This window comes from Xenopus tropicalis, chromosome 2, assembly GCF_000004195.4.
Source record: "Xenopus tropicalis strain Nigerian chromosome 2, UCB_Xtro_10.0, whole genome shotgun sequence".
In the NCBI taxonomy this organism is placed as follows: Eukaryota; Metazoa; Chordata; class Amphibia; order Anura; family Pipidae; genus Xenopus; species Xenopus tropicalis.
The window spans coordinates 165916679-166060857 of NC_030678.2; the positions used below are offsets into that span (position 1 = coordinate 165916679).

At 42.3% G+C, this 144179-nt stretch overlaps 1 protein-coding gene across 4 annotated transcripts; it reads left to right on the forward strand.

Moving 5' to 3' along the window:
• Positions 1–1103: 1103 nt before the first annotated feature.
• Positions 1104–105518, forward strand: slc36a4 (solute carrier family 36 (proton/amino acid symporter), member 4). 4 transcript variants are annotated; one of them, XM_031897338.1, is made up of 12 exons: positions 1104–1252; positions 10079–10186; positions 12218–12329; positions 12730–12820; positions 16173–16261; positions 17473–17568; positions 21209–21293; positions 24982–25191; positions 26621–26719; positions 35148–35317; positions 48847–49016; positions 84275–84393. In XM_031897338.1, exons 1-12 carry the CDS (start codon positions 1213–1215, stop codon positions 84292–84294), a joined length of 1290 nt encoding a protein of 429 aa, XP_031753198.1. In that variant the 5' UTR covers positions 1104–1212; the 3' UTR covers positions 84295–84393. The 4 variants fall into 4 exon arrangements, with proteins under 4 accessions (XP_031753198.1, XP_031753197.1, XP_002940192.3 ...); XM_031897337.1 differs by lacking the exon at positions 84275–84393 and adding an exon at positions 53120–53274; XM_002940146.5 differs by lacking the exon at positions 84275–84393 and adding an exon at positions 104908–105518 and having other exon boundaries at positions 1105–1252.
• Positions 105519–144179: the final 38661 nt, after the last annotated feature.

Below are 144179 nucleotides of genomic sequence, written 5' to 3' on the forward strand. Positions count from 1 at the left end.
CCTGCAGTTCCCCCCTCTTGATATGTGCCCCAGTTCCCCCCAGCATCTGCACAGCTCCCCCAGCAGCCTCCAGCTCCAGCCCCACCCACCAGCGACTTCCTCCAGCCCCCCAGTGATTTCCTCCAGCTCCTTCCCCACCAGCGACTTCCTCCAGCCCCCCCCAGCAACTTCCTCCATCTCCCCCCAACAGCGGATTCCTCCAGCTCCCCCCCACCCAGCGACTCCCTCTGGCTTCCTCCAGCTCCTCCCCCCAGCGACTTCCTTCAGCCCCCCCCACCCAGCGACTACCTCCGGCTCCCCTGCAGCTTCCTCCAGCATCCTCCAGCTCCCCCACCAGCGACTTCCTCTGGCCGCGTCCTCTAGATCAGTGCTCGGCTCCCTGCTGCATCTGCACCAATCAAATTTCCCGCTGGCCACCACTGACAGGGCCCATAGTTCTTTAAAGGGGGCCTGAGCTAAAAAAAACTGTATCAGGGCCGGGCCCCCTTTAAAGCGAAGATATCATCCGGGCCGGGCACAACAGTCCCCCCTGTGACCCCCTGATGGCGGCCCTGACCAGGCCCTTCCAAACATTTTTTGCATGGGGGGGGCAGCACACCCTATAGAACCTGGCTGGTAAATGATGCTTGATACCAGTGCTATCAAATAGCAGTGACATAAAAAAAACAGAAAATCAGATTTTTTTTAGGGAAGGTGGCAACTCAATCTGCACCAGTGGGCACAAGCACTGGTTACCTCAGGCAGCCATAAGCCTCCCTGGCACCTAAAAGCCCAGCTACACTATGCGCCATTCGGTGCAAAACTGCGTACAGCAACAAAGCTTAAGGGGAGTACTGGTAAAAGTGCTGCTCGCCATTACTAACCGGGCAATTCATTGATTTTTGGTTTTTTTTGTTCCTATGGCACAGGTACCCACAAAGCTAAAGGCGATCACGTGACCAGCAGTGGGCGTGGCCTCCACTTACATCGATTCTCTTTTATCAAAGTGGGAGGGCAGGGGCGGGGCTATCCATTGAGAGACGGGGATCTCCTCTTGAAGCATCCGACGCTATGGGGGGGCGTGTCCCTTTCTGAGATCGTGTCTTCCTATTGGCGGGTCTCTCAGTAGTTGTGTAGGGGCGTGGGAGGTGTCTGTCTTCGGGCAGATTTAAGTGGGACAGAGGATGATGTGGCGGTGCTTCCGGCTTGGGCATTCGCACTGTGACCGTGGAGATGGCGGAGCTCGGTGTGTCAGGGGAGGGAGAGGAGATAGGTAGGAACCGTGTGTGGGGCACCCTCAGCGTAGAGGTCCGGGAGCTTGGCCTAGTGCTGAGCCCCAGTAGCTGGAGAGTAACTGCGCCTGTGCTAACTCTCTGCGCTATCATCTCCTCTGTGCTATCTCCTGGCTGGAAACTCCGCCCCCTGTCACTCTTCCTCCAATCTGTGTCTACCCTGTTAGTAACCCTTTGTTCGCTGCCCTCCTCCCTTACGTTGCTGCTCCTCTCCCATAGCTTTTTGTATTGCTTTACTCAAGGGCTGTCAGACCTGACACTTTCCAGCTGTTTCCAAAGGACTAGCTTACAGGGGCTTCTGGGAGTTGTATGACAGCTGCCTTTGTTATTATTGTTATACATTTGTTTGTTTAAATCTTCCTGTGACTTCCACTGTCCTAGAACCCTAGAACCCTAGGGTGGGGGGAGTCGCAACCAGCAGTGCAGGGAAAAGAACAGACAGATATTGAAATCATTGTAAAATGAATGACAGAATAGTTACCGGTATATTACAATAACATTTTCTTTCATTAAGCACAAAATAACCATTTTGGGTGGAGGTCCCTTTTAATTTAGTTCTAACATTCTAGAATCCCATCCCAAGAATGGAAATTGTACCAGTGTTAAAGGAACAGTAACATCAAAAAATTAAAGTGTTTTAAAGTAATTAAAATAAAATGTGCAAAAAACTGGTGTTTTTGCTACAGAAAAGCTAATATATAAATAAGCAGATATGTAGCCACGGGGGCAGCCATTCAAGCTGGAAAAAAGGAGAAAAGGCACAGGCACATAGCAGATAACAGATAAGCTTTGTAGAATATAATGGGGTTTTATCTGTTATCTGCTAAGTAACCTGTGCCTTTTCTCCTTTGAACAACTGCCCCCATGGCTACACAGCAGCTTACTTATATAAACTATAGTAGTCTTTCTCAGGCAAACACACCAGTTGTAGCAATGCAGGGCAACAGTACATTATATTGTTATTACTTTTATACACTTTCATTTTTTGGTGTTACTGTTCCTTTAAGGTGGCCATACACATTAAGATTCACTAGTTTGGTGAGGTCGCCAAGCGAGCAGATCTTCTCCCGATATCGGGGGAATTTAGTTGGATCGGGGACCGCATCGGCTCGTTGATGTGGTCCCTGAAGCGATTGCACCTATTCCGGCATTCTAATTAGATTGTTTGGCCCTGGGGCCAAACGATCTAATTAGAATGCCGGAAAAGGCGCAGGATCCAACTAAATTTTTTAACCTGCCGGATCAATATCTGCTCGATTTCAGGCCAGATATCAGTCGGGCAGGCCCGTCGGTAGTGCCCATACACGGGCTGATAAGCTGCTGAATCTGTCTAAGGGACCCGTATCAGCAGCTAGAATCGGCCCGTGTATGGCCACCTTTAGAAATGCTGGGTAAATATAGGTGGCCGTACCATTCAGCCAAATCTCTGGAACTGAAAATGAACCTAAATTTGCAAATTTGCAAATTATCACCCAGAACAATGGGAAAAACTTTTCTAGGCCCTTCGATTCACCTGAATCCTGTTGGAAAAAGGCTCAGATTCAGCCGAATCCCAAACTGAATCCTGAATTTGGTGCATCCCTAAAAATTATAGGGGGTCACTGACCCCGGCAGGTTAAACTATTGCTTTGTGAGGCTACAATTTTATTGTTATTGTTCATTTTTATTCCTATTTAGTCCCTCTACTATTTATATTCCAGCCTCTCATTTAAACCACTGTCTGGTTGCTAAGGTAAAGAAGACCCTAGCAACCAGATAGCTTCTGAAATTCTAAACTGGAGAGCTGCCGAACAAAAAGCTTAAAACCATAGAAATGAAACCCAGTTGTCTCTGAAAATCAGTGCCTATAGCAATGTCATACTAAAAGTTAATGTAAAGGTGAACAACCCCTTTAATTCAACAATCCAGTGGTTCAGCATCATCTCTATAAGGCAGAAAGGGTATTTAAAGGAACAGTAACACTAAAAAATGATCAAAATAATATATTATGTACTATTGCTACAGACGCCCTACTATACAATCACAGAACTTTTACCAGTGCACAGCACCAGTACGTTATATTTTAATTACGTTACATAGTTACATAGGGTTAAAAAAAAGACCAGAGTCCATCAAGTTCAACCCATCCAAGTAAACCCAGCACACACAACCCACACCTACCAATCTATACACTCACATGTTAAAACATGTTTATTTTTTTAGTGTTACTGTTCCTTTAAACGCAGGTTCAAGGTGGGTCAGTGACTCCGTGCAAGATGCAGTTACATGTGACCAGTAACGGCGCCCTACAGGTTAATTTTGTGTTTGCGGAGGATTGTAGTACTGTAACTCTACCCCCGGACCCAGGGAGTCACAATACAGCTATATAAATAACCTTACTTTTTCCATTATGCCCTTTTTTCCCCTCATCCCAAGGCGCTGCCATTTGTCACTATCACTATGTACATCAGGGGTTATCTCCCGGAACAGCTTTGTAGTGTTGACACAAAACCGTCACCATGAAGGTGCAATAGTACCTGAAATGTACACAGTTGCCACTCTGGCACTTGTATTGTCCGAGTTCCTCTTAATAATCTCGTTAAGAACCAAGAATCCTATTATTGTGTGAGTGAAGCTGTATGATTCCTACATCAGCGAGGGCCCCGGCTGAGATTGTAATACATATTCTTCAAGAGGGATCCAGAAGGGTAACCCAAAGAGCCCAAAGGGTGTAGCTGAAGCTCCTTGCATCTTCCTTCTGTAAGTTTCCCAGTGTTCCTTCCATTCTTCTCTTCTATAGTTCTGTCATCTTTGCTACTGTGTTGCATGTTTGAATCTCTGTACTTATTTCCAAGTATGTACAGGTATGGCACCTGTTATCCAGAATACTCAGGACCTGGGGTTTTGCGGATAAGGGGTCTTTCCTTAATTTATATCTCCACACCTCAAGTCTACTAAACATCATTTAAATGTTAAATAAACCCAATAGGGCTGTTCTGCCCCCAATAAGGGGTAATTATATCTTAGTTGGGATCAAGTACAGGTACTGTTTTATTATTACAGAGAAAAGGGAATCATTTAACCATTAAATAAACCCAATAGGGCTGTTCTGCCCCAATAAGGGGTAATTATATCTTAGTTGGGATCAAGTACAGGTACTGTTTTATTATTACAGACAAAAGGGAATCATTTAACCATTAAATAAACCCAATAGGGCTGTTCTGCCCCCAATAAGGGGTAATTATATCTTAGTTGGGATCAAGTACAGGTACTGTTTTATTATTACAGAGAAAAGGGAATCATTTAACCATTAAATAAACCCAATAGGACTGTTCTGCCACCAATAAGGGGTAATTATATCTTAGTTGGGATCAAGTACAGGTACTGTTTTTTTATTACAGAGAAAAGGGAATCATTTAACCATTAAATAAACCCAATAGGGCTGTTCTGCCCCCAATAAGGGGTAATTATATCTTAGTTGGGATTAAGTACAGGTACTGTTTTATTATTACAGACAAAAGGGAATCATTTAACCATTAAATAAACCCAATAGGGCTGTTCTGCCCCCAATAAGGGGTAATTATATCTTAGTTGGGATCAAGTACAGGTACTGTTTTATTATTACAGAGAAAAGGGAATCATTTAACCATTAAATAAACCCAATAGGACTGTTCTGCCACCAATAAGGGGTAATTATATCTTAGTTGGGATTAAGTACAGGTACTGTTTTTTTATTACAGAGAAAAGGGAATCATTTAACCATGAAATAAACCCAATAGGGCTGTTCTGCCCCCAATAAGGGGTAATTATATCTTAGTTGGGATCAAGTACAGGTACTGTTTTATTATTACAGAGAAAAGGGAATCATTTAACCATGAAATAAACCCAATAGGGCTGTTCTGCCCCCAATAAGGGGTAATTATATCTTAGTTGGGATCAAGTACAGGTACTGTTTTATTATTACAGAGAAAAGGGAATCATTTAACCATGAAATAAACCCAATAGGGCTGTTCTGCCCCAATAAGGGGTAATTATATCTTAGTTGGGATCAAGTACAGGTACTGTTTTATTATTACAGAGAAAAGGGAATCATTTAACCATGAAATAAACCCAATAGGGCTGTTCTGCCCCAATAAGGGGTAATTATATCTTAGTTGGGATCAAGTACAGGTACTGTTTTATTATTACAGAGAAAAAGGAAATCATTTTTAAAAATTAGAATTATTTGCTTATAATGGAGTCTATGGGACATGGCCTTTCTGTAATTCGGAACTTTCTGGATAATGGGTTTCCGGATAAGGGGTCCTATACCTGTATTTCTTATTGTATTCTTGGCAGCCTACACTGTAACAATATAAGAATGGGTCTAGTGGTGCATTAAACACTTTGCTGATTTATTTCCTAATAAAAAAATAGGAAGGTTATGATAGAGATGCCTTATTTACACTTTTTCTCTGTGCCTTGATACCATTTCACCTCAACTTTAAATTGCTCTCTGGTAACAAATGTTTTCATGAAACTGCAATATCTGGAATAAAAATACTGATTGATTTCTATTACTAAGGCAGCTCAGTGGCGTAGCGTGGGCTTTCGTCGCCTGGGGCCGACCGGAAATTTGCCGCCCCTCTATTTAGTTATTCTTAAAAAAAATAGACAAAATAAAAAAAGCAGCATTAAATTTTTTTTTTTTTGATCGAATTTGAAATGCGGTGCGCATGTCATAATTGTCAAAAGTGGATTCAGCTGTACGTCCGTGGCTGCCCATGGTGGCAGGGCCGCCATCAGAAATCACGGGGCCCCTCCCATCAGTACAGGACACACAGACATAAAAAGTATTAGGGTCACCCTACCACAGTGCCCCCTAACACTATGCTGGCCAGGCCCCCCTAACGCTATTCTGGCCACGGTCCCCCCATACAACTGCCCCATAGACAGTACCCCCATACACAGTGCCCCCAATTGCCCCATACACAGTGCCCCCCACACACATTGCCTCCAATTGCCCATAGAAAGTGCCCCAATTTCCCCATAGACAGTGCCTCCAATTACCCCATACACAGTGTCCCCATAGACAGCCCCCTCCACACAGTGCCCCCAATTGCCCTTAGACAGTGCCCCCAATAGGAAGTGCCCCCATACACAGTGCCCCAATTTCCCCATACACAGTTCCCCCATAGACAGTACCCCCCAAAGACCTTGCCCCCCCCCACAGAAAGTGCCCCCATACACAGTGCCCCAATTGCCCCATACACAGTTCCCCCAATAGAAAGTGCCCCCATACACAGTGCCCCCATAAACAGTGCCCCCAATTGCCCCATACAAAGTGCCCCCAATAGGAAGTTCCCCCATACACAGTGCCCCAATTGCCCCATACACAGTGTCCCCATAGACAATACCCCCCAAAGACCTTGCCCCCCAATAGAAAGTGCCCTCATACACAGAGCCCCAATTGCCCCATACACAGTGCCCCCAATAGGAAGTGCCCCCATACACAATACCCCACAAAGACCTGGCCCCCCCATGGAAAGTGCCCCAATTTCCCCATAGACAGTAGCCCCCACACAGTGCCCCCAATTTCCCCCATAGTACATACCCCCAAAGACCATCGGCGGCGGCTCCTTCTCTCTTACAGGCAACAGGCGCTTCTATAAGGTTGCGCCTCGTCGCTGACGTGTGACGTCATACGCACGGGCGCAACCTTATAAAAGCGCCTGTTGCCTGTAAGAGAGAAGGAGCCGCCGCCGCCCCTTCTGATACGCCGCCCGGGGCCATGGCCCCCTCGGCACCCCCCTCGCTACGCCACTGAGGCAGCTATTCCTTCAAGGACAAGTAATTTCAAAAAGTACATTTTTTTTTATTCATTATTCAGTCTTGTAAAGGGCATGACATTTAACCCTTATCTTCCTGTGTAGGAACTGGACCCATTGTGTTTTACAGAGCTTATATTTTATGTAACCCGTGCCTTTTTCCACTTTTATTTATATATTTTTACAAATGTTATGTTTTATATGAGAGAGGTATTCATTATACAGTTGTGTAGAGAGCCATGAATGACTTTTCACCTCTATCTTCCTGCGTTAGAACTAGGCCCATTGTGTTCTATAGCGCTCATCTGCTATGTAACCTGTGCCAAGTAATTTTTAAGAAGTGGACCCATTGTGTTTTACAGAGCTTATATTTTATGTAACCTGTGCCTTTTTCCACTTTTATTTATATATTTTTACAAATGTTATGTTTTATATGAGAGAGGTATTCATTATACAGTTGTGTAGAGAGCCATGAATGACTTTTCACCTCTATCTTCCTGCGTTAGAACTAGGCCCATTGTGTTCTATAGCGCTCATCTGCTATGTAACCTGTGCCAAGTAATTTTTAAGAAGTGGACCCATTGTGTTTTACAGAGCTTATATTTTATGTAACCTGTGCCTTTTTCCATTTTTTTTTTTTTTTTACCAATGTCATGTTCTATATGAGAGAGGTATTCTTTATACAGTTGTGCAGAGAGCCATGAATGACCTTTGACCTCTATCTTCCCGTGTAAGAACCAGGCCCATTGTGTTCTATAGCGCTCATCTGTTATGTAACCTGTCCCTTTTTTCCTTTTTTAGCTTGAATGGCCAACCCCATCGCTACAGAGCAGCTTGTTTATATAAACAGTAGTATTTCTGAGGCAGCGCAGCAGCATATTATATTTTACGTAAAAAAGTGGTGTAGAAGGTCTCACACGTCATTTGTATAATCTTTGACTCACAACCAGCAACCAGACTTTCTGGGTCTTCTTGAAAATGTTTCACTGCTCATCCGAGTGGCTTCTTCAGTTCAACTTAGCGGTAGGGAATTCCCTGGTATTTAAACCCTTAAAAGAGAAGGAATGTCATTTTGGCATTTTACTGCCAATAGATTCGCCACATTAGTGCCACTTAGAACGCTATATTTATTCTGCAGAAAGCTTTACATACCTGTGTAAAGACCCCTACAAGCTCCCTCTGTTTGTTTAAGATAGCAGCTGCCATTTTAGCTTGGTCTCCCATAGCTTCCTGCTGCAGCTCTATAGGCTGGTATCATAGATCACATTCTGATGTGAGGGGGAGTGAATTCTTCTGAATTCTTATGGGAGGGGGAGCAGGAGAAGGGAGGGAGAGAGGAGAGAGCTGGCCAGACTCTGCCCTGGGAATTAAAGGAAATGTAACACTAAAATGTTTTAATTAAAAAGCTGTTCTACCCTGCACCAATAACTGCCCTATCCTGCAAACCACTTAGTATTTTAAATGCTTTAATAGAAAATACCTGCTAAAACAGCAACCACTATGCGACGATCGATTGAGCAAGCCTAGTCTGACTCCTTCCTATACAGAAAGAAGGCTAGGCTCGATCAATCGATCGTCGCATAGTGGTTGCTGTTTTAGCAGGTATTTTCTATTAAAGCATTTAAAATACTAAGTGGTTTGCAGGATAGGGCAGTTATTGGTGCAGGGTAGAACAGCTTTTTTACTTAAAACATTTTAGTGTTACATTTCCTTTAATTCCCGGGGCAGAGTCTGGCCAGCTCTCTCCTCTCTCCCTTCCTTCTCCTGCTCCCCCTCCCATAAGAATTCAGCAGAATTCACTCCCCCTCACATCAGAATGTGATCTATGATACCAGCTAAGTGGTTTGCAGGGCAGGATAGGGCAGTTATTGGTGCAGGGTAGAATAGCTTTTTTACTTAAAAAAATTTAGTGTTACTTTTCCTTTAAGGATTTTTTTGATAGAGGAAGTCTGATACTGAAGAACATGTTTACACAAAAGAACAGAAGAAATCCTGTGTTTCTTTTGATAGAGGACTTTGTGCAGCTTTTCTGTGAGTGCTTATGGCTGTATTTACACAGACCTTTCTGATAAAGCTTACTTAGTTTTTACCTTTCCTTCTCCTTTAAGGATAGTACAGTCACAGACATCCAATCACAATGGTTCCATTGAAGTTATTCAGTTAGGTGTTGGCTGAAACTTTACAGGCGTGTTAAAGAATGATCCAGTCATGATGGCACCATGATTGTCATTGATGCAGGTGTTAATCTTTCAATGTACGTGACTGGAAATATGCACAATCTGTATATTTTGGACCGAGAAGACAGATGATTTGAAAGAGGAGTGAAAGAAGCCATTTATGCTAGTCTGGAAAAACCATCCCTGAACAGAGGAGGGGCCTTCGACACCACTTGTCAGCAACTTACAGTGCTGCTTTCACATCCTTATCCTGGCGGCTTCAGAACAGTTCACACTTCCAGTCATGTACATTGAAAGATTTACAGCTGCTTCAATGAGGCTATTAGGATATAAGAAGTCACCTTGGAGTTTGATGACCTATATAAAAGCACTTGGCCATAAGGTGGCCATACACGTAGCAATAACGATCTTTTGTGCGACCGCTTTTGTTCCCACCCTCTACTGACGTTCAGGGATGAATCGTCGGATATGGAGGTAGAAACAATAGAAATTCTACCTCCACCTGCCGATTCAGCCCTGAACGTAGATTTTGCTTGGGCGCCTTAACCTGGCCGATCGACGAGATGACCGATATCCGCAGCCTTCTGCGATATTGGTTACCTCTTCGATCCGCCATACACGCACTGAATATCGTACGAAACGAGTTTTCTTATGATAATATCGGTGTGTGTATGGCCGGCATTAGACGGGGCTTCTGGGCAAGAATAATTGGTGTTGCCTCCTAGGGTCATCCTTTGCATTGTGATAACTAGTTGCTAGGGGACATCTAATACTGATCAGGAGTTTAAAAAGAAAGTACTTTGCACTTCCTTGTTCAAGTGTTCTCCTTGTGATCCTTGTGTAGGTATGGAAGTGATGAAACCGCTGATTAAAAATGAAGACAGTTTTGATGGGAAGTATGCGGAGAAGAAATACTCGCAACGACATCTTCAACATGCTGAAAGCAGGACAGGTATGCCTGTGGAAAACATGAGAAATAGAGGACAAGAGTAGAGCCTTATCTACCTGCTTTAGTTGCACATCTATCGGTGCTTTCTCCTCTAGTAGTCAATGCCATTAAGCCTTATGGGGCATCAGAAGGGAATTGCTCAATGCTATGGACTATCCATTCTCTGGAGTGAATCAACATTATTTTAAATGTGTAATAATGGTATTTAAAAGAAGATATACAGTGGCTTGCAAAAGTATTCGGCCCCCTTGAACTTTTCCACATTTTGTCACATTACAGCCACAAACATGAATCAATTTTATTGGAATTCCACGTGAAAGACCAATACAAAGTGGTGTACACGTGAGAAGTGGAACAAAAATCATACATGATTCCAAACATTTTTTACAAATAAATAACTGCAAAGTGGGGTGTGCGTAATTATTCAGCCCCCTGAGTCAATACTTTGTAGAACCACCTCTTGCTGCAATTCCAGCTGCCAGGCTTTTAGGGTATGTCTCTACCAGCTTTGCCCATCTACAGACTGAAATCCTTGCCCATTCTGCTTTGCAAAACAGCTCCAGCTCAGTCAGATTAGATGGACAGCATTTGTGAACAGCAGTTTTCAGATCTTGCCACAGATTCTCCATTGGATTTAGATCTGGACTGTAACTGGGCCATTCTAACACATGGATATGTTTTGTTTTAAACCATTCCATTGTTGCCCTGGCTTTATGTTTAGGGTCGTTGTCCTGATGGAAGGTGAACCTCCGCCCCAGTCTCAAGTCTTTTGCAGACTCCAAGAGGTTTTCTTCCAAGATTGCCCTGTATTTGGCTCCATCCATCTTCCCATCAACTCTGACCAGCTTCCCTGTCACTGCTGAAGAGAAGCCCCCTCAGAGCATGATGCTGCCACCACCATATGTGACAGTGGGGATGGTGGGTTCAGAGTGATGTGCAGTGTTAGTTTTCCGCCACACATAGCGTTTTGCATTTTGGCCAAAAAGTTCCATTTTGGTCTCATCTGACCAGAGCACCTTCTTCCACATGTTTGCTGTGTCCCCCACATGGCTTGTGGCAAACTGCAAACGGGACTTCTTATGGTTTTCTGTTAACAATGGCTTTCTTCTTGCCACTCTTCCATAAAGACCAACTTTGTGCAGTGCACGACTAATAGTTGTCCTATGGACAGATTCCCCCACCTGAGCTGTAGATCTCTGCAGCTCCCCCAGAGTCACCATGGGCCTCTTGGCTGCATTTCTGATCAGCGCTCTCCTTGTTTGGCCTGTGAGTTTAGGGGGACGGCCTTGTCTTGGTAGGTTTACAGTTGTGCCATACTCCTTACATTTCTGAATGATCGGTGGAACAGTGCTCCGTGGGATGTTCAAGGCTTTGGAAATCTTTTTGTAGCCTAAGCCTGCTTTAAATTTCTCAATAACTTTATCCCTGACCTGTCTGGTGTGTTCTTTGGACTTCATGGTGTTGTTGCTCCCAATATTCTCTTAGACAACCTCTGAGGCCGTCACAGAGCAGCTGTATTTGTACTGACATTAGATTACACACAGGAGCACTCTATTTAGTCATTAGCACTCATCAGGCAATGTCTATGGGCAACTGACTGCACTCAGACCAAAGGGGGCTGAATAATTACGCACACCCCACTTTGCAGTTATTTATTTGTAAAAAATGTTTGGAATCATGTATGATTTTCCTTCCACTTCTCACGTGTACACCACTTTGTATTGGTCTTTCACGTGGAATTCCAATAAAATTGATTCATGTTTGTGGCTGTAATGTGACAAAATGTGGAAAAGTTCAAGGGGGCCGAATACTTTTGCAAGCCACTGTATCAGCTCCCAGTAGTGATAATGAAACAAGATGATGCTTTTGAACATGTTTGATGCCACTTATGATCTGCAGTACATAAATGTCCAGACTCATGATGGCAGATTTATATAAGGCATTCTCATTTTTTCTTGGGGAAAGATACAGTATTTTGACAGGTAATCTATGTACCTCAGAGACCAAATGATCCTCCCTGTGATTCTTGTGCAGATAAGGAAGTGATGAAACCTCTGATTGAAAATGAAGATGATTCTGATGGATTCGGCGATGAGCACCAGTATTTGCAAAGACGTCAACATTCGGACAGCAAGGATGGCCTCACGTATGTATTGCCTGCTTACAGCCGTGTAACCTGTATTTATTTCTTCATTAGTTTTACTCTTTCCATGTGTTTTAGGCAGTTTAGCTATAGGAAAAAGTTTGTGGCAGGCCCAGCTGACATGACTGATTTTCAGGTTTTCAGGTTCATTTGCTAGTAACAGACTTGGTTAGGCCTCCTCTTGGAACATAAGAAGGGCACAAGTATAGTACATTTGTGTTGGCCTTGGACTTCTACAGAAGCCTAAAACCTATTGGAGAAGGAAATTTAACATCACTGGGGGGGTAGGGTGCCGGCATATATCAATAAAGCAATGTATGTATATATCACCTATATATTCTTCATTCAAAGCAAAAAGGTACAGAAACTATGATCTTTTACATTGGTGTATTTTCTTTTTCAGATTTTTTCAAACACTTATCCATCTTTTGAAGGGCAATATTGGAACGGGACTACTGGGGCTGCCTCTGGCAATAAAAAATGCAGGTCTTTTGGTAAGTTCTATTACATTAAATTGTATGTTTACATATAGACAAAACCATTTCATAATTGACCGTTTATCATGTATACCTACAGGGAGAGAGCAGGCAGGCAGGCGTACCTAGAGGGCCTCGAAGCCTGGAGCTCATGTTTAAGCAGGCCCCCTACTTACTGCTCCCAACATTTTATGTTCCATTGACCACTAGTTAATACCAATTTAACCACTTATTTAACTGCACCTTTGTGTGGGAGTAGCCCCTTCATACTATCTTACCTTTTATCTCTATAGCTGTAGGTTGAGTGCTTTTATGCTTGTTCTTGAACTCTGGGGTGATTTTTAATGTTTTTTTTTTTTTTTTTTATAATACACAAGTTTTGGTGAGTCATGTGACCCGAATTACATCACTAAGCACCAATTATAACTGGTGATAAGCACCATTTATAAGGATGTTATTTGCAGGATATTCATGGCTCTCGTGTATTATATGTATTAAAATGTGTTCATATACATATATATTTTTTAATATTTAGTATTTTTGTTTTTGCAAATTGCAGCGAACAGTTAAACAACATATTAAAACCCTGTGAGCTGATTTACACCGTTTCAAGATTGTACATATTCTAACAAAACAGTTTTTCTTCTATGCTCCTCCAGTAACAGATAGTAAGTGTAAACCAAACAAAAACAAATAAAACAGATTGTGATGAAACCTAATGAACTCGTTGTAATTTTGTTTTTGCAGGGGCTGAGGGTGGGATGGAAAGGGTTGATTTAGGTGAAAATGGGAAGGAAAGGTCCCCTTTGTAATAAATTTTGTAAGATAATTTATTCACAGGGACCAGAATTTGTCAAACAACTAAGGGCTCTGGCACATGGGGAGATTAGTGGCCCGCAACAAATCTCCCTGTTCATGGGCGACTAATCTCCCCGAAATGCCATCCCATGGGGAGATTAGTGGCCCGCGACAAATCTCCCTGTTCACGGGCGACTAATCTCCCCGAAATGCCATCCCACCGGTGAAAATGTAAATCGCTGGTGGGATGGCATATGCGGCAGCGCGATTTTCGTCAGTGAGATGGCATTTCGGGGAGATTAGTCGCCCGTGAACAGGGAGATTTGTCGCGGGTGACTAATCTCCCCGTGTGCCAGAGCCCCAATAAGGGAATCCCTTTTTTAGTGAGCAGTATCTAAGCTTGTTCAGAGTAAAGATAAGTGGGACCATTTGGTATAATATGGGCCAAGTTTTGACTAATCATATTGTGCTGCAGATTGTCTACATTTACTGCAGATGTTCTGTGCTCAGGAGTTTATTAGCCTGTGGGATGCTAAGCATATTCTAAATAATATAGTTTTTCACACTAAACAGAAAGGCGATGTATCATTCCATATTTCAGGATAGATTATATATCTTTCCCACTTGGAAGTATGGAGTACGGCTTGTTCACTAAGAAAAAAAATTGAGAAAAGTGGTTTTCTGTTCTTATGGTGTGGGTCATCTCCATGGAAGAGAAAATGTATCAGTCCGGCCTTCACTGTCCAAGCACTCATAAAAGATTGGTAATTCATGTTTTGATCTCGGTCTCAAGTATTTGAAATAGAGGCATTATGACTTTTTTTTTTTTTACACCAGTGGGGAAAAAAAACCTGCTCTCAGAACTTGCAAGCGCAAACACCACTTGAGACATTATCCTTAGATTTAAATCTAAGAATTTCCTCAGGTCTTCGGTTTTGTGACCATTGTAATTTGGGTATGCCTGTGGTTTGTGTATCTGGCTGGAATGAGTCATGGACTTTTTATAAGAAAGGAAGTCTATCTGCATGCATTGCTATGATTTCAATGACAATCCTTTGAGTTCTTCCTATATCCTATGATGGAGGCCATGGTTTCCATTGCACTTGCAAAAAGCAATGGGGAGGGGAGGTGGCCAGAGCAGTACAGTTCAGGTGGCCCTAAAGGCAGTTACGGTGAAACTTGGGAAGAATCTATGTTTGCTCTTTTACACACACCAAGTCCAGCTTGAAGGTTGTTTAGTTTGAGATGTGTGGTGAAAACGTATTTGCTTTCCTAGATATTCCTGGAAACGTGGCCGAATGACTGATAAACAACTGTTTTCCTTTATTTTTAACCTTGTTATAAGCTAAACGGGACCTTGACTAAAGCTTGATTCTCCAGGTGGGGCTTGCGCTAAAATGACTTTTTACACGCTTGCAAAATATAATTAAATGGCTTTATAAATATACACAATTCTACACTACTTTACAAATATGTCCATTAGTGCCAGTGTCACAGTGTGTAAGGCATCAATGTAAAATGGTCTTGTTATGAGTGAGAATACATGTATAGTGCTAACAGGGCAAAAAGTATGTGGGCACCCCTTATTAGCGTCCTGCGATGAACCAGTTTTTGGAACGTGGTCCCACAAGCCACATTTTCACTCACTTTGACCCGCTACCCGACCCGCAACTGCCTTATCTGCAACGTGATAAGCGACCTGTGCACATTCAATAGGATGTGCTGTTGCTGCATTAGAAGACATTAGAAGTTGGCAGTGGTAGAAAAAATGTTTAAAAGAGTGAAATATAGATAATATAGGAAATATAAGATGGATAAGACCTGCAACCCGTCTTGCATCTGTAAATCTACCCGTGGAATTCATTTTTAAGCCTCAGCCATCATTGTTGACACAGTTGCCACTATATTGTACAATATTCTTGTGTTTTCTGCAGCAGCAGCAACAGTTTGAAGAAGGCCTTTTCCTGTTTTAGCACTATAATGCCATTTTGTACATAGCAAAGAGTGATTGACCTGCTCAGAGAGCTGACCTCAGCCCAAATGATCATCTGTGGGATGTACTGGAACGTTGATTTGAGCCAGGCCTAATCCCCAGCACCAGTGCCCTTTCTTTTTATCAATGGTTTTAGAATGAGATATTGGGCAGGCAGATATCCACATACTTTTAGTCATATTGTGTATTGGTGACTGGCGTTTAATAAATAACTGAGCACTTAACTGTATAATACACATTCATATCCAGGCTCCTACAACCCTGTGTATTGGGATTATCTTGTCTACATTTGTCTACCCTTCTTCAGTCCATCCAGTGATGAGCTTGATATGTGCTCTAACAATGGAATCAATTCACTGGAACAACAACCTTCTAGCTACCACAATTCTTATATTCAATTCTTCTTGTTCACACACCTTCACACAATACATCCCTACAACAAAAACCTAATGCGTTAAATGTTGTAGCTCTTGTATGGTTATGGATTTCCTTGCTGACATTTATTTAAGGTATATTATCATATGTATGTCTCAGGTTTATAAATCTAAGACTAATCTACATCTTGTTTCTGTTTTACAGCTAGGACCAATAAGCCTTTTGTTTTTTGGAATCATATCCATTCACTGTATGAACATATTGGTACGATGCAGCCACTTTTTATGTCAAAGGTACGCTGTTGGATATTTAAAAATTTATATATATATTATATATATTATATCTTTTATTTTATTTTTCCATTTGTGCAAGTGCTTGACTCAGACACATTCGCTGTAGAGGAAATATCACCAATAGGTCTGTAGTAGGGGTCTCAAGCTCTTAAAATCAAGGGATTAAAGCTGAAGCTAATACATTGGTTAAGCTAGGTTTAAAGCATACAAGCATTTGAACCAGGCAGTGAATACAAATTGCACACCCCTTATTTTAATTGGGTAAAAGATTTTCCTGAGTGTAATTTGTACTACTTGAACTTTGGTTAATAATATAAATGTTGGTTAATAATATACCTGTGTGGCTAGGTTAAATTTGATGTAATTTATTAGCCCATGGAACAAACACCAAACAGGCAATATTTCCAACCTCTCTGGACCCTTTATCAAGCCTTGAGAGGCCAGATAGACCAAAAATGGTTTAGCATATGATTAAGGGCTAATATATTGATCACCTCATTTCACCTGGTCAATACAGTCTGCATTTGGATTCTCTTTATACCTTGAACTGCTAAAAAAACAACCAATGTTTTCTGTGCAAGCACAAAATGGAGTAGCAGACTGTGTAACTACCACACTGCGTTGCATAATCCTGTGATAGCCAATTTTTTGCACATCCCTCATCTTCGGCAGTAGCTACCTACCTCCTTCCCTGTAGTAGAGGGCCTGGATAAAAGGTAGACCTTATGAAGTGTAAGGAACAGTTTCAGAAAGTAAAGGTTGTTCCTTCAGACTGATTCAGCAGTTTATCTGCTTATGTATGGGCCTGGTAGCGATTGGGCAGGTTTGATTTTCCCGTTGGATTAGGACTGCATCAGCTTATTGATGCTACCCTCACTCTGTCAGGTCCTATTCCCGTCATCATAATTTACTTGTTTGGCCCTTGGATTACTCCGATATTGCCCACCTTAGGGGGTGACTAATGAGGGCTGTGGTTGGTTATCTCATAGCCCAGTGTGGACTGGCAGACTACAGAAAGTACACATGGTCTTTATGTCTCCAAGGTAGGAATTCAAAAATAAGCCCTTGGTTTGAGGGCACTTGGAGCAACATCAAAGGGGTTGGTGGGCAACATGTTCGTAAGCCACTGGTTGGGGATCACTGTACTATAATAATAAGCATGTTTAGATGTTAAGCAATAATGTATTCTGCTTCTGCATTGCTGATTTTAGATACAAAAAGGCAAACCTGGGATACAGTGAAACTGTCGGCCTTGCCCTTGAAGTTGGACCAAGTGGTTTCCTTCAACGACGCGCTTCATTTGGAAGGTATGTTCACTGGCGCTGTCCTTGTGCAGATAATGTCCACACACTTATAGCTAGATATATTGAAATAATGTCCTGTTTGAATTCAACTTTAATAATTAGATAACAAACTCTCATGTGCCATGCAAATGGTGTGTGTATTTGATTGACATTCATTTTAATTCCATGATACGTACAGAAGTCACCGTATACTTTAGGGAATTTTTCATGAGGCACATTTTTATTTGGCACATAGGCTTTAAAGCTGCTATGGACGAAATAGACAGTAGATCAATGACTGGAGCATTTATGACCTATTGCAGTAGGCTCTTATGTTTCCCCATACTCACTTGGTTCACTGACCTTGTGAAGATAGCAAAAAAGTTATACCAGCATTTGTATCTCTTCATAGCTATAGACCTATGCCAGTATAACTTTACTAGCACAATCCTGCAGCCTTCATAAGTTTGTAAATAGCGAATGCCGAAAAATACCGTAAATCTGTGCTAAAACAAGCAGTTGTTTTAGGGCGAAGACACATGGGGTGATTAGTTGCCGCAACTTTTAATTAAGACAGTCGCGGCGACTAATTATGGCGTCTTTTCGACCATAGGGTATTATGGCATTGCTGCCGCTAATCGCTTTTTTGCCGTGCAAATTAGTCGCTGCTACTTTTCAAAAAGTTGCGGTGACTAATTGCCCCGTGTGTCTTCGCCCTTACAAAGCAAAATTCTGCAAGAACAGCTCCTTAGGTTTGCACATACAGTAACCTATACAGAGAGATAGCAAAAGTGTAACATAAGTAGAAGAATAAAGCAGCAGAGTGAAATAGCCCAATAGTGCAGTGATTTAAACATAGCAACTATATATATAGTTGCTAAGCTAACTTATATACGTGTGTGTATATAATATATATATATACATGCACATATTAAACATGTATGAAGTAAAGTAACAAATATGCAACTGAGGTTTAATTTTCATTCAAATAAAATAAATGTAATCAAGATCTAACCATTTATGTGGAACAGATATTGAAGCATATTCAACACGTGGTTTAAGACTGTCAAGATTTAAACCATTGGTTGCAGTTTGTTTAAGCTGTTATGAATTTGCTCAACAAAGCTAAATATATTCATGCCTGCTGTATTGTTGCAACTGATAACTATAATTACCGCATTGTATGTTTTTCAATAGTTCCTAGTGCCTTTGTGGCGCTGGTGTATTATTTCAGCTGGAAGTCCTACTGTACTTTAATCGCTGTAGGCTATTTATGTGTATGTATATCTGCTGGTATAGTAGTCTAAAGCACTTTGTTGAATGGTACATTATCGTGGCCGCGTATCACAGCTCTCTCTATAAATGCAGAAACTGCTGGAGCGGCACAGCTCTGCCTGTATAAAGATTTCTACCAGCTCGGCTAGCAGAGATGATTTCCTTGTTAAATCATTCTCAGTAAGTGCCAGACACAAGGGACTGTAAATGTTATGGTTTGTATTCTTTTCCTTTGGTACAATAGAAATTTACTTCGTACTTCCACACAGAACTATTTTGTTGCTCTCCATTGTTACTGTTAGGAGCGAGTTGTCACCCCATCTGATTGCTCACCTGTAGCCGACTATGCTATATAGTTTTAATTTAACGCTTCCTTGTAGTTCTGCTACTTTTATATTTAATCTCTGTAGGTATATTGTATAGACCAGTGTTCCCCCTGGAAAAAGGGGCCAAGTGTTTTGTCTTGAGGGGCCCACCCTGAAGGCCTGTTAGGGTTACAAAAATGTCTGTTCGTTCCCCTGGAAATCTTGGGAACCCAGCTTTAAGGTCAATCAGGATGAGATTTTGGTTAAAAGCTAAGTGGGTGACTCAAAATGGACCTCAAAAGGGGTTTGAACCACTAAAAGTGCAAAGCTCACTGGTGTAGATTGCAACCTTTGTTGCACATTGGCTAAAGGTGGCTATACACGGGCCGATTCTAGCTGCCAATATCGGTCCCTTAGACCGATTCAGCAGCTTAACGGCCCATGTATGGGCGCTAACGATGGGCCTGCCCTAAAATCGGCCAGATCTCGATTGGGCAGGTTTGATTCTTAGTCAGATCGGGGCCACATGGCCTTGTTGATGCAGTCCCTGAACCGACAGACGCCTATACCCGTCGTATAGGGCCAAACAACCGAATTAGCCCGATATTCCTCACCCGTAAGTGGGGATATCGGGAGAACATCCGCTCGCTTTGCGACCTCGTCAAGCGAGCGAATCTTAGCGTGTATGGCCACCTTAACTCTTGGACAGACGCCTATACCCGTCGTATTGGGCCAAACAACCGAATTAGCCTGATATCCCTCACCCGTAGGTGGGGATATTGGCGTGTATGGCCACCTTAACTCTTGGAACATTTGTGCAATTTTGCTACAGTTTAGACCAGCGGTTCTCAACCTGTGGGTCGGGACCCCTTTCACAGGGGTCACCTAAGACCATCGGAAAACACATATTTCCGATGGTCTTAGGAATAATTTTATGGTTGGGGGTCACCACAACATGAGCAACTGTATTAAAGGGTCGCGGCATTAGGAAGGCTGAGAACCACTGGTTTAGATCCTCATTCCCTAGGTTTTTTTTTTTTTTTAATTCTTTGTCTCCAAATTAACGTTCTTGATGCCTTCTGGTGAAATGTCTTTTGTGTATAAAGTGTATAAAGAACATGCCTTCACTGCTTCATTGCTTGACATCAGCCGGTCACACATGGGATGACTTGTTGACTTCAGGGATTTACAGTGACACACTTGGCTAGCTGTTTGATGTACAAATTAGCCATAACTTGATTGGCACAATTCCCTACAAGTTAGAGTTGCTATAAATTAATAGGCCTACCTTAGGATCAGGGTAAAAGTTACTTGTATTGGATTTAATCCGGTTTTTCATTACTTCTGTGTGTTGCATTCTGAATTAAATTAAAGGGGAACACCACCCACACACAACTTTTTGAAAAATAAACATAACTTCAAGCAACTTTGCAATATACATCAGTTAAAAATATGCAGCCTTTTCATGACTTTGAATGTAATAATCTGGTTTGGAACAGTTCCCTAAGCCCCGCCCCCTGTTCCCCTGCTGATTGGCTGACTACTTTGTGACTCAAATAAATGTAACAGTAGTCGCCTGTTCTTAGCCTGCCTTCAGCCTGCATCCTCCCAATCCCACAATCCCCTGCTGCACACGTGATGTCAATAAGGAAAGGAACATCCCAGTGCAATGCATTGTGGGTTATGTAGTTCCTGCATGCTGTCTGTAAGCTGTGGAGAAGTTGTTACAATTTGTAACATCAGTGTTTTAGTCCCTCCTCCCCTGCCAGGAGTTCAAATGATGCAGAAAGAGAGAAACTGTTTTGCAGCTGGATTTCAGCATATAAAAATGGTATTTATTCATACTTTTTGAAGAAACAAATTATAGTGATAGGTATATTAGGGGTTTAATATAAAAAAAATCCCCTTTAATATTTCAGCTAAGCATTGCAACTTTATTAGAAATATGTGATTACATTTTATACGTCTTGAAACATTAAACTCCCCCCCACTTCTTATAAAAGTGTCTCTGTTTTTTAAGTTCAGTTTTCTATTAATGATGTCTTCTCTTAATAGTCTAACAGCGCCTCCTTTCCTTCCCTCAGGAGTATGGTTGACTGGTTTTTGGTGGTGACACAGCTGGGGTTTTGCAGCGTTTATTTTGTGTTTTTAGCAGAAAATATAAAACAAGTGAGTATAAACATTCTCTCCTAAACATTTTCCTTTTTAATTATTTCAATTAAAAGTGTTCTTTGATGAAAGAGACTCCCAATTATTCCGTGTACAGAAAGTAAAGAAACGTTTGAACTGTTTCAATTTACAGAATTTCAATGGATACATAACTATTCATAATTTATGTGCTTCTTTCTGTTTTTTGAACTTTGTTTTACACATCCTAGCCTTAAACCTTGAGTAGAATGATTAATACTTCAGGGGAGGGGGGTGTTGAGCTGCAATTACTCGCCTGGAAACAATGGTATTTTACGGCTCCCTGATAAATAATATATGGTTAAGTAAGACAAACGTGTTAAGCCCAAGACTTGCATTTGACAATTCCTGAGATCATTATTTTCCCATTTTCTTTAAGTCTCTTTGATGGAGATGGAATTATAATGGGTAAAAGTCTTGCACGCTGCTGTTCTCCATGCTTTGTTTTAGCTAATGTATTACTTCCCCCCCCCCCAATCATTTATGATATTAATGTTATAACCAGGCCTTTAAAAAGTATTTTGTCAAATATTTGCGATTATCACAAAGGAAATTAAATCAAATGTGATAACAAGGCCACATTAATGTGCCTGTTGATTCCATGAAGACCTGCCAACCCTTACTTGCTGAATAACGGACTGAGAGAGAATAGGAATTTACTGGGTTGGGCATGTTGCATGTTGGGATTGATCAGAGTGAACCTACATGACTTATTTTTTGTAGTAGTAGAGTGGAAGGAAAGGTAAAAGCTAAGTAAGCTTTATCAGAAAGGTCTATGTAAATACAGCCATAAGCACTCACAGTGATGCTGCACTGAGTCCTCTATCAAAAGAATCACAGGATTTCTTGTCTTCTTTTGTGTAAACATGATGTTCCATTGTCTGACTTCCTCTGTCAGAAACATTTTTAATTCCGGTGGCCAGAGTCTGCCCAGTTCTCTCCCCTCTCCTGCTCCCACCTGAATGCTAAGAACTCCCTCCCCCCTCCCTTATGAATGTGTGATCTTTGCTATAATGGCTTGAGCCATTATAGCACTTAAAAATGGCAGCTGCTATCGTAGGCAAATGGAGAAATCTTCTAAAGCTGTTTACTCAGGTATAGTAATGGTTTCTGCAGAATAAATGTTCTAGGTGGCACTAATGTGGTAAATCTATTGGCAGTAAAATGCCAAAATGACTTTCCTTCTCGTTTAACCTTGTGCCTTGGTAAGAATGGGATACACTTTGGAAAAAGAGCTCAATTATTTTACTCCCTATGCAATGTGAATTAGTCATTTATTCAAAGCATTTTTATCAGAATATAAGGCTGTAGTAGCAGCCTTTATAAAGGAAGAAGCTCATTTTTCTTCTTGACAGTGACGACCCCTAAGCTGAACTTCTCAACAGCAGCCCAGAGCCCACTGAGCATGTGCAGTGCCACTGGCACTCCTAACCAAATCCAGATGGGGAGCAACCGTCAAGGCCTGGATCATTACAGTTCTAGGCCTTCTAAAGCATGTAAAATACAGCATTTCTTGCCATATTCATTGTTGTGCTTTAGTTCTTTATAGTAATTAAGCCCTATGCAATAATATAAGATATTGGAGATTGCTTGAGCCTGTATAGAGCTATTGTTATCCTTTGTTTTGCTGTTTGTATGGAAGCAGCAGAAGGCACGGTGAGCAGTAGGGATTATAATGCTGCTGTTATTTGTCACCCTGACAGTATATAGCACCACTGCTTAATTTGTTGTCCTGCTCTTTGAAGTCTATGTCAGAATTATGAATGTGTACCCAAAAGGGAAGCGTTTGGTTTACCCCGTTAGTCTTCTTTTTGATGCTGATGATTCCTTTTAGGCAGTAGGAACCATGACACCGCATTAATATTTTAACGTGTTTTCAATATCATTTTTTTTTTCCCAATGTCCATCCCTGTGGTCCCACACTGTGCTATTATGCTTCTCAAGCTGAAGCATCTTCAAAACCAAAGATTTACATAAATGCATTGCCGGCTTGCTACCGGCTATCGGTGTGTCCAGCTTCTAGATGCACCACGGGAAGTCCGGAGCTTGCCGGAGGACACTGCATTTGCGTCTGAGAGACGTACTTTGTTCTTTCTCCACTTTCCAGGCATGTTCCCCACTAGTCTTGGGGGGGTCGAAATATTAATTTTTCAAGGAAATCGTGCATCTTGCAGTTAAACAGACATTACAGCACACTGGGCAGTTATTGATTTTTCACTCATTGGTCATTTGATGCTGAATATAATCAGACTCCCCTGATGTTTTTGCCTAATAAACCCAAGAATGCAGTCTACTTTTTTTTTTTTTTTTTACTATCCTGTGTTGTATTGAAGCCTGATGTTTATATACAATTTGTTCACTGAAAATGTTTTCAAAAAGAATTTACTTCTAAATACAGTCAGTGTGACCCTGAGAACCAGTTACCATTTTGAATGGAATGGAGAGCAGAAAAAGGCATTATAAGAAGGTAAATAATCAAGTTTATTTAAAAGGGTAGGTCACCTTTAAAGTGGAACTTCACCCAAATACAACTTAAGCTTTTTGAAAAGAAAACATAAATTCAAGCAACTTTGCAATTTCAAAAATATGCAGCCTTTTCATGATTGTTAATGTAGTAATCCGGTTTGGAACAGTTCCCTAAGCCCCGCCCCCTGTTCCTCTGCTGATTGGCTGACTACTTTGTAACTCAAATAAAATGTAACAGTAGTCGCCTGTGCTCAGCCTGCCTTCAGCCTGCCTCCTCCCAATCCCACAATTCCCTGCTCACGAGATGCCAATAAGAAAAGGAACATCACTGTGCAATGCATTGTGGGTTATGTAGTTCTTGCATGCTGCCTGTAAGCTGTGGAGAAGTTGTTACAATTTGTAACATCAGTGTTTAGTCCCTCCTCCCCTGCCAGGGGATGCAAAAAAGAGAAGAACTGCTTAGTGATTTTTGAATTAATTATATTTTTGTTTAGAAGTTTGGAATTTCAGTAGCTGTGGTTGCTGGGGTCAGATTTACCCCATGTGTCAGACAGTGGTTTGAATGAGACACTGGAAGATGAATAGGAGAGGGCCTGAATAGAAAAATAAGGAATAAAAAGTAGCAATAATGTCAAAGTCATTGATGCCCACAGGAAAACTGAAAAGAGACAGAAAAGGAAGGAAAATAATTTGAAAATGATAACAAAAAATGGAGACCAATTGCACAGTGAATTGGACACAATTCACACACTATGCAGGGAATGTTGTGTTCATTGAGGAAGTCGCAGGTGTCTGGGCACGTAGATGGAGGAAAAACAGCATGGTGGCCCAATAGTTGGCACTGCTAGAGTTGGCACAGACCTAGATTTCCTTCTTCGGTTCTAGCCTGGACACTGCCTGCAAGGAGTTTGTATTTTCTCCCTGTGCGTGGGTTTCATATGGCTTCTACGGTTTCCTTCCACACTCCAAAATCATACAGGCAGGTTATTGGCTCCTGATGAAACTGCCCCTAGTGTGTGTGACTGTCCCAAACATGATGCATTTGTGGTGCAAAGTCCATAGTTTAGGGTCAGCTTAAACTGCTCAACCGAATGGGTGTTGAGAAAAAGATGGGCGTCTTTGGCAACTCTGACAAATAAGTGGTTCCTTATATTGAAAGCAAATTCAAGTTCTGTTGGTTAATATGCAGCTTACGGTTTTTCAGGTATTAGAAGTGTTTTTGGCGACCAAGTTACAGCAGCCGGGAATAGGAGGAATATGGACCCTGGACCTACGGATATACATGTTCTCTTTCCTTCCGCTGATCATCCCACTGGTGTTTATTCGGGATCTGAAGAACCTGTCTTTGTTATCTTTCTTAGCCAATCTCTCCATGGCAATCAGCCTCATAATCGTGTATCAGTACGTAATCAGGGTAAGCAAACTGCACTTTTTCATTTCATTTTTTCATTTAACAAATTGATAAATTAATACATGCCTAAAAAGCCTAGATTTTTGTTTAGTTTAAATACACCAGGAAAATACCGATAAGTCTGTTCTAAATTAAATTATATGTATAAGGGACCTGTTATGTAGAATGCTTGGCACCTGGGGTTTTCTGGACAAGGGTTCTATCCATAATTTGAATCTCCATACTTACAAAAAACAACTTTAACATTAAATAAACCCAATAGGATTGTTTTTCATTCAATAAGGGGTAATTATATCTTAGTTGGGATCAAGTACAGGTACTGTTTTATTATTACAGAGAAAATGGAATCATTTAACCATTAAATAAACCCAATAGGGCTGTTCTGCCCCCAATAAGGGGTAATTATACTGTATCTTAGTTGGGATCAAGTACAGGTACTGTTTTATTATTACAGAGAAAAGGGAATCATTTAACCATTAAATAAACCCAATAGGGCTGTTCTGCCCCAATAAGGGGTAATTATATCTTAGTTGGGATCAAGTACAGGTACTGTTTTATTATTACAGAGAAAAGGGAATCCTTTAACCATTAAATAAACCCAATAGGGCTGTTCTGCCCCCAATAAGTGGTAATTATATCTTAGTTGGGATCAAGTACAGGTACTGTTTTATTATTACAGAGAAAAGGGAATCCTTTAACCATTAAATAAACCCAATAGGGCTGTTCTGCCCCCAATAAGGGGTAATTATATCTTAGTTGGGATCAAGTACAGGTACTGTTTTATTATTACAGAAAAAAGGGAATCATTTAACCATTAAATAAACCCAATAGGATTGTTCTGCCCCAATAAGGGGTAATTATTTCTTAGTTGGATCAAGTACAGGTACTGTTTTATTATTACAGAGAAAAGGGAATCATATAAACTTGAAATAAACCCAATAGGATTGTTCTGCCCCCAATAAGGGGTAATTTATATCTTAGTTGGGATCAAGTACAGGTACTGTTTTATTATTGTTATAAATACTTGTGCAAAATATTTTTGGATTCATTTATTATTTGCACCATGTATTTGATCTTACTATGCAAATAAAACCAGTCTCACAAATAGGAGGAAGTTACATTTTGTCTAAACACATAGGGGGTTATGTAATAAAAGGCACAAAGTTTGCCCAGGAGCAGTAACCCATAGCAACCAATCAGCTGGTAGAATTTACTGGTCACCTGTTTAAAAGCAAATCTTATTGGTTGCTATGGGTTTTTATTACCTCTGTGCAAACATAGTGTCTTTTGTCTATGAAGATTCTCATTCATCCAGGTCATGATATACAGTATCTAGTAGAATTAAGTCTAAAACAAGTGTCTTTTATTACATATGGGAAATAGTCCTTATTATTATTTTATGTACATTAATAATTAAAAAAAATGTTTTCAGAATTTATCAGACCCTCGTGCATTGCCGCTGGGAACGAGTTGGAAGACCTATCCGTTGTTCTTTGGAACAGCTATATTTGCGTTTGAAGGAATAGGCGTGGTAAGTGAGATGCAGAATTCATATTGCTCGGGTTTCAGATGTCATCGCTTAGAGGTTTAGGGGCTATGAATGCTGTTGTCTCACTGTGTTTCATTGCCAATCACAGCTGTGTGTAGCCCCTTTGTATTTATATCAGTAATTATATACATATCACCTAACATAAATAGAATACAAGCCAGAAAGTGAATACTTCCAATGATTTGGCACAAAGCCTAAAGTATTCGCTTTCTGACTCATATATTGTTCATGCTGGGTGGTATTTATATAATTACTTCACTAAAGACATTGGCTGTTGAAAGCTAAATGCTGGTTTTCAGAAATGGTATTTGCTAATTTCTGGAAAAGTGACTCCGAAACTCCCATTGACATGAGTGGCGATGTTATGGGGGGCAGGGGGTTTGTATCATTGTACCCCCACTGCATGGCTGGCTGCAAATGGCGTGTGTGTACTCTCTAATCAATAGGAAGCTCCTCGCTGGACCTAGCTAAATCACATTGGGACCTACCAACTGACATAGTCACGTCTATGACCCTGGGTATGAAAAGCTAATCACATTCAGGTATTGCTGATTTACAAAAGATTGCTATAAATTGATCACTTCAAGTCAATCTGGAATGATTCTGGGATTTATTATGCAAATACCGAAACCAATGGAAATAAATTTAACTTCGAATTACTCATTCCGAATCAATCTAATTCTGATTGATCGGCTAGGAAATTACATTCCATCAATTCTGATATTGATTTGAATGTAGTGGGATTTGACATCTCGGACCAGTCTCTCTAACAAATTCCTGAGGGATGTGGGCAGTGATAGTTATCAAGTCCGATTAAGTCAAACGATTCTAATCAGGGTTGGGCTGGGCCGGTGGTACACCCAGCAGAGCATGGACCCGCTTCCCACTCTATTCCCCGATTGCGGCCGCAAGAAGGAGGTAAAAGGTATGGTAGGGAGGGGTGGATATTACAGGCTGGAGGTAGGTTTGACGGAAGGAGGTAGGAGTTTGCCACTGGGGTGGGGGGCCCCTGAGGATGCAGGTTGGGGGTCCCAGTACGATTCTAATGATCACATGTTGCTCAGAGTACATATAGTACATATACATGTAGTATAGAGTATATAATAGTAAGGGCTCTACAAAGAGCATGATATTTTACTGGCTACCATTCCAAGGCTTTTTTAAATATATATCCCCTTACTAATTTATAAGTTGAGTTTTTAAGCCAAGGTACCTGATGCAATACTTGATTAAAGCTCCAACTGCCTAATATATTAGTACTTGCCTACTCAAGATTTAAAGGAGAAGGAAAGGCTAATAAAGTGTTAATTATTATTATTATTAACATTTATTTATAAAGCGCCAACATATCCCGCAGCGCTGTACAATAAGTGGGCTACATACATTGGACATACAGAGTAACATATAAAGCAATCAATAACCGATACAGGAGGGGAAGGGAGCCCTGCCCAAAAGAGCTTACACTCTACAAGGAATTACTGCATTTCATACATTGGACATACAGAGTAACATATAAAGCAATCAGTAACCGATACAGGAGGGGAAGGGAGCCCTGCCCAAAAGAGCTTACACTCTACAAGGAATTACTGCATTTCATACATTGGGCATACAGAGTAACATATAAAGCAATCAGTAACCGATACAGGAGGGGAAGGGAGCCCTGCCCAAAAGAGCTTACACTCTACAAGGAATTACTGCATTTCATACATTGGGCATACAGAGTAACATATAAAGCAATCAGTAACCGATACAGGAGGGGAAGGGAGCCCTGCCCAAAAGAGCTTACACTCTACAAGGAATTACTGCATTTCATACATTGGGCATACAGAGTAACATATAAAGCAATCAGTAACCGATACAGGAGGGGAAGGGAGCCCTGCCCAAAAGAGCTTACACTCTACAAGGAATTACTGCATTACATACATTGGGCATACAGAGTAACGTATAAAGCAATCAATAACCGATACAGGAGGGGAAGGGAGCCCTGCCCAAAAGAGCTTACACTCTACAAGGAATTACTGCATTTCATACATTGGGCATACAGAGTAACATATAAAGCAATCAGTAACCGATACAGGAGGGGAAGGGAGCCCTGCCCAAAAGAGCTTACACTCTACAAGGAATTACTGCATTTCATACATTGGACATACAGAGTAACATATAAAGCAATCAGTAACCGATACAGGAGGGGAAGGGAGCCCTGCCCAAAAGAGCTTACACTCTACAAGGAATTACTGCATTTCATACATTGGGCATACAGAGTAACATATAAAGCAATCAGTAACCGATACAGGAGGGGAAGGGAGCCCTGCCCAAAAGAGCTTACACTCTACAAGGAATTACTGCATTTCATACATTGGACATACAGAGTAACATATAAAGCAATCAGTAACCGATACAGGAGGGGAAGGGAGCCCTGCCCAAAAGAGCTTACAATCTACAGAAATCACAAGCTGCAGGCGTCACTTCAGTTCTCTCAATAGTGCCCTTAAGTCTCCCCATATTTCTTCTGTTCAGATGATCCAAAGCCTCATAGGGAAAAAAAAACTTCTGAGCTCTGTAAAGAAAATTCCAATAATACCACACTCCTGCACCAAGACCGGTGTTCATGCTCAGTTTGTAAGACTAGGGGGAAGCTTCCTGCTGATTGGCTGAGATCACACATTTCTGAGGGGGGGGGAGTTCTTAGCATTCTTGAGGGAGGGGGGAGCAGGAGAGAGCTGGGCAGACTCTGGCACAGGAATTACAGAAACAAGAAATACTGTTTCTTTTGATAGAGGACTCTGTGAGTGCTTATGGCTGTATTTACAGTACATAGACCTTTCTGATAAAGCTTACTAAGTTTTTACCTTTCCTTCTCCTTTAAAGCAGTGATATTGTTCTATAAATCCTGCAGGCCAACCTGTCTTTGAAAGCAGAAGGGTTGGTTGCAGACAATATAACGCTTGGGAACCTTGTGAAAGGGAATATTTAAATTCTGATTTAATGACACCGACTGTCACATCATTGGCTTATGCAAACAGGACGCGACTCTTGTTACTGCAGATAGACTGAAGCCGGGATCTGTAAAGCAATTGTTACTTTGTAGAGAAGGCTCCTCGGTAATGATACTGCAGGTGTAACGAGCAATGCCAAATATCGGGCAGATGTATAATCATTTTCTGAGAGACGGTTCCATGTATTTGAGGTTCTACCAATTTCAGATATGCTTGAATACTAGTTGTTGGGCAAAGTTTTGGGCACTTTCCCCTGTTAATGGCCTTCCTTGCCTTAGTAATGAGAATTTTACTGGCTAAGATCCCCTTTCTAGAGCTCAATGCAAAACAGAAGGCCAACAAATCAATTGGATACTCCAGCTTGAAACTGGATAAAATGGTCTCTGTATGCCCGTTGGTGCTTCAACCAATCAGGTGCTTGTCCCAGCCTCAAGCCTGATTTTACATCTTCAGAAGCAACAGTAGGGGGGCATGGGTTAAGTTTTGGAAAGTACGAATAGTGCTTGGGGGATTTTTAAAATCATACCTATGAATAAAGTTGGGAAGGCCACTATTACAAGTGTGTTTTATTTTCTATTCAATTTCTTTTAAAGGTCAACTAAATCCATGCTACAAATATCCTGCCTGTTGTGTAGTGGGGGGCATAGGCTGCATATTTAACAAGTCTCTTGCAGCTCTCCTAAGAGAAACTCTTTGTGGGGGTTCTTTTTGAAAAGAATGGGGCTATTTATTGGTGGCTGCACCTTAAAAGGGTAGATCACCTACAGGTTAACTTTAAAGGGGAAGGAAAGGCTAAGTCACTTGGGGGTGCTAAAATGTTAGGCACCCCCAAGTGACTTGAATCGCTTACCTCGTACCCCAGGCTGGTGCCCCTATTAGGAGAAAATAGCCCCTAACATTTTGGCACCCCCAAGTGACTTAGCTTTTCCTTCTCCTTTAAGCATGTTATAGAATGGCGTGCTCTTAACAACTTTTCAGTTGGTCTTCATTTTTGATTTTTTAATTTGGCTTCCTAATCTGAATCTTTACAGCTTTCAAATAGGAGGGGGGGGTGGGGGTGGGGGTGGGGTAACTGAACCTAGCAGCCAACCAGCTATTGGCTTTGTGAGGCTACAGATTTATTGGTAACTTTTTATTACACGTCTTTCTATTCAGGCCCTCATCTATACATATTTCTGTCTCTCTTTCAAACCACTGACTTGTTGCTAGGTTAAATTGGACCCTTGCAACCACATAGTTGCTAATATATAAAGCTAAATAATTCAAAAACAGCAACTAATAAATCGAAGGTGAACAAACCCTTAAGCATCTTTTCTAATTTGTGTTATGTATTTCCACATGCTCTGTACATTTTCAAATTCCTGCTATGGCTAAATCTTATAATCAATGTGTTAGAATAAGATATATTGCTTTGTTATTGGAAAGCTGCAGTGTGGATATGAGCGGCGGGCTCCCAGTTCTGCATATTAGGCAAGTAAGCCACCATCAACATTTTTAGCTATTAAAAGCCACTTATCTGTTGCCGCACATCATCGTAACCCCCTTTCTCTGACCTGCTTTCCAGCCAATTAGGCACTGCGGGATTTCGGCTGCATGCTATGCACATAATAACTTTTTCCCATTTAGTTACTTTACAAAGAGGACTGCGGCTAATCTATCCTATTTTCATTTTCTAAAATATTAAAGGGCCAGTCACAATATGAAAAAGTTTCATTATTCCAGCTATACCAGTTATTTTCATGGCTAGGGTAATTTCTCCACTGCAGACAGCATAGTGTGCTCCTTTCTCTGAGAAAGGACCTCAAACCACAAGACTAATCTGAGAATGGAAGACCTCCATGGTCGGACAGGGCAGCCGGAACACTGGGAAAAAACTTGGTGGGCCCCGGCGGCACAGACCTGACCCTTGCTGGCCCTCCGCCCGGCCAACTGTTCCTCCCCTGACGTGTTAAAGTTCTACCCGCTCAGGGGAGGACGTCGGGTGGGGGGTTAGAGAGGCTCAGCAGGGCCCCTGCGGGGGGTGTAAGGATGGCTCAGCAGGAGCCCCTGTGGGGGGGTGGGATTTAGGGGGTGCAGGGGATGCGGCCGGTGAGGGCACCTGCAGGGCCCCTGGGGCGGTAGCTCCAGTGGGCCCTGCACCCCCCAGTCCTGAAGACCTCAAACTGCCCCTTTTCCCAGCAAAAGCTGCTTCTGATTCACTTAAATGGGATATGTATAAGGTAGACCGTGTCAGACTGGAGTGTCTGTGGTCCACCAGGGCTGCTGCCTGAGGGCCCCCCACCCCAGTCAGAAGCTGCTAAACTTTTGTGTAATCCCACCCCCGTTGTATACTGCACATCCTCTTTGCAGCCTTAATGGGAGGGGGAGCGCCGGCACCTACACTTGCCTGCACCCAGAGCTGGGGTATAGGGACACGATGCAGAATTCAGTGTGGCACTGCTTCCCTATCCATATTATTTGTGGTTTTTGAATTATTTAGCTTTTTTTTAGGGCCTCTCCTGTTTGGAATTTTAGCAGCTATCTGGTTGCTAGGGTCCAGATTCTATTAGCCGCCAGGCATTGGATTGAATGAGAGACTTGAAGATAAATAGGAGAGGGCTAGACTAGAAAGGTAAGTAAGAAAAATTAACAATAACAGTAAATTGTTGTCTCGCAGGGCAAAAGGTTTTTGGCTGCCGGGGTCGGTGACCCCCATCTGAAAGCTAAAAAAAAGTCTGTAAAGGAAACCAAATAATTATAAAACTGTACAGAATAAATAATGAAGATCAGTTGAAAAGAATTGGCCATTCTATAATATACTAAACGTTAACTTAAAGTTGAACCACCCCTTTAATGATGACATTAACATATGACTGACTAAGTGCAAGTGAGTTCAGTGTGTTGGCGCAACACCTGGGCTGAAACTAATGGCAGGTAGAACAAACACGGGCCTAGTGCGCAGTGGTTGTGGGGGGCAATAGAACCCTAGGTAAATACCTATGTGCAAGTAGTTAAAAGCCTCTATAGGAACACTTGCACCTCATTTTGTAACCATCGTAACGCTTCGTGCCGCTGCCTCTTTCTCCAATGAGCAGAAGACATGGGAATTTATTTGTTAATGTTTGTCAAAAAGCTGCAGAATTAATTAGACTCTTTCCTTCTAGCGAAACATCAATATTTAGACAATGTAATTATTTATGACATTTGCTAATATTCATCTCCGTTCTCCAAATCCCAGAAATGTTTTCTGAATTTCTATGATTTGTGGTTTTCAGTACAAAGTCATGGTAACATAACTTTATCTTGTGTCTGCAAACTATAATTATGTGTTCTGGAGAGGCTGCCTTACATTTTAATAGGATGTGTAGGCCGTATCCTTATTACTGCCTCCCACTTTAGTTCCACCAGTACAAGGTAACATATAATTTATACATATTACCCGACATGAAACAGTAACAGAATGCAACCAAGTAATATTCCCAAGGATTGTTTAATGGTAACACAACATTTGTTCTACTGGAGGCCCTATGGCCAAATGATTGCATTAGCCCCATATCACCCACCTTGGGTGGGGCATATCGGGAGAACATAGTATCATAGTAAGTTAGGTTGAAAAAAGACATCCATCCATCATGTTCAACCCTAACACCCTAGTGTATATAACCTGCCTAACTGCTAGTTGATCCAGAGGAAGGCAAAACCCCCATCTCTCTAATTTGCTGCAGAGGGGAAAAAATTCCTTCCTGACTCCAAGATGGCAATGGGACCAGTCCCTGGATCAACTAAGACTGCTCTGCTTGTTTGGGGACCTCGCCATATGAGCAGACCTTTCAGTCTATGGTTACCTTTACTGTTCCTTAACAATGTGCCAGACATTTTTATGAATGAAAGAAAGCTGCAGATGGAGCAAATAATGGTGCACATAATGCATATGGCACAACATTTAGATATGGATATAGATAGGAGCGAAAGGTTTATTCCTACTCCATCCACATGTCATCCTTCTGCCAACAATTAGATCCTATTCTGAACACATTATAGTAGTTAAGTACTTTATTATGTGTCTGGATCACGTAACCTACATTGGGGAACATGCTGGGAAATACATTAGGCCATAAGGGTGCAGTATATAGAGCTGGAAGGCGCTACAGACAAACGATAGCTGTATAGGTATCTCTCACGCACGATGGAACCCCTTTAATGTTGAGTTGTGGATGAATGAACTAAGCTTTCTAATAAGTGTATAGCTCTGGAAATTCCAAGAATGCCTTGGGCATACCAGTAACTATTCAGCGCATGAATGAAGAGATATGTTAGAGACTTAATTAGGTAAAACTCAGGGGACTTCATGGAAATGGAGCACAGATTGTTTTCCGTATGGACACTGAGCCTGCTTGGATAAGACACTTTTGAACTGAATATTGCATAGCTATCAACATTTAGTTTATTTATCCAAATTACAAGATACAATATATTCTACTTTTGTTATCAAACATCAAGAAAAGCTTCACAACTTTTTATTAAGCTTTCGGCATGGATAGAAGGACCTTGTTTCTAGTAGTGTGGGAGCAAAAGGCAGAACTCTGCCCATTCATTGGCTAATGGGGCCTAGCATGTATGTGTGCCTTGGCTTGTTTGTGTGCACTGTGAATCCTATGATCCCAGGGGGGCGGCCCTTAGTACGTAAAATGGCAGTTTTCTATTTAGGATTACCCAATAGCACATACTATTTAAAAAGTATATTTTTATGAAAATGGTTTATTTATATATAGATGAAGCAGGGTTTTACATATGAGCAGCTTTATGCAATACATTTTAACAGAAACCTACATTGTTTGGGGTATAGTTTCCTTTAATCAGAAATATTTTTACTTCCCCTGCTTCTGGACATTACACAGGTAAGGAATCTATTGCCTGGAAGCCTATTATCCAGAGGGAAAAGGATTATTCTTGTTTTCTTATTCTTTTTTTTTGATAGCACCCACAGCAGTAGGTCTGGAGTGCAAGGACCTGCACCTCTCCCTTGAATGCAGCAGCTCCCATGTCTCCAGCACTGTATTCATGAGGGGTAGGTGACATGTTGTCATATGTCACTCAAATGCACAAGGTACAGACCCCATAGAAGGGCTACGTTGCGCCTTCCATTGCTGTGCATTGTGCGGCAAGACCTTAGGTGTAAATAATGCAGCTTGAACTTATCAGGATATAGTGTGGGAGTAAAAGACAGAACTTTGTCAATTTATTGGCTGATATGTAAGTGCTAAGTAGTAAGGGGTGTACCCTTCATACAAGTGTGTCATGATAAATAACCCCTACTATGTGTGTGGTTGGTGCTGGCAGGGAAAATCTACTTCATATATCCAGCTTATTCAGTATATGTGTGCATTGTAGATCCGCACAGCAGTAATTGTGGGTACTTTTTCCTTCCATTGCAGGTGCTTCCTCTAGAGAATCGTATGAGGGACAAAAAAGACTTCTCCAAAGCTCTAAACATTGGCATGGCGATAGTGACCGCTCTGTACATCTCTCTAGCTACCCTGGGCTACTTTTGCTTTGGAGATCAAATCAAGGGCAGCATAACACTCAACCTTCCGCAAGATTCATGGTAAGTTCTTTGTGTGCCAAACATTCTCTGTAGGTTGAGTGGACGGGCTGCTGCTTGTATGTATGTATGTATGTATAACTTTATTTATAAAGTGCCACAAGGGTACGCAGCGCTGTACAATCTTACAATGTACAGAATTACACACAGGGAGGACAAGTGTTATAATAAATACAATAAATAAGTATAAATACACAGGGAGTAAGTGCCAAGATACAGTAGGAAGGAGGTCCCTGCCCCGTAGTGCTTACAGTCTAAGTGGTTGGGTAACATACAGGCACAAATTGGAAGGTAAGAGGGCACCAGGTATTTGGTGCATTTGCCCTTAAAGGAACAGTAACACCAAAAAATGAAAGTGTATAAAAATAATTACGATATTATGTACTGTTGCCCTGCATTGCTACAACTGGTGTGTTTGCCTCAGAAAGACTACTATAGTTTATATAAACAAAGCTGCTGTGTAGCCATGGGGGCAGCCATTCAACCTGGAAAAAAGGAGAAAAGGCACATGCACATAGCAGATAACAGATAAAACACTATTGTATTCTACAGAGCTTATCTGTTATCTGCTATGTAACCTGTGCCTTTTCTCCTTTTTTCCAGGTTGAATGGCTGCCCCCGGGGCTACACAGCAGCTTATTTATATTGGCTATATTACTGTTACTTTAGCAAATACATAACTATACCTGTGCAGGGCAACAGTACATTAAATTTAAATACTTTAATACACTTTCATTTTTGGCGTTACTGTTCCTTTAAGCACAGGACTGTGCAAAATATCTCATTCCTGCTATAAATCACTTTCACTCATCATAAATGAGAGAAAATACAATAAAACCTCAATTTTACATACCCTGATTTTTAGTTTTCCCTTAATTTACACGGATGTTTGGTGGACCCCCATGGGGAAATGTATTAAGGATTATATAATAATGGGACCACACAACAACTGTGTAAAATGAGGGGTGTGTAAAATTGAAGTTTCACTGTATTTTCTTTCTCAGTGGGGCAGTTAATTGTGAAAGTAGTGAGGAGAAGGTAACGCATTCAACTGCAAGAGCTCCTCATATTCAACCAAAATGTACATTTCTGTAGGAATTATCTGTAGCTCAGTGTCAAGGGCACCAGGAAACATTTGAAGGAAGTTTCTAAACTGGAATGGTGATGAACAAAAAAAGAAATGCAGTAGTAAATGTCCCCCCCCACCAATATGTATGTTGGATAAAAAAATATAATTTATTCAAAGTATTCCTTTAGTCTTAAAACAATGTTAGTATTTGGTTCAGATTAAGTAGATTTGATTGGCATTATTGCTGTGATGCTTTGTTTGGGGACAGAAGGAGTTTAGAAGCTGTATAAAGCTGATATGATTTCATTAAATGAACACGAAACACTTGACCCACTGGGATTTGAATGAAGTATTATCAGTATAACAGTTTACTGGCGGATTCGCAAACATTCCTTTGAATGCTTAATATCAAGAGTGCTATTATATATAATATAGAGAGTGTTATATATAATACAGAGAGGGCTATTATATAGAATATAGAGAGTATTATATAGAATATAGAGAGTATTATATATAATATAGAGAGGGCTATTATATAGAATATATAGAGTATTATATAAAGAGTATTATATAGAATATAGAAAGTATTATATAGAATAGAGAGGGCTGTTATATAGAATATAGAGAGTGCTATTATATAGAACAGTGCTGTCCAACTGGCGGCCCGCGGGCCGCATGCGGCCCGCGACCCCCACCTGTCTGGCTGCTTTGATGGCTTACCTTTGAGTAAGCATTAAATGGTATCAGTACTGAGATTAACTGGCCCCCTGCATGGTTCTCACCTCAGATTCAGGCTGTAATCCCTCTGTATTGTTTAAAAATGTAATCCCCTGTGTTTTTCACACCTTTTAATACCTGCATTGTTCACCCCCTGCAGTGTTCACACCTCAGGCTCAGACTGTAATCACTCCCATTGTTCACTTCTTCACACCTCAGACATAGGTACTGTAGGCAGAGTATGGCACATACAGCCAGCATAGGGCAGGTAGAGTATGGCACACACAGGCAGCATACGTCAGGGAGGGTATGGCACACACAGGAAGGGTAGGGCAGGCAGAGTATGGCGCACACAGGCAGGGTAGGGCAGGCAGAGTATGGCACACAGAGGCAGCATAGGGAAGGCAGAGTATGGCACACACAGGCAGGGAAGGGAAGGCAGAGTATGGCACACACAGACAGCATAGGACAGGCAGAGTGCTGCCTGTGTGTGCCATACTCTGCTTGCCATATGCTGCTTGTGGGAGGTGAACCTGGCAGGGGTTTGTTGTGGGAGTTTGTTAGCAGTTGGAAATAGCCATTAAATGGTCCCTAAGGTGTGTAATTATGTACTGGGGGTTGCTCTGCTATCCACAGGGGAGGAGGAGGCATATGGAATTTAAGGGTATACAGTGGTGTGAAAAACTATTTGCCCCCTTCCTGATTTCTTATTCTTTTGCATGTTTGTCACACTTAAATGTTTCTGCTCATCAAAAACCGTTAACTATTAGTCAAAGATAACATAATTGAACACAAAATGCAGTTTTTAAATGAAGGTTTACGTTATTAAGTGAGAAAAAAAACTCCAAATCTACATGGCCCTGTGTGAAAAAGTGATTGCCCCCCTTGTTAAAAAATAACTTAACTGTGGTTTATCAATTTCAATTTTCAATTTAAATATCAATTTCTGTAGTCACCCCCAGGCCTGATTACTGCCACACCTGTTTCAATCAAGAAATCACTTAAATAGGAGCTACCTGACACAGAGAAGTAGACCAAAAGCACCTCAAAAGCTAGACATCATGCCAAGATCCAAAGAAATTCAGGAACAAATGAGAACAAAAGTAATTGAGATCTATCAGTCTGGTAAAGGTTATAAAGCCATTTCTAAAGCTTCACTTGCCTCAATTAAGGTCAGTGTTCACGACTCCACCATAAGAAAGAGACTGGGCAAAATCGGCCTGCATGGCAGATTTCCAAGGCGCAAACCACTTTTAAGCAAAAAGAACATTATGGCTCGTCTCAATTTTGCTAAAAAACATCTCAATGATTGCCAAGACTTTTGGGAAAATATCTTGTGGACCGACGAGACAAAAGTTGAACTTTTTGGAAGGTGCGTGTCCCGTTACATCTGGCGTAAAAGTAACACAGCATTTCAGAAAAAGAACATCATACCAACAGTAAAATATGGTGGTGGTAGTGTGATGGTCTGGGGTTGTTTTGCTGCTTCAGGACCTGGAAGGCTTGCTGTGATAGATGGAACCATGAATTCTACTGTCTACCAAAAAATCCTGAAGGAGAATGTCCGGCCATCTGTTCGTCAACTCAAGCTGAAGCGATCTTGGGTGCTGCAGCAGGACAATGACCCAAAACACACCAGCAAATCCACCTCTGAATGGCTGAAGAAAAACAAAATGAAGACTTTGGAGTGGCCTAGTCAAAATCCTGACCTGAATCCTATTGAGATGTTGTGGCATGACCTTAAAAAGGCGGTTCATGCTAGAAAACCCTCAAATAAAGCTGAATTACAACAATTCTGCAAAGATGAGTGGGCCAAAATTCCTCCAGAGCGCTGTAAAAGACTTGTTGCAAGTTATCGCAAACGCTTGATTGCAGTTATTGCTGCTAAGGGTGGCCCAACCAGTTATTAGGTTCAGGGGGCAATTACTTTTTCACACAGGGCCATGTAGGTTTGGATTTTTTTTCTCCCTTAATAATAAAAACCCTCATTTAAAAACTGCATTTTGTGTTTACTTGTGTTATCTTTGACTAATAGTTAAATGTGTTTGATGATCAGAAACATTTTGTGTGACAAACATGCAAAAGAATAAGAAATCAGGAAGGGGGCAAATAGTTTTTCACACCACTGTATCTTAATATGACATAATTCTTTCACATATGAATGATGGTTGATATCCCCACAGTAAGGACCAAGCATTTGGGATTTTGCTGTGCTACCACCATTGTGATAAAATAGGTGTGGTTTGAAGTGGGTGTGGTTTCAAAAGGGGAGTGGTCAAAATTGGCTTCCATTAGCGGCCCTCCACCATGTATGCTAGAAAAATTCCGGCCCTCGGCACCGTAGAAGTTGGACAGCACTGATATAGAATATAGAGAGTATTATATAGAATATAGAGAGTATTATATAGAATATAGAAAGTATTATATAGAATATAGAGAGGGCTGTTATATAGAATATAGAGAGTAGTATTGTATAGAATATAGAGAGTGCTATTGTATAGAATATAGAGAGTGCTATTGTATAGAATATAGAGAGTGCTATTGTATAGAATATAGAGAGTGCTATTGTATAGAACAGTGCTGTCCAACTGGCAGCCCGCGGGACCCCCCTCTGTGTGGCCCCCCACCTGTCTGGCTGCTTTGATGGCTTACCTTTGTGTAAGCTTTAAATGGTATCAGTACTGAGATTAACTGGCCCCCTGCATGGTTCTCACCTCAGATTCAGGCTGTAATCCCCCTGTATTGTTTAATCATGTAATCCCCTGTGTTGTTCACACCTTTTAATACCTGCATTGTTCACCCCCCTGCAGTGTTCACACGTCAGGCTCAGGCTGTAATCACCCCCATTGTTTACCTGTTCACACCTCAGACATAGGTACTGTAGGTACCTATGCAGGTACTGCCTGGACTATGCTACCTGTGTGTATGGCACACACAGGGAACATAGGGTAGGCAGAGTATGGCACACAGGCAGCATAGGGCAGGGAGGGTATGGTACACACAGGTAGGGTAGGGCAGGCAGAGTATGGCACACACAGGCAGGGTAGGGCAGGCAGAGTATGGCACACACAGACAGCATAGGACAGGCAGAGTGCTGCCTGTGTGTGCCATACTCTGCTTGCCCTATGCTGCTTGTGGGAGGTGAACCTGGCAGGGGTTTGTTGTGGGAGTTTGTTAGCAGTTGGAAATAGTCAGTAAATGGTCCCTAAGGTGTGTAATTATGTACTGGGGGTTGCTGTGCTATACACAGGGGAGGAGGAGGCATATGGAATTTAAGGGTATATCTTAATATGACATAATTCTTTCACATATGAATGATGGTTGATATCCCCACAGTAAGGACCAAGCATTTGGGATTTTGCTGTGCTACCACCATTGTGATAAAATAGGTGTGGTTTGAAGTGGGTGTGGTTTCAAAAGGGGAGTGGTCAAAACTGGCTTCCATTAGCGGCCCTCCACTATGAATGCTAGAGAAATTCCGGCCCTCGGCACCGCAGAAGTTGGACAGCACTGGTATAGAATATAGAGAGTGCTATTGTATAGAATATAGAGAGTGCTATTGTATAGAATATAGAGAGTGCTATTGTATAGAACAGTGCTGTCCAACTGGCGGCCCGCGGGCCGCATGCGGCCCTCGACCCCCCTCTGTGTGGCCCCCCACCTGTCTGGCTGCTTTGATAACTTACCTTTGTGTAAGCTTTAAATTGTATCAGTACTGCCCCCCTGCATGGTTAACACCTCAGATTCAGGCTGTAAACCCCCCTGTATTGTTTAAAAATGTAATCCCCTGTGTTGTTCACACCTTTTAATCCCTACATTGTTCTACCCCTGCAGTGTTCACACCTCAGGCTCAGGCTGTAATCACCCACATTGTTCCCCTGTTCACACCTCAGATAGCAGTAGAAACCCACAAATAAACCCTGCACACTATAAAAAGAACATATACTGAGGTGGTACTGCAATTAAAAAGTTTTTTAATATATAGTTATTGTGCAGACTGTAGGAGCAGTAGCAGCATTGTGTCACTGTAGGCTGCCTGTGTATGCCACACTCTGCCTGCCCTATGCTGCCTGTGTGTGCCATACACACAGGCAGGGTAGGGAAGGCAGAGTATGGCAAACACAGGCAGGGTAGGGAAGGCAGAGTATGGCACACACAGGCAGGGTAGGGAAGGCAGAGTATGGCACACACAGGCAGCATAGGGCAGACAGAGTATGGCACATACAGGCAGGGTAGAGAAGGCAGAGTATGGCAAGTTTTTGCTGTACTACCACCATTAATATGGCTATGGCCATGCGATAACATGGGTGTGGTTTCAAGTGGGTGTGGTTTTAAAAAGGGGAGTGGTGAAAACTAACTTCCATTATCGGCCCTCCACCACGGAGGCCGGAAAAATTCCGGCCCTCGGTGCCACAGAAGTTGGACAGCACTGGTATAGAATATAGAGAGTGCTATTGTATAGAATATAGAGAGTGCTATTGTATAGAATATAGAGAGTGCTATTGTATAGAATATAGAGAGTGCTATTGTATAGAATATAGAGAGTGCTATTGTATAGAATATAGAGAGTGCTATTGTATAGAATATAGAGAGTGCTATTGTATAGAATATAGAGAGTGCTGTTCTCAGACAGTCTGCAATTGGTTTCAGTTTTTAATTATTTGCTGTATTTAAATAATTTTAGCTTTTTGTTCAGCCCCATTTCAGTTAAGAACTTCCTTCGAATGTTTCCTGGTGCCCTTGACTGTGAGCTACAGATAATTCCAACAGAAATGTACTTTTTGGCTGAATATTAGGAGCCCCTGCTGTTGCACGCATTGCCATTTTCTTCTCTACTTTCACAATTAACTGCCCCATTTAGCACTTCCGCGCACTTTCTTCTCTTTCACCCAAGCATACCTAACAGCATTATTACAGCTCTTCTGGACAAAGGATGGAGATAAAAGCTGTTTCTGCTCTCGTACTCTGAATGCTTCTTATGTTGGAAGCGGGCAAATTTTTTATATTTTCAGTCTGATAGCTGGAGGGGGTGGAAGAAATTATACTGACGTGTAACAGTTTCATTATGTGGCTGCTGGGCACACTTTCCAATAGAAATACAGGTAAGGGATCCTTTATCTGGAAACCCGTTATCCAGAAAGCTACAAATTACCGGAAGGGCCATCTCACATTTTAATCAACTAATTAAAATTTTTCAAAATTGTTTCATTTTCTCTGTAATAATAAAACAGCTAAGATATAATAAATCCTTATTGGCACAGTAATACTATTGGGTTTAACTCATGTTAATGTTTACAATAATATTTAGTAGACTTAAGGTATGGAGTATTACAGGTATGGGGTCTGTTATCCAGAATGCTCGGGACCTGGGGATTTCCGGATAAGGGATCTTTCTGTTATTTGGATCGCCTACCTTAAGTCTACTGAAAGAATTATTTAAACAGTAAACCCAATAGGGCTGTTCTGCCCCCAATAAGGGGTAATTATATCTTAGTTGGGATCAAGTACAGGTACTGTTTTATTATTACAGAGAAAAGGGAATCATTTAACCATTAAATAAACCCAATAGGGCTGTTCTGTCCCCAATAAGGGGTAATTATATCTTAGTTGGGATCAAGTACAGGTACTGTTTATTATTACAGAGAAAAGGGAATCATTTAACCATGAAATAAACCCAATAGGGCTGTTCTGCCCCCAATAAGGGGTAATTATATCTTAGTTGGGATCAAGTACAGGTACTGTTTATTATTACAGAGAAAAGGGAATCATTTAACCATTAAATAAACCCAATAGGGCTGTTCTGCCCCCAATAAGGGGTAATTATATCTTAGTTGTGATCAAGTACAAGGTACTGTTTTATTACTACAGAGAAAAAGGATATACTTTTTAAAAATGTGAATTATTTGATTAAAATGGAGTCTATGGGAGATGACCTTTCTGTAATTTGAAATTTTCTGGATAATGGGTTTCCGGATAAGGGGTCCGATACCTGTATTTACAAAGTTAACACTCAAGAGAAGACTTCCTGAAATACAGAGGGTTTACAAAAAGGTGTAAAACACTGCTCAGCCCCAAGATTAGGGAGGCCAGGTTAGACTTTGCTAGAAGAAATGATGTCCAGTTCTGGAACAGTATTCTTTGGACAGATGAAATGAAGATCCACATGAACCAGAATGATGATAGAAGAGTACAGAGAAGGGAACAAACGGCTTATGATTTAGCCAAATGCTGAAAAACTGATAGGATTGTGCTTCACGGTACAGAGGGACAGGGGCCCAAATCATACTGCGAAAGCAACCCACATGCAAAGAATTTGAATGTTATGCCATGGCCAAGTCCGTCGCCTGTATTCAACCCAACTGAACTTGCATTTACCTTGTTGGAGACATAGTTACATAGTTACATAGTTACATAGTTACATAGTTACATAGTTACATAGGGTTGAAAAAAGACCATTGTCCATCAAGTTCAACCCATCCGAGTAAACCCAGCACACAACCTATACTAACCAATCTATACACTCACATACATAAACTATATATATACAACCAGTAATACTAACTGTAGATATTAGTATCACAATAGCCTTGGATATTCTGCTTGTTCAAAAACTCATCCAGGCCCCTCTTAAAGGCATTAACAGAGTCTGCCATTACCACATCACTAGGAAGGGCATTCCACAGCCTCACTGCCCTCACCGTGAAAAACCACCTACGCTGCTTCAAATGGAAGCTCTGTTCCTCTAATCTATAGGGGTGACCTCTGGTGCGCTGATTGTTTTTATGGGAAAAAAGAACATCCCCCAACTGCCTATAATCCCCTCTAATGTACTTGTACAGAGTAATCATGTCCCCTCGCAAGCGCCTCTTTTCCAGAGAAAACAACCCCAACCTCGACAGTCTAACCTCATAGCTTAAATCTTCCATCCCCTTTACCAGTTTAGTTGCACGTCTCTGCACTCTCTCCAGCTCATTAATATCCCTCTTAAGGACTGGAGCCCAAAACTGCCCCCCATACTCAAGGTGAGGCCTTACCAGGGACCTATAAAGCGGCAAAAATATGTCCTCATCCCTTGAGTCAATGCCCTTTTTTATACAAGACAGCACTTTATTTGCTGTAGTAGCCACAGAATGACACTGCCTGGAATTAGACAACTTGTGATCTACAAAAACCCCTAGATCCTTCTCCATTAAGGATGCCCCCAACACACTACCATTCAGTAGATAGTTTGCGTTTATATTATTCCTACCAAAGTGCATAACTTTGCACTTGTCAACATTGAACCTCATTTTCCAGTTTGCTGCCCAGTTTTCCAATTTTGTCAAATCGCTCTGCAAAGCGGCAGCATCCTGCATGGAACCTATAGTTTTGCACAATTTAGTGTCATCAGCAAAAATAGAAACAGTACTCTCTATGCCCACCTCCAGGTCATTAATAAACAAGTTAAAAAGCAAAGGACCAAGGACTGACCCCTGCGGTACTCCACTAACCACACTGGCCCAATTAGAAAATGTTCCATTTACCACCACTCTTTGTACTCTATCCTTCAGCCAGTTTTCTATCCAATTACAAATATTATGTTCTAGGCCAATATTCCTCAATTTGATCATTAACCTTCTGTGAGGTACTGTATCAAACGCTTTAGCAAAATCTAAGTAGATGACATCAACTGCCATTCCAGCATCAAGGTTCCTGCTCACCTCCTCATAAAAGGCAACTAAATTAGTCTGGCAAGATCTGTTACGCATAAAACCATGCTGGCACAAACTAATAGTATTGTGAACTGCAATGTATTCAACTATCCTATCCCTTATTACCCCTTCCAGAAGCTTTCCTACTACTGATGTCAGACTAACAGGCCTATAGTTTTCAGGCTGAGAACGAGATCCCTTTTTAAATAACGGCACCACATTAGCAATCCGCCAGTCTCTCGGCACCATGCCAAACCTCAACGAATCCTGAAAAATTATGTGAAGAGGCTTGGCAATCACAGCGCTCAGCTCATTTAATACCCTGGGATGAATCCCATCCGGTCCTGGACCTTTGTTTACCTTTACATGTTCAAGTCTCTTTTGAATTTCCTCCTGAGTGACCCATGCGCCAGTAGCTAAATTACTAGCACTGGGTATATTAAAAGGGAAGCCTTCATTATCTGGCTCCTCAGATGTATAGACAGATGAAAAATAAGAGTTCAAAATTTCAGCTTTTCCCCGTTCTCATCAACCAACGTACCCCCCCGTGATAATAAAGTTCCCACCCCTTCTTGCTTCATTTTTTTACTATTCACATAATTAAAAAATAATTTTGGATTCTTTTTACTCCTAGCTGCAATATCCCTTTCCATCTCTAGTTTAGCTTGCCTGATAGCTATTTTGCATGCTTTATTTGCTTCCTTGTACCTGATGAAAGTTTCCGCTGTCCCAGCTAACTTGAATGCTTTAAAAGCACGTTTTTTATTACCAACCTCGACCTTAACTCTCTTATTCAGCCATAAGGGTTTTGCTTTGCGATGCCTCTCCTTGCATACAAGGGGAATATACTGTTGTGTATACCTGCAAAGCAATGTTTTAAAGATGTTCAATTTTCCTTCTGTGTCTAACCCCATGAAAAGCCTTTCCCAGTTGACACATTGCAGAGATGCCCTTAAACTGGCAAAGTCTGCACGTCTAAAATTGAGCGTTTTAGTTACTCCCTTATAGAGCTGTCTCTGTAGCATTATCTCAAAGGAGACCATGTTGTGATCACTGTTCCCCAAATGCTCACCCACACAAATGTTAGAGATAAGTTCAGTATTATTAGATATTACCAGGTCCAAAATAGACTCATTCCGAGTAGGTTCTTGAACCACCTGAAATAAAAAGTTGTCATTTAGCATATTTACAAACCTACTAGCTTTTTCTGACTTAGCCACCCCATTACTCCAGTCAATGTCCGGATAATTAAAGTCCCCCATAATAACAACTTGACCCAATTTTGAAGCCTCCTCCATTTGCAACAATAGCTGGGCCTCATCCCCCTCATCTATACGGGGTGGTTTATAGCATACACCAATGATCATTTTCTTTGTGACCTTCAGCCCTACTGAAATTTCTACCCAAAGAGATTCAACGTTTTCATTGGTAATGTCTTTATTACATGGCTTTAAATCTGACTTTACATAAAGACAAACCCCTCCACCCTTTTTAATCCCTCTGTCCCTCCTAAAAAGCGTATACCCATTTAAATTCACTGCCCAGTCGCATTTTTCATCCCACCAGGTCTCAGTGATACCAATTAAGTCATAATTTTCAATACATGCAATAGCCTGCAGCTCCCCTATTTTTCCCGACAAGCTACGCGCATTAGCCAGCATGCAGCGGAGATTACTACTTCTTCCTCTACAGCTAACATTAGCTAAAGGACAGTTAGAGCTAAGGTGAAAATTAGTCTGTTTCCCTTGTAACAATGGAAGCTCCTTATCTGATAAACTATATGCCCCCCTCACTCCTGAAGGCAGAAAGGTTAACAAACAAGCAGCAGCTGAAGACAAGGCAAAAGGCCTGGCAAAGCATCATTAGGTAGCAACCCCTTAGGTTTTTTATGGCAATGGGTTCTAGAGTTCAGGCAGGAATTGACCGCAAAAGATTTACATTGTTCCCGACCAATCCTGAGATCCGATCTTTGCGTGCCTGACATACTACCAACAACACTATTTTTGAGAGACGGGCTGTCAGCATCACTTAAATCTTTCTAAACCCTGCTAAACATTGCAGGTAGCCCTAAACATCATATGTAATAAAAGGCACTAAGTTTACCCAGTAACAGTAGGCCATACCAACCAATAAGATGTTGGCTTATAAACAGGTGACCAGTAAATTTTTCCAACTGATTGGTAGCTATGGGTTACTGCACCTGGGAAAACTTAGTGCCTTTTATTACATATCCCCCTAAGTCTATTTATTGTAGATAAAGTTAAGCATTAACCACTGTTTTAAAGGGACAGTACACCCCTTGTTCAACATGAGTGCAATGAATAGGGCTGCTTATACATCTTGTCATCTTGTCTATGAGCCTGGGATCTGTTGATCCCAGGCTCAGTGGAACTTCCACCTGGGTCATCAGATGCAGCCAAAGAGGAGGATCCACTCCTTTGCTTGCAGCAACAGGACAAAGAAGGAACTAGTAGGGCTTAAAGCCGTAGGGACGTATTAACCCTATGGGTAGCAAAACTGTTTTTTTCATGATTAAAACTATGAACAATACGTATGTTCTAGTGATGTGCGGGTTGAGATTTTCTCTAACCTGCCTGCTCCCAACCCCAACCCGAACCCAACCCGGCTTCCTTCCTTTATTTATAGACCCATTCCCGCCCCGCAATGACGGCACAAAAAGGGCAGGGCTTCGGGGCACGCGGCTATAAATAAAGAAGCCAGAAGAGAGCTGCCGGCAGTATAAGATTGTGGGTGGGGAGGGCGAGCGGAAGAGCTCAGCCCGCGGGTCCCACAGGGTATGGGGCCGGCCTGCACATCACTAGTATGTTCAGTACAAACCCTGTTCATTAAACTCATGATAAACAATGGAGGTTTACTGCCCCTTTACAGTGTACAAAGATTGCTGTCAGAATACGTTAAGAGTTTTTTTTATAAGGAATGAAGTGATGACCCAACTTGAGCTGATAGATCCCCCGGCGCAGTTCAAATCCGAGGGCACCATCTGCACGTTTCTGGCCATCTGAATCTATTGATTGTGAAGCAGAACTCTTTAAAGAGATCGTCAGCTGCTTCACGCCACACTGAAAGCTTTGATATTGACTCCATTGCTTGTGGGCCATAGATGTTTTATTCATCATGTTTCTCACTCAGAGTAAGAGAAGAGCAAAAAGCAGATGCTTGAGATTCGTGCAAATAGTCGCCAAGGCTGCAGATAAAACTCGATGAAAATTGGACTGAAATATAAGTAACTCGGCTAACATGGCTGCCTCCAGCAAATCCTGTTTTACGCAGTGATTGACAGGGTCAGGATGAGTCTCCTTTTGTCGGTGTATCCGTATGAAAGAAAAACACGCTGAAAGGCTTGTTTCAAATGAGTCCTCCAAGGCAGGAAGTTTTTAATCTTTTCAAAAGGCAGAATGAAGATGTCATACTGTATTATAGGATTTGTGCTGGGTTGAATGGATTACATTGTGGACTTTTATGGACTACTTTGTGACTCAAATAAATGTAACAGTAGTCGCCTGTCCTCAGCCTGCCTCCTCCCAATCCCACAATTCCCTGCTGCACATGTGATGTCAATAAGGAAAGGAACATCCCAGTGCAATGCATTGTGGGTTATGTAGTTCCTGCATGCTGTCTGTTAGCTGGGGAGAAGTTGTTACAATTTGTAACATCAGTGTTTTAGTCCCTCCTCCCCTGCCAGGATTTCACATGATACAGCAATCCTGAGCAATTCAGCAATCCGTCTCTCTCTGAGGAACTCAAAGAGGTACCTACTGCGCAGGCCTGATTGATTTCAATCGGAGCAGAGGCAGTGAGCATGCTCAGTAGGTACCTCTTTGAGGTCTTCATAGGAAGAGAGAGGAGGAGTGCTTAGAAAGCAAACAGGGGCGGGGCTTCACTCTAGACAAGGGAATTGGTAAGAGAGCTGCAGTTCAGCTACTTGTAATAGAGAAACAAAATGAATCTGCACGCAGGGAGGTATGTTATACTGGGGGTTTAAAATTAAAGGCTGCAAATATGATCATTCATTTTTGTATTCTCTTTTTTTTCAGGTTGTACCAGGTGGTAAAAATTCTGTACTCGTTTGGGATTTATGTTACTTATGCAATTCAGTACTACGTTCCAGCAGAAATCATCCTACCTGCCGTCACATCCAGAGTGCAAAAAACCAGGAAGCTCCTGTGCGAATTCACTATGAGATTCTTCCTCGTCTGCCTTACCTGTGAGTAACTTTGCTGCATAGTTGGCCTTTCCATCCTTTCACTTTCAGGTAATCAGCATGCACAGTTAAGGGCGAAGACACATGGGGCTACTAGTAGCAGCTACTAAAATAGACAATGCTGATTATTTACTGGATAATCTTCTCTGTGTGTTTTAGCAGAGGCAATTCTCAGTATTGTCTATGGCAGGGGATTTTCTGGCATTTAGTTGCCGTGACAAGTAGCTGCTACTAAGTAGCTCCATGTGTCTTCACCCTAAGAAAGTGGAGTCGTAAATCCAGGGGCGGGCCGAGCCGACCGGGCGCCCTAGGCAACTGCACTTCCCCCCCACCTCGAGTGTGCTTTGGCGTGCATGTGCAGTTCCGGTGGGGGTGTGATGTGATGGGTCATTGCCCCACCAAGTAATGACAAGAGGCAGGGGCAATTACAAAGGAGTGTGGACTAGGGGAGAGGCTCCTGCCTGGCACCCCCCAATCGTTGGCGCCCTAGGCAGCTGTCTCTTCTTTCTACCCCTAGTTCCGGCCCTGCGTAAATATCTGTCGTAAATATCTGTCGTAAATATCTGTCGTAAATATCTGTCGTAAATATCTGTCGTAAATATCTGTCGTAAATATCTGTCGTAAATATCTGTCGTAAATCAGTCGGAAATTGTTTTAAAGTCTTACAACTCTTTAGTGGTTTAGAGTACATTTTTGGGATGAGGCTACACTCCCCTAAGAATAATCCAAGTGCACTGTCTGCGTTGGAATGATTCTTCTTTATTTATTTATGATCTGTTACTGATCTGTTTTTGTGTGTAATGTTTCTTACTGTATTTCCTAGCCTATGAAATAACATTCCAGTTTGATAAAATAATTTGATGTTATTTGACACATGTATAATAATAATAATAATATTTAGGGGCAGATTTATAAAAATGTAAGGTTAGAGCTCACCATATTAAAATTCACCCACTGGCTATTTATTCCTATGGGATTTTTAGAAGCATATTTGTCAATGGGAGCAAGTTAAGATGGCCATAAAAGGCCATAAAAGGTGGGTGATATTGGAGTAATCTGGTCGATTGGCCCTCAGGCCAAAAGATTGGATTACAAGGAGCGGTCTGAAGGACTCAAATCGGCAGCTTAAATCTGCCTGTGTAAGGCCACCTTTAGAATTCTTTCAGATAATAATGATCAGTGCCAAAGGCTACAGAGAGGATCTTTTATGTTCCAGCACACAAATGGTTAAAAGATAGTGGGGGTCATTTTTCAACACTGGGCAAATTTGCCCATGGGCAGTAACCTATGGCAACCAATCAAATTGTTGCGTTCATTGTTCTACATGCAGCTGGCTGAAAAAAAGGCAATCACTGATTGGTTGCTATGTGTTACTGCAAATTTGTCCGGTGTTAATAAATGAGCCCCAGTGTGTCTTTTATACCACAATGGTAGTGGTTGCTAGGGGTCTATACTGGAAACGGCTGCTGAAATGATTGCACTTTGTATGAATATGTATGTATGTATAGTTTTATTTATAAATCGCCACTTATGTACGCAGCGCTGTACAGTAGAATACATTAATACACAAAGGGGGTTATTAAGATAATAATAGATAAATACAAAGTATAACAATAAATACAGATAAATACAAGATACAGTTGCAATAAGTTAAGAGTCAAAGACACAAAAGGATGGAGTTCCACTTTGAAAAACAATGCAAAATGCGTGTTTCAGTCCAGAAAATAATGGGACTTATTTATCCAGAATTGAACAAATAAAAGGATACATTTTTTTTTGGAGTTTCGTTGTTACTGGCAACAATTTATATTCAAGTTTAAAAAATGAAAACTTTTTGGACGCACACCTTTTACTTGGAGCAAATAATCCAGTGGGTCATTGCTTATGAACAAACCACTAGAGGGCGCCAGAGGACATAATGTTATGTAGGTGTCACATTAAACTACAGTATACAAGGTAGGATGTACATACTAAGAATAATTCTAATATTGTATGTAGTGACCATGAGAGTGAATGCTTCCTTGTTTATTTTGACCACTCTGTGTTTTCTGTTATGAAATATTGTATCTTGTCCCAGCCAAACAACGAATTATTAACTGCAAATATTGAAACTGATTTAAAAGGGATTTTCATTGTATTAGTTGCATGCAGCTCCAAGGTTTTGTTTTGGTTTTTTTCACAGCGATTCAGCCTGCCCCCTACATAGAAGAAATATTTTTAAATCCTCCAGCGAAGATAGCATGAGCAAGAATAGGTAATATAGCCGTCCCCACAGCAGGCAGCACCATGCTTACTTGCACATCTTTTTAGTGTTTCGGATTCAAGTTTATGAGTACTCTATATCAAGGTGGAGATTATTGTGGTTTTTAAAGAGATTTTTTCACTTCGCTGTTATCTATCCAGAATGCAATGATCAAATCTAAAATTAGCACTAGTCACAAATAATTTTAATCAAATAATTCGCATTTTTAAAAATGATTCCCTTTTCTCTGTAATAATAAAACACCTGTACTTGATCCCAACTAAGATTTAATTACCCTTTATTGGGGGCAGAACAGGCCTATTGGGTTTATTTCATGGTTAAATGATTCCCTTTTCTCTGTAATAATAAAACAGTACCTGTACTTGATCCCAACTAAGATATAATTACCCCTTATTGGGGCAGAACAGCCCTATTGGGTTTATTTCATGGTTAAATGATTCCCTTTTCTCTGTAATAATAAAACAGTACCTGTACTTGATCCCAACTAAGATATAATTACCCCTTATTGGGGGCAGAACAGCCCTATTGGGTTTATTTCATGGTTAAATGATTCCCTTTTCTCTGTAATAATAAAACAGTACCTGTACTTGATCCCAACTAAGATATAATTACCCCTTATTGGGGGCAGAACAGTCCTATTGGGTTTATTTAATGGTTAAATGATTCCCTTTTCTCTGTAATAATAAAACAGTACCTGTACTTGATCCCAACTAAGATATAATTACCCCTTATTGGGGCAGAACAGCCCTATTGGGTTTATTTAATGGTTAAATGATTCCCTTTTCTCTGTAATAATAAAACAGTACCTGTACTTGATCCCAACTAAGATATAATTACCCCTTATTGGGGGCAGAACAGCCCTATTGGGTTTATTTAATGGTTAAATGATTCCCTTTTCTCTGTAATAATAAAACAGTACCTGTACTTGATCCCAACTAAGATATAATTACCCCTTATTGGGGGCAGAACAGCCCTATTGGGTTTATTTAATGGTTAAATGATTCCCTTTTCTCTGTAATAATAAAACAGTACCTGTACTTGATCCCAACTAAGATATAATTACCCCTTATTGGATGCAAAACAATCCTATTGGGTTTAATTCATGTTTTATTGATTTTTTAGTAGACTTTAAATTTGGAGATCCAAATTACAGAAAGACCCCTTACCCGGAATACCCTTGGTCCCGAGCATTCTGGATAATGGGTCCCATACCTGTAATTTACTCTGTGCCAGTGCATACATTAAAAAAACAGGGTATTTAGGTTCACATTACTGATCACAAAGCTGCCAGGGCACAGTTATTTTTGCAGCTGGTTATAGTTATCAAAACATTTTTCTTTGGCTTTAATTAAAATAGATATGAATTTAATACTGTGAAGCTGCCAAATGAAGCTTTAGATACATTTGAAAAAGTCAAAGAACCGTTTAGCACTTATTTTGCTGTTAAATTGTTCTTTTCGCTATGAAGTAAATGGGGTTTTCTTTTATAATTTTGCAATTATTTCTGTCACATGAAAAAAAAATCTGTTTGTACATTTTGTACTTGTGTAAAAGTATATTGAAGAGACATTATTTCTGTGTGCCAAAAAAATAAAAATGAGGGGCTGCCCTACCTAGAGAAGGCACTACGAGTGAACTGGGGGTCCCAGACTAAGGGGCTATTAGGGTGAGCTGTGGGGTTAAAGGTCTTGACATATCAGTGGAAGTACTATAAATGCAACTAACTAACCCATGATACATAGTATAAATACTAGCCCTGCCTCAGTGATCATATTCCCCATTTGAGTTTATCTCCTTTTGTCTTTGTATTGAGTTATACATTATCCATTGATTCCCCATGCAGTAACCGAGAAGACTCTTCTTGAAGCCCCCAGCCTGATGATCCTGTTTGGGTTTTTACAACTGCTAATGGCTTTTTGACTTGTACCTACATTTGCCAGATGCCTAGCACCACACTGTATTCAGGAGAAGAAGGATCCTTGTATCCAGTGTCGGACTGGCCCACCAGGATACCAGGAAAACTCCCGGTGGGCCCAGGTGTCAGTGGGCCCTCCTGCTCCTGACCATTTGGCCTGCTTCATGGTGATTCCCTATTTCTGAATGGGGACAAAGAGGGGAAATAGTGTAGATAGAAGGATAGGTGCTAGCATGTAAATAAAAGAGATTAGGAGAATAAAGAGGTTGAGTGAGGAAAGGAGGAAAAATAGTTGGTAAAGCGGGCCAAGGGTCTAAGGTTTTCTGGTGGGCCTTGGGGTCCCAGTCTGACACTGCTTGTATCTTTTGTCTTTAGGGTATAGACAGGGTACAAAGCAAACACATTTCATGGCCTCATTGATGTTGATGACTTGGCACATCCAGTTGCTTGTGCTCCAACAGCAATTAGTGTTCTTCAGATAGAAGCATGGCCGACTATTGAACCAAAATGAAGCCTATCCTTATAAAGCATCTTCATAGGCTCTCAAAAAGTGCTCCTAGTGATTGGCCACTGCTCATGCTACCCTTTAGCCTTCACTTCTAAGGTTGCTCTGGGCTCATTGTCTTCGATCATTTAACCCAATTCCTATAAATACCTGATTGTTTTGCTTGTTGTGCTTTCTGTACACTTTTGAATTGCTTTCATTGAGCAGAACATTAAAATCCTCCCTTCCGTGTTGGTTTGCCTTCTGGTAGGGGGCGGTGAATACTTTCTGATTGATCTCCCTTTGTTTGCACGTTCAGTGGACATTATTGTGTACAGAAAGAGCTTGGCAACGTACAGTAGGTCTGGCTTTGATTCTCAGATGTTGCCAGCGGGGAGCTATTCACAGCATGAAAAGGGGAGGAAGATGATCGCTAACAAGTGCCTCGCTTGCTCTACGGCTTCTCATCTCTCACATAGCTGCTTACGTTGTGCTTTAAACGACTATTTCAGTCTGTCAGGCTTCTACCTTACTTATTTAAGGGGATGCTGCCTTGTGTCAGTGTAAATCAAGTGTTGGAAGGATGAAGAAATATTTTATTTTTTACTCCATATTTCTTTTGACTGTTAGAAGGCAGTCAGTTTCTTTTATCTGGGAATATATTTCTTGGGTGTACAGGTACAATGGAATGAGTGTGATTGCCTTGAGAGCCGTGTTTCTGGCACGCAGATCAAATGCATTATTTACAACAGTGATCCCAAACCAGTAACTCGGGGGCAACATGTTGCTCCCCAACCCCTTAAATATTGCTCTCAGTGCCCCCAAACCAGGGAGTTATTTTTGAATTCCTGACTTGGGGGCAAGTTTTGGTTAAATAAAAACAAGATTTCCTACCAAATAAAGCCCCCTGTAAGCTGATAGGGTGCATAGAGGCCCCTAATAGCCAATCACAGCCCTTATTTGGCTCCTCCATGAACTTTTATGGTGCTTGTGTTGCTCCTCAAGTCTTTTTACATTTGACTGTGGCTCACAAGTAAGAAAGGTTGGGACCCCTGATTTACAATATGGCCAGATGATACTGATCTGTTTCTTTGCCCATGGACCTTGTCACATTTAGATTGACTGACAGATATGTTGGTGTTACGGTGACCCATTCCCTTCTAAATCAGAAGCTGATTTTATGCTATATGAATTGCACCCTTTAGGGGACACATATTATAGATACACCTTCCTCCCTTCTTTTTTGAAGGGGAGGGAGTGTAATAGTTGGTGCCAACTCGTTTAACCTGTAGCAGCCTATAGTAGCCCTGGAGCATCTGATAATACATTCCCCCTGTAGTCACAGCGCTGCGGAATATGTTGGTGCTTTATAAATAAATGTTAATAATAATAATAATCCAGAGGTTTAGTGCTAGACTTTGGCAACTCACTTCCTTGGGGAGTTGCAAAAGTTCCTTAGGCCCTACCAAAACACCACCTCTTGCAGTGCCAGGGATAAAGTATTACAAAACCCCCAAATCACCAGGGGTGCCAGCGCTAAAAAGCAGGTTATTGGGCACCTTCAAGTGATTCTAATCAGTTTCCTGGGACCACGGTCAGATCTCCACTTCTTTGAAAAAATGCACAAGCCAAGTTAGATACAGCAGAGAGCATCACCGCCATTATAGTTGTTTTTCACACTCCAGAAATCACAGAGGAATATCTGTACCCAACCGGTACCTTCCCAGGGTAGCACAGATGGTAATTGGCAAGTAACATGGTGGCAGCAACAGTCTTTACAGTATGTACCCTGGGCAGGTACCCTTTGTTTAACTTAGTGATTGGAATTACTGGGGAGGTGCCTAACAAGTTGTCACCCCCTTCCCAGTGGTTATGGGTTTTACTGTTCTTTTAAAAAAACAAAAAACAAAAACAAAACCATACTAAAGGGGTTGTTCACCTTTACGTCAACTTTTAGTATGATATAGAGAGCCATATTCTGAGACAATTTGCAGTTGGTCTTCATTTCTTATTATTTGCAGTTTTTTTAATTATTTAGTTTGATGTTCAGGAGCTCTCCAGTTTGGAGTTTTAGCAGTGATTTGGTTGCTAGGGTGCAAGTTACCTTAGCTGCCAGGGAGTGGTTTGGATGAGAGACTGGTATATGAATAGGGGAGGGACTGAATAGAAAAGAAAGTTACAAAAAGTAACAATAACAATAAAACTGGAGCCTCACAGAGCAATAGGTTTTTGGTTGTCGGGGTCAATGACCCCCCATTTGAAAGCTGGAAAGAGGAGAAGAAGAAGAAGGTAAATAATTCAAAAACTATGAAAAACAAATAATAAAGACTAATTGAAAAGTTGCTTAGAATAGGGCATTCTATAACATACCAAAAGTTAGCTTAAAGGTAAACCACCCCTTGAACAAAAGTTCAACATACAGACAGCTTGTGTGCTTGTGAATGACAATGTCATAATAATATTTGTGCCGCTATTATAGGTGTATGGCAGACAGGGCATGGCCCGATGTTTCAGTTGGGGCCGCTGGCTGAAATTGTAGTTGGACAGTCACCTGCTTATTAGAAATGCCATATTTATATGTAGTATTTATGTATTTGGAAGGAATTAAGGAAGAGGGTCCCTAGGGCTGCTGCACAAAAATTACAACTAAAAACGAACTGGTATAGGGGCAATAGTATAGGGAAAATAAGAGAGAGATTAAAGGGGAACTCCACCCAAACACAACTTTTTTGAAAAGAAAACATGATGTCCCCCTGTTCCCCTGCTGATCTGGCTGACTACTTTGACTACAAATAAAATGTAACAGTAGTCGCCTGCCCTCAGCCTGCCTCCTCCCAATCCCACAATTCCCTGCTGCACACGTGCAGTAGGTTCTCCTTCTGTTTAATGTAATAAATATATAAACTGAATGGAAAATATCTGCTTTTATCACACCCAGCATCCAGTCTATGTGCTGCAGAAATACTGCAATTATAGACACTGTACAATGCGCTAATGGCCAAATGATCACATTAGCAATTCTATGTACATTTATCCAAACTGAATAGGGTTTATAAAGCAGGAATTAGGCTTTCTAAGTCCAACTCAGGAACCGTATTTATATAAACAGCCATTTCAGCTGTAATTATGTCTCCTGAAAGCTGCGCTAACAGTTTCTTAAGGGCTGAAGTTTCGGGTGAAAATAATTCCTGCTCTCAGGCGCCTCTTTCACTGCCCACAATGTGTTCATAAGGGAATTAGGGGAATAATATCCCCTGTGCTTTCTAATCTATTGTGACTTTAATCCAGAAGGATCTCAGCAAAGCAATGTTCCCACTTAGCAACTGTAACAAATATGTTTGTACCAAGAAATACCTGTAGTCTCTGCATCATTCTATGTATTTGGGCTATTTTTTATTAATTCATTTTCATTATGGTTATTAACTTAAATTCTGTTTACTTTTTTTATACAGGGAAAATTGTATTAACCTCTATTAGGGGGGGATTACGTAGGACACATTCTATGTTGCAACTGTTGTTGATATTGTGAGTTTATACATGAGAGATATACATGCATACTGTATATATTTTCCCTATTTCCACTACCTTCATTTATTGCTAAAGGCAAATCCTCTTGTTTCTTTGGCCAAAAAACTTTTTCCATCTGTTATATACTTCCAGAATATGGTACAGGTGTGGGATCCCTTATCCAGAAACCCATTATCCAGAAAGTTCCGAATTACAGGAAGGCCGTCTCCCATAGACTCCATTATAAACAAATAACTCAATTTTTTAAAATGATTTTCTTTTTCTCTGTAATATTTCTCTGCCCCCAATAAGGGGTAATTATATCTTAGTTGGGATCAAGTACAGGTATGGGATCCCTTATCCGGAAACCCGTTATCCAGAAAGTTCTGAATTACGGAAAGGCCATCTCCCATAGACTCCATTATAAGCAAATAATTCTAATTTTTAAAAATGATTCCCTTTTCTCTGTAATAATAAAACAGTACCTGTACTTGATCCCAACTAAGATATAATTACCCCTTATTGGGGGCAGAACAGCCCTATTGGGTTTATTTAATGGTTAAATGATTCCCTTTTCTCTGTAATAATAAAACAGTACCTGTACTTGATCCCAACTAAGATATAATTACCCCTTATTGGGGGCAGAACAGCCCTATTGGGTTTATTTCATGGTTAAATGATTCCCTTTTCTCTGTAATAATAAAACAGTACCTGTACTTGATCCCAACTAAGATATAATTACCCCTTATTGGGGGCAGAACAGCCCTATTGGGTTTATTTCATGGTTAAATGATTCCCTTTTCTCTGTAATAATAAAACAGTACCTGTACTTGATCCCAACTAAGATATAATTACCCCTTATTGGGGGCAGAACAGCCCTATTGGGTTTATTTCATGGTTAAATGATTCCCTTTTCTCTGTAATAATAAAACAGTACCTGTACTTGATCCCAACTAAGATATAATTACCCCTTATTGGGGGGCAGAACAATCCTATTGGGTTTATTTAATGGTTAAATGATTCCCTTTTCTCTGTAATAATAAAGCAGTACCTGTACTTGATCCCAACTAAGATATAATTACCCCTTATTGGGGGCAGAACAGCCCTATTGGGTTTATTTAATGGTTAAATGATTCCCTTTTCTCTGTAAATTCTTGGAATTGAAAAAAAAAATAGAAAGAATGTAAAGTGCTTAGAATATCACTCTCATCAGTTTAACATTCACTTATTTTAAAGGTTTACTTATCCTTTAACATCATCATTTATTTGTATAGTGCCAGCAAGTTACTTTATCAGACTAGATTTATTTATAATGAACAGGGGTTTTAAAATAATTTAAGAGACAAGGGTTACAGAGTATATATATACTATATCTAGGGGTTTGGCTGCTATAGGATAGGCAAAGGGGATACCCCTTCATTTTAGGGCCCTTGGGCAAAGGAGGCTTATGTACAGGTACATTCTTGTCTTATAGACATATTTATAACAAAGATGTAATGTTACATCCAGAGAATGAAAATCATTTTCCAAATAATGTTCCGGCTGAACACAACTGTATCATGAAACTTTTTATTTCATTAAGATTGTGAAGAAGAAAATTGCCTCTTGGCAAAAGAAAAAAAAATCTTAATTAAGCCTCTTTCCTTTTATTCAGAACTGGTGGGATTCAATTTATTTTCTTCTAGTCGGTCAGGTGCTGTACCGTATTCCGACAAACGTCTAAATAAGCCATCCGAGCGTAGGAATAAGCGCGTCTAGGAGCGCGAGATACCAAACGCGCCAACGCTGGCTTGCTCAATTAAAAATGGAAACTAATATTATGCAAAGACGAAAAGGCGATATCATGAAAAACCAATGATATTTTTATCCGTTCAATTCGCTTAGAATTACATGAAATTATTTCACGCGCCTTTTTATCATTATGTATCGTTTTTATACAGGTTTGCCTTTAGTTCATTGTACTGCACTGGTTTTAATGCAGTATTATAGGAGTTTTGGGTAAATGTTGGGTCCAGCAAATCAATTGCCCAAGGCAGACCCCCCCATGCAAGGTGATGAATTGGGGGGTGGGGGTCAGAACGTGGTTGTGGTTTTAGCCTTATTACTTCCCTTCCTCCTCTTATAATGAGATACAAACAAGCAGATGAGCCCTGTATAAACAAACCCCTCCCTTCCCGCAGCTTTAGCCAGTGTTTCATGATCAAGGATAAGAAGGTTTATTTGTGGAGTGGTAATTTCCTCAACTACCTTTACCTTTTCCTCCGCCCCCCACAGTTGGTCTGGAGAACCAGGATGTTGCAAATGAAAGCACTTTCAGCTTCACAGTTTGGCCCATTTTGTGCGATAACAGAAAAAATCATAGCAGCTTGCTGTCCCGCAGGGAATACTCAAGAATGTAGAACCTGTAGAAATGTAGAATCCTTGGTGTTGCTAGGTTTGCTTAAGGTTAACTTTTAGTATGTTATAGAATGGCCCATTCTTAGCAACTTTTTTTATTGGTCTTTATTTTTTATTCTTTATGGTTTTTGAATTATTTGCATTTCTGTTCTGACTTTTTCCAGCATTCAAATTGGGGTCACTGACCCCACCAGCCAAAAAGTCTTTGAGGCTACAGTTATATTGTTATTGTTACATTGTATAACGTGTTTTTCTATTCAGGACTCATCAGCATCTTCCTCCCCATATCTTTCCACATCTGCAACTGTTCCTGGGCCTGTAGAGAGACATTTCAAGTTTCAATTCCTGTTGCTGTGTCCCAAAACACAGGTGCCCACAGTCCTCAAACCTACAGGCCCCAGAGAAATAGAAAATCAGTCACTGAGGTTGAACTAGCTAAAAAAGGTTTGCCACTTCAAAACAAAAATACACTCAGTTAAGAAGAGGCACGCACAGGTACAGGATCCCTTCTTCAGCAACTCATTATTGATGAAGTTATGAATTACAGGAAGGCCATCTCCCATAGACTCCATTTTAATCAAATAATTTGAATTTTAAAAAATAATTTCCTATTTCTCTGCAATAATTAAACAGTACCTGTACTTGATCCCAACTAAGATATAATTACCCCTTATTGGGGGCAGAACAGCCCTATTGGGTTTATTTCATGGTTAAATGATTCCCTTTTCTCTGTAATAATAAAACAGTACCTGTACCTGATCCCAACTAAGATATAATTACCCCTTATTGGGGCAGAACAGTCCTATTGGGTTTATTTCATGGTTAAATGATTCCCTTTTCTCTGTAATAATAAAACAGTACCTGTACTTGATCCCAACTAAGATATAATTACCCCTTATTGGGGGCAGAACAGCCCTATTGGGTTTATTTAATGGTTAAATGATTCCCTTTTTCTCTGTAATAATAAAACAGTACCTGTACTTGATCCCAACTAAGATATAATTACCCCTTATTGGGGGCAGAACAATCCTATTGGGTTTATTTAATGGTTAAATGATTCCCATTTCTCTGTAATAATAAAACAGTACCTGTACTTGATCCCAACTAAGATATAATTACCCCTTATTGGGGGCAGAACAGCCCTATTGGGATTATTTAATGGTTAAATGATTCCCTTTTCTCTTTAATAATAAAACAGTACCTGTACTTGATCCCAACTAAGATATAATTACCCCTTATTGGGGGCAGAACAATCCTATTGGGTTTATTTAATGGTTAAATGATTCCCATTTCTCTGTAATAATAAAACAGTACCTGTACTTGATCCCAACTAAGATATAATTACCCCTTATTGGGGGCAGAACAGCCCTATTGGGTTTATTTCATGGTTAAATGATTCCCTTTTCTCTGTAATAATAAAACAGTACCTGTACTTGATCCCAACTAAGATATAATTACCTCTTATTGAAGGCAAAACAATCCTATTGGGTTAAATTCAGGTTTTTTTTTAGTAGACTTAAGGTATGGAGATCCAATATTGCATGTGGTGTGCTAGAAGTGCATTTTTTGGTTGTGACCAAGTGCTGAATGATGCTCCACAGGGATTCAGACAAGATTTAGTAAAGAGAACGGAAAATAATCTAACAAGAAATTAATTTTGCCTTAAAGGAGAAGTAAAAGGCAAAGTCACTTGGGGTGCCAAAATGTTAGGCACCCCCGGGTGTCTTTGGTCGCCTACCTTCTACCCCGGGCTGGTGCCCCTGTACAGAGAGAACAGCACCAGCCCGGGGTAGCTGCCAGCGCTTCCTCCTTCCTGAACGATCGCATGCACAAGGGGATGGAAGATTTAAGCTATGAGGTTAGACTGTCGAGGTTGGGGTTGTTTTCTCTGGAAAAGAGGCGCTTGCGAGGGGACATGATTACTCTGTACAAGTACATTAGAGGGGATTATAGGCAGTTGGGGGATGTTCTTTTTTTCCCATAAAAACAATCAGCGCACCAGAGGCCCCCCCTTTAGATTAGAGGAAAGGAGCTTCCATTTGAAGCAGCGTAGGTGGTTTTTCACGGTGAGGGCAGTGAGGTTGGGGAATGCCCTTCCTAGTGTTGTGGTAATGGCAGATTCTGTTAATGCCTTTAAGAGGGGCCTGGATGAGTTCTTGATCAATCAGAATATCCAAGGCTATTGTGATACTAATATCTACAGTTAGTACTAGTGGTTGTATATATAGTGTATGTATGTGAGTGTATAGATTGGTAGGTGTGGGTTAGGTGTGCTGGGTTTACTTGGATGGGTTGAACATGATGGACACTGGTCTTTTTTCAACCCTATGTAACTATGTAACTATGTAAATTACAGAAAGACTTGTTATCCAGAAAATCCCAGACCCTGAGCATTCTGGATAACAGCTCCCATACCTGTGTTGGAATATTTCTTTGTAGATAAACAAGGAATATTTATTTCTTTGTGTAATAAAAAAAATGAAATTATGCATTGAAGGCATTTAATTGGCATTTGGGTTGAAACCGCAACATATCTCAAGTTCATTTTAATCAGTAAAACGCAATGTGTTTTGGTTTTTTTTTTTTCTTGTTGAAAGGCGCGTTGCTATCTGAACAAGTTAGGCTTTTGCAGTAAAGCTTTCAGGCATCGAACAACAAATGAAATGTTCATAGATAAAGGATCCATACGAACTGTGGCAGTCCATTTAAAGTGTCTTCAGCGATTTCAGCTGATCAAAGAATCCAAGAAAAGTAATGAGCTTATTTGTTGGCTTACCGTCCAACGGCGCTCCCTTTCTTTCAAATCTCAATTATCCCTTCTACTTAGACGGGTTTTTATGATTCTACGGCAGTCTCATATTATTGCAAGCCTCTTTCTTTTAATGCCAATTTTAAAAGTGCAAAAAAAAGTAAATTTGATTTTGGCACATTGTACAGGTATGAGACCCGTTATCTAGAATGCTCGGGACCCCAATAAGGGGTAATTATATCTTAGTTGGGATCAAGTACAGGTACTGTTTTATTATTACAGAGAAAAGGGAATCATTTAACCATTAAATAAACCCAATAGGACTGTTCTGCCCCAATAAGGGGTAATTATATCTTAGTTGGGATCAAGTACAGGTACTGTTTTATTATTACAGAGAAAAGGGAATCATTTAACCATTAAATAAACCCAATAGGGCTGTTGTGCCCCCAATAAGGGGTAATTATATCTTAGTTGGGATCAAGTACAGGTACTGTTTTATTATTACAGAGAAAAGGGAATCATTTAACCATTAAATAAACCCAATAGGGCTGTTCTGCCCCCAATAAGGGGTAATTATATCTTAGTTGGGATCAAGTACAGGTACTGTTTTATTATTACAGAGAAAAGGGAATCATTTAACCATGAAATAAACCCAATAGGGCTGTTCTGCCCCCAATAAGGGGTAATTATATCTTAGTTGGGATCAAGTACAGGTGCTGTTTTATTATTATTATAGAGAAAAATGAATCATTTGTAAAATTTTTTTAATTATTTGATTAAAATGGAGTCTATGGGAGATGGCCTTTCCATAATTCAGAACTTTCTGGATAATGGGTTTCCAGATAAGGGGTCCGATACCTGTATTGTAATTTGCGTGTTATTAGTCGTCAAAGTGGAGAGCATTTGTTATGTTTGATGCTCATCAACGGATCTCTTATAGGTTGATTCAGATGTCTAATACAGGTGCAAAGATAAGGTTTATACGGAAACATCAGACTTACATAGTAGCTGTACTAGGCAAGGCCTCATTTGACCACCTACCTTGCACTCTCATGATGCACTTGAACTGAAAGGATATCATATGTTCCTAGGAAAAACCGTATAACAAAGGGCTCAATGCTTGAGGCATCTTATCATATTCATCAACATAGCCAAGTCTTTCTTTTTTTTGTCAAACTGTAGCTCTAAGTGATTATTGATCTAAGAAGAAGGTAATATACACTTTGCTGGCTTTCTAAAAATTATACTTGTGTTCGGAAAAGCGAAAAAATATAAAAATGTGAACCTTTTATGTTTAGAAAAATGTTGAGATTTTTTTGTAATTTTTTTTTTTTGTGCCAGTTTAGTTTTGCCTTGCAATGGGAAACTCCACTTGTTTGCTTGTTGCCTGTGTTAGCCACAAATATCATTAAAGGAGAATGCAAGTCAAAATGTAAAAAGCATACTGCCCAATAGTCCTCCTATTGTTTAGTACAAACGCCACACTTTTGGCTCACCTAATCAAATATTTACTCAGTCACACTTACTTCACATATTCTAGAACAGGCAGCCATCTCTAAAAAGGTATTCTCCCTTCCTTTCCCTCCTTGCTTCATACTGCACATGTGTTTCATTCCCTCCCCCCTCCCCTCTGCCAGATCCGCTTCTGATTGGCTGGTGGGCATGTGTAGCTCAGAACAGGAGACAGGATCAAGTTACACACATGCTCAGAGAATAGGAAGGCTGCCGCTGGCACCTACAGGAAGGGGAGAGAGATTTCAGTGATGTCACTGTAGGCTTCACACTGCTGTAGGCTGCCAGCACCATATCTCAGAGAAGCAAGCAGGGATGTGGGAATTTAGATATGCAGTAAGTACTTAAAAAGAATGCCTTTAGACTTACTTTTAATTTATATTAACCTTTCATTGTCCTTTAAACAGACAATCAGGACAGATAGATGTTATTTTTGGCATTTATGCTTTTGATATCTAGACAACAAAAGCACAGGTGTCATTTACTAGTGCAAGTTTAGTGTGCAAAGTGCAACTTAAAAATTTTTCAACGTACATCCCTACCCGTCAGTACAGGACGACTGTGGTTAAGTTGCTCCTCTCTGAAGGCAGGACAAACTAATTGCTTCTTAAAGCTGGCCATACACGCACCGACAATAACGTACGAAACCTCTTTTTGTACGATATTCGGTGCGTGTATGGCAACTCGGCAAGGTGACCGATATCCCAGAAGGCTGCTGATATCGGTCGACTCACCAATCGGGTGGATTAAAAGATTTTGATCGGGCTCCATTGAAGGCGCCTGAGTAAAATCAGCCTTCAGGGCTGAATCGACAGAAGGAGGTAGAAATCCCATTGTTTCTACCTCCCATATCTGACGATTCAGCCCTGAACGTCAGTGAAGGGTTGGAATGATCTTTCATGCGACCGATGGTTGCACGAAAGATCGAAAATCACCACGTGTGTGGCCAGCTTAAGTCACCTCCTTCCCGGTATCGCCACCCTTTTTTTAGTTTTTTAGTTTGTCCTGCCTCTGAGGTAGCATCTTTTCCTTCTCCTACACAAATGTTGGCTTGGTGGACATACAGTGGCTTGCAAAAGTATTCGGCCCCCTTGAACTTTTCCACATTTTGTCACATTACAGCCACAAACATGAATCAATTTTATTGGAATTCCACGTGAAAGACCAATACAAAGTGGTGTACACGTGAGAAGTGGAAGGAAAATCATACATGATTCCAAACATTTTTAACAAATAAATAACTGCAAAGTGGGGTGTGCGTAATTATTCAGAGTGCAGTCAGTTGCCCATAGACATTGCCTGATGAGTGCTAATGACTAAATAGAGTGCCCCTGTGTGTAATCTAATGTCAGTACAAATACAGCTGCTCTGTGACGGCCTCAGAGGTTGTCTAAGAGAATATTGGGAGCAACAACACCATGAAGTCCAAAGAACACACCAGACAGGTCAGGGATAAAGTTATTGAGAAATTTAAAGCAGGCTTAGGCTACAAAAAGATTTCCAAAGCCTTGAACATCCCACGGAGCCCTGTTCCACCGATCATTCAGAAACGGAAGGAGTATGGCACAACTGTAAACCTACCAAGACAAGGCCGTCCCCCTAAACTCACAGGCCGAACAAGGAGAGCGCTGATCAGAAATGCAGCCAAGAGACCCATGGTGACTCTGGGGGAGCTGCAGAGATCTACAGCTCAGGTGGGGGAATCTGTCCAAAGTTGGCCTTTATGGAAGAGTGGCAAGAAGAAAACCATTGTTAACAGAAAACCATAAGATGTCCCGCACATCACTCTGAACACACCATCCCCACTGTCACATATGGGGGGGCAGCATCATGCTCTGGGGGGGCTTCTCTTCAGCAGGGACAGGGAAGCTGGTCAGTTGATGGGAAGATGGATGGAGCCAAATACAGTGCAGTATTGGAAGAAAACCTCTTGGAGTCTGCAAAAGACTTGAGACTGGGGCGGAGGTTCACCTTCCAGCAGGACAACAACCCTAAACATAAAGCCAGGGCAACAATGGAATGGGTTAAACCCAAACATATCCATGTGTTAGAATGGCCCAGTCACAGTCCAGATCTAAATCCAATGGAGAATCTGTGGCAAGATCTGAAAACTGCTGTTCCCAAACGCTGTCCATCTAATCTGACTGAGCTGGAGCTGTTTTGCAAAGAAGAATGGGCAAGGATTTCAGTCTGTAGATGGGCAAAGCTGGTAGAGACATACCCTAAAGCCTGGCAGCTGTAATTGCAGCAAAAGGGGGTTCTACAAAGTATTGACTCAGGGGGCTGAATAATTACACACACCCCACTTTGCAGTTATTTATTTGTAAAAAATGTTTGGAATCATGTATGATTTTCCTTCCACTTCTCACGTGTACACCACTTTGTACTGGTCTTTCACGTGGAATTCCAATAAAATTGATTCATGTTTGTGGCTGTAATGAGACAAAATGTGGAAAAGTTGAAGGGGGCCGAATACTTTTGCAAGCCACTGTATGATATTGGCATCACAGACTGGGTACTTGCGAGCTCTCCGGCATACTTGTAATGCTCCAGATTGAGGCCAGTACTACAGTAACCACCTCAAGTGAGTCCAGGAGTGCTCCCACATCTGAGTGGAAACCTTTACATACACGGGCAAAGCCCTAAATTGTTAGCTCTCCGCGTACTTATTTGCCCAAAGTGCAAACAAAAAATCATTCAGGTCGAAGAGTATCCACTCTTGAATTAAGTCTGGGTCTACGTGCTCCCGTATTTGATAATATCAGGTTGAGCCTATCCAAATATATGTCACACCGCAGTCATGCTCTTCCTGTTGGCGGCCATCTTGGTAAAGGACATGTAGAGATTTTCGATGGCTATATGATATGCTGTAGCCACACATAGACACATCACGCCTTTGAAATCTAGGCAACAAAAGCACAGGGGTCATTTACCAGTGCAAGTTTAGTGTGCAAAGTGTCCAGATGAAAACTGAGATGGAAAAAAACAAGTGTCCAGATGAAAATTGCCAGGTCCAGGATGGACGTATTGCGTTTACAAGCTTAAAAAAAAGCTATATTTTTGTGAAAATGGCTTATTAAATAAAGCAGGGTTTTACATATGAGCTTGTTTATGCAATATATTTTTATAGAGACCTACATTGTTTGGGCGAATAGTTTTCCTTACTTAATTTGAAGTTATAATTCAACTTTGGGAATTGCAAAAAAAACTTCAATTGTGGCAAAAATGAGACTAATTTCAAGCATTGCCTAATGTGCTGGGATATGGGGAAATCCCAAACTGAATCCTGGATTTGTCGTTCCCATTATAAGATGATATTCAACCCTTTCCTGTCTTTTTACTAAAATGAAAGTGTTGAGCAGGAAAGAAAAAATCAAACTTGTAGGAATCCTTCTGGCTAACCCAGTCCAATCATTCATTTATCTGCCCCTTGGTTTCCATTTGAGTAAATGAATCTCACCCAATTGCCCCAGCCCTTTGCTGTGTAGCCTAGCTTGTCCACAAATTGTACTTGTTCAAGGTCTTATTTTTCAAAAACCCATCTTGGAATTTTAAACACAGAATTTCACTTGAGAAAAAGAAATTGTGTGTTTTAGTTAACAATTAATTAGTCTCTGTGAAAGAATACTTTTCGTTCTTCTATTTGTGATTGACTGATATGAATTGTCGGTGGAATAAACAGGATAAAACACGCACAACGAGCTGAGATATTCCAAGAAGAAGTTTAGTTGAAATAATCACTGACATAATGCTCATTTTACTCTTTTCATTTATATTCAGGGTTCGTGTTCGATATCAGTAGTCATACAACTTTTTTTTCTGCACGGATAGTAAATCTGCCTCTTCAGCTCTTTATTTACAGAGGAGCCCATATGGCTTATTGTTTAGAAGATATGCTTCAGCTTATGATAAGGTCACAGCACAACGGGAAACCTCTGCTTTTCCTCACATGAAAAGAGAAGATTTGCTAGAAATAGTAAAAAGTTCATGGTTTAACATTGTGAACAGTGCAGTGCAAAATGCTCTATCCAAACTCGACAAAAGTCTTTAATTTGCTATTATATGGGTGTTCCCAAGTTTATAATATCATGTTACTAATCACTGTATTATGATATGTGACCCCTTTTATATCTCTCCTTCCTCATTGGAGCAAATTCATGTTCTTAGGCCGTCTTTATAAGCAGTGTTTTCTTCGGTTATGCTATACCTGGTGCAAACAAGCATTAATAAATCTTAATGACCCACAACAAACCGTTTACACTACAGTCAATGTACAAATCATATATGGGCTTATTTACTGGTTGGAAAGGGTACAAGAAGCATACCCAAGTTGCCAGTTTTTGCACACTTTCACCCTGCCACATTGCCAGCGACTGTACCACCTTCTGCCCAATGGAAGTCAATAAGAGTATGGCTGCCTTGTCCCTGCTAAACTGGTGGTCTAGATCTCCAGACTTGTAATACCATGTATAGAGTAGTGATGTTTTGGTCAGCCTATGTCCGACCCTAGGCCTCTTCCTCCTAACCTAAAGGCAAAAACCCCATCTGAAGCCTCTCTAATTTGCTTCAGAGGGGAAAAAAATCCTTCCTGACTCCAAGATGGCAATGGGACCAGTCCCTGGATCAACTAATTTCTATCTCCCATACCCCTGTATTCTCTCAATTGTTAAGAAGCCATCCAGCCCATTCTTAAAGCTATATAATGTATCAGCCAGTACGACTGATTCAGGGAGGGAATCTCACAACCTTACAGCTCTCATTGTAACAAATCCTTTCCAAATATTTAAATGGAACCTCCCTTCTTCTAATTGGAATGGGTGCCCTTGTGTCCGTTGGAAGGACCTACTGGTAAAATAATAATATCTTTAGAGAGGTTATTATATGATCCCCCAGCGATATGTAAAGGGGAAGAGTAACCCCCTCCTCCCGTGAATCTACACTGTATACCCCTTTTAATACAGCTCAAAACCTTGTTTGCCCTTTGCGGCTGCTGCCTGGCATTGCTTGCTACAGCCAAGTTTATTATCTACAAGGACTCCAAGCTCCTTCTCCATTATGGTTTTGCCTAGTGCAGTCCCATTAGGGGTATAAGTGGCTGTATATTTGTACATCATGGGATGGCCATCAGAAGGAGGAGAAATTGGAGTGTGGAGCCATGGACACAGTTTGACCCACCACATGCCTGTGACCCACTTGAAGAGTTTTGTGCCCAAACCCACCCAACCTGTGGCTCCTACGAGTTTCGGGCTGGGCCATGTCAGAGTAAGAACTAAGGGGACCAATTTTGTGCTCCTTGGTGTTAAAGCACCTGTTTTGTGTCATTGATATATGACCCCTATAGTGTATGACTGTCAATAGAAGTGTCAATAGAAGTAAATTGTGCCCATGTATTTTTTCAAAGACACAAAACCGATCTGTGCCAGAGTGTGTGTATGTGTATACTGTAATTAGGGACATAAGTTGCCATTTCTTGGCCTCCAGCAGTGAATATTTCCAAACCTTACCCCCACCATAGGACATAACCCAAGCGAGGAGTCCCCCACTCATAAACATGTAATACCTTCACCTTCTGGAATGTAGCTGCTTTGCCAGATTGGAGACTGTAATTAGACCCAGAGGAGTAACGAAGCCTCGTAATTCTCTTTTATGCCAAAGGGGTAAACCCCCCCCATTGCATGTAGTATGTGTTTGTGTTTTTATTCCCTTCCCTTATACAACAGCTGTTGTCAGTAATGTACGACTGGTAATTATCCTGCCTTGCAGATATTCCTGGGTGCCTTTAACCCCAAATTATCCCAGCCGTGTCTCGTGCTTGCCTGTGCATTTTTACAATAATGGCGTAATAATTCCTGTCTTGTCAGCGATTGTTTATAATAAGTAACGTGTTAGGGACATAATTGAATTTAGGGAGCAAAGCAGATGTTACCCCCCGAGTTGAATTATTTAGGGCAAAGAGCAGCTACTCTAATGGCCTCGCGTCTAGACCCCTTACAATTATAAAGCATAACGATGACATTATCCCCAACATACGGACTATAGCGCCGGGCTACTGCATAATGATAACCTTGCCTACCGTCGAAGCCAATTTGAATTGAATTCAGAATCTGTTTACGGGAGATTGTGACCTTTTTAACATTGCTAATTTGTAGCTAATTAGCTTCTGGATTTTAGGATTAAAAAGAAAGTCCTTGTATGCGTGCTCTGTATAGAGTCTGGCTGCATGGAGATGAGCTTGGTATTGATTGGGAGACTTCTTAGAGTTCTGAACATAATATAAATAACACGGGAGGTCAACTATTTGCATTTTCCTTGCTAGTTACAGACACATACTTGCCAGAGTAACATCATTAAAGGAACAGTTCAGTGTAAAAATGTGAAACTGGGTAAAATAGACAGAGTGTGCAAATTAAAAAATGTTTTCAATATAGTTAGTTAGGCAAAAATGTATTCTATAAAGGCTGGAGTGGGCAGATGTCTAACATAATACCCAGAACACTACTTCCTGCTTTCAGCTCTCTAAGCTCTTAGTTAGTCAGTAACCAATCAGACTAACTACAAATTGTAACAACGTTTCCACTTTTTTTACAGACAGCATACAGGAACTACATATCCCACAATGCATTGCACTGTGATGTTCCTTTCCTTATTGACATCACAAAGTAGTCAGCCAAATCAGCAGGGGAACAGGGGGTGGGGCTTAGGGAACAGTTCCAAACAATATTATTACAATCATGAAAAGGCTGCATATTTTTTAAAGGTGAAGGAAAGGCTAATAAAGAGTTAATCCCAAGCTGCAGGCATACGTTCAGTTGTCTCAATAGTGCCCTTAAGTCTCCCCATATTTCTCCCGTTCAGATGATCAGAAGCCAAACAGGAAGAAAAAACGCTGAGCTGTGTAAAGAAAGTTCCCATAACGCCTCACTTCTGCACCCAGACCCATGTACATGCTCAGTGTGTAAGAATATGAGGAAGCTTCCTGCTGATTGGCTCAGATCCACATTCCTAAGGGGGGGGGAAGGGGGTTCTTAGCATTCTTGAGGGAGCAGGAGAGAGGAGAGAGCTGCGTGTCTCTGGCACAGGAAGGAGACAAAGAGACAACGAATCTTGTTTCTTTTGATAGAGGACTCAGTGCAGCATTTCTGTGAGTGCTTATGGCTGTATTTACATAGACCTTTCTGATAAAGCTTACTGAGTTTTTACCTTTCCTTCTCCTTTAATTGATGTATATTGCAAAGTCGCTTTAAATTATGTTTACTTTTCAAAAAGTTTAAGTTGTGTTTGGGTGGAGTTCCCCTTTAAATAGAAAGCTGTCTAATGCAAGCAGTGTTTCCGGCAGGGTGCATTTGCCCCTGAACACATTGTGCAAAGTTAAAAATAATTGGTCCCCCCCCCCCTTTTTTTTTTTTGCATTTTGCACCATGTGTTCGGGTTTGTGAACGAGCCCCTATTTCTCTGTAGTCACACGTGTGATTTATTGGGGTGTGTTTGTGCCCCTTTGTTGATTTATACCCTAAACCAGTGGTCCCCAACCTTTTTTGCAACACGGACCAGTTTCAAGCGAGGCAATTTTTCCAAGGACCGGGGTTGTGGTTGGGGGGTTGGCACAGCCAATGCATAGTATATAATTGAATTATTACATATATGATGTAAATGTAATTATTATTGCACTTTATTTTTTTTATTATTATATTATATAATATAATACAGCTCATCATAATGCAAACTCATTGGGGGACCTGAGCTTGTTTCCCTGCAACTAGATGCGCCCAGCACCCTTGCTTTTCTTACTCCCACCTAAGGGTTGACATCCTCTGAGGCTTAGTATGGAACTTTAAGTAATTTGGCCCTTGTCGCAATCAGTAGAAAGCTTCCAGGGCTTCACATTGCTGTTGTCATGGCTGTGTAACACATTGGAGAATTGAGATATCAGGTATTTCGGACCAGAGGTGGCCCAGTTCAGCACAGCCCACGGCCCGGCACTGGTCCCCGGCCCGGTGGTTGGGGACCCCTGCCCTAAACAGTGGTTCTGTTGAACTTACGGGGCCTGAGAATTGACTGACAAGCCACTATGAATCAAACATTTATTGAGGAAAGTTTTCCTGATTTATGAATGAGAATAATTTGAAAATGAGTTTAGTTTCCTTTCAGTCTTTGTGGAACTGCCCATAAATATTTATATCCCCATCAAATCCTTCAGTGGCTTTTAATCAGCATGTAACACATAAATACTTCCCTTACATATTTACCGTAACAAATCCATTCACTAAATGCCCATGTGTCCTTCAGCTCAGATCTTCCTTTGATTTCAGTACACATCGTCCATTTACATTTTATCCATATTCTAAGCTGCAGCCCCCCAATGCCTTATTTATACTGTACGTTGCAAAATGAATTCTGTGATTTAAAGTGAGACTGGCAATTATATACAAATGATAAATGAATGCCCTTCTGCTCCTCTACTTGCCCTCAGACATCTGGAAAGCAAAATAATCCATTAAAGGGGTGGTTTACCTTCACGTTAACTGTTAGTATGTTGTAGAATGGCCAGTTCTTGGCAACTTTCCAATTGGTCTTCATTGTAGAATGGCTTTATCAACCAGTGTAGTCTGAGCTAGCCCTAGAATTGACAGATGTGCACACACCCAGAGAAGGAGACTGCTTAAAGGAAAAGGAAATTCATTTTGACAATTTACTGCCAATGGATTCTAAAGGTTCTAGTGCCACCTAGAACAATATATTTATTTTGCCAAAAGCATTACCATACCTGAGTAAACAGCCCTAGAAGCTTTCTCTGTTTGTTTAAGATTGCAGCTGCCATTTTAGCTTGGTCTTCATAGTTTCCTGCTGTAGCTCTAACTGTTATAGCTCAGATTACACATTCCTAAGGGAGGGGGAGTGAGTTTTATGAATTCTTGTGGGAGGGGGAGCAGGAGAGGGAAGAGAACTGCACAGACTCCCGGGAATAAAGGAGAGAGGAAGTCAGATACTCTAAGAACATGTTTACAAAAAAGGAGACAAGAAATCCTGTGTTTCTTTTAATAGAGGACTCGGTGCAGGGTTTCTGTAAGTGCTTATGGCTGTATTTTGAAAAAGCTTACTTAGTTTTTACCTTTACTTCTCCGTCATGGAATGTGATTGGATATCTTTAGAGAAAATCATGTATACCCTTAGCCCAGTGATCCCCAACCGGTGGCTTGGGGGCAACATGTTGCTCACCAACACCTTGGATGTTGCTCTCAGTGCCCCAAAACCAGGGAGTTATTTCTGAATTCCTGACTTGGGGGCAAGTTTAGGTTGAATAAAAACAAGATTTCCTACCAAATAAGCCCCCGTAAGCTGATAGGGTGCATAGAGGCCCCTAATAGCCAATCACAGCCCTTATTTGGCTCCTCCATGAACTTTTATGGTGCTTGTGTTGCTCCCCAAGTCTTTTTACATTTGACTGTGGCTCACAATTAGGAAAGGTTGGGGATCCAACCTTAGCCATTGCCTTAGCCACTGCTAGAATGGCACGAATCCACAGTAAACCTAAAAATGGTGGTGCCCATACGATGGATTAGCAGCTGAGGCCACTAGAATAATAATACATTGCAATAAATGCAGCAGTGTTAGTGTAAATGAGGCCTGCTAGATTTATGGACATTCTGCTTGATATTTGACTGATATTTGAATGCAGAAATACTGTATATCGGTCATCAGTGCCACAGAAGGTCAGAAACACAGAAGCAGACTTTGGGCAAATGAAGATGATAGAGGACAACAGGACATTTCTTATATTGCTGAAGATACAGCAAGAGATTATCTCCCCTTCATTCGTTTGTATAGGGACACAAACCTTATCCAATTATCTATAGTGCCTTTTGAAGATATAGATTTAGTGCTTCATTAAAGGTTTGGATGCAAGCGGCATGCTGGTCATAGATCCGGCTTGGTGAGCTCTGGAGGACAGTTACAGGTCAATTTAGTCTATATGAGTTGGATTGTCTCCATGTTGTCTTTAAAAATAGAGCTAAGATAAGCAGTTCCTTTCTACCTAGCCCCCATATTAATTTGCACTACAGTCTATTCATTTTTAATTTTAAGAGATCGTTTCAGCATAATAATCTGACTGCTTAAGAAAAACTCTATGGCAGGCACTTTAACATCTTCATCCTTTTGAATTTAATCTTGCTGCTGAAATATGACCTAAAACTAGATAACAGAGAACCCAATTAAACGTATTTAAAAACATAATCCTTGTTCATTACTTTATCGCAGGAAATGATCCAAAGTTACATATTTGTGTGGCAAAAGAACGTGAACCTTTGCTTACCTTATGGTAATTGTTGACCAGTCCTGCACGGCGGCTCGGAGGGGTTTTAGCCCATTGCTTGGTACAGAACAGCTTAAACCTAGGGATGTTTGTGGGCTTCCTCATATGAACTGGCCACTTGAGCCCTTCCATGGCATTTCTATAGTATTAAAGTCAGGACATTGACTTGCCATTCCACAGAACTTCAATAGTCTTCTAACTTATCAACGTGGTCTGTAGAAAATTGTAGATGGGCAGCAGTGTTCTTTTTGGACATTAGTGGCTTTCTCCATGCAGCCCTGCCATGCTCTCCATTGTTGCTCAGTGCTCTTCTGATGGTGGAATTATGAACACTGACATGCACCAATGCAAGAGTTGTCTAATTCCAGGCAGTGTCATTCTGTTGCTACTAAAACAAATAAAGTGCTGTCTTGTATAAAAAAGGGCATTGACTCAAGGGATGAAAACATAATTTTGCCTCTTTATAGGTCCCTGGTAAGGCCTCACCTTGAGTATGGGGGCAGTTTTGGGTTCCAGTCCTTAAGAGGGATATTAATGAGCTGGGGAGAGTGCAGAGACGTGCAACTAAACTGGTAAAGGGGATGGAAGGGTTAAACTATGGGGTTAGACTGTCAGGGTTGGGGTTGTTTTCTCTGGAAAAGAGGTTCTTGTAAGGGGACATGATTACTCTGTACAAGTACACTAGAGGGGATTATAGGCAGATGGGGGGGATCTTTTTTCCCATAAAAACAATCAACGCACCAGACGCCCCCTTTAGATTAGAGGAACGGAGCTTCCATATGAAGCAGCGTAGGTGGTTTCTCACGGTGAGGGCAGTGAGGGGGTTGGGGAATGCCCTGCCGGGGGATGTTGGGTAGGGGGTTCCTCACGGTGAGGCAGTGAGGGGGTTGGGGAATGCCCTGCCGGGGGATGTTGGGTAGGGGGCTCCTCACGGTGAGGGCAGTGAGGTTGGGGAATGCCCTGCCGGGGGATGTTGGGTAGGGGGTTCCTCATGGTGAGGGGGTTGGGGAATGCCCTGCCGGGGGATGTTGGGTAGGGGGTTCCTCACGGTGAGGCAGTGAGATTGGGGAATGCCCTGCCGGGGGATGTTGGGTAGGGGGTTCCTCACGGTGAGGGCAGTGAGATTGGGGAATGCCCTGCCGGGGGATGTTGGGTAGGGGGTTCCTCACGGTGAGGGCACTGAGGTTGGGGAATGCCCTGCCGGGGTATGTTGGGTAGGGGGTTCCTCACGGTGAGAGCAGTGAGGTGGTTGGGGTATGCCCTGCCGGGGGATGTTGGGTAGGGGGTTCCTCACGGTGAGAGCAGTGAGGTGGTTGGGGAATGCCCTGCCGGGGGATGTTGGGTAGGGGGTTCCTCACGGTGAGGGCAGTGAGGGGGTTGGGGAATGCCCTGCCGGGGGATGTTGGGTAGGGGGTTCCTCACGGTGAGAGCAGTGAGGTGGTTGGGGAATGCCCTGCCGGGGGATGTTGGGTAGGGGGTTCCTCACGGTGAGGGCAGTGAGGGGGTTGGGGAATGCCCTGCCGGGGGATGTTGGGTAGGGGGTTCCTCACGGTGAGAGCAGTGAGGTGGTTGGGGAATGCCCTGCCGGGGGATGTTGGGTAGGGGGTTCCTCACGGTGAGGGTAGTGAGGAGGTTGGGGAATGCGCTGCCGGGGGATGTTGGGTAGGGGGTTTCTCACGGTGAGGGCAGTGAGGGGGTTGGGGAATGCCCTGCCGGGGGATGTTGGGTAGGGGGTTCCTCACGGTGAGGGCAGTGAGGTTGGGGAATGCCCTGCCGGGGGATGTTGGGTAGGGGGTTCCTCACGGTGAGGGCAGTGAGGTTGGGGAATGCCCTGCCGGGGGATGTTGGGTAGGGGGTTCCTCACGGTGAGGCAGTGAGGGGGTTGGGGAATGCCCTGCCGGGGGATGTTGGGTAGGGGGCTCCTCACGGTGAGGGCAGTGAGGGGGTTGGGGAATGCCCTGCCGGGGGATGTTGGGTAGGGGGTTCCTCATGGTGAGGGGGTTGGGGAATGCCCTGCCGGGGGATGTTGGGTAGGGGGTTCCTCACGGTGAGGGCAGTGAGGTTGGGGAATGCCCTGCCGGGGGATTTTGGGTAGGGGGTTCCTCACGGTGAGGGCAGTGAGGTTGGGGAATGCCCTGCCGGGGGATGTTGGGTAGGGGGTTCCTCACGGTGAGGGCAGTGAGGTTGGGGAATGCCCTGCCGGGGGATGTTGGGTAGGGGGTTCCTCACGGTGAGAGCAGTGAGGGGGTTGGGGAATGCCCTGCCGGGGGATGTTGGGTAGGGGGTTTCTCACGGTGAGGGCAGTGAGGGGGTTGGGGAATGCCCTGCTGGGGGATGTTGGGTAGGGGGTTCCTCACGGTGAGGGCAGTGAGGTTGGGGAATGCCCTCCCGGGGGATGTTGGGTAGGGGGTTCCTCACGGTGAGGGCAGTGAGTTTGGGGAATGCCCTGCCGGGGGATGTTGGGTAGGGGGTTCCTCACGGTGAGGGCAGTGAGGGGGTTGGGGAATGCCCTGCCGGGGGATGTTGGGTAGGGGGTTCCTCACGGTGAGGGCAGTGAGGGGGTTGGGGAATGCCCTGCTGGGGGATGTTGGGTAGGGGGTTCCTCACGGTGAGGGCAGTGAGGGGGTTGGGGAATGCCCTGCCGGGGGATGTTGGGTAGGGGGTTCCTCACGGTGAGGGCAGTGAGGGGGTTGGGGAATGCCCTGCCGGGGGATGTTGGGTAGGGGGTTCCTCATGGTGAGGGCAGTGAGGTTGGGGAATGCCCTTCCTAGTGATGTGGTAATGGTTGTGGGTGCTGGGTTTACTTGGAAGGGTTGAACTTGATGGACTCTGGTCTTTTTTCAACCCTATGTAGCTATGTAAGAGTGAACTTTAGTTTCCTAGCCTGGGTTATAAGAGATCTCCTGGAGTATTACAGGCCCTCGATGTTGCTGTGGGGCCCAATAACTAGTCCGTTCTAGTTCTTAAAAATAGTAAAAATAATTAATGTGCTAATTTAAGTCTCCGGTTCATGTGTCCCCTTTTTGATAAAGAGAGAAGATTTTTAAAGGTAAGGCAAAATCCCTGTTTTTCAATGCTAATGGCCCTGACATTTGCCCTTTTTATTAAACTAAATAGATAAGACTTCTATTGGCTGCTTAGTTGCCCTTTCTTTGGAGAAAACATTGTTCCAAATATTCTGTGTTTATTCGGAGTTCTTCAGTAAGTTAAATCCAATTAAAACAAATTTCAAAGCACAAAAATAGAAATGACTTTAAAAAATAGACCAGAAAGGGGATTAGATTTGTAATGCACGAACCAATTACAGCGCGGAGATTGTAGAGCCGATTTTGTTTAGAGCTCCATTTACTTTATCTAAAGTTTGAGATAAAACGCGTTGATCTTAAATGTGCAATGATGAGTAAATTACTCCTGCTCTCAGCATAAAAACCATTTCATTTCTAAAAACCGATTGGCTGAATGCTGATTGTAAACCTGTCAGTGTAGTCTAGACTTGAGGGTATTTCAGTTTGGTGCCAACATTTCTGTAAGAGACACCCAAACTATTCATTTGTTTTATACCTGGGAACGGTCATAGGGGCTGATTTACTAATCCACAAATCCGAATTCCGAATGGGGAAAAATCGGATTGGAAACGAACATTTTGCGACTTTTTCGTATTTTTTGCGACCTTTTTCGTGAATTGTCGCAACTTTTTCGTAGCCGGTACGACTTGCGCAAATTTTTCGTATTGAGCGCTAGTAAACGGCGGGCAAACCTTTCCGATTTTTTCGCGGCGGCTACGAAAAAGTTGTGACAATTCGCGGAAGTCGTAACGGCTACGAAAAAGTTGCGACAATTTGCGCAAGTCGTACCGGCTACGAAAAAGTTGCAAAAATACGAATAAGTCGCAAAATGTTCGTTTCCAATCCGATTTTTTCCCATTCTGAATTCGGATTCGTGGATTAGTAAATCAGCCCCTATGACTGTAGCCGGTACGACTTGCGCGAATTGTCACGACTTTTTCGTAGCCGTTACGACTTGAGCAAATTGTCGCGACTTTTTTGTATTGAGCGCTAGTAAACGGCGGGCAAAAACGGCTACAAAAAAGTTGTGACAATTCGCGGAAGTCGCAACGGCTACGAAAAAGTCGCAACGGCAACGGAAAAAAAAACGCAAAATACCGCTTTTCGGACGTTCGTGGATTAGTAAATCAGCCCCATAGAGTAACTACTGAGAGAGTCTCCTGAAGCTGAGCCGGTACCTCTGTTGTACGCATTACTAGGGGAACATCATTTTGTTAACCCTATACTGGAAGACCTTTTTGTGTCCCCTAAGCCTTCCCCAGCAGTTGTCTAGAGTTCCTACTTCATATACCTGCAGTCACAGAGGGATGATAGACTAGAGTTACAACTGTAACTTTAAATGTGTCTAGAGCAGGGGTGGCCAAAACGTCGATCGCAGTCCACCAGTTGATCCCCTGTGGATTTCTGGTGGAACACGTTGATGCCGGGAAGTGCAGCGGTTCTGCGCGTTTATTGGGTATGTGTGCGTATGCTGCGTCGGACGCGGGGAGGCTGGGCCGGAACTAGGGGTAGGCAGAAGAGGCAGCTGCCTAGGGCGCAACGATTGGGGGGCCTCTCCTGCCTGCCCCTAGGCATCTTTCTCTGTCATTGCCCCCGCCGCTTGTCACTAGCGGTGGAGGCAATGACCATTCTGATCGCGCCCCCCCTCGCACCTCTCCCCCCCCCCCTTGTGCTTTGGCGCGCATGCGCCATTCGGGGGGCGTGGCCGACCGGGTTGCCTAGGGTGCCCAGTCAGCTTGGCCTGCCCCTGCGGGGAGGAGCCAAAGGTTGATCGCCGGCGGAAAAAGTCTGGGCACCCCTGGACTAGAGGGAGAATAGTCTATTAAAGGGGTGGTTTCATTATTCATTTTGTACAGTTTTTGAATTATTTGCCGCCTTTCCAGCTTTCAAATAGGGGTCACTGACCCCGGCAGCTAAAAACTATTGCTCTGTGAGGCTACAATTTTATTGTTATTGTTACTTTTTATGATTTGTGTTTTTATTCAGACCCTCTCCTATTCATATTCCAGTCTCTCAATGCAATCTACCTAGCAAGCGCTCCCTGGTTGCTAAGGTATTTTGGACCCTAGCAACTTGATAACAGCCCCTTTAATTTAAGAAGATCAAAGCATGAAGATTGATTGCAAATGATCTATTTTTTGAGTTTAATAGGCTTAATACAAGGGAGTATGTAAGTTAGGGGGTTATGTAATAAAAGGCCCAGGAGCAGTAACTCATCTCTTATTGGTTGCTATGGGTTACTGCTCCTGGGAAAACTAAGGGGCAGATTTACCTCTTGAAATATGCGCTGGAGTGGCCATTGGCTTGTATGGATCTCAGCAGGTTTTTTGTTGAAAAATCCCAGATGAGACAGAAGACACAAGAAAAAATGATAACCAGTGTACTATTATTATTATTATATTTAATAACAGGTATTATACAGCCGATAAAAGAAGGTAATCAGGGCCTACCCAAAAGAGCTTACAATCTAGAAGCATATACCTGGTTATAAAGGCATTGGCCGCTTGGTGTTTCCATTCCCAGAGTACATTGTACATTTCTGGGGCTTTTCTCTTACTTAGAAGATTATAATTAGGAAAATAACTTCTCTAGGCGAGTTTGAAGCATATTGTTAAGGGAAGAGCAGCTGATACCTGGTAAGGCTGGCCCTGATTGCTCCCCTTATGAGCGTTATGGCCTGTGGCCCCTCCTACACTCGCCCGCCATCAAATTACTAAAGTGTCTGCGGCGCAATTTAAGACAATGTACCAAGGTCGCTTGCACATAGGAGAGCTTTATTCAATTCACTTATGGACGGGATGGCTGCAAGTTCACTAATCCTAGCATTGTCCTTTATGATCCTCAACCTGTGAGTGCAACAACTGCCTTTTTTTTTCAGGGGTTTAATTTCTTATTTCAGTCGCTCTTCTACTTTGCCTTATGAAAGTCATTGTATATTTTATTTCCTGGGATTTATATAGCGCAGACATATTTCTGCAACACTTTACAGAGAATATACATTGTTGACATCAGTCCCTGCCCCAGTAGAGCCTACAATCTAAGGCCTCTATCACATTCCCATCAGTCCCTGCCCCAGTGGAGCTTACAATCTAAGGTCCCTATCACATTCCCATCAGTCCCTGCCCCAGTGGAGCTTACAATCTAAGGTCTCTATCACATTCCCATCAGTCCCTGCCCCAGTGAGCTTACAATCTAAGGTCCCTATCATATTCCCATCAGTCCCTGCCCCAGTGAGATTACAATCTAAGGTCCCTATCACAGTCCCATCAGTCCCTGCCCCAGTGGAGCTTACAATCTAAGGCCTCTATCACATTCCCATCAGTCCCTGCCCCAGTGAGCTTACAATCTAAGGTCCCTATCATATTCCCATCAGTCCCTGCCCCAGTGAGCTTACAATCTAATGTACCAATCACATTCCCATCACTCCCTGCCCCAGTGGAACTTACAATCTAAGGTGACTATCCCATTCCCATCAGTCCCTGCCCCAGTGAGATTACAATCTAAGGTCCCTATCACAGTCCCATCAGTCCCTGCCCCAGTGGAGCTTACAATCTAAGGCCTCTATCACATTCCCATCAGTCCCTGCCCCAGTAGAGCTTACAATCTAAGGTCCCTATCACATTCCCATCAGTCCCTGCCCCAGTGAGATTACAATCTAAGGTCCCTATCACAGTCCCATCAGTCCCTGCCCCAGTGGAGCTTACAATCTAAGGCCTCTATCACATTCCCATCAGTCCCTGCCCCAGTGAGATTACAATCTAAGGTCCCTATCACATTCTCATCAGTCCCTGCCCCAGTAGAGCTTACAATCTAAGGCCTCTATCACATTCCCATCAGCCCCTGCCCCAGTGAGCTTACAATCTAAGGTCCCTATCACATTCCCATCAGTCCCTGCCCCAGTGGAGCTTACAATCTAAGGTCCCTATCACATTCCCATCAGTCCCTGCCCCAGTGAGCTTACAATCTAAGGTCCCTATCACATTCCCATCAGTCCCTGCCCCAGTGGAGCTTACAATCTAAGGTCCCTATCACATTCCCATCAGTCCCTGCCCCAGTGGAGCTTACAATCTAAGGTATCTATCACATTCCCATCAGTCCCTGCCCCAGTGAGCTTACAATCTAAGGTCCCTATCATATTCCCATCAGTCCCTGCCCCAGTGAGATTACAATCTAAGGTCCCTATCACAGTCCCATCAGTCCCTGCCCCAGTGGAGCTTACAATCTAAGGCCTCTATCACATTCCCATCAGTCCCTGCCCCAGTGGAGCTTACAATCTAAGGCCCCTATCACATTCCCATCAGTCCCTGCCCCAGTGAGCTTACAATCTAAGGCCCCTATCACATTCCCATCAGTCCCTGCCCCAGTGGAGCTTACAATCTAAGGTCCCTATCACATTCCCATCATTCCCTGCCCCAGTGGAGCTTACAATCTAAGGTCCCTATCACAGTAAGGCCTATATGTTTTCTGGAGTTTGGGAGGATACTAAAGAACTTGGAGGAAACCCACACAGATACAAACTCCTAGTAGATACTGCCCAAGCTGGAATTGAACTCGGGATCCAAACACTGCAAGGCAGCAGCACTACCCACTTTTGTATAAAGACTGTAATACTGACTGATGGGAGCAAGCTTACACATAATGGTAGACCAAATGTGCACCCTTCCATATAAAGTACATAGAAGACAGAAAAAGACCTACTCGATTAATTAACTGAGGGCAAGGACATCCACATAAGCTTTTAGGGGAGGTCCAATTCTTCAGGCGTACTCCTCAGAAAGGGCTTTTTCCCAAAAACTTGGGTTTTGGACTCATTGGACTTTGGAGTCGTTTTAATAAATGGGCAAAGGCAGAGGGGCACACATGGGGATTATACCTACATCAGTAAGCACAGACCATTTCTTCACTACCTGCCTTACTGTATTATACTATACATGCTTGGGGGTTATTCCATCACAAATTTCTTGGAGCAGATGGGACCCTAAAGGAGAAGGAAAGGGCCAGCTTATACCTTAAAGGAGAAGGAAAGGCATTTTGGCATTTTACTGCCAATAGATTCGCCACATTAGTGCCACCTAGAACAATATATTTATTCTGCAGAAAGCTTTACCATTCCTGATTAAAGAGCCCTAGAAGCTCCCTCTTTTTGTTCAAGATAGCAGCTGCCATTTTAGCTTGGTCTCTGTAGCTTCCGTGCTGGAGATCTGGCTTCTGGTAGCTCAGATTACACAGAGTTGGGAGGGGGGAGCAAATTCGGATGGGAGGGGGAACTAATTCTGATGGGAGGGGGAGAGGGAGAGAGAAGCAAATTGAGCACCTGAAGGATTTTTCTGAGAGAGGAAGTCTGATACTGAAGAACATGTGTACACAAAAGGAGACAAGAAATTCTGTGTATCTTTTGATAGAGGACTCTGTTAGTGCTTATGGCTGTATTTACATAGACCTTTCGTATAAAGCTTACTTAGTTTTTACCTTTCCTTCTCCTTTAAAAAGGCCCTGACTGGAGTAAATGCAGCCAGCAAGTTGGTACATGGTTCTCGTAGAGAGACAAGTATATGCATGTTGATTATGCCATTTAGTGGGCACAAACGTACGCCCATATTTGTGTCTAGCAGTGCGTCTGGCCAATTGTAAATGAGCCGTGAATGAATGCGTCTCTGCACCTGTTACTGTTATTCATGTGTATGTAACAGGCCTCACTTTACTGCCATTTCCCATAAGGCAAAAAGCCACCTGCAATGCTTCTCTCTGTGTTGCTGTTGCATTTACTTTTAGAAGCAAATCAATGCACGTTCTGCATTCCCTACATATACACTACTTGCGGGTGGCATACACTTCATAGTCTGTCCTTTTGGGGAAGGGGGGGGGATATATATATATATATATATTTATACAGGTATGGGATCCCTTATCCAGAAAGTTCCAAATTACAGAAAGGCCATGTCCCATAGACACCATTATAAGTAAATAATTCTAATTTCTGGGGGCAGAACAGCCCTATTGGGTTTATTTAATGGTTAAATGATTCCCTTTTCTCTGTAATAATAAAACAGTACCTGTACTTGATCCCAACTAAGATATAATTACCCCTTATTGGGGGCAGAACAGCCCTATTCGGTTTATTTAATGGTTAAATGATTCCCTTTTCTCTGTAATAATAAAACAGTACCTGTACTTGATCCCAACTAAGATATAATTACCCCTTATTGGGGCAGAACAGCCCTATTGGGTTTATTTCATGGTTAAATGATTCCCTTTTCTCTGTAATAATAAAACAGTACCTGTACTTGATCCCAACTAAGATATAATTACCCCTTATTGGGGGCAGAACAGCCCTATTGGGTTTATTTCATGGTTAAATGATTCCCTTTTCTCTGTAATAATAAAACAGTACCTGTACTTGATCCCAACTAAGATATAATTATCCCTTATTGGGGGCAGAACAGCCCTATTGGGTTTATTTAATGGTTAAATGATTCCCTTTTCTCTGTAATAATAAAACAGTACCTGTACTTGATCCCAACTAAGATATAATTACCCCTTATTGGGGGCAGAACAGCCCTATTGGGTTTATTTAATGGTTAAATGATTCCCTTTTCTCTGTAATAATAAAACAGTACCTGTACTTGATCCCAACTAAGATATAATTACCCCTTATTGGGGGCAAAACAGCCCTATTGGGTTTATTTAATATTTAAATTGTTTTTAACAGACTTAAGTTATGGAGATCCATATTACGGAAAGATCCCTTATCCGGAAAACGTCAGATCCCGAGCATTCTAGGTAACAGGTCCCATACCTGTATATATATATGCCACATCATTATTCGTTTGTATAGTTAACATAAAAGAGAGTTATACACTTTCCGGTGTAAGAAGAAAACACATTTATAATGCGAGGGATTAGAGATGAGATGTTGGGATATCGCTAAATTGTTACAGTTTATCACATAATCCCTGCAAGGTGCGGATCTCCAAGACAGTAGGGATCAGTCTATCTGCAAGGAACAGAGGGTAAGAGCACACTTCCATATGACGGACCAGTTATCTTTATTTTTCAGGTCAGCGCCAGAGTTTTTGATAAAGTGGGACTTTAGATAAAGCTACTGGACGCGATTAGCCGAACCCTGGCCAGTACGGATCAAAACAAGTGAGAGCAGGTAGAAGCTGTAGGCCTGCCGGATATACGAGCGCGTGTTTGAGAACAAATGTTTTCTTAAGCAACAGAGACCTGTATAGTTATTAAATAATAAATTGCAGTATGTCATATATGCAGTTATACTGTATTGAACAGTAACGCTCCTTGGGGTGGCGTAATGGCTTTTCTGTGCAGGTTCAAAGGTAAAGTGCAAGATAATAAAGGTCCCCATACACGGGCCGATTGTAGCTGCCGATATGGTTCCCATGGACCGATTCGGCAGCTTATCGGCCCGTGTAGGGGCAGAAACGACAGCCATACCTGACTGATATCTGGCCTGAAATTGGCCAGATATCGATCGGGCAGTTTAAAAGATTCAGTCGGATCGGGGACCGCATTGGCTCGTTGATGCGGTCCCCGAACTGACTGCCCCATTGCCTCCATTATAATTCGATCATTTGGCCCCAGGGCTAAACGATCGAATTAGCCTACTTGTTCCCCGATTTCGCCCACCCGTAGGTGGGGGATATTGGGTGAAGATCCCCGCTCTCTTGGCGATCTCGCCAAGCGAGCGGATCTTTACGTGTATGGCCACCTTAAGATACACGATACACCAATACGGAATGTATTTTAACTGCAAAACGTGCGCTTCTGTGTGTATCTGCAGCCATTGCCTAGACTCCTCACAGATAGTATAACTATGGGTGCAAAGATAATGGGTGCAAATGAAGGGGGTGCTTACCTAGCTGCACACTGATTTGGCTGCCAGAGATGCAGACTACACATGAAGCACAGCTAAAGCCTTAACTACATTCTGGACATGTCATATGCCCCGTCCAAAGGTATGGGCGCCCCATGATAATAGTGGTATCTGCCCCAGTCATTCACTCGCCGGTGTCTCTGATGATATTTACATTCTCATACTTACACAGAATGCTGCAATAAGCAATCTTACCGCCATTGCAAACATCCAGCAACCCTCCTGAAGGTAGGCACAACTGAACTTTGGAGAAATTTTGGACCAGACAGAGTTGTGGAAGAGCATATGTTCCTATCATAAGGTTGCTTTACTTCCAGATTTGAATGGCTGCCCAATAACTTAAGCCAGAGCTTTCCATAAGGGGTTAATAAACTCTGAGCTTTTATGTAGAGATTTTGGATTTTTAATGCTTGGTCCATACAAGTCATTGTATCACCTGTAATATGATATAGATTTTGTGGGATTACATGTGGGCCCCATTGTCGCCCCCTGTCATGAGGGTCAGCCCCTCTATAGTTACACTGCTGGCTTCTTTTCCAAAATTCCAACTGTGTGTGTGAGGCTTTCTCTAAAAGGGTCTGGAATTCATATTGCAACATGTCCGTGCCAAATAATTACAATTAATCTGAGTTACAACCACTGTATTTCAAAGGAACATTGCTGTGGGTCGTGCCCTTCTGCCTTCCTCCCCGCTCGCGACCTAACTGAGCCTATTTATAGGCGCGTGCCTGCCCTGCCCCCTCAGTGATGTCATAGGAGGGGCGGGTTCAGGTTAATAAATAGATGTAAAGCCGCAGCCCAGTTTGGGTAGAGAAGGGGCAGGTTACAGTTGGGTGAGCCGCTCCTCACTAGTGTGCCCTGCCAGTGGCGCTGGGTTGAATTTGAGTGATGAAGTGCCCACAATCAATGCTGCCCCCCATCCAGCCCACACTCTCTTCATCAGAACCAATGTGACAGAAAAGGTATAACATTTGCAACGTCTTGTCAGCAAGAGCAACCAATCAGCAGGTAGCATTTCCTGGTCACCTGTCTAAAAGCAAAGATCTTATTGGTTCCTGTGCGTTATTGCAGCTAAGCAAACTTTGTGCTTTTTTTTATTACATTCATGATGGGGGTAAGGACACAAGTGCTGCTCCCAATATCCCAGTTATATTTGCACTTAAGGCCCCCATACACCTATGGGTGGACGATATCGGGGAGCGTGTAGGTAAAAAAAAATCTGACCCCAGGGCCAAACGATCAAATTATATTGTCGTCAATGGGGCAGTCAGTTCGGGGACCGCATCAACGAGCTGATGCGGTCCCCGATCCGACTGAATTTTCTAACCTGGCCGATCGATATCTGCCCAATTTTAGGCCAGATATCGGTCGGGCAGGTCCCTCGTTTCTGCCCCTAGATGGGCCGATAAGTTGCCGAATCGGTCCAAGGGACCCATATCTGCAGCTACTATCGGCCTGTGTATGGGGACCTTTACTGTAGAGGCAAGAGTGTCTTAACTTTGCGCAAAATTTGTCTGAAACCTTGACTACTCCGTTAAGTGCCATAAAGAACATCTGATAAAATATGATTTCTACGTCTGTGTCATGTTGATACCAATAAATCCAAAAAGAGGATAATACCAACCTCTCCTTTGGTCGCCCGCTAACGTGAATCATTCTGAAAGCGGCACAATCAGATTGGCTTTTGTGACTGCGCTTTTACTGATAATTGTAAAAAGCTTCAAATCAAATTGTGATTGACAAGCAACATACTGGGGTGGAGGGGGGAACACATTTAAATGCGTCCCACTTCAAAACTGGCAGGAGCAGTTCTCTGCTAAAGCCACGGATCCCTGCCAAGCGCCGAGTCAAAGAAATCCACCGCCCCAGTCATATGCAAATAATACGTGGGAAACATGTTAATCAGAGCATCCATAATCCCTGTTTATTGATAATCTGTAACCAGCAGATGGCCGGAGCCCCATCCAACAAGGAGACTTGTTTCCGAGATTCGCAGTCCCAGGAAAGTTATTGAAGTTCTTCCATTGTAGCCGCCATGTTGCTGCAAAGAGCGATAGCTTTGAGGAGTGACTGGAACGGATGAGCTACTGTATTGGTAGAAATCAAACCACTCCGGCCTGGAACGTGCACAAGAGTTTCCTCCATTTTAACATGAGAGTGCAGGGAATGTTCTCAATGACTAGAGAGGCCTGTTGACATTAAAGAGCAATCCTGAGGGGTGTCCCGCGTCCTTCTACAGAGTCATAAAATTGGCTTCTGCTGTTCCTGCCTTGGATTTGGCTTATTTGGGTGTCCCACGTCCTTCTACGGAGTCACAAAAGTGGCTTCTGCTGTTCCTGCCTTGGATGTGGCTTATTTGGGTGTCCCACGTCCTTCTACGGAGTCACAAAAGTGGCTTCTGCTGTTCCTGCCTTGGATGTGGCTTATTTGGGTGTCCCACGTCCTTCTATGGAGTCACAAAAGTGGCTTCTGCTGTTCCTGCCTTGGATGTGGCTTATTTGGGTGTCCCACATCCTTCTACAGAGTCACAAAAGTGGCTTCTGCTGTTTCTGCCTTGGATGTGGGTTATTTGGGTGTCCCACGTCCTTCTACAGAGTCATAAAATTGGCTTCTGCTGTTCCTGCCTTGGATGTGGCTTATTATTGATTCTTTCTGACATCTCTGTAACCTTGGGGGGTGGGTGACTAGTGGAGTGTTTTAGTACTGAGTGGTGTATTCCATTGTGCTGGAGCATATTTAGTAGTTGGTCCCATTCGCTGATATAGCTGTGAAGCCCCAAGCTGTAGAACAGAATACTGTGTGAATGAAAAATACATTGGGAGCTATTTTATTAGCGATCATCTCTATCCTTGTATGGATCTCCACGATTGACTCAAGAGCAAACTACCAGAGATGCGCCAATAACATTTTGGATTTGGAGTCCCAAATTAGAATTGCCACCTGTGTGATTTTGAGCTGGACAGCCCAGTTTTCGGTAGGACTGTCCGGGTCAAAACTACCTGCCCAGTTTTCCAAATTGGGAAAACCGGGCAAGATTCTCTAAGACTGATGTGGCGATTGGCCAATAGCTGATCGCCTTGTCATAGCCCCGCCCCCATGACATTGAATTATTGCAGATATGGACTCAAAGTTCAGGGCTCCCCTTTTCTCTTAGATGCAGAAAGTCATAATTGTAGATGGATCCCAAAAGTTAGACCCCCCTCCCAATGATTGTATTCACTTATCTGATACCCTTGGCCAGTGCTCCTGTTATCTGAAAAGTGCCCTCATTTGGGGTTCCTCCAGCGAGCACCATGGAGTGATCCTAAATGTAACGGTAGTCGCCTGTCCTCAGCCTGCCTCCTCCCAATCCCACAATCCCCTGCACGCGTGATGTCAATAAGGAAAGGAACATCACAGTGCAATGCATTGTGGGATATGTAGTTCCTGCATGCTGTCTGTAAGCTGTGGAGAAGTTGTTACAATTTGTAACATCAATGTTTTAGTCCCTCCTCCCCTGCCAGGATTTCAAATGATGCAGAAAGAGAAGAACTGTTTTGCAACTGGATTTCAGCATATAAAAATTATATTTATTCCTACTTTTTGAAGGAACAGATTACAGTGATAGGGATATTAGGGGTTTCTGTGTTGTGTGGGGCTCTTTAACACATTTTGGTTTAGAATCCAGAGTCCCCCTTTAATATTAAGGTATGTTTAATTTAACTAAGGCTGACATACCATTGCACTAGATTCTCTCTGCCTTAGGCCATTTGCAAAACTAGATTTCAGCAGACGAATAAAAAAATTTCTACTGGTCAGGATCTTCTCTGAATGAAACTTTCTTATTAGTCTATTACAGTAAAATTACAGTTGCAGCAAGTATCAGACTTCTGTACGTAGCTCCCTGCTAACCAGATAAATTGTGCTTTGAAGTCGTCATTGTGTAGAAATGACAGCTCTGCACTTTATCATTAGTGATTATTCTTTTTCTCCAAGTACAAGTAAAATGACTGTATTTTGGACTATGTTTATGGCTCAGATAAAGTAAATAGGTCAATTAAAGGTTGGTTTATAGCAACACATCATACGCTGATCCTATAGCTTTAACTGTAAAGTATTCAGTTTACATTTTAATACAGCATTTATATTGCTAGAATTGACATCATTGATTAGAGAATTAATACACGATTTCTTTGGAAGCTTTGTTTGTGAAGTGTACAGTGGGGAAGAATTGCCATTCACATATACATATTACAAACACAGGCATAAATTGCCCCCCCCCCTGAGCACGGAAATGGAATTTTTGTAAAATGAGCTGCTCTCCGGGCAATGATTTTAATAACAGACTGGAAGATATATAGGAGAGGATCTGAATAGAAGGATAAGTAATACAAATATGGCTGCCCCTCATAGAAGAACATGGGGGATCAGATAGGAAATGTAAAAGCATTGGGCAGGTTGTTTGTTAGCGACGGTATCATATTAAGGTGAGGAAGGTATTAATGCCTCTGTTAGCAGTTCTTTCTATTGTCTCCAGGGTCAGACTAGGGCACCCAGACCCACCGGGAATGTAATTTTTAGGGCCAATGCAAAGGCCCTCGTCCTGATGTCTGCCTAACCCCCCCCCCTCCCCTGTGTACCGCGTATCTCCATTCTATTTTATTTTACTTTGTGGCTGGGATCAGGGGAAAGGGGGTATTTTCTCAGTGTCCCACTGGCCCAGTCCAACGCTGATCACTATCGCCTTCTATTATGCCATTGCAAGAAATATGGCCCTAAGTGCCAGAGGCATAGTTTGGCAACACTTGGCCTAGTCAGCCAGATGGGACCATAATTGTCACTTTTCATAGCAATGTGAACTCCCAAGTTTGCCGATAGTTTGTGGCATAAATCCATACCAGGCATTCCCCTCCATTGTGTCGTTCTGCATAAAAAAAATTCAGGGTGTAGAATTACCCCTTTAAACTTAAATCTATCTAACATACACTATGTTCCAAGTCTATGGATTAAAGGGGAATATATAAAAGGTAACCCCAACTTGAAAAGCGGCTATGTATTGTTTGTGAGCAATAAACATGTCTCGCTGTCCCACTGCGCTATACCGTGCCCACACAGCAGGCCTTTGGCAGCTCCGCAGTACGTGGCATTTATGTTATTTGAAATGAAATAACCCGCTGCCGAAGTAACACAAATACATTTCTCTGAGCTCCGGTAAGCAAACACGGCCACAGGGGTCACTCCACAAAGGATTGGCAAATAATTGGGTTGATTCCGGCCCCTGCTATGGGCCATACAAAAATGATTTGGAGCCGGCCTCGATGACGCTCTCCATTTCCTGGTTTGTTGCCTGTTATCAAAGCCGCTAAATGTCAAACATATTTTCCCACTGATTTATGATGTTTGGCTTTAGAGAGTTTCAGTAGGTCCCATTGATGTATGTGGCATTTCAAGTGAAAAATCTCTTTAGGATATGTTTAATGATGCAGCGTTTCAGCTCACTGTCACCCTCTGCTTTAAATCAAGCTCTCGGCATGTCGTGCCATATTGGAGCGGAATGACTTGCTCCCATCCGAGTGGCTTCCACTTTGAAATCATCACAGGGTCCTTCTGCGGGGGGGGGCTTTTGTGCGGCTCAAGGATACATTTTACTTTAGTGTTTGGCTAAGCAGGGGGGGTATAAGAACAAAGGGGGAGCCTTCAAACTGTATCTGGGGTTCAAAGTTCCCATTTCAGGTCCTGAAAAAATAATGTAATTTCCATGGTTTGGGGGAATCTTCTGTTGTGTTTTTGTAAATGGAGGAATATGTAGTCTAACAGCAAGAGATATCGTTTTCATTGGAAACTTAAAGGGAAACTATACCCCCAGAATGAATACGTAACCAACAGACCGTTTATATCATATTAAATGGTCTATTAAGGAATCCTGCCAAACTGGAATATATATATCAGTAAATATTGCCCTTTTACATCCTTTCCCTTGAGCCGCCATTTAGTGATGGGCTGTGTGTTCCCTCGGAGATCAGCTGACAGGAAGTGATGCAGCTCTAACTGTAACAGGAAGTAGTGTGGGAGCAAAAGGCAGAACTGCCCATTCATTGGCTGATGGGGCCTAGCATGTATGTGTGCCTTGGCTTGTTTGTGTGCACTGTGACTCCTATGATCCCAGGGGGCGGCAATTAATTCTTAAAATGGCAATTTTCTATTTAGCATTACCCAATGGCACATACTAATAATAATTGCCCTATCCTGAAAACCATTTGTTATTTTGAATGCTTTAGAAGAAAATACCTGTAAAAAACTCAGCTTCCTGTCATTTGAACAAAGGTGATATGGCGATGCCGGGGAAAGTATCAGGAGATGCATCAACTATGCGGCGATCGATTGATCGAGCCTAGCCTGACGTCTGTAGAAGGAGTTTTTTTTAGTGTTACTTTTCCTTTAATGGACATATATACTTGAAGGTATTCACTGCTGACTTGGCTTCCCTTTACCGATTGGGCTGTCTATATGTTGAGAACTGGGCTGTCCCCAATCACCATACAGTAGATTGGGCTAAAAACAGGCTGTCACTGCAGTTCTCCATTAGCTGGTCTGCATGAACTGATCTGGTTCAGGGGTCCCCAACCTCTTTTACCTGTGAGAAACATTCAAATGTTTAAAGACTTGGGGAGCAACACAAGCGCCATAAAAGTTCATGGAGGAGCCAAATAAGGGCTATGATTGGCTATTAGGCAGCCTCTATGCACCCTATCAGCTTACAGGGGGCTTTATTTGGTAGGAAATCTTGTTTTTATACAACCAAAACTTGCCCCCAAGTCAGGAATTCAAAAATAACTCCCTGGTTTGGGGGCACTGAGAGCAACACCCAAGGGGTTGGGGAGCAACATGTTACCCCTCAGTCACTGGTTGGGGATCACTTCTCTAGTTGTTGTCAAAGAAGCCAAACAATTGAATGAATCTGATTTCAGCCAACCACTTGGGCAAAGTCTGCTTGTTTCCAAATGAGCTTTTCTCCCGTGTATGGCAAGTATCTCATGATAGACACTAAACATGTATAAATAGTAATATTAAGCCTTTCTTCCTGAGTTCCAATTTCATTGTCCTGATCATTAATCAAGTGGTTGGATCAGCCCCAGGTCTTTTAGCCAATCACTTTCTATTAGTCTCCGGCATTAGGAGCCCGTAGCTTTTCTTTCTGTCCAACCTCTGCAGCAGGATTAACAGCCTTTCCCTCAGACCCCCAGCGTGACTATAATCTACTTCTAGCCCCTACGTTATATCAGAGTATAAGGCTTTTTCCCTCAGTTGCACAATTATCCACTGAATTTCCCATTCACTGCCTCAACTGCTCAAGTGCTATACATTGTCTTCCATCCTTCAGCAGAGAAAATATTTTATTTAAAAGAAAAAATAAATAGATATATATACACATACTGCACTTTAATGATGTGAAGGCTGACAGAAAGTTGACTTGGCAAACTGTCATCCCTCATATCCAACCTGCCCCATCCCTGATGTCACCAAGGGGGAGGGGCAGGCATAAAACATAAATAATACACATTATATTTATATAGTATATAATTGATTGATGGCAGCTGGTGGAAGAGGATTCAGTGCGCGCTGGTGTCTCAGGTGGGGAAACAGTCAAAGTTTAGCCAGTACATAACCTGCTAAAATTATGGCCTTTTTCCAGAAGTTAGACACCCCCCAAGTGATAGTATTTACTTTCCCGATACCTTGGGCCAGTGCTCTTATTAGCAGAAAACTGCCCCAGCTCGGGGTTTTGAGCAAAGAATGTTCCTTTTCTTCTGCTTTGTCTTTCTTCACTACCTCGGGCCGACGCAGTAAAGTGAATAATTTGGGGTTTAAGTTTGGCTTTTCACTTTACTGTGTATGCACACCCACACAATGAGAAAAGAAATGGGACAATGGCTTTGTGGTGCTCACTGAGAAGAACCCCAGGCTGGGGCAGTTTTCTGCTAACAAGGACACCTACCGTATATACTTGAGTATAAGCCGATCTGAATATAAGCCGAGGTACCTAATTTTACCTAAGAAAACTGGAAAAACTTATTGACTCGAGTATAAGCCTAGGGTGGGAAATGCAGCCGCTACTGCTAAGTTTCAATAATCAAAATAAATACCAATAAAATTACATTAATTGAGGCATCAGTGGGGTAAATATATATTTCAAAGAAAAACAGTAATCTAGCTCTGTAAGTGGAGAAGAGGGTCAACAAAAACAATATGAGTACTACCCCACGCTCATTGCACATTGGCAAACTGGCAGCAGACCCAGTCCCGGAGCAGATGTAAGGGGGAATAAGTATTGCTAGTGGGAGCCTAGGCCAGGGCACTGGAGGGTCTGGTTGCGGGTGGCCTAATTTGCACACAAAGGACAGAGTGTGCTAGTCTGGGGGGACCGATGGCACCCAACTCGTGTATAAGCTGAGGGTGACTTTTTCAGCACATTTTGGGTGCTGAAAAACTAGGCTTATACTTGAGTATATACAGTATATAAATGAAGCCTCTGTTTTCTGCTTTGTAGGGTCAGTGGCACCAACAGCCACACTAAAGCCACCCATACATGCACCAATAATATCAAGGTTTCGTACGATATTCGTTGCGTGGATGGCGGCTCGACGAGGAGACCGATATCGCAGGAGGCTGCAGATATTGGTTGACTCAATGATTGGCCAGGTTAAAAGATTTTGATTGGGCGCCATTGAAGGCACCCAAGCAAAATCTATGTTCAGGGCTGAATTGGCAGAAGGAGTTAGAATTTCTATTGTTTCTACCTCCATATCTGACGATTCGAAATTGCTACGTGTATGGCCACCTTAAGCTGCAATAGGAAGCCTAATAACTCTAAAGCCAAATAAAAAGAAACATTGAACACATATGCAGTTAAACTTTCTTTTTAAAGTAAATGACTGGAATTCTATAGAATTAGGAACTCACAATTTTACCAGTACGACTACTCTATTGCTCTGCGTAGCACATACAAACAACTGATTTATATATAACCGTAGGCATTTCTGGGGCTGTGTTCCCCCTAAACATAACTCTTACTAATTAATGATACTGTTATGTGTTTTGTGATGAGAGCGGTACCTGCTTTCCTGGGCATGGATATTCCTTGTGAGAGCTTCAGCCTGAGGTAACCGCTTCCAATTTACTGTGAAATGCCTACGGTTTTACATTCCTGTCCTTTTTAGTGTGTAGATGGCAGCGTTTGTATCATATTCTGCAATAAATCAGGCAACGTTTGCTTCCTTATGTCTGCTGTGCCATAATATGATTCCCGATGCCTCTATACCCCCAGTCATGGCTCCTTGGCATAAGTGCCGAAGCTTTTAACCCTTTAAGTGCCAGCCGAATTCGTCATTTCGGTTCCCCCCAGTGCCAGACGTTTTTTAAGCATTTTGTACTCATTCACTTTAACAATGTTTTTTGGTAGGAAAACCTCCATGAAACTAGGGAAATTATATATCGTTTTTTTCGTCACTAATTGGGCTTCGACATACATACCAAATTTTATAACTTTTCTGGAGATATGATGTGTATTTTGGGTGAATTATGTAAAAAAAAAATAAAATTATGAAAAATTTCTGTATATTTTGAGTTTTTTTTCCATAGAAAAGTTAATTTTACAAACTTTTTTTTGTTGTTTGTAAAAGCCCTGATACTCCCAAGTCCAACGATACCAAATATGTGGTGGTACCCCACAGTTCCTGTCCAGAAGTAACCCCCAAACTAAAGCAATACTTAGTACAATATCACACCAGAACAAAGCGGAAAAGCGCTTGTAACAGTTGATGCAGCATAACTTATATGTAAATCTAAAATATCCCCTCATGTTTGGTATCTTTAGAAACTACAGACCTTCAGGTTTCTAGGTGCAATGTAGTTTTCACTAAAAAGCCAAATACCTTTTGTCAGTGCATTGTGAAATTTGGAAGTTTTTTTGACATTTTTTTTTTTTCTAAAACGTAAACTTGGACGCATGATCAAATGTGGATTTGACAAAAAAAAATCTCATAAAAATTTTCTAACAAAGGCAAATTTGAAAGACAAATTTCTACTGAATAAAATGATGCCCCATATGTATGGGTGCACATAAAGACATGGGCACCAAACACTCCAAAGCAGGGGCAATGCACAAGGGCAATTACAGCTAAAAATGTGGGTGCTGTGCTCTATGTGCACTACCTGCAGTTTTTCAGTGTTAACCCCCCTACTTGTGAAATAACCCCCACAAACTATATATTTCTGAAAAGTGCACACCTTCAGCTATTCAGAGACGCCACTCTTCTCTTTCTACATAGAAAATTGTGGCCGCAGTCCCTTGCAGAAGTCAGCGCTTTGGTCAGAAATCGAGGAAAAAACTGATAAAAAACCTAGATTTCTCCCCAAAATCTCCATGGCAACTACCAAAAACTTACTAAACATCAATCTGCAAGTTCCCCTGAATAAAACAATACCCCATATGTATGGGTGCACATAAAGACGTGGCCACCAAATGCCCCAAAACAGGGGCAATGCATAAGGGCAATTTCAGTTGATATTTTGGGGGCTGCGCTCTATGTGCACTTCCTGCAGTTTTTCAGTGTTAACCCCCCCTACCTGTAAAATAACCCCCACAAACTATATATTTCTGAAAAGTGTACACCTTCAGCTATTCAGAGACACCACTCTCCTCTTTCTACATGGAAAATTGTGGCCGCAGTCCCTTGCAGAAGTCAGCGCATTGGTCAGAAATCAAGGAAAAACCAGATACAAACCTAGATTTCTCCCCAAAATCTCCATGGCAACTACCAAAAACTTACTAAACATCAATCTGCAAGTTCCCCTGAATAAAACGATACCCCATATGTATGGGTACACATAAAGACGTGGCCACCAAATGCCCCAAAACAGGGGCAATGCATAAGGGCAATTTCAGTTGAAATTTTGGGGGCTGCGCTCTATGTGCACTTCCTGCAGTTTTTCAGTGTTAACCCCCCCTACCTGTAAAATAACCCCCACAAACTATATATTTCTGAAAAGTGCACACCTTCAGCTATTCAGAGACACCACTCTCCTCTTTCTACATGGAAAATTGTGGCCGCAGTCCCTTGCAGAAGTCAGCGCATTGGTCAGAAATCAAGGAAAAAACAGACACAAACCTAGATTTCTCCCCAAAATCTCCATGGCAACTACCAAAAACTTACTAAACATCAATCTGCAAGTTCCCCTGAATAAAACGATACCCCATATGTATGGGTACACATAAAGACGTGGCCACCAAATGCCCCAAAACAGGGGCAATGCATAAGGGCAATTTCAGTTGAAATTTTGGGGGCTGCGCTCTATGTGCACTTCCTGCAGTTTTTCAGTGTTAACCCCCCCTACCTGTAAAATAACCCCCGCAAACTATATATTTCCAAAAAGTGCACACCTTCAGCTATTCAGAGACACCACTCTTCTGACTGCGGCCACAATTTTCCATGTAGAAAGAGAAGAGTGGTGTCTCTGAATAGCTGAAGGTGTGCACTTTTCGTAAATATATAGATTGTGGGGGTTATTTCACAGGTAGGGGGGGTTAACACTGAAAAACTGCAGGTAGTGCACATAGAGCGCAACCCCCAAAATTTCAACTGAAATTGCCCTTATGCATTGCCCCTGTCAGAAATCAAGGAAAAACCAGATACAAACCTAGATTTTGGTCAGAAATCAAGGAAAAACCAGATAAAAAAACCTAGATTTCTCCCCAAAATCTCCATGGCAACTACCAAAAACTTACTAAACCTCAATTTGCAAGTTCCCCTGAATAAAACGATACCCCATATGTATGGGTGCACATAAAGACGTGGCCACCAAATGCCCCCTAACAGGGGCAATGCATAACGGGGGGCTTTGCTCTACCTGCAGTTATTTAGTCTAAACACCCCCATACCTGTGAAATAACCCCCGCAAACTATATATTTCCAAAAAGTGCACACCTTCAGCTATTCAGAGACACCACTCTTCTCTTTCTACATGGAAAATTGTGGCCGCAGTCCCTTGCAGAAGTCAGCGCTTTGGTCAGAAATCAAGGAAAAACCAGATACAAACCTAGATTTTGGTCAGAAATCAAGGAAAAACCAGATAAAAAAACCTAGATTTCTCCCCAAAATCTCCATGGCAACTACCAAAAACTTACTAAACCTCAATTTGCAAGTTCCCCTGAATAAAACGATACCCCATATGTATGGGTGCACATAAAGACGTGGCCACCAAATGCCCCCAAACAGGGGCAATGCATAAGGGGGGGCTTTGCTCTACCTGCAGTTTTTCAGTGTTAACCCCCCCTACCTGTGAAATAACCCCCACAATCATATATTTACGAAAAGTGCACACCTTCAGCTATTCAGAGACACCACTCTTCTCTTTCTACATGGAAAATTGTGGCCGCAGTCCCTTGCAGAAGTCAGCGCATTGGTCAGAAATCAAGGAAAAACCAGATAAAAAACCTAGATTTCTCCCCAAAATCTCCATGGCAACTACCAAAAACTTACTAAACCTCAATTTGCAAGTTCCCCTGAATAAAACGATACCCCATATGTATGGGTGCACATAAAGACGTGGCCACCAAATGCCCCAAAACAGGGGCAATGCATAAGGGCAATTTCAGTTGAAATTTTGGGGGCTGCGCTCTATGTGCACTACCTGCAGTTTTTCAGTGTTAACCCCCCCTACCTGTGAAATAACCCCCACAATCTATATATTTACGAAAAGTGCACACCTTCAGCTATTCAGAGACACCACTCTTCTCTTTCTACATGGAAAATTGTGGCCGCAGTCCCTTGCAGAAGTCAGCGCTTTGGTCAGAAATCAAGGAAAAACCAGATACAAACCTAGATTTTGGTCAGAAATCAAGGAAAAACCAGATAAAAAACCTAGATTTCTCCCCAAAATCTCCATGGCAACTACCAAAAACTTACTAAACCTCAATTTGCAAGTTCCCCTGAATAAAACGATACCCCATATGTATGGGTGCACATAAAGACGTGGCCACCAAATGCCCCCTAACAGGGGCAATGCATAACGGGGGGCTTTGCTCTACCTGCAGTTATTTAGTCTAAACACCCCCATACCTGTGAAATAACCCCCGCAAACTATATATTTCCAAAAAGTGCACACCTTCAGCTATTCAGAGACACCACTCTTCTCTTTCTACATGGAAAATTGTGGCCGCAGTCCCTTGCAGAAGTCACGCTTTGGTCAGAAATCAAGGAAAAACCAGATACAAACCTAGATTTCTCCCCAAAATCTCCATGGCAACTACCAAAAACTTACTAACCATAAATCTGCAAGTTCCCCTGAATAAAACGATACCCCATATGCACATAAGTACATGGCCGCCAAACCTGAAAATGCATAATATTGGGGCTGCACTCTATGCACCCCTTTTTTTTTTGCCTGCACCCGAATGAATGGAATACGCTCGGGTGCAGGCACATGTAGCCGATATACGCATGAAAACGCGTGAGAATGCAAAGTCTCGCGTTTTCATGCGTATATCGGCTACATGTGCCTGCACCCGAGCGTATTCCATTGATTCGGGTGCAGGCACAAGTAGCAGGCGTAGGGCTGAATTTTCGGCAAGCGTTTTTCCACTTGCTGAAAAAATCAGCCCTACGCCATGTGTGGCATCAGCCTAACCCTTGGCAATAGAAACTACCAGAACAATCTTAGCACCTCTGGACCTTTCTAGAACAACTGAAATCAAATGAAGTTAAAATGGAATAAAACCACTAAAAGCAATCAAAGAACAATAATTGCAATGAAATCGGTGATCAGAGCCCTGGATCCACCAACGTCACTGCAAAAGCAACCTTTTTAGGGCACTAAATACACAATAAAGAACAATGCAAAGATAAAACACCATAAAATCAGTAAATTCAAATAAAAACCGCTCAAACCAACAGAAGAACAATTATTGCAATGAAATCGGTGGTCAGAGCCCTGGATCCACCAACGTCACTGCAAATTCAGCACCCAATAGCAATACAAAAGTTATAGTGCAATAGAATAATTCAAAAACAGAAATCAATTATGAAAATGCAAAAAAAACACTAAAATGCAACCAAATAAATCAGATAATTATAGAGCAAGATCAGAAATAAAGTTTTAGTAAAAAAAAAAGACTGCCAGAGAAAGCAAAGAAAGAAAGAAAAGAAAAGAAAGAAAGAAAAAAAAAAAAAAAAAAAAAAAAAAAAAGTGTAAGTGTAAGTGTGTGTGTAAGTGTCTGTGTGTGCTTGGGAAAGTTGTAAATAAGTGTGTATGTGTACAAAAGTGTAATAATGACAAAGATAGAAGAAGAAATAGAAAAAAAAAAAAAAAAAAAATTTTAGACAGTTGAGATAGAAATAAGCAAAATAAACAGTGGTTAGAGAGTTGTAGTTCAGCTTACACAATGCAGGCAGGCGATCAGGGCGACCAATCTGGCAGGAAGGCAGCAGGAAGGCAGCAGGGGGGCTCCAGCAGTCTCACGTGGCAGCAGAGTGAAGAGGCGACGGCGGGGGCGGCGACAATTAAAGGGACAGCAGTGGACACGTCATCAATGCGTGTCCACTGCTGTCATTGGCTGAGGACCCGGATCGGCGGCGCTGGGGGACCCGGATCGGTAAGTATGACCTCTTGTGCTCGTTGCCTAGGGGGTTGTGCAGGCTTTACAAGCGCTGCGCTGCTTTAAAAGCGAGCGCAGCGCTTGTAAACCCGTTAGTGCTGTAGGACGTAGATTCTACGTTCTATGGCACTTTGGTCCCTTGGTACCTAGGACGTAGAATCTACGTCCTATGGCACTAAAAAGGTTAAAGTACTCGGTGGCACCATTACAAAAGTCGTCTCTTCAGATTTCATAGCTTAGAAATGAAAGTGAGAATAAAACCTTTTCTAATCATTCAACCAGAAGCCGCCATAATTGAAATAAATCCTCTGATATCCATGGCTTTGATCAACGTGCCACTAGATAATCTCCATTTTGGGGTATTTGGCTGCTTTGAAGAACAACGGTTGTTTGTTATGCAGAGTTTTCTTTTGTTGTCGGTTCCACATTCAGATGAAAGTAGAAAGATCTGGGAATCCTCTCCGGCCAATGATTCGCTTCTCCAAAGGGGTTTCTTCCATGCTTAAATGGTGTGAAGGGCTGCAGGAGGAGGAGGAGGAGGACTGGGAGATTCCACCCAAACACAACTGAAGCTTTTTGAAAATAATTTCAAGCAACATTTCAATAAACTTTGATTAAAAAATATGCAGCCTTTTCATGATATTTAATGTAATAATATGGTTTGGAACAGTTCCCTAAGCCCCGCCCCCTGTTCCCCTGCTGATTGGCTGGCTACTGTTACATTTTATTTGAGTCGCAAAGTAGTCGCCTGCCCTCAGCCTGCCTCCTCCCAATCCCACAATCCCCTGCTGCACACGTGATGTCAATAAGGAAAGGAACATCCCAGTGCAATGCATTGTGGGTTATGTCGATCCTGCATGCTGTCTGTAAAAAAGTGGAAAAGTTGCTACAATTTGTAACATCAATGTTTTAGTCCCTCCTCCGCTGCCAGGATTTTAACTTTAAGAAGAACTGTTTTGCAGCTGGATTTCAGCAAAAAAATGGTATTGGGAGGGGAATAATAGCCTCTGGGAAGGGACTGGGGCTGTGGGATAGCAGGTATAGTAGGGAGAGATGGTGCCTATAGTAGCAGTGGGGGGATAATAGCCTCTGGGAAGGGACTGGGGCTGTGGGATAGCAGGTATAGTAGGGAGAGATGGTGCCTATAGTAGCAGTGGGGGGATAATAGCCTCTGGGAAGGGACTGGGGATGTGGGATAGCAGGTATAGTAGGGAGAGATGGTGCCTATAGTAGCAGTGGGGGGATAATAGCCTCTGGGAAGGGACTGGGGATGTGGGATAGCAGGTATAGTAGGGAGAGATGGTGCCTATAGTAGCAGTGGGGGGATAATAGCCTCTGGGAAGGGACTGGGGCTGTGGGATAGCAGGTATAGTAGGGAGAGATGGTGCCTATAGTAGCAGTGGGGGGTTAATAGCCTCTGGGAAGGGACTGGGGCTGTGGGATAGCAGGTATAGTAGGGAGAGATGGTGCCTATAGTAGCAGTGGGATAATAGCCTCTGGGAAGGGACTGGGGCTGTGGGATAGCAGGTATAGTAGGGAGAGATGGTGCCTATAGTAGCAGTGGGATAATAGCCTCTGGGAAGGGACTGGGGATGTGGGATAGCAGGTATAGTAGGGAGAGATGGTGCCTATAGTAGCAGTGGGGGGATAATAGCCTCTGGGAAGGGACTGGAGCTGTGGGATAGCAGGTATAGTAGGGAGAGATGGTGCCTATAGTAGCAGTGGGGGGATAATAGCCTCTGGGAAGGGATTGGGGCAGTGGGATAGCAGGTATAGTAGGGAGAGATGGTGCCTATAGTAGCAGTGGGGGGATAATAGCCTCTGGGAAGGGACTGGGGATGTGGGATAGCAGGTATAGTAGGGAGAGATGGTGCCTATAGTAGCAGTGGGGGGATAATAGCCTCTGGGAAGGGATTGGGGCAGTGGGATAGCAGGTATAGTAGGGAGAGATGGTGCCTATAGTAGCAGTGGGGGGATAATAGCCTCTGGGAAGGGATTGGGGCAGTGGGATAGCAGGTATAGTAGGGAGAGATGGTGCCTATAGTAGCAGTGGGGGGATAATAGCCTCTGGGAAGGGACTGTGGCTGTGGGATAGCAGGTATAGTAGGGAGAGATGGTGCCTATAGTAGTAGTAGGATAATAGCCTCTGGGAAGGGACTGGGGCTGTGGGATAGCAGGTATAGTAGGGAGAGATGGTGCCTATAGTAGCAGTGGGGGGATAATAGCCTCTGGGAAGGGACTGGGGCTGTGGGATAGCAGGTATAGTAGGGAGAGATGGTGCCTATAGTAGCAGTGGGGGGATAATAGCCTCTGGGAAGGGACTGGGGCTGTGGGATAGCAGGTATAGTAGGGAGAGATTGTGCCTATAGTAGCAGTGGGGGGATAATAGCCTCTGGGAAGGGACTGGGGCAGTGGGATAGCAGGTATAGTAGGGAGAGATGGTGCCTATAGTAGCAGTGGGGGGATAATAGCCTCTGGGAAGGGACTGGGGCAGTGGGATAGCAGGTATAGTAGGGAGAGATGGTGCCTATAGTAGCAGTGGGGGGATAATAGCCTCTGGGAAGGGACTGGGGCAGTGGGATAGCAGGTATAGTAGGGAGAGATGGTGCCTATAGTAGCAGTGGGATAATAGCCTCTGGGAAGGGACTGGGGCTGTGGGATAGCAGGTATAGTAGGGAGAGATGGTGCCTATAGTAGCAGTGGGGGGGATAATAGCCTCTGGGAAGGGACTGGGGCTGTGGGATAGCAGGTATAGTAGGGAGAGATGGTGCCTATAGTAGCAGTGGGGGGATAATAGCCTCTGGGAAGGGACTGGGGCTGTGGGATAGCAGGTATAGTAGGGAGAGATGGTGCCTATAGTAGCAGTGGGAGGATAATAGCCTCTGGGAAGGGACTGGGGCTGTGGGATAGCAGGTATAGTAGGGAGAGATGGTGCCTATAGTAGCAGTGGGGGGATAATAGCCTCTGGGAAGGGACTGGGGCAGTGGGATAGCAGGTATAGTAGGATGTGATTAATTGTTCCTTCGGACTCATTTCACTGTAGGTATGTTACCAGTGTACACTAGTTTCTGTTTTCCGTTGCTCTATTTCCGAAGTTTGGAGATGGTACAATCCTGACTAAGGCAAAATAATTGACTTTTGTGTATCAATGCAAATTGCTGAATTCTGGAGTCAGTACATAAAACGCTTGGGTGTGCAGCTATAGAACAAGAGAGGCACTTTGCTTACCACATTGCAACCCACCAACAGTGGAGGTAATTATGACCAGAAGGCACAGGAGAGAAAAACCCACAATAGGAAATGACAAGAGCAGAGCCCAGCATAGATGAAAGGAAGGCAGATGCTTAGAAGATCCCATTTTTGCTGAAAAGACAAGAGTTGCAGCGGTAACAGAGATGCGCCCTTTGTGCCATCAAATGCAACAACCGACATTGGCACAGATACTGCGCGCAGGGCAGAGAATCACCTCCAGGGGTTTTCTTTTACCTCTAACAAACTGTTCTGATTGGCTGCGACAAAGCATGGACTCCGGTAACCTTGTGCTAATCATGTTGGGTCTTGTATTCCCATTTTAGAATATTATATTGCATTACAAAGAAGCCTTTGGCTGCCAAAGCCAAGTGGTCAGTTTGGATATGGCTAACTAATTAATAAATTAACATTTAATAGGGTATAGGGTTCATTATATTACATCAGTGATGTCACAATAGCAACAATATGTTGTCATTACCTTTCCTAGTATATTAAATGCAATAGAATCACTTGATACAAATGGAACAGACTTTATTGAATCATTTTGCCACTACAGCAGTCACGGTCCATTTGACATGTTATAAGTGAGAGCTGGTGAGACTGCTGAGACTGTTGAGATAGGAGACTGCTTCATTTGTTTGTTCTTAGGAGAAGCCCATACAGATTGTGGTTGCAGACATATTGCAGTTGGACTTTTGCTTATAGATTGTGTGTTCTTCACCCAGTTTTTGAGGTAGGTTCTGATGGGGATGCAAAACATCAAGGGAGTTTGAGCACGGATTTAAGCATATTGACATAGTGGCGTGCCAGAGACGTTTACTATTTCATATGGGTCTCTTAATCCACAAATGCCCATAGCAAACCTGCAGCCTTTCCAACCCATGTTGCGTCACTTTTCCTTTGACCCACATATGAGGTCACTAAAGAGAAGACGGCCACAGGAATAAGACATAGGGCTAAGCTGGGAGGTGTAGCAATACCAGCAACTGGACCCGCCACTAGTGGGTTTTGGTTGCACCCGCTCCTCTTAGAATACTAGAACCGTTGCATTAGTTGACCAACTTACAGCCAATAAGAGCAAAGCAGAGCAGGGTTCCCCTGTGAGCCATATTCAAATGTAAAAAGAGTTTGGAAGCAACACAAGCATGGAAACGGTTCCTGGGGGTGCCAAATAAGGGCTGTGATTGGCTATTGGTAGGCTCTATATGGACTGGCAGCCTATAGAAGGCTCTGTTTGACAGTACTCATGGTTTTTATACAGCCAAAACTGGCCTCCAAGCCAGGAATTAAAAAAAAAAAAAAAGCCCCTGCTTTGAGGCCACTGGGAGCAACATCCAAGGGGTTAGTTACATAGGGTTGAAAAAAGACCAGAGTCCGTCAAGTTCAACCCTTCCAAGTAAACTCAGCACCCACAAACCTATACTGACCAATCTATACACTCACATACATAAACTATATATACAACCACTAGTACTAACTGTAGATATTAGTATCACAATAGCCTTGGATATTCTGATTGTTCAAGAACTCATCCAGGCGAGGAACATGTTGCCCCTGAGCCACTGGTTGGAGATCTCTGACCCAGACTAATGTGTAGCCAATCAGAATATTATAATGTCACAATAAGAGAACCTTGTACAACAAAGTGAATGTGGAAAAATACTTCTTTGTGAAATAAACTTCAGCCTTCATAGCTTGTTTGTGTGTTCTTGTATTGTACCAAGCGCTTTCGGCACCCTTGTAAGTGACTTTATTGTTACTTGATCTCCATGTTGTATTCAACGGCACAGTAAGTGTACTCTGTGCACAAAACATATTTTCATACTTCGAAGAAAGGCAACTGTAAGCCATTTGTATTGCAGCATTGTCGGGAAACTAAACAGGGCTGACCCAATGTCCTCTTGTCTTCCAGGTGCCTTTGCTGTTCTGATTCCCCGACTCGACTTGGTGATTTCCTTCGTTGGCGCCGTGAGCAGTAGCACCTTGGCCCTGATCCTTCCGCCGTTGGTCGAAATCATCACCTTTCAGAAAGAACATTTAAGCCCGTGGGTCATTGCGAAGGATATCGCCATAGCCGCCATTGGCTTTGTTGGCTTTCTAGCCGGAACATATGTAACAATTGAAGAAATGATCTCCCCTATAGTCTACATGTCTCCGGTTGCTTCCGAAAGTAACTTCAGCGTACTTAACAACACTGTCTTAGGGGGCCATTGAGGCTGAACGCTTTGAATGGTACTTACTATTCCAGTGCCTTTTGACTTGAAACAAAGCAACCTCTGTAAATGGGAATAGCAATGTATTTAAAGAAAAGTGGCTGTATATAATGTGTTTCTCTGAATTGGGCTTAGTATATTTTATATATCTGTGTATATAGAAAGAAGTCAGCAAGGGTAATAAGGACACGTTATTATTCTTTGCAATTTTATAGACCTTGAATAACTTTTCAGTGGATGTAGATCTCAGTGTAGCTGCAGTTTTCGTATTGACAAGAATTGAAATGCTGCTTTTTTAAATTAGAAGCCTGTCCCACTGAAAAAAGCAGGGTTTTCTTATACTTATAAAGCTATATAAACTCCCAGGTACATTTTTTTAAGCATTATGGCATAGGGCTGCTAGCACCCCTACACCCCTTAAAACTGTTTGTAAGCTGTGGAGAAGTTGTTACAATTTGTAACATCAGTGTTTTAGTCCCTCCTCCCCTGCCAGGATTTCAAATGATACAGAAAGAGAAGAACTGTTTTGCAGCTGGATTTCAGCATATAAAATAGTATTTATTCCTACTGTTTGAAGGAACAGATTACAGGGATAGGGATATTAGGGGTTTCTGTGTTATGTGGGGCTCTTTTACTGGGCCCCCCAAATGTCTGGAGGTTGACCTGTTTTACCAATGTTTATTGAAATTGTTCATTAACTATGGCCTCATGGGGCCCCTATACCCCTGCCCCCCTCCCTCCACAGCCACAGGGTTTGCTTGCTCTGTAGTTACGCCCCTGGTATTGCATTAGCTAATTGTATATGGTACCGGCGGACATGGGCACAAAGTTCTCCACCATGGCGGAGCAGTATCATTGAATCAACTGATTCCGTATTAGTTTTATTTATACATATGGGTGTAAGAGTGGGCACAATATGGGCATATTTGGGACATATATATGTATAAATGGAATTATATAGCAGGTTATTTAATGGGAGTTATGAATAGGGTATAGTTCCCTTTAATGTATTAAATATTGACCTTGCAATAGGGGTCTTCTGAATCATGGGAGCTCATTCAGTCGTGAATTGGTGGCAGAAAAGTTGGTTATTTTTGTAAACAAAGAGATTTTAGAATGGAAATCTGTACTGCTGTAGAGAAATAACACTGGATTATCTATTTAAAACTATATATATCAGTGGCTTTTCTTGTACTGGCCCTCAGGAAATGTGGGTCTTAAAGGAACAGTTCAGTGTAAAAATGGAATGATGGGTAAAATAGACAGACTGCGCAAAATAAAAAATATTTGTAATATAGTTAGTTAGGCAAAAATGTCATCTATAAAGGCTGGAGTGGGCAGATGTCTAACATAATAGCCAGAACATTACTTCCTGCTTTCAGTGATTTTAGGGGGGGGGGCAAATGGGACATAACTGTCAGTTAGTTTGTAAGCAAGTAGGTCAGATTCAAATGCAACTAAAAGTTATGTCCCATATGGTCCCCCCTCAGGTCACTGAGGTCACTGGTTACTGACTTCTAACAGCTTAGAAGCAGGAAGTAGTGTTCTGGCTGTTATGTTAGACATCTGCCACTCCAGCCTTTATAGATGACATTTTTGCCTAACTAACTATATTGAAATAATTTTTTATTTTGCCCAGTTATATTTTTACACGGAACTGTTCCTTTAATACATCATATTTTTGGCCCAGCGATCATTCAAAGCATTAGTCTTAAGTATGAGCTGTTTCTACTAATCGCTGGCCAATCGAAGCTCATATCATAAAATATCATAAAATTCGTCTAAGAACGTGTCACTCACTGAAACTGAATTCAAAACAGAAAAACTCTTTCAAATACAAGAATCACCTGATAAAAGGCCCTGCCCACCTACCTATCACTTTAATTGAACCCTTTCCCTGCCAATGGTGTAAGATCCACGTTGTTGTCAAGGAAAGGGACGGCCTGCCAATCATGTAGAATCGACATTCCCGGGGGTTATATTTGCACTAAATAAAACATGTTGCTGTAGTGCAACTAATCTTTCCCAAATGCTGGCAGACAAAGTGTTAATAGGTCACATGGTTCAAGGTGGAATAAAGACTGTTCTTTGTGATATTTTAGTTTACTAGAGTCTAAAAATGAAAGAAACTTGTCTCTCAGCATATTTTGTGATATTTCATGGTTTTGAAACTAAGTATTTTTTCACGTCAGCTCTTTGTTGCTGTATTTCTGTACTTAATGTTTTTATTGGGCGTCACGGGAAGGGCAGCGGCACGGATTTTTCCGCCTGCGTGTTTTCCAGCTCGACGTCAGGTTGGCCAAACGCTCTCGTTAAGCTCTTTATTAACTGAAATATGAACTGCGAATATAGGGGCGAATATTTACAGCCCCATATCTGACCCCCCAGTGCACCAACAGGGCCCCATAGTGACCATTTAGATCCATGTAGAGGCAATAGCGAGCGTTTTGTTACCATTCGAACTGGAAATCTCGCCTGCGGCAAAATCCTACCAATAGCCTCGTGCCATTGCCCATAGTATTTTGAGGCTGTATAATAAAAAGACACGTCCATAAACGTTGAACCTTGTGTTTCATGTGTTTCCAAAAGTTATGCCTCATCCTATTGTACGTGCAACAGATTAATATCAGGGCTGTGCCATGGCTACAGGATACAGGACTGGGGCTTCAAACATCACCATATTTGCAGATTTTGATTCCAAATTTGATTTCATGGTTGTCTACATAGAGCAGGAATCCCCAACCTTTCTTACCCGGGAGCCACAGCCAAATGTAAAAAGACTTGGGGAGCAACACAAGCACCATAAAAGTTCATGGAGGAGCCAAATAAGGGCTGTGATTGGCTATTAGGGGCCTCTATGCACCCTATCAGCTTACAGGGGCTTTATTTGGTAGGAAATCTTGTTTTTATTCAACCAAAACTTGCCCCCAAGTCAGGAATTCAAAAATAACTCCCTGGTTTGGGGGCACTGAGAGCAACATCCAAGGGGTTGGGGAGCAACATGTTACCCTGATGGGAAACTGTAGCAGGACAGCGAGGCACAACTCCCTGACCCATAATAAGATAGCTGTTGTAATTAGCGGCTTTTACTCATTCACTTACCATTGACACAGGCAGAAGTACAGACGGGTATAATGATGCAAATGGCTTTTATCTGCCCGCACTAATCCAATGCCTCGTTACAGTGTGCCGGCCGCTCCGCGTTGCATTCATATCTGTGTATTTACAGATCAGCCGCCTTGGGACTCCTGTTTCCATAATAAAATCTCAATTGCACCAATAGAGCTATTAGTTCTAACAAGCCATTATCTCCCAGCGACATGTGGGTTGTGACTTTTCTGTAACCCCTGAAATGCCACATGGGATGCAATCAGATTGCAAAATAAAGGCTGGTTGTCCATTGGGGCAAATGGAAGTTAATGGGACAGTCCACCTTTACGTTAACTTTTAGTATCTTATAGAATGCCAATTTTTTATTGTCTTTATTATTTATTTTTCATACTTTTTGAATGATGTGCCTTCTTCTGCTGCAGCTGCTTTCCAACTTTCAAATAGGGGTCACTGACCCCGGCAGCCAAAAAAACTATTGCTCTGTGAGGCTACAATTTTATTGTTGTTGTTACTTTTTATTACAGGTATGGGATCCCTTATCCGGAAACCCGTTATCCAGAAAGTTCCGAATTACGGAAAGACCATCACCCATAGACACCATTATAAGCAAACAATTCAAATTTTTAATAATGATTCCCTTTTCTCTGTAATAATAAAACAGTACCTGTACTTGATCCCAACTAAGATATAATTACCCCTTATTGGGGGCAGAACAGCCCTATTGGGTTTATTTAATGGTTAAATGATTCCCTTTTCTCTGTAATAATAAAACAGTACCTGTACTTGATCCCAACTAAGATATAATTACCCCTTATTGGGGGCAGAACAGCCCTATTGGGTTTATTTAATGGTTAAATGATTCCCTTTTCTCTGTAATAATAAAACAGTACCTGTACTTGATCCCAACTAAGATATAATTACCCCTTATTGGGGGCAGAACAGCCCTATTGGGTTTATTTAATGGTTAAATGATTCCCTTTTCTCTGTAATAATAAAACAGTACCTGTACTTGATCCCAACTAAGATATAATTACCCCTTATTGGGGGCAGAACAGCCCTATTGGGTTTATTTAATGGTTAAATGATTCCCTTTTTTCTGTAATAATAAAACAGTACCTGTACTTGATCCCAACTAAGATATAATTACCCCTTATTGGGGGCAGAACAGCCCTATTGGGTTTATTTAATGGTTAAATGATTCCCTTTTCTCTGTAATAATAAAACAGTACCTGTACTTGATCCCAACTAAGATATAATTACCCCTTATTGGGGGCAGAACAGCCCTATTGGGTTTATTTAATGGTTAAATGATTCCCTTTTCTCTGTAATAATAAAACAGTACCTGTACTTGATCCCAACTAAGATATAATTACCCCTTATTGGGGGCAGAACAGCCCTATTGGGTTTATTTAATGGTTAAATGATTCCCTTTTCTCTGTAATAATAAAACAGTACCTGTACTTGATCCCAACTAAGATATAATTACCCCTTATTGGGGGCAGAACAGCCCTATTGGGTTTATTTAATGGTTAAATGATTCCCTTTTTTCTGTAATAATAAAACAGTACCTGTACTTGATCCCAACTAAGATATAATTACCCCTTATTGGGGGCAGAACAGCCCTATTGGGTTTATTTAATGGTTAAATGATTCCCTTTTCTCTGTAATAATAAAACAGTACCTGTACTTGATCCCAACTAAGATATAATTACCCCTTATTGGGGGCAGAACAGCCCTATTGGGTTTATTTCATGGTTAAATGATTCCCTTTTCTCTGTAATAATAAAACAGTACCTGTAATTGATCCCAACTAAGATATAATTACCCCTTATTGGGGGCAGAACAGCCCTATTGGGTTTATTTAATATTTAAATTATTTTTAACAGACTTAAGTTAGGTCCCATACCTGTACTTATTTTTCTATACTATTATTTTTCTATTCAAGTCCTCTCCTATAAATATACCAGTCTCTCAATCAAACCACTGCCTGGTTGCTAAGGTAGTTTGAACCCTAGCAACTAGATAACTGCGGAAACGCCAAATTGGAGGGCTGCTTAAAAAAAGCTAAATAACCACAAATTTTCAACTTCCGTATTTACGTGACAGAAAGTCAAGCGATTCTAAGGATTCACATTCGATTTGGCCGAATTCTGCTGAAAAAGGCAGAATCCCGAACCAAATCCTGGATTCGGTGCATCTCTAATTCACAGCCTAGAACACAAGAACGTGAGACCTAGAATTGGGTACGGTACTGGAATAGAGGTAAGGCTTAATAATTGTATTGCGGCACAGAAGGGTTTTTTTCTGGTGGGGTCGACAGATCCATGGAGCCCTCGGCCATTTCATTGGGTGGGTTTTTCTCTCTTAACCCAGCTTCAGCTCATCAAATAAATCAAAGCAAGTCTGTATAGTAATAATATCATTAAGCATTATACCAAGAGTTCATTATACCTCCAGTATCATCATAAATATCCCATATACTCAGAGTGGGTATAATTGCATGTATACATGATTAAAGAGGTCGTGCCAATGCAATGATTTAAAGACTTAATCAATATTAATATATAAATGAATAAATGATATATCTATATAAATAAGTGTATTCACTTGTACCTTGAGGAAAGGCCCCGGGGGCCAGAATGTTGGGTAGTGGGTAATACTGAGCAGGGAAGTGGTGGAATAACTATATTTTCCTTCTGAACACAAAGAGTTTGACAGTAAAGTGATATTAAATATATATATACACAGGCTAATATCTATAAAATGATGAAAAAAAAGAAACCCAACGTATATTCTTATTTGTACCTTAAACAGACTTATTGACCAAACTCTTTGGTTTATATACAAGTTGCATTAAGGTTCATAAACACAAGGTTCAATCATTTGCTTTGAATTTTGTGCACAAAGTCAAAATGTCTTCTAATTGATTCATGTTTCTTAAGTATTATTGGAACTCAGAGTGACAAACCAGAGCCCGGTAGGAAAGCCAGAGAGTGTAAGTAGGGAGCGATGCATTGAGTAACCACAGGAGGGCAGCACTCACAGGAGAAAGTATTGAAGATATCTGCAGTATTTAAATCATCCAATCCAGGGTCGGATTAGGCCGCCGGGACAAAGGATAAAACCTGGTGGGCCCAGACCCAACCCTTGCCGGCACTCCCCCAGCCGACCATTCCTCCCCTGATGCGTAAAACTTATGCCCGCTCAGGGGAAGACCCCTTCGGAGTGGGGGGCGGTTAGGGAGGCTAACTCGGGCACCTCTTTTTCTGGGCGCGGTGAATATGTGGTGTACATGAAGCGTTGCGATTCTAAAGATGCGAATAAGTGTGCCGTTTGTATAAATGCGCCTCGCATATAAAGGTACATATATAAAGGTACAAATGACCACAACCCCACCCCCGGTCCTTAGAAAAATTTTCCTTCTTCAAACCGGTCCTTGGTGCAAAAATGGTTGGGGACCACTGTTCTATAACATACTAAAAGTTAACTTAAAAAAATAAAAATAAAAATTTCCCCAGGCAGAAATGTTTCTGCTGAAATCCAGCTCCAGAGCTGGGGGGGTTGAGGGGGTGTGGTTTGTGCCACAGCCGGTGTGACATCATTTGCATGGAAGTGATGTCACACGACTGGAGGAAAGTGTAAGCGTGATGTTATGCCGCATCTGGGGGGCGTATTTAGGTTCGTTTAGGTTCATGTTTAGGTTTTTTATGGCTTGTGTATAAGGGCTAAAACAATGTGGGGTTCAATTGCCGTGTTTATATCTTGGAATGGAGGCGTGTACAAGTGCAGTGTATTTTTCTTTTAGAACAAACCTCCATACGTTGCATTATGTTATAATGTTGGGATTTAGGCGTGTTGTATTTATTATACACACCCTAACCCTAACGTATTTCCACCTTCTCAATTCCATCTGCGACTCACCAACTGAGATTGATTCCCTTAATGTTAAAGACAAAACCAGAAAAAAAATCTACTTTGGTTGAATTGTCGGCCTGGATAGGGCTGTGTGGGACAGTGTGGGACCTATTAAGATTCTGATTTCATTGGAGTTGATAATATTCCTGTCCATCACTGATTGAAATGAGATTATTTTTACTGATTCTTATTGATTTTAATACATCTGAATGATCCACACTCCAACGGTCACGGTTCCATTTACTCAAACTGATATAAAGGGCCGATGATTTGCTTGTCTCGAGGGATGAAGAAGTTCTGTTGGATATTGATCTGCCCATGATACCGGGGAATTATTCTGTTATTTCTAAGCTACTGATCTGACATATAATGATCAGTCTATCAATATTGGTACAAGGGTGGGACTTTGGAATTATGGTTTCTGGTCTGTGACCGGAACATCTGGACCCACAGTGCCATAGTACCAAGATCAGAGCTTCTAAGATTTAGAAAACTATCAATAAACCCTTAATATCCATGGCACTGAGTGGGGTCTTAATATGGATTAAATCTACATTCTCTTCACATTGGTGAACATTCACAACTTTTTGGCAGGTGAAATCTCTCCAGTGAATATTCTGGATAAACCATTTGGCTGCAAAAGGGGTTAGATTAAGATGTTTTAGCAGCAGAGCAGAAAGTTTAGGTGGGGTAAGGGTTCTTAAGGCGTATAAAATACACATTATATATGTCTGGTTTCTTAATAGCTGCTGTGCTGGGGGTCAGTACCCACCGCTGCATCCCCCCACTATATGTCCAGCATAATTTCAGCCTATGGTGGGCAGTAAGGAAAGGGGAGCAGGGCCATACCCCCTGACTCTGTGCTCCACCTTATGGATCTGGGTGGCACTGCCCCTGCCACAAGTAGGATATAAATGAGCACTAAGGGTTGTGCTTCTGTGCCCCTTGGTTTTCCTGCCCCTGCGGCAAATGGAAGCATAAATGAGTCCAACTTTATCCCTCCGACTATGCTGAAATCTGCCCAGGTATGGCCACCTCTAGTCTGTGCTGCACTAACAGTGGCCATACCCGGGGAGATTCCAGCTGCTGATTCAGCTCTATAAGACTTATCTGCTTATGGGGCCCTCCGACTCTCCTTGACAAGAATTCCAAGTGAGCCATTCCCAGGCTTTTTTTGTCAAGACATTTTTTCTGCTATTGAGCGACTTGGTCAGAAAATAGAATAAACATTGGAAAGATTCCGCCACTGGCTCGGTGTAACAAGCTTCAGTTAATTAGTTCATCTCTTGTCACTGAAGACAGGCTTATAACTACAGGTGCTGTCTTTGTGCCGCCCAACACGGCACATCTCCATATTTATACCAGCTTATGTGCCTGGAAATGCATTCTTTTCATGTCTTTCTCAAATGCATTTTCATAGACCTGATATTTCGGTCCTATTTTACGTATTTAATCACCCAGCGGGCGATGCGGCCACCTACCGCTTGGCAATATCACTTGTATTTGTTTTAATCGCTTTAATCATTTATTGTCGGCCGCTTATCAGACTGTGTGAGCCGCAGCGAGGCGTTTGCATTGATATGTGTGAAGTTAATCCCGGGTCTTTAAAAATGGCATAGATTACAATAATTATTTCTAATTAATAGTCACTGTTGCCCCGGTGCCTGGTTAGAAGTCTGAAACATTTCTATAAACACATGACACATCTCACAGGAAAGTATTTGAACCCTGTAACATTATTAATAAGCTCAACTGAAATTCTAGGCAACCTATAATTAAAAGGGGATCTATTGTTTGCCGATTGCATGTCAATATTGTTTTTCAACATTATATACGTCAATTAAGGTCTAATTAAATTATTACTAAAAATACTGTACATTCTCAGCTTAGCTTTCATGTATATAAGGTTATAAGTCAGGGAATACAGGGTTATGGGAGATAGCTCTCAGTACAAGTGAGGGAATACAGGGGTAGGGGAGATAGCTCTCAGTACAAGTGAGGGAATACAGGGGTAGGGGAGATAGCTCTCAGTACAAGTGAGGGAATACAGGGGTATGGGAGATAGCTCTCAGTACAAGTGAGGGAATACAGGGGTAGGGGAGATAGCTCTCAGTACAAGTGAGGGAATACAGGGGTAGGGGAGATAGCTCTCAGTACAAGTGAGGGAATACAGGGGTAGGGGAGATAGCTCTCAGTACAAGTGAGAGAATACAGGGGTAGGGGAGATAGCTCTCAGTACAAGTGAGGGAATACAGGGGTAGGGGGGATAGCTCTCAGTACAAGTGAGGGAATACAGGGTTATGGGAGATAGCTCTCAGTACAAGTGAGGGAATACAGGGGTAGGGGGGATAGCTCTCAGTACAAGTGAGAGAATACAGGGGTAGGGGAGATAGCTCTCAGTACAAGTGAGGGAATACAGGGGTAGGGGGGATAGCTCTCAGTACAAGTGAGGGAATACAGGGGTAGGGGAGATAGCTCTCAGTACAAGTGAGGGAATACAGGGGTAGGGGGGATAGCTCTCAGTACAAGTGAGGGAATACAGGGGTAGGGGGGATAGCTCTCAGTACAAGTGAGGGAATACAGGGGTAGGGGAGATAGCTCTCAGTACAAGTGAGGGGGAATACAGGGGTAGGGGAGATAGCTCTCAGTACAAGTGAGGGAATACAGGGTTATGGGAGATAGCTCTCAGTACAAGTGAGGGAATACAGGGTTATGGGAGATAGCTCTCAGTACAAGTGAGGGAATACAGGGTTATGGGAGATAGCTCTCAGTACAAGTGAGGGAATACAGGGGTAGGGGAGATAGCTCTCAGTACAAGTGAGGGAATACAGGGTTATGGGAGATAGCTCTCAGTACAAGTGAGGGAATACAGGGGTAGGGGAGATAGCTCTCAGTACAAGTGAGGGAATACAGGGTTATGGGAGATAGCTCTCAGTACAAGTGAGGGAATACAGGGTTATGGGAGATAGCTCTCAGTACAAGTGAGGGAATACAGGGGTAGGGGAGATAGCTCTCAGTACAAGTGAGGGAATACAGGGGTAGGGGGGATAGCTCTCAGTACAAGTGAGGGAATACAGGGGTATGGGAGATAGCTCTCAGTACAAGTGAGGGAATACAGGGTTATGGGAGATAGCTCTCAGTACCAGTTGATCCAGGGACTGGTCTCATTGCCATCTTGGTCAGGAAGGAATTTTTTCCCCTCTGAGGCAAATTAGAGAGGCTTCAGATGGGGTTTTTTTGCCTTCCTCTGGATCAACTAGCAGTTAGGCAGGTTATATATAGGCATTATGGTTGAACTTGATGGACGTACGTCTTTTTTCAACCTAATCACTATGTTACTATGTTATACACATGGGCTTCAAAATATGCAGGGTGCTAGTAATATTGGCGAATCGTTGATGGAGAAGGACCTGGGGGAACCTGGAGATAATAAACATTGGAGTAGCAAGTAATGCCAGTCAGCAGCAGGAAGGCCCAGCAAGGTATTATCCTCTATTACAAGAAGTATAGATTCATGGGAGGAGATATTTATTCGTCCCCTTTACAAATGACTAGTAAGGCTCTATCTACAATATGCAGTGCTGTTTGGTCTCCTGTACCCAAAAGGGATATATTTGAAATAGAGAAAATCAAGAGAAGAGCGATTAAGCTCATAGAGGGTATGGAAGGTCTCAGTTATGAAGAAAGGATGGCCATCCTGGGATTGGTGTTATTGGTGGAGAAGTGGTGGTATATGATCACTATGTATAAATGTATATATGGAGACTAATCTCTCTGCTGACCTATTCGCCACCAGGTCCTTCCAGAAGACATCTGTAAATGTAAATGCTTTCAATCTATCCATTTATGCGATGATTGTACTGGTAAGTCTGGGGTTAATGGAGTGTGCAATGCCCATTTCTGTAGTGATCTTACTGTCCGTTCTGGGGTTAATGGAGTGCTCATTGGCTATTTCTGCAGCAATCTTACTGGCAAGTCTGGGGGTTAATGGAGTGCTCATTGGCTATTTCTGCAGCAATCTTACTGGCAAGTCTGGAGTTAATGGAGTGCTCATTGGCTATTTCTGCAGCAATCTTACCGGCAAGTCTGGAGTTAATGGAGTGCTCATTGGCTATTTCTGCAGCAATCTTACTGGCATGTCTAGGAGTTAATGGAGTGCTCATTGGCTATTTCTGCAGCAATCTTACTGGCATGTCTAGGAGTTAATGGAGTGCTCATTGGCTATTTCTGCAGCAATCTTACTGGCATGTCTGGGGGTTAATGGAGTGCTCATTGGCTATTTCTGCAGCAATCTTACTGGCATGTCTAGGAGTTAATGGAGTGCTCATTTGCTATTTCTGCAGCAATCTTACTGGCATGTCTGGGGGTTAATGGAGTGCTCATTGGCTATTTCTGCAGCAATCTTACTGGCATGTCTAGGAGTTAATGGAGTGCTCATTGGCTATTTCTGCAGCAATCTTACTGGCATGTCTAGGAGTTAATGGAGTGCTCATTGGCTATTTCTGCAGCAATCTTACTGGCATGTCTGGGGGTTAATGGAGTGCTCATTGGCTATTTCTGCAGCAATCTTACTGGCAAGTCTGGAGTTAATGGAGTGCTCATTGGCTATTTCTGCAGCAATCTTACTGGCAAGTCTAGGAGTTAATGGAGTGCTCATTGGCTATTTCTGCAGCAATCTTACTGGCATGTCTGGAGTTAATGGAGTGCTCATTGGCTATTTCTGCAGCAATCTTACTGGCAAGTCTGGAGTTAATGAAGTGCTCATGGGCTATTTCTGCAGCAATCTTACTGGCATGTCTGGAGTTAATGGAGTGCTCATTGGCTATTTCTGCAGCAATCTTACTGGCATGTTTGGGGGTTAATGGAGTGCTCATTGGCTATTTCTGCAGCAATCTTACTGGCAAGTCTGGGGGTTAATGGAGTGCTCATTGGCTATTTCTGCAGTGATCTTACTGGCATGTTTGGGGGTTAATGGAGTGCTCATTGGCTATTTCTGCAGCAATCTTACTGGCATGTCTGGGGGTTAATGGAGTGCTCATTGGCTATTTCTGCAGCAATCTTACTGGCAAGTCTGGAGTTAATGGAGTGCTCATTGGCTATTTCTGCAGCAATCTTACCGGCAAGTCTGGAGTTAATGGAGTGCTCATTGGCTATTTCTGCAGCAATCTTACTGGCATGTCTAGGAGTTAATGGAGTGCTCATTGGCTATTTCTGCAGCAATCTTACTGGCATGTCTAGGAGTTAATGGAGTGCTCATTGGCTATTTCTGCAGCAATCTTACTGGCATGTCTAGGAGTTAATGGAGTGCTCATTGGCTATTTCTGCAGCAATCTTACTGGCATGTCTGGGGGTTAATGGAGTGCTCATTGGCTATTTCTGCAGCAATCTTACTGGCATGTCTAGGAGTTAATGGAGTGCTCATTTGCTATTTCTGCAGCAATCTTACTGGCATGTCTGGGGGTTAATGGAGTGCTCATTGGCTATTTCTGCAGCAATCTTACTGGCATGTCTAGGAGTTAATGGAGTGCTCATTGGCTATTTCTGCAGCAATCTTACTGGCATGTCTAGGAGTTAATGGAGTGCTCATTGGCTATTTCTGCAGCAATCTTACTGGCATGTCTGGGGGTTAATGGAGTGCTCATTGGCTATTTCTGCAGCAATCTTACTGGCAAGTCTGGAGTTAATGGAGTGCTCATTGGCTATTTCTGCAGCAATCTTACTGGCAAGTCTAGGAGTTAATGGAGTGCTCATTGGCTATTTCTGCAGCAATCTTACTGGCATGTCTGGAGTTAATGGAGTGCTCATTGGCTATTTCTGCAGCAATCTTACTGGCAAGTCTGGAGTTAATGAAGTGCTCATGGGCTATTTCTGCAGCAATCTTACTGGCATGTCTGGAGTTAATGGAGTGCTCATTGGCTATTTCTGCAGCAATCTTACTGGCATGTCTGGAGTTAATGGAGTGCTCATTGGCTATTTCTGCAGCAATCTTACTGGCATGTTTGGGGGTTAATGGAGTGCTCATTGGCTATTTCTGCAGCAATCTTACTGGCAAGTCTGGGGGTTAATGGAGTGCTCATTGGCTATTTCTGCAGCAATCTTACTGGCAAGTCTGGGGGTTAATGGAGTGCTCATTGGCTATTTCTGCAGCAATCTTACTGGCAAGTCTGGGGGTTAATGGAGTGCTCATTGGCTATTTCTGCAGCAATCTTACTGGCAAGTCTGGGGGTTAAGGGAGTGCTCATTGGCTATGTCTGCAGTAATCTTACTGGCAAGTCTGGAGTTAATGGAGTGCTCATTGGCTATTTCTGCAGCAATCTTACTGGCATGTCTGGGGGTTAATGGAGTGCTCATTGGCTATTTCTGCAGCAATCTTACTGGCATGTCTGGGGGTTAATGGAGTGCTCATTAGCTATTTCTGCAGCAATCTTACTGGCAAGTCTGGAGTTAATGCAGTGCTCATAGGCTATTTCTGCAGCAATCTTACTGGCAAGTCTGGAGTTAATGGAGTGCTCATTGGCTATTTCTGCAGCAATCTTACTGGCAAGTCTGGGGGTTAATGGAGTGCTCATTGGCTATGTCTGCAGCAATCTTACTGGCAAGTCTGAGGGTTAATGGAGTGCTCATTGGCTAATTTCTGCAGCAATCTTTCTGGCATGTCTGAGGGTTAATGGAGTGCTCATTGGCTATTTCTGCAGCAATCTTACTGGCATGTCTGGGGGTTAATGGAGTGCTCATTGGCTATTTCTGCAGTGATCTTCCTGGCATGAAACATGGGTGCCACAGAGTGTTGTGGAATGCTTAGGGTCACCATATATCATGAAATGGTGGGGGCCACTTTGTCTAGTTCCTGGTGCTGTCATTTCAAACATGGAAAAGAGGGTGTTTTTGTAAAAGGGACATGGTATTTGGGGGGTTTAGCCACAAAGGGGCGTGCTTCAAAAACATTTTTACAACAGTAGACCTTTTTTTAACATTTCCTTTTTTTTTTACATGTTGGGAGATATAACTGTGCCAGCCAGAGTGTACTTTATTAGTACTTTATTAGTACTTTATTAGTACTCTGACAGGGAGAGTGACCCCATGTTTGTCTGCAAGGGGGCCCCCAACTTCTAACAACACCACTAGCAGGATATACTTGATTTTGATGTCAATAAAAATATCTTTTTCAAGATTATATACTATTTAAGTTATGTATTTAATGCCTGTTATTGCATAGGGGTGCCTGTTTGGAGATACCTGATGAATTTCAGGCATGTTGTCATTACCCTAAACCCGTGGATTCCTCTTATCTATCTCCCCTATAGGCTTGCTGGCCCCCATCTAAGCCAGTAGTATTGCAGCAGGCAGGGTGTAGAGATTGGGGCCTACAGTGGCGAGTCCCTGTGCCGAAAGTCAGCCTCAAAATACCAAACCAGTTCAATCCCACTGTTCCACGTATCAATAAAAAAGGATTAAAATGTGTTGATTTTCTTCCCACTTTCATAGCTGTCTCTCTTTCCCATAATCTGTGCTACAGCCGTATAGCAATAATATATATACTTATGCATACATAGCAATAATATATATATACATAAGCTAAGATCCAGTGACATGAAAAGGTTTAATGCTGAGATGAGGAAGGAAAGTGCTTGCTACACGGGAAAACAACACCAAGTAACGGGCGGCAGAAAACCTCCAGATTACTAACTGGCAGCATTGGGGATATTTATGTAAATCTGTATCATTCTCTGTAGAGCTTAAGCCCAGCGTGTGTCTAACTGTATTTGCTGCCATTAATCAGATGCCGGGCCTTAGGATTAGAAGCCACTATTTGTTTTAGACTTTGCACTATTTAAATATACAGATTATGGATCCATGCTTTCCAAATGATGGCGGAAATGAAGTTACTGTTAGTTTAGGGAGCATAGCTCTGGGGGTTGCGTGGTCTTAATTAGTGGAAACCAGATGTAGTTGCTACTGCCAGGAGTCTTAGCTATAAGGGGATTCATGAATGGCAGATATTGGGGTTCAACAAGCTGAATGTATGTGTTCTGACATCTTCTAGAGCAGTAGCTCCAGGACTCCCCTTGCGTCAATAGGGGCAGCGATTGATTCAGGAAGGCAGGAAGGACTTAGCGCCACAACTATATGGGAATACAAGGAGCACATTTTGATGCAAGTACCTTTAATGAGAGTGGCTTCACGTGCAGAATAGTAGTGGCCGTCAAAAGAATAGTCGCGGGCGTCAAAAGAATAGTCGCGGTCGTCAAAAGAATAGTCGCGGCCGTCAAAAGAATAGTCGCACGTCAACATTTTGATGGTTGTTGGGGTTGAACAAGCTGTATGTGCTCTGACATCTTCTAGAGCTTTTTAATGGACCCCTTACTGCTAGATTGGCAATGATGGTGCTTATATGAGAGCCAATGAAACAAATGGGCAAGGTGGCTTTAATGGACAATGCTTCAATGCTCAAGGACTGGGCAGCCACCATCATCCATTTCTACAACAATAATGACAGACCCCTTTTTAGTTAGCTGGATAAAGGAGACATAGGGCTGGGTCCCCACTTATTAATTCATTGTAGGGGTCATTTACGATGACCAGGAAAAGAAGAGCAAGGTTGTGTCCCTTAGTGGTCATTCAGGCGCCTGTGTTTTTCACGTTGCACACTGTCTTCCTTCATTTATGTCCACAAGTGCAGATACCAAAGTGCCATTTTGAGCACTATCGCCATGTTCACGGTGCTGTATTTTTTTCCCAGAACTTGAGCGTAATTGAGATCACAGGGAGGTGATGCACTTGGCGCCATTGTGCTGCGCCTACCGCAATGGCTTCTCGTTTGTTAGGATTAACATCTGTGCATACATTTTGTTGCAAATCCCACATAATTGCAAGGACATCCGACTGGCATAATTTCTTGTGTTTGGCATGTAAGTGACACCTATGCTCAATGTTTTAGGCATAAGGACACCCTGGAGCTACCCACTGGTCAAGAGGTGGCAGTAGCTCCAGGGCTCCCCTTGAGAAGAGGGTAAGGTAGTGCAGCCACTGACTATTCTATTCCTCTGCTATTCTGAGCCTCCATAGGACTCGATGGTACTCGACAGATGTCAATTTTTTATTTTACAAAAAAAAGTTAACTAAACAAAACTCACTTGTAAATCTTGAAATTATCTAGTAAGAAAAAACCCGACTTTATCTCATAATTGCTTAGTAAATGTGCCCCTTAGTGTTATAATTTCTGTATTCGCAAAACAAATGAATGTAAAAAGCAACATGTTGGCCCTCTGCTTGGAACTGACCAGACAAACATTGGCTGATGTTCATCAAATTCATATTTTGATGGATTTTTGACAGCTGCTCAGCTTTTCCCATTGACTAGGGAAGTACTGAAATATATATTTGGTTTTGAGAATGAAATATAATTTCAATAATGTATTGAAAACTGTATATCCTTTATATTATAGCAAAGCTTTAGATTATGCAGTATGTGATGTATAATTAAGGGGTCTTCGATTCATTTGGGTGAGATGCAGAAGGGTCAGAATGCTGCTCTTTGTGTAATTAAACTACCTGCCAGGTTATAGCTGGGGAGATAGGGGATGGGAGGAGTTTACATCTTTCCCTGGGGGCTTTGAAATATGGGATTGAATATTGGGTTCTCTAAACCTGCTTTATGCACCCTGGGTAAGTAGGAAGCCCAGCTGAATGTTCCCGGGCATGTCTGTTCAACTTTAGGGTTGCTTTCAGAGGAAAGGGGTGCTGTTCTACTGGATTATAAATGGAGTTTGTGTGGGCTATGGTATTCAGAGGGCGGGTTCAACCTGAGCATTCACCGTAGGGAGGTGGTAAGCACAGGACTCATTCATTACTGTTGGTTCCACAAATGAGGCACAAGCTAAGGGGAATGTCAGGGGAAACTCATTTATATATATATATATATATATATATATATGTATTGTGAGACAGTGACCAAATAAATGTGTCAAAAGGTAACTTTCCCTTTCTCCATAGTGGGAGATATACGCTTCAAGGCCCTTAACCTTCTCAATGTCCTGACCACCAGTACCTTGTTTCTCTATTGATCTGCTGGAGGAACCACAGGCACCATCTTGGATCCCAACTACTAAGTGCATTCTTCTGCCCTGTAGAGCTAATAATTTCATGGTGGCTTGTTTCCCTTGGCTGACATTTTACTCGCCCATGGCATCAGATGGACACACTCTCTGGATCCCATACTGCAGGGGAACCTCTCCATTGACAACACACAGCTTAGCCAAGTCCCTATCATTTCCAAGATTAGAGTTAGAGTCAACGAGTATGTGCAGTAGCTCAAATAGCAAGTAGGGCGCAGAGCCTTGATCAGAAAGACATGTCATAGTGACAACATAGAGGATCTCCATCACTCACCTTCTGTACCTTGGGGCTGGACTTTACTTCATCTTCTATGGATTTCTTTGTCAATATGTGTTATAACTCAGGGACTTTTCTTACTTCTGGCACATTAAAGAATAAGTAAACTTTTTTTTCCTATCAGTAAAATTACTCTAAACAGCCTCCAGAAACACCTACCTTTGTCCCAGCATTGAGAGTGACCTGGCTCCTCAGTTAGAAGTTGATCATTTCCTTTGCTTCCTTGTGCAGAGTGAAGCCCCGCCCCCATTTCCTGCTCAGGTTTCTCATAAAAAAACCCTGCTAATGCACAGACTGGCTCCTGCTGCCTCCAGGCATGCCCAGAAGGCTCTTTACTTCGACTACAGTAGTCGAAGTAATGAGAGACCTGAACAGGAAGTGGGGCGGGGCTTCACTCTGCACAAGGAAGCAAAGGAAAGGATGCCCCAGCATTCTGTCTGACCTGGCTCCTCAGTTAGAAGTTGATTGTTTCCTTTGCTTCCTTGTGCAGAGTGAAGCCCCGCCCCCACTTCATGTTCAGGTCTCCCATAAAAAAAAACCCTGCTAATGCACAGACTTACTCCTGCTGCCTCCAGGCATGCCCAGGAGGCCCTCCACTTCGACTACAGTAGTCGAAGTAATGAGAGACCTTAACAGGAAGTGGGGCGGGGCTTCACTCTGCACAAGGAAGCAAAGGAAAGGATGTCCCAGCATTCTGTCTGACCTGGCTCCTCAGTTAGAAGTTGATCGTTTCCTTTGCTTCCTTGTGCAGAGTGAAGCCCCGCCCCCACTTCCTGTTCAGGTCTCTCATAAAAAAAAAACTGCTAATGCACAAACTTGCTCCTGCTGCCTCCAGGCATGCCCAGAAGGCTCTCCACTTCGACTACAGTAGTCGAAGTAATAAGAGACCTGAACAGGAAGTGGGGCGGGGCTTCACTCTGCACAAGGAAGCAAAGGAAACAATCAACTTCTAACTGAGGAGCCAGGTCCCTCTCAATGCTGGGACAAAGGTAGGTAATTCTGGAGGCTGTTTAGACTAATTTTACTGATAGAAAAAATAAAGGTTTACTTATTCTAGGTGTTCTTATTTACTTATTCTCAAGTGTTCTAGATAAACTGAAAGCTAAATACTCCCGTTTGGTTGCCCCTGGGTTAGCCAGTGTCTTGCAGAACTTTCTTTGATGTCTGTGGCAACAACTTCCATAAATACTTAAATCTACCGTCATGATAGGAATGTATAAACAAAAGACAGATGCGCATGGGGCGTGTGGTTCCGGCGCTCATTAGCCCGATATTGAAGATGATTGCTATTATCTTTGCTTCAAAAGTCATAACTTGCCCGCAGGACGCTCTGTTCAGCTCGGCGCCGCCATGTCTCCATGCTGTGTCTTTAAAGCAAATGTGTGTCTTTCTAGTAAACAGCGGTACTTTGCCTTCATAAAGGACAAATCAGATATCATTTACACATCAAAGCTGACAGCTACGAAGTACGAGGTTGTTAGGCTGGTTTAAATAAACGCGCACCGCTGGGGCCTACAGAGAAATCCTGCTTCCAAACTGGATGTGTTATTTTCTGTTTAACTCTTCTGCCAAATAATCTGGGATTGTCGAATAGTGGAAAGTAACAGAAAAGAAAACATTGTTTTTCTTTCTTTTAACAAAGTTAGTGACTCAAACTGAGGTCTCTACAATGAGATGTATTAGAAGCTGATCACTTAACCACTAGGCCTACTCCTCTACCCTCTTGTGTCCTCCATTCAGTTCATCATGGCTGGGAAATACATGCATTGGGCTCTAATTAACTTACTAATTATTGGCTTTAATGTATTTGGTCAATATATTTGTGACTGCCCAAGAGCTGCTTAGGCCTAACCCTATTTTAGGATGGCCCACAAATAGAGATAAAGCCACCTTAGATCTGGTAGAGTTATTAGAGTTCTCTTAGAGAAGAAGCACTTCTGAATCTACTTATATCACAAATACCCTTTGACTCCACTCATCCATAACTATTTAGTTTGGAGCGTTATTCCAATCTGGACACGGCTGAAGATGCAGCCAGGAACCTTAAACCCCTTCAACACTTATGAGCAATGATCTCCTCAATAGCTCTTGTATATGATCAAACTTGCCTCTCCGGATACCTCTTGTTCTGCCCTCAATAAGGGGTAATTATATCTTAGTTGGGATCAAGTACAGGTACTGTTTTATTATTACAGAGAAAAGGGAATCATTTAACCATTAAATAAACCCAATAGGGCTGTTCTGCCCCCAATAAGGGGTAATTATGTCTTAGTTGGGATCAAGTACAGGTACTGTTTTATTATTACAGAGAAAAGGGAATCATTTAACCATTAAATAAACCCAATAGGGCTGTTCTGCCCCCAATAAGGGGTAATTATATCTTAGTTGGGATCAAGTACAGGTACTGTTTTATTATTACAGAGAAAAGGGAATCATTTAACCATTAAATAAACCCAATAGGGCTGTTCTGCCCCCAATAAGGGGTAATTATATCTTAGTTGGGATCAAGTACAGGTACAGTTTTATTATTACAGAGAAAAGGGAATCATTTAACCATTAAATAAACCCAATAGGGCTGTTCTGCCCCCAATAAGGGGTAATTATATCTTAGTTGGGATCAAGTACAGGTACAGTTTTATTATTACAGAGAAAAGGGAATCATTTAACCATTAAATAAACCCAATAGGGCTGTTCTGCCCCCAATAAGGGGTAATTATATCTTAGTTGGGATCAAGTACAGGTACTGTTTTATTATTACAGAGAAAAGGGAATCATTTAACCATTAAATAAACCCAATAGGGCTGTTCTGCCCCCAATAAGGGGTAATTATATCTTAGTTGGGATCAAGTACAGGTACTGTTTTATTATTACAGAGAAAAAGGAAATCATTTTTAAAAATTAGAATTAATTGCTTATAATGGAGTCTATGGGAGATGGCCTTTCTGTAATTTGGAACTTTCTGGATAGCTCCATAACTTTGTGTAGATTATGTGCTGTGCTTCGACATGTCCAAAAGCCCAAAACATATGAAGTCTTATGTATGAATGCAGAGGCAGGCCAGGTATTGGCACCCAGTACTACTTGTCCATTGCCTTGCCTGCATCAACCCCCTCCCCCCATGCAAACCACCCTTGCCACTTCATCCTCAACGTTTGCTATGTTACAATTGCTCCCAACTGCCTGTTACACCCAAGGTACAGTACATGTCTCTGTTGACCACCCCTAGTTCTGGCCATGACATGCTCAGTGCAGTGTGCAATTGCAATGTTCTGGTCTAAACAGCCATGTTTTTACCCGCTTCCAACATTCAGTGTTAAAACCCCATTGGCACAAGTCTGCTTTACCATTAATGCAAACTATTGTGGGAACCCTGACTTACCTCCATTTCTAGGGTGGTGGTAACTCCAGGAATTCCCAGGGTCATTAGGCACATGATTTAGTAGAAGAGGCAGGAGGGCACAACTATATGGAAAGGAAAGGAGCTTGTTTGGATGGAAGGTTGGTTGTGTTGGAAACAGCACTAATAAAGCAATCAGCAATAATCTGCTTTGTTATATGCTCCGTCCTATGACATATTTTTATTAATACAGTCAATTGCCAAAGGGTGGAGACATAGGGATAGGGAGTTGCAAGAAAGGATTTTGGACTTGGAGAATCCCAGGTTATATCTTGGCTATAAATTCATTCTTTGTCTGAAAAGGTTACGATAAGTGATGGGCGAAATGTTTCGCCAGGCATGGATTCGCGGCGAATTTCCACGTTTCGCGAAACGGATGAAAAATTTTGCTGCGGAAAAATTCGCAGCACGTCCAAAAATTGTCGCCGGCATCCAAAAAGAATAGTCGCGGGCATCAAAAGAATAGCCGCGCGATGAAATAATAGCAGCGGGCAACGAAATAATAGCTGTGCGACGAAATAGTAGCCGCGGGTGACGAAACAATAGCCGCGGGCGACAAAATAGTAGCCGCGGGCGACAAAATAGTAGCCGCGCGACAAAATAGTAGCTGCGGGGCTGCAAAACAATAGCCGCGCGACAAAATAATAGCCGCAGGCGGCGAAACAATAGCCAGGCGACAAAATAATAGCCGCACGACAAAATAATAGCCGCAGGCGAAAACATTTTTTGTCGCACGACATTTTCGCCGTTTCGCGGATCTTTTGAAAGATTTGCAAATTTTTCGGCGAAGCGAAACGGAACAGATTCGCTCATGAGTAGTTACGATTAGTGATGGGCGAAATGTTTCGCCAGCCATGGATTCGCAGCGAATTTTCGCGTTTTGCCATTGGCGGATTGTTTCGCGAAACGGATGAAAAATTTGCTGCACGTCCAAAAATTGTCGCGGGCGTCAAAAGAATAGCCGTGCGACGAAATAATAGGTGTGCAACAAAATAATAGCCGCGGGCGACGAAACAATAGCCGCGCGACAAAATAATAGCCGCATGCGACAATTTTTTTGTCGCACAACATTTTCGCTGTTTCACTAATTTTTCGCTATTTCGCGGATCTTTTGAAAGATTCGCAAATTTTTCTGCCAAACGGAACAGATTCGCTCATCACTAGTTACGATTGTTGAATCAACGGGTCACTGGTCACAACTGACCAAGGGCATCTCCTTCACATCAATCTATTGACAATAAGAATATGAAGACATTTTGTGCAAAAAGCTCCTAAGAAAACCCCCTCCCCTATAAACAATACAAGCTGAACAGAAGACTTTCTCTCAGTTGCTGACTTTTGCAGGCTGATAAGAACTTTAATTAATCTACTTTTCCTTGTAGACAAACTTCTTATCACAATGTGTCCAACCTTATTGCTCTCCATATTGTGTGTTGCATCATTTATGATGTTTATTAGCTCAGCAAAGGAAAGCGCAGGTTTCTAACTGTGAAAATCTCATTACAAAAATTGGAGTATACAGAATGAGCTGCTTTGGCTGCAAGCTGAGTGAGGGATATGGCGGAGTAATGAATATATAAGAAATGGTAGAATTTGTAGGAATTCAGAGGCTGAAGTTACTGGAGCAACTGGAACTTTATTTAGTAATTCATTTAGGGAAAAGATACCCCGACTGATTTGGATCCTCATCCTTCATCATCAACAAAAGACCATCTGACTGGAACCATAACCATGAAGATATGTCCTTGGACACAAACGTCCGACACCCCCATCATCTCACCTGTGGACTTACAGAGCCCCAAGAGGCTGATATGACTGGAGCAACTGGAACTTTATTTAGTAATTCATTTAGGGAAAAGATACCCCGACTGATTTGGATCCTCATCCCTCATCATCAACAAAAGACCATCTGACTGGAACCATAACCATGAAGATATGTCCTTGGACACAAACGTCCGACACCCCCATCATCTCACCTGTGGACTCACAGAGCCCCAAGAGGCTGAAATTACTGGAGCAACTGGAACTTTACTTAGTAATTCATTTAGGGAAAAGATACCCGGACTGACTTGAATCCTCATCCTTCATCATCATCAACAAAGGACCACCTGACTGGCACCATAACCATGAAAATATATCCTTGGACACCAACGTCCGACACTCCCATTATCTCACCTGTGGACTCACAGAGCCCCAAAAGGCTGAAATTACTGGAGCAACTGGAACTTTATATAGTAATTCATTTAGGGAAAAGATACCCCGACTGACTTGGATCCTCATCCTTCATCATCAACAAAGGACCACCTGACTAGCACCATAACCATGAAGATATGTCCTTGGACACCAACGTCCAACACCCCCATCATCTCACCTATGGACTCACAGAACCCCAAGAGGCTGAAATTACTGGAGCAACTGGAACTTTATTTAGTAATTCATTTAGGGAAAAGACACCCCGACTGACTTGGACCATCATCCTTCATCATCATCAACAAAGGACCACCTGACTGGAACCATAACCATGAAAATATGCCTTTGGACACCAACATCTGACACCCCCATCATCTCACCTATGGACTCACAGAACCCCAACGAGGCAATGCAGTTGATTGACTGTATACCTATTTGCTGTGATAATCTGTCTATGTTTATTTTTCTCTTTAATAAAATTTAAGTTGCAAAAAAATAAAAGAAATGCTAAAATTGGGCAAAATAAATGATCACAGGACTTTTTACAAAATAGGGTAATATAGACAATGATAAATGGGTCATCGTGGTGAGTTCATTCTCTTGCCTTATAGCAGTGGTTCTCAACCTCCCTAATGCCACAACCCTTTAATACAGTTCCTCATGTTGTTGTGACCCCCAACCATAAAATTATTCCTAAGACCATCGGAAATATGTGTTTTCCAATGGAACCCGACCCACAGGTTGAGAACTGCTGACTTATGGTGTAATACAGAGTCCAGTAACCAATAAAATTCTTTGTGTCCATCTTTTTTCAAGTGCCCGAGTGTCCTTATGAAGCCCATGTCACACAGTCCATAGTAAAGAAGATCTTTCCATGCCAGTGTTATTATTTCCAGTCTCTATATGAATGCTTTATCTACCCCCGACTTATGAAAAATACCAACTTGTGATATCTCTAAAGAGTTGTTGTTGACCCATAGAACAATAAGTGGGCCCTGAGTTACAGTTGGGAGGGGAAGCTGTTTCCTTATACTGAGTTTAAGTATTTTCCTGGTAGTTTTGTAACTGGCCAGTAAATGTCATTGTTCTATTTTATATGGGAAGCCAACACACGTTCTGCCTTGTTCTTGTGATTCCACATTCCTGGAAGGTGGGTGCAGGTTAGGGCCTGGGGTGAGGTAGGCCCAGTAGGTGAAGATAATGTATGGTTAATTCTGGATTAGCTCACTCAAGGAGTGAGTGTTAGGATCAGGTTATCTAGTGAGCAGCCTGAGGCTCCACCGAGGAGAATGAGAAGGATTAGAGGCCTTGATGTCCCACCCTCAGGATAGAGATGCAAGTGTACAGACTTAGGGACTCCTGTAGCTCGCCGCTCGGAGGGCCTGATACTGGGGTTTGGACACTTTCCATTGTACTAAATCCACTGTTCAGTTGTTGCCCCCTGTTGGGTAAATGCTAAATAATTGTTCTGTATGTACCTGTGACTGTCCTCCAAAGGAACCATTCCTAAAGATCAAGAATCACATCTATTGATCTGTATGGTGAGCAGAGAGGTTTCTGGAGCACACAGCACCTCCATTAAACTATCACCGTACACTTGGAAAGTCCAACCCCTGCTCAGCAGTGCCCTATCAACGCTGCCCAACTGTCCAATCAACAGTTCTTCTCCTTTCCACGCCCTCCGGTGATAATAAATAGTGTTCTATCGACCCAAGGGTCCTTACTGAGGAGCAAGTGCCTATAAACAAATACTGCTTTCAAATGTATATTCAACTACTAAACACTTTGTATTAATACATGTAGTAATTACATTTCCTTTCATTAGGCAAGTTATTTGGACGTGATCTTCTTTAATTCATAACAGCTGCCCCTGCAATGTCTTATGGGAGATGCAAGAACATGACTATGTAGGAACTGAATATCCGCAGAGGCTCGCTAATTGGATCACTGGGGGATGGCCTAGTGAGGTATTGGCTATAACTCAGGTTCTTATGGGATCTCTATTCTCCTCTCCTCATTCATTTATCTCTCCCTTCCCTATTCCCTGCTGTTTCTTTGGTTTCTCTTTTTTTTTCCTTTTCTTGAGTTAATTTTAGCCCCAAATGATTGTATTTTTTCTTCCCTACGTTTCCATCCACCAATAACAGCGCAGCTCCCTTGGGAGAATGTCCCACTGTGCTGAGGCTCGATCCTGAGTCCTTGGTAAAGGGACCAACTCTGGTTCAAACTTGGCAAAGAGTCTGTACTGTATGTGTACTCAGATGTACTTCAAAGTATGAATATAAGTATGTATGTACATCTTTATCTATAAAGTGCTACTTATGTACGCAGCGCTGTACAGTAGAACAATACAAGTCAATACAACAGTGGGTTATTAAAGTGCCGGTATGGGATCCCTTATCCGGAAACCCGTTATCCAGAAAGCTCTGAATTATGGAAAGCCTGTCTCCCATAGACTCCATTTTAATCAAATAATTCAGAATTTTAAAACTGATTTCCTTTTTCTCTGTAATAATAAAACAGTACCTGTACTTGATCCCAACTAAGATATAATTACCCCTTATTGGGGCAAAACAGCCCTATTGGGTTTATTTAATGGTTAAATGATTCCCTTTTCTCTGTAATAATAAAACAGTACCTGTACTTGATCCCAACTAAGATGTAATTACCCCTTATTGGGGGCAGAACAGCCCTATTGGGTTTATTTCATGGTTAAATGATTCCCTTTTCTCTGTAATAATAAAACAGTACCTGTACTTGATCCCAACTAAGATATAATTACCCCTTATTGGGGCAGAACAGCCCTATTGGGTTTATTTCATGGTTAAATGATTCCCTTTTCTCTGTAATAATAAAACAGTACCTGTACTTGATCCCAACTAAGATATAATTACCCCTTATTGGTGGCAGAACAGCCCTATTGGGTTTATTGCATGGTTAAATGATTCCCTTTTCTCTGTAATAATAAAACAGTACCTGTACTTGATCCCAACTAAGATATAATTACCCCTTATTGGGGCAGAACAGCCCTATTGGGTTTATTTAATGGTTAAATGATTCCCTTTTCTCTGTAATAATAAAACAGTACCTGTACTTGATCCCAACTAAGATATAAATAATCCTTATTGGGGGCAAAACAGTCCTATTGGGTTTAATTAATGTTTCATTGATTTTTTAGTAGACTTAAGGTCTGGAGATCCAAATTACGGAAAGACCCCTTACCCTTGGTCCTGGGCATTCTGAATAATGGGTCCTATACCTGTAATAGATAAATAAAAAGTATGATAATAAATACAGATAAATACAAGATACAGTTGCAATTAGTTATGAATCAAAGAGACAAGAGGATGAAGGTCCCTGTCCCGTAGAGCTTACAATCTAAATGGGAGGGTAACTGATTAGTGCTGCAGGTTACAGTGGGGGACTGAACGAGTGCTCCAAGAGATACTGGGGAATGCATTGCTGCTCATGTAAATATAGAATATTATAGGATAAATATTATCCATTTCTGGTGCCGTAAAACCTGTTGGCGTGTGTTATTTTGCCCAGAAAACAATATTTTGGTTTCCATCAGAGGGAGATGGGACATTTTTCTCATTATAGCTAGCAGAGTAATGGAAAATGATGTATGTTTAGGAAGTGACTGGTGGATGACTTGAGGATGATACTCCTTGAAATGTAATTTAGAAATTGAGCAGAATTTCTTTAGTGGAGAACAAAGACCCCCTTTACAATTATTGTTTTATAAGGGTCCCCTCAAAAACGGCCTCCTATCCCCTCCTGAATTACAGCTAAGTGTAGTGGGGTTGGTGGCCACAGGGGCCATGTAAGATCGTTGCCCAAGACCTGGCAGGGGGATGATTAAGTTTGGGTACTTTACTGCAGCCTATCTGCATGAAAATTTGAACCAGGGGTAGAGTTTATGAGGGATTATGGCCCTTCTGTTCCCCCTCATTCTGACGCCTATAGGTGGCTGCCATGTCTGGCTGTGTCATATCTGGTGTTCAGGCTAAAGGTGCCCATACACGTGAAGATCCGCTTGCTTGGCGAGGCCACCAAGCGAGCAGATCTTCACCCGACAAACAATCAAATTATAATAGCGGCAATGGGGCTGTCGGTTCAGGGACCGCATCAACGAGCTGATGCGGCCCCGATCCAAATAAATCTTTTAACCTGCCCGATCGATATCTGGCCAATTTCAGGCCAGATATCGGTCGGGTAGGCCCCTCGTTCCTGCCCCTACAAGGGACCCATATCAGCAGCTACAATCGGCCCGTGTATGGCCACCTTAAGAAGGAGAATGTACTGGAAGCCAATTGAGTCTTGGTTTCCAGTTTGAATGGTCCTGTTTGGTGATCAGTGTTGGGAGCCTACACATCAAATATGCCATAGCCAGACATTGTGGCCGCTCAGCTCAGGTACAGGGAAAGGGGTAGTTGATGGTTTAGCCTTATATTTGGTTCAAGAGGGGAAATCTAGCCTCAGAGGGGGAGCACATTTAAAAATTTCAAAGGTGGAGTTCCCCTTTAATACTATAGAAGAGTCTGATTTTCCCACTGTATTTTCCCTTAACTTCTTTCCACCTCGAGGATCTTCCCCATTCTGCTAAATTATTCCATGCCCAGCGTCTATGAACGATCAAGGGAGAAAAAACTCCCAGCGCAACGCTCTGACTATGATTGATCGCCTTGTCCTTCACAAAGAGACAACTCGCCATCCATCATTTTGGCAGATTTCAACCAGGCGATCTATTGATAACGTATTGCAAAGCAGCGGTGTCATTAGACGGCCTACTTGACACCCGAGGAGCCCTGATAATGTCAGAGGGGGAAACAACAAGCAAACACTGCCGACGAGGTGGCGTTTCTCTGAAATTAATTAGAAAAATACGAAATACAAGGGGACCGCAACAAAACAAAATAATCATTTTCTATAAAACCTCCAATACAGTTAGAAATCCAGATTTGGCGATGGATAATGAGGTCCCCTGTGTCTTTAATTTAAATGATCCCCTGGAGCAAGCAACCTGCGCCGTACCTCTGATTTCTTTCAATTATTGCCCTCAAGGTTGAGAACAAATTGTAGCCATTCTTATTTATTTCTGCTCAATGTATTCATTGTTTTACATGGATATCAAACCGGCATCTAGAGATGTAGCGAACTGTTCGCCGGCGAACTAATTCGCGCGAACATCGGGTGTTCGCAAGTCCGCAAATTCGCGAACTTTTCGTGATGTTCGCAATTTGGGTTCGCCGGCACTGAAAAAATCGCAAAACTTACGATAACGGTACGAATTCTCCGAAAAAATCGCAAAACTTACGATAACGGTACGAAAAAGTCGCAAAACTTACGATAACGTTACGAATGATCCGAAAAAGTCGCAAAACTTACGATAACGGTACGAATGATCCGAAAAAGTCGCAAAACTTACGATAACGGTACGAATGATCCGAAAAAGTCGCAAAACTTACGATAACGGTACGAATGATCCGAAAAAGTCGCAAAACTTACGATAACGGTACGAATGATCCGAAAAAGTCGCAAAACTTACGATAACGGTACGAATGATCCGAAAAAGTCGCAAAACTTACGATAACGTTACGAAAGCTCTGAAAAAGTCGCAAAACTTACGATAACGTTACGAAAGCTCCGAAAAAGTCGCAAAACTTGCGATAACGTTACAAAGCTCCGAAAAAGTCGCAAAACTTACGATAACTTTACGAAAGCGCCGGAAAATACGAAAAAGTCGCAAAATTACCGATCATTTCGAAAAACGGCGTGTGTCAATTTTTCAGAGGTTTTTGCCCTTGATCCCCCTCCTGCATGCCACTGTCCAGGTCGTGGCACCCTTTAAACAACTTTAAAATCAGTTTTCTGGGCAGAAATGGCTTTTCTATTTTTTAAAGTTCGCCTTCCCATTGAAGTCTATGGGGTTCGCAAAGTTCGCGAATATTCGCAATTTTCGGTGGAAGTTCGCGAACAGGTTCGCAAACTTTTTTTTTGAGGTTCGCTACATCCCTACCGGCATCACAGTTGGCCCACCGTGCCAGAGCAGGCTGTATCTGATTAATCGCTTTGCTTTCAGCCTTCCCATCCCATCCAAAGTAAAGTGGAACATATGTCAGCTGCTTGTTAGCGGGCGTCACGTGGAAATACAAATGGCTGGCAACAAATTCAATTCATTTGTAACATATGCCGTCTTCAACTCAGGATCCGTGCAATGGTGCCCCCAGCATGGACACCTTAGTTTAACCATTCACTCCAATGGACTCTTCCTCCTTCCTTCTGGCGCTGGAGATGTGAGGCTGAAACGGTTTCATATATTAACTTTAAAGTTTAGATCTAAGTGTATTCGCTGGTCCTATTGGAACTGAAATTGTAGATCATTCTACTGCTTTAATTTGGTTACTGGTTGGTTACTGATACCATTGTGAACTTGCTAGTACTTTGTTTGAATACAGGTTCCTCTAGCCTTGTCAACATTCTAAATGCTTCGGTTGGTTACAGAGTGTCCTAGGCTTCTATATTCTAATGCTTTGATGGTTACAGGTTGCTCTAGTCATGGATATTGTCACGCTTTGATTGGTTACAGGTTCCTCTAGCCTTGTTAGGGTTCTGAATGCTTCATTGGTTGCAGTTTCCTGTGGCTTTGTCAACATTCTAAATGCTTTCATTGGTTACAGGTTCCTCTAGCCTTGTCAACATTCTAAATCAGGGGTCCTCAAACTACGGCCCGCGGGCTGGATTTGGCCCCCCAAAGTCAATTCCTCACCTCTGGCTACTAACTGTTTGCCTCAGTGTTGTTCCAGCTTCATTAATTTCGGGCAGTGTGATGCGGTGACGTGACGCACTGGGGCCAACGACCACTCTGAGGCAGACAGGTAGTAGCCATGGGTGAGGGCGCAGTGGGGGCCGGCCGTAGTTTGAGGACTAACTATAGTCCGGCCCCCAAAGAGTCTGAAGGACAGTGTACTGGCCCCCTGTTTAAAAAGTTTGAGGACCCCTGTTCTAAATGATTTTGGCTACCAGTAGCTTTAGTCTTGTAGATTCTAGTCCTTAATTGGGCCCAGGTTCCTCCAGCACTGTCAACATTCTAAATGCTTCATTTGGTTACAGAGTGTCCTAGGCTTCTATATTCTAATGCTTTGATTGGTCACAGGTTGCTCTAGTCATGGTTATTGTCCCGCTTTGATTGGTTACAGGTTTCTCTAGCCTTGTCAAGGTTCTGAATGCTTTCATTGGTTGCAGTTTCCTGTAGCCTTGTCAACATTCTAAATGCTTTGATTGGTTACAGGTTCCTCTAGCCTTGTCAAAGTTTTAAATGTTGCTTACAGGTTGCTTACAGGCTGACAATAGTATACGAGAAAGGTCATTGTCAACATTCTAAATGATTGAATACAGGTTGCCTTAATCTTGTATATTCTAATGGTTCGATTGGTTATAGGTTGCTTAACTCTTGTGTGTTCTAATGCTTTATTTAATACGTTGTCCTAATGAAGTGATCCCCAACCAGTGGCTCCGGGGCAACATGTTGCTCCCCAACCCCTTGGATGTTGCTCTCAGTGCCCCCAAACCAGGGAGTTATTTTTGAATTCCTGACTTGGGGGCAAGTTTTGGTTGAATAAAAACAAGATTTCCTACCAAATAAACCCCTGTAAGCTGATAGGGTGCATAGAGGCCCCTAATAGCCAATCACAGCCCTTATTTGGCACCTCCATGAACTTTTATGGTGCTTGTGTTGCTCCCCAAGTCTTTTTACATTTGACTGTGGCTCCCGAGTAAGAAAGGTTGGGGACCCCTGGCCTAAAGCTTTGATGGGTTTCAGGTCACTCCCACAATGTGTATTTCAATGCTTTGATTGGATGCTGATTGCTCTACTCTTGTAAATTATAATGCATTGATTGGTCAAATGTTTCTCTACCTTCTATATTCTCATCCTTTGTTTGGATACAGGTTGGCTTAATCTTGTTTATTCTAATGATTTGATTGGTTGCAGGTATTCTTTTAGCCTGTGAACATTCAGGCTGGCTATATGGGCAAAACATAACATTAACCGGGCCACCTTAGCTGTGATGCAACATGTAACAGATCTTACAGTCTTACATTTTCCCTTTATGTTTAACACATATTAGGCTTGAAGTGTTGTTGTGACAGAAAATTAGAAAATGAACAAAAATAACTATACAGACAAATAACTAACGTACATATTTTCTATTTTGCTACACTGGTTTGAATGTGTATTTAACCTAATATTTATGCTGTATTCAGTGGATTACGTTAACCAGAGTTAACCATATAATTAACAAGAACATAGTTTCCCAACCTATAATCCTGTATGTAAGCATTTATATTATGTGTATAGTGTAGGGCAGAAAGACATTTTGCTCTGGACCCCCAATAATTACTAAAGGGGGCAGTGTTGATAAACACACAAGGGATAGATCATATTGTTTAACAGTTTTATTTTCCTCCAGCTGTTACACTCCCAGCAACTGACAGCTAGAGGACTGCAGATCAGACATCCCATATGTTTATTTTTTCTCTCATCAAATCAGGGGCTCTGCTTCTCTTCATTGCCGTCCCCCCCCCCCACCCCGCCGTACTTTGCCCTGTTTTTACTGGACTCTATAGATATTTAAATATCTGCTCTAAAAATGGTACATACAACAACTCTGCTCTAAAAATGGTACATACAACAACTTTGCCCTGTTTTTACTGGACTCTATAGATATTTAAATATCTGCTCTAAAAATGGTACATACAACAACTCACATGACTGGGGGCATCACTGAGCCTGCTCAGTGCCCATAAGCAATGCCAAAGTGCCCAGTGTCCACCTACAGATTCCCTTAGCACACTGAGCAAGTGCAGTGCCACTAGTATTAGTGTTTGTATATATAGTTTATGTATGTGAGTGTATAGATTGGTAAGTATAGGTTGTGGGTGCTGGGTTTACTTGGAAGGGTTGAACTTGATGCACTCTGGTCTTTTTTCAACCCTATGTAACTATGTAATTATGGAACTATGTAAGATTGGTAAATGCTGTTCTCTGATTGGTTGCTATGGGTTGCCAAAATTAACAGTGTATGTATGTATGTATGTATGTATGTATATCTTTATTTATAAAGCGCTACTTATGTACCCAGCGCTGTACAGTAGAATACATTAATACAAACAGGGGGTTAATAAGATAATAGTTACATAGTTACATAGTTACATAGTTACATAGGGTTGAAAAAAGACCTGTGTCCATCAAGTTCAACCCATCCAAGTAAACCCAGCACACCTAACCCACACCTACCAATCTATACTCACATACATAAACTATAAATACAACCACTAATACTAACTGTAGATATTAGTATCACAATAGCCTTGGATATTCTGATTGATCAAGAACTCATCCAGGCCCCTCTTAAAGGCATTAACAGAATCTGCCATTACCACATCACTAGGAAGGGCATTCCATAACCTCACTGCCCTCACCGTGAAAAACCACCTACGCTGCTTCAAATGGAAGCTCCGTTCCTCTAATCTAAAGGGGTGACCTCTGGTGCGTTGATTGTTTTTATGGGAAAAAAGAACATCCCCCAACTGCCTATAATCCCCTCTAATGTACTTGTACAGAGTAATCATGTCCCCTCGCAAGCGCCTCTTTTCCAGAGAAAACAACCCCAACCTCGACAGTCTAACCTCATAGTTTAAATCTTCCATCCCCTTAACCAGTTTAGTTGCACGTCTCTGCACTCTCTCCAGCTCATTAATATCCTTCTTAAGGACTGGAGCCCAAAACTGCCCCCCATACTCAAGGTGAGGCCTTACCAGGGACCTATAAAGGGGCAAAATTATGTTCTCATCCCTTGAGTCAATGCCCTTTTTTATACAAGACAGCACTTTATTTGCTTTAGTAGCCACAGAATGACACTGCCTGGAATTAGACAACTTGTTATCAACAAAAACCCCTAGATCCTTCTCCATTAAGGAAACCCCCAACACACTACCATTCAGTAGATAGTTTGCGTTTATATTATTTCTACCAAAGTGCATAACTTTGCACTTATCAACATTGAACCTCATTTCCCAGTTTGCTGCCCAGTTATCTAATTTTGTCAAATCGCTCTGCAAAGCGGCAGCATCCTGCATGGAACTTATAGTTTTGCACAATTTAGTGTCATCAGCAAAAATAGAAACAGTACTGTCTATGCCCCCCTCCAGGTCATTAATAAACAAGTTAAAAAGCAAAGGACCAAGGACTGACCCCTGCGGTACCCACTAACCACACTGGTCCAATTAGAAAATGTTCCATTTACAACCACTCTTTGTACTCTATCCTTCAGCCAGTTCTCTATCCAATTACAAATATTATGTTCTAGGCCAATATTCCTTAATTTGATCATTAACCTTCTGTGAGGTACTGTATCAAACGCTTTAGCAAAGTCCAAGTAGATGACATCAACTGCCATTCCAGCATCAAGGTTCCTACTCACCTCCTCATAAAAGGCGACTAAATTAGTCTGGCAAGATCTGTTACGCATAAAACCATGCTGGCACAAACTAATAGTATTGTGAACTGCAATGTATTCAAGTACCCTATCCCTTATTACCCCTTCCAAAAGTTTTCCTACTACTGATGTCAGACTAACAGGCCTATAGTTTTCAGGCTGAGAACGGGATCCCTTTTTAAATAACGGCACCACATTAGCAAACCATGCCAGACCTCAATGAATCCTGAAAAATTAAGTGAAGAGGTTTGGCAATCACAGCGCTCAGCTCATTTAATACCCTGGGATGAATCCCATCCGGCCCTGGACCTTTGTTTACCTTTACATGTTCAAGTCTCTTTTGAATTTCCTCCCGAGTGACCCACGCGTCAGTAGCTAAATTACTAGAACTGGGCATATTACAAGGGAAGCCTTCATTATCTGGCTCCTCAGATGTATAGACAGATGAATAATAGATAAATACACAGTATAACAATAAATACAAATAAATACAGTTGCAATAAGTTAAGTCTAAGACACAAGAGGATGGAGGTCCCTGCCCCGTAGAGCTTACAATCTATATGGGAGGGGTAACTAACAGACACAAATGGGCAAATATAAGTGCTATAGGTCACAGTGGGTGACATTACAATATAAGTGCCAGTTCCCAGATCAGGTGCTGGGTGAGTGCTCCAAAAGGGAGTCTTTTAGTTTGGTTTTAAAAAGACTGAGGGAGGATTCTCTCTCGGGGGGAAATCAGGGAGGGCATTCCCAATGTAAGGGGCAGCAAGGCAGAAAGGTTTCTGACATGTTTTTAGTTCACACCCAGTATTGTTAGCCACAAATCTGTGCACCTCTGATTGTGACTTTTGGCAACTAATTAAGCCCTTAGATTGTATTTATGGGCAGAGCTGGGCCCATGGGGGCGCACATACAGGGGGATGGTGAGGAGTGCCAACAGGTTGCTTGCAGCCCTGAAGACAGGGAAGGGAGGCCCATGGTGGGGAGACAAAAGAAGAGGTACATGCCTACCCCTAGTTTCAGCCCTGTTTTATATGGATATGATTCAGAATAATGTACCCGTGTTGTAAAACATTACAGAAGTCACCTTAGAGTCACCTTGTTGCCTCCTGTCCTGTGAGTCCATTGCGGCTTCTAATTTCCTTATATTGTACAAAAGGAGGTACTTTGTTCCCTATATCATTAACAGGGCATTTTAACGGTATTAAATCACGGAACGTTAAGGCCATCGGAAGACAGAAACTCAGCGCTGATGCCAAATAGAGGCCAAAAGGGCAGCGGCATTTGAAAAGGTCAGTGAAGCGAATATTATTTCTTTTAATAAATGAATGATCACGTTGCAGCTCCTTGGCTGGCCTGACCTGTAAATCTCATTGCCCGTTATTTACGACATCACAAATCTAGGAACAATAAAATGCACGGGGCCTTGTAACGCAATAAACTCTTTGTACTGTAATGGAATCCTACAGCTGCCTATCGGAGTGTCGGTATCTCTCGTTGTCTGGCAGATTCCGGCATGAATAGAGAATAATCATTTGTATTTAAGAAGGAAACTTCTCTCTTCTGTGACAGACACTGAACACTAATTGAATGTTGCAAATTGGCTGCATCTTAATTATCCGACTGATCTCCCTGCGAAAGCGCGGCACGCTAGCTACACACTAATTACGCTCGTACAGTTCAGCCGAGCAGTATTGACCCTGCACTGGTACTTGACTTTTTAGATTAAAGAGAAACTTTCTCTTTGCCGTAATAATGGCCCCCTGTCACAGCTTTGGTTTAATCACCTTTGTATTTGTTAAGCTGGCAAATATTCAATGTGACTGAACAACTCAAGGCCATTTCAAAGGTGTTTCATTAAACCTACAGCACATGTACTGTAAATATATACAAACTCCGGCTCCTGTAGGAAGTGGGAATTAGGGGTATTGTCAATGCATTGGGTACGGTGTTGATATAGCAACTTGTATAACCAACCGCAGGGGTCTAGCCTTGATAAATCAATGCCGGATGAAAGGCAACCTCTCAACCAGTTTATAAGCAAAACTACTAGTGAAATCTTAGTTAGTGCAACCCAATGTAGAATCTGCCTTCCCATATAGACTATAGATCCGGTAAAATAGATTCTTAACTGGAGCACTCCTGACAGGATCAAAGATGGGTGTACCCATGGCTGCAATGCCTCTGTCGGTGTGCCGCACTGCATAACGTCATTACATCTGGCACAAAAATTCTAATAAATAGGCGCTGAGGGCCCAGGTTGAATGCCTGACAACATTACATTGCTTGCACCGATGCTCATGTGTCCAAGGCATCACCAATGGACAGCATGGGCGGGTAGGTCCACCTTCGCCGAAGCTAGGGTGAGCCCCGCCAGGTAATTGGATTCCCCTTCACCTTGCAGCTAGGGGGAGTCATCGTCTACCCTGGGTTCTGCCGAAGCTTCCCCCAGGGTGTAAGACTTGGCCTGGGGTCAAACCCAAAGGACTATGACACTCATTCAGGGTGCACAAATCAAACACAAAAAAGGTGCTGGTGTGATGCCATTGATTGCCTTGGTAAGGCTCCAGCTGGCAGCCGGAAAGAGAAAAGGAATAAACGTCCACCTAATGGCTGGGGCAACGGAAGTGAAGCATGATTAGGCAGAAGGAGCATGTGCAAAGCCCCTGACTAAAAATAAGCCAGGCACTCTCCCTTATGGGAACACAGCTCCTCCGCTTTCATACAGCTTCTGCCTGGCAACCTAATGGCCAGAGGACCAAGTGTTTCTCTTTCAATACTACACTTGATCTTAGCCAAAAGGCCAAGAAGCCATCTAAATTTGGACTGTTATTCCAGTTTCTGACCCTTTTCCCTAATACTAACTTTGCTGATTACTGCCTGAACCTACCTGTGCCTGGAAACTGACTTCAAGACTTGTTAGCCCTTCTGAGACTGCGTTTTGGACTGTCTGCTACCCTGAATTCCAGCTTTCTCATTGGTCCTGACTACAAACCCGGCCAGAGCGGGGCAGTCCCTGACAGATTCTGCTTGCCCAGTCTGTTATTTGATTAACAAGTGGAATAGCTGAAAGAGCCAACTGTGGCAGAAAAAGACAATTTCTCCTCTTCAAACGCAAATGTAAAAATGTAAATTGCATGAAAAAAAAAACTTTTTGAATTATTGTTTTAGTTACAGTTTTAATTTTTGGATAAACTTTCCATTTCAGGATGGAACCTCTCCATTTAGGGAGCTACCCTCCATAAAAAGATGCTTTATGAACTCAGAAAGGCAAGGGAATGGCTAGGCTCGTGTTTAAATATAAAAAAAACTTCTTGCTTATTTTTAAAAGAGATTTAAGCTCAGATTTCTGCTTGAGGATGTTCTAGATATTGGGTAACAATCTACTTTTGGATAACAGCGAGTGTTCCCATGTTCCAGTGCATAACATCTGCCATGCTATAAATAACAAGCCCCATACCCCAATAAGGGTGAAATCATAACATTAATGACATAATCAACAGGGTAGATAAAATCAAAGCAGCAAATCTGGAGTGGATCCATATTAAAGCCAGTGTAGTTCAGGGGAACAGTTGTGGCGGGGCCTGATTCAGTGGGGCAGACAGACAAATGAAATGGATTTGTGGGCTCTGAAAGGAGTGGGTTTGGATGTGGCTATTGTGGATAAGGAGTGAAGTTTATTTAGAGCATTTTTATAAATAAAAGCACTATTCTACTTAGTTAACAGGGTCCAACCCCCAAGGGACCCCGATAGGCAGTCGGCTATAACCCACAGTCCTAAATAGGATTTTCTTCCCATATCAATCACACCAATAGAACCTATAAACAGGTCAATGTTCATCTCTTCACTCTAAAGGCCAAAGTCTCTGCTCAATGAACAGCAGAACAGAACTTAGTAATGCCTATTTATTGGTATTTATTGCAAAATAAAAGAATATTAGAAGTCTCTGAGGAGTTCCAGGACCATACAGGTCATGAAAGCTTGAGATAATGTCTAATATTATTAAAATTGGCTAGAGGAGGCACAATTTATATAATTCACAATTGACAGTGACATATCAAGTCACCTAGATTGGTTTTGCTGTCTTTTATATGATTTTTTTCAAATGTCTTGTTCATGCTGGGAGCAACACCTGGATGTTTTATCTATAGACTTGATATGAGAGCGCGAGGCTTAAGGCACACCCAATGTTTCTCTGATGGCCTAATGCTCCTCTGTACCTTCTGTCATTCACAGGAATGGAAACTGCCAGCGGTGACAGGCAGTTTCCATTCACTGGATAGACAGGAGGCGAGGGTGGTGGGGAGTATCCAGTGTCTCTCCACCTGCTGAAATACAAACACTACGAGACCATAAGGCTGAAGCTTGCAGTATGCTCCGCTCTTAGCATCTTAATTCAAACCTCAATCTTCTCAGAGTAAGGGTCAGATTCATTTGCACAGTATGGCAGCGTGTTTATCCACTCATTAATAGTTTGTTTTGAGATTTGCACAAGGTTCCCATAGATCTTAATCATTGAGAAACTGAAGGAATTGTTGAGTATGTGGAGTGATAAAAAGATTCCCATATCTGAGGAACGGAACTCATTTTTCCATCTCAATCTTTCACAATACAGGTGTCACGGTCGGCACCCTAAACCAGAACAGATGCCAAGTTCCTTGGTCTCGGCTCGGCTTCACCAGTATTGTGACCGCCTTTGGCTTCGGGAGGAGCCCTCAGCTACTCAGATGCCACCTGGACTTAACTAGAGGAACAAGGCAGGAGTTCTGGCAAGCAAAGGGGCACGACTGTAGATAAAGTCAGTTAGGCCGAAGATCACGGTACAAATAGGGTTAAAACAAGTTCGTCGTCAGGCAGGCTGGGTCGAGGCGGGCAGAAACCAGGGATAGTCAGACAGGCAAGGGTCAACCAGATAATCAAGCAGCGGGGTTAGGCAAAATCGGAGTCAAAAGTACAAGCCGGGGTCAGGTTACGGATTTCAGAATAGTCAGGAACAGGCCGGGTCAAAAACAGGAAAATTTACCAACAGGAACAAATGCACAAAGCTCAGAAAGGCACCAGAATCAGATTCTATCACGGGCAAAAAATGTAAACAAAAGTCCCTTTAAATAGTTTGAATTTCGCGCCATTGCGCGCTGACGTCATGACGTCAACGCGCATGCGCCTTTAAATTGCGGAAGTGCACGCGCACGCGCGCCTAGGAAGGAGCCGGCGCAGGAGAACGGCGCGGCGGGCGTCCCCGCCGATGGCGGCGCGGCGGGCGTCCCCGCCGATGGCAGCGCGGCGGGCGTCCCCGCCGCGCTGGTAAGTGTGTCTTTTTTATTACAACAGGTCTCCCCAGCTGTCTAATTCAGAGGCACAAGTTAGAGTGCATTTCAGGGGATGATCATGTGACAGACCCCTACTGCCCACTCTTTATGCACTGAGTATAGAGGGAGCCACAACTTTTTGCCCTCTTTTCTA

What these genes read in the sequence shown, in the direction of transcription:
- slc36a4 (XM_002940146.5), top strand. Translation starts at nt 1,213, where the DNA reads ATGGCGGAGCTCGGTGTGTCAGGGGAGGGAGAGGAGATAG. An exon ending in TGTATCAGTACGTAATCAGG is followed by an intron (nt 25,192 to 26,620) that starts GTAAGCAAACTG and finishes AAATGTTTTCAG; the next exon opens with AATTTATCAGACCCTCGTGC. An exon ending in AACCTTCCGCAAGATTCATG is followed by an intron (nt 35,318 to 48,846) that starts GTAAGTTCTTTG and finishes CTTTTTTTTCAG; the next exon opens with GTTGTACCAGGTGGTAAAAA.